This window comes from Salvia splendens, chromosome 10, assembly GCF_004379255.2.
Source record: "Salvia splendens isolate huo1 chromosome 10, SspV2, whole genome shotgun sequence".
NCBI lineage: Eukaryota > Viridiplantae > Streptophyta > Magnoliopsida > Lamiales > Lamiaceae > Salvia > Salvia splendens.
The window spans coordinates 5,436,091-5,575,883 of record NC_056041.1 but is presented as its reverse complement, the minus strand read 5'-3'; the positions used below and the strand labels follow the sequence as shown (position 1 = coordinate 5,575,883).

The window sequence follows — 139,793 nt, the reverse complement described above, 5'->3', positions numbered from 1 at the left end:
AACCTCAATACTGCATATCAAGACGCCAAAATAGGCAATACTTTTCTGTGTCTTATTTTGATTTAAAGTTTTGGAATACTGTTTTATTTTGAATATCCTAAATATATCACGAGATTATATAAAATACAGAAATTGTACTTCTATTTTTTAACTTCCTAATTCGGGCACGAAATCTTTATATTTTTGGAATAGCACTTGTTCTTCCTTTTTTTTTTAATTTACGTACTTAAAAGTATTTGAAGTAATCTGTCGTTCTATTATCAAAAAATTAAAATGGGAGTACCATTTACTTTAATTAATCCCACGAATCATATTTAACACTAGGAATTTTTATTGTTAAATCTACAATGTACAAGTTTAATTTCTAAGGATGATTGAATCCTTATTCTAAAAATAGAGGATGAATAAATGCTTATGTGTGATGATAACTTCTTTACAACACCGTTGGTATTTGGGCAATGAAAATTTAATGAAATTTTCCTTTATATACTCGTTTATCCCTATCTTGACATAATGCAATGGATGCAGATGACCGAAAAAAGGGGAAGTTGTTATGAAAGATTATTAAAGACAAAATTATTATTTTTTTACTAACACGAATAAAGTGAACACAACAAATATATAAATTGTCAACTAAAATAAACAAAAAATAGATAATACTAGACAGCCTTTAGGCCATGTTTGGTTGCCAGGATTCTGTCTGAGAAAGTAATCTGATTCCTTAAATTTTAAATTTCTGTGTTTGTTTCCGTTTTTAATCAAAATGAGAAAGTAATCAAAATCCTAAAACAAGGAAAGTTAGTATAACTTTTCAAGATTCTGAATCCTAACTTTTCTTAGGTATTCTTTTTCCCAGTTTTAGGATTCTTACATATTTAATGCAATATAGTACAGTTTATTATTATTATTATTATTATTATTATTATTATTATTATTATTATTATTATTATCATCATCATCATCATCATCATCATCATCATCATCATCATCATCATCATCATCATCATCGTCGTTATTATTTATTACAATGTTTTAAAAATAATTTAAAAGTATAAACCATACTTAATTTCAGGATAATAAATAACTATAATTCAAATTATCATAATTATAACTATATTATTAATATTTATATCATAATAATAATAATTTATTAAATAATTAAATATAATTATAATTATATAATAATATAATAATTATTAATTTATAAATTAGTAATTAACAATAAAATTGTAGTGAAATTTTAAATTATAAAATTTATTCAATTAAAAATTAAGTAAATATAATGATAATAATAATAATAATAATCTTATTTATTATTATATATTATGATGTATAATCCATATTTAAACTATCCATCGTAATAATAAATAAAATAATATAATTATTATCATTTGTAATTAATAATTTATTAAATAATATGTATTATTATTTTTTTATAAATAAAAAATGATAAGTATATTTTTAGTTTAGTGTTTAAATCAAATATATACTTTCAAATCTTGATATTTTCCAAACACGGGAAAGTAAAGTTATTAGAAATCATATTCCCGGGATTCATTTTCCAAGGAATCATTTTCCTTGCCAACTCTACTTTCCCGCCAATCAAACATGGCCTTAGTGTTTTAAAAATACTAGTACTAACATACTTATAGACGTGTGTTCACTATTATTGCAAGTACATTATTTCTTGCTAAAATTACAAAAGAAAATCAAATTAAAGTTGCGATGCGAACATTGAATTTTATTTATTTGAAATAAAAATAAAAAGTAGGATCACGAGGCTTAAAACAAAGAAAAATCATTAAATAAAACCAACAAAAATTAAAGTATGGGGACAATAGTCAATATGCTTTCATCATGAATATAATATTCGAGCATTAAATTATATTTTAATACATCCAACCTACAACGACTAATGTTTTTTTCTTGCAAGTAACCATAAGATTCAATGACCTTTATTTGGAGATATGGTAAGTGTTGTTTTCTCGTACATATTTATAATCGTAATCAAAATAAATAAATAAGGCAAACATACAAAACGAAAATAGATACTAAACCATAATTAAATAAACATGTGAATTCACTATATTTTTTTTTTTTATAAAAGGAGTATCGAGACCTTGACACCTTTATTATGAGAGCCATTTATCCCCGAAAAGATTAAAAACAAATAAAAATAAATCACAACAATTTTAGATTTCACCAAATTAACATAATATTGACCGTGTATTCATCGCCTTATTTTTTTTAATAGGAAAAAAATGATTAATTAGAGCAATAATAATTTGACTACATTGATATCTCACTTATTACGTATTACTATACTACTTTATTAGCATTCTCTAAAATTGTAAATGTATATTAATCATAAAGTGCAAACTGCATTTAGAGTAACAACTTCATTTCCTATACGTCGAAAAAAAATAATAAATGAATATAATTGCTATAAAATCAAAAAACCAGTATCTGAAACCATACTAGCCAGATCCCACCCAATGTTACTACAATTAATGTGTGTTTCAAATCGTAACATATATTGCATCTAATTATTTAAACACATTAACTAATTTTAATTTACGCTATATACACTAATAAAACACGATGAGAAATGTAATGACAAACAAAATAACGGTAACAAACGATTGGATTAACTTCCATAAATACAATTCCGATTTTTTTTTTATTTTTTCATTTTACAAAATTAAAGAATCCAAACTCATGAAAATAGAAAAAATCCAACCTCTATATTGTGTCACTAAGTAGTAATTATCCCCCAATAAATGTTACTACATTCTATTTTTGCTAAGTAGGATTCATATTAGGCTAATTTACTTCTATGTTCAAATTCTATTACTAAATCTACTCTAGAAATTAGATTCATATCCTCTCATAATACTCAACTAACTCATTAAAATTTTATTAAAATTAAGATTATCTGATTAAAAAATCATAAAATGTGGTCAAATTACGAAGAACAATCATAAAGTTCAAAAAAATCTCAATTATTTTACGATTGCGATAACATTTCTGGGATAAATCTGGTGCTAAACTGGCGCAAACATGTAAAATTTTGGTTATTTCAATGAACAATGTCATAAATATGTATTAATATGACAACGAAGATGCTAAATGATCGTTTTAATCCTAAAAATCTAAAAGTAAAAGGAATAAAATAAAATAATTTGATAAGATTTGATAGTATGACATTATTTATCATTCAAATTTGACTATACTATTTGACATTAATTCTAAAATATACTCCATATACTACAGGAATCTATTTCCCCCCGAGTTTGACAAATTTAAAATGGGTTAAAGGGGCAATTCCGTCATATCGCAGGTTCAGAATTGACTATATCGCGTAAACATGAATGGAACAAAGTTGGCAGCCGAAAATGCGTTGTTCCATCTCCCACCAAATTTCATTAATATTTGCATTTCCAAAAGTACCCCCGACTCAGAAACAATCCAAAAGCAGACTACGGAAAAAAAGCGCAGTATTGAGTCGTAACCTTCCTCCACCTCCTAGCATATGCTAACAAAACCTCAAACCAAAATATTAAAGTTCCCAAATTCAGTTGAATTCAATCACATCTTCACATCTTCAACCTTTCAATCGCATTTCCTCTCAAGTCAAAACTCTTTCTCCAACAAATTCACGTATAAAATAAATAGATTTTCAATTTTATTTTTATTTGAGCCTGAAATTGAAGAGTGATGCCGCGGCATCGGAATGGCGGAGACAGGGCTTGTAGAGAGAGACTTTCTCAGCAGCAGCAGCAGCTGGTGGTTCGACAGCAGCAGCAGCAGAAGCGGCAAATGCTGCAGAGCGGGGGAGCCAGGGTGGAGGCGGAGGAGAAGCCGCCCGATGGAGATGATTCGTCGCTGTTTCCTACATTGTTCGTGCCGCGCTCTGTTACCAACTTAGATCGTTTGATGGAATCTGTTGCTCCGTTCATTGAGGCGCGTTATTCGCCGGAGGTATATTACAAAGTTATGTTTATCTCGCTAATTTTGGAGTTGAAACCCTGAATCGCTATTTAAATAACAGGACTATGAATATGATGATGCATGCAAACCTAGATCTCTATGTGTATTAGTGTTCCGTTTGATTAAAGAAATCAAGATTTTGCGATAAGAAGGCTACTTGAAATGGTTCATGAAACTTTGAATTCGTAGGGAAGATTTGTTGCAAGCTTGTTTTAATGGTACCGGCAGAGTGTTTGCATGTGAAAAAGTGATTTAGAATTGAATGGAAATTTTATTTGGAGTCAAGATCCTGGCTTAAACTTAATCAAATGTAGCCTACATGCAAATAGAGTTGAGTGTTTGGATAATGTGGTTTCTGAAATCTTGATTTTAGGTGGTGCTTCTTGTGTCATTCCTGGCTGAGCTTCCAAAACCTTTTCAATGGCCTTGAAAGTGCTTGTCAATAATGATTTTTGATGTTGTACAGAGTTCTTTTGGTGTGTTTATGCCTGCGTAGTAGTTTCGAAAAGTTGTTAGGTTCGCGGTCTTTTGGAAAAATTAGTTTGTATTTAATGATTCTTGATTATGTATAGAGTTTTTTTGGTGTGTATGCTAGCGTATTAGTTTTGAAAAGTCGTTAGGTTCGCGGTCTTTTGGAAAAATCAGTTTGTTTTTAATGATTCTTGGTAATGATCAGAGTTTTTTTGGCTTGTACGGCAGCGTATTAGTTTCGAAAAGTCGTTATGTTCGCGGTCTTTTGGAAAAATTAGTTAGTTTTTTAAAAGGTCGACACCAGAGCCGTTTCGAACACGTGTTCTTTGGAGATTTGTTATTGACAGAAGCTGTTTTAATGATCTTTTAAACCAGCTTCTAGTTGCCAAATATCATGCTACTTTCAAATATTGTTACTTCTCAGCCTATTTTAAATACTTATGGAAGCATTACTTTTGGAAATTTAATTAATTCGTGGCTGCTCATTCATCGGAAAAAGTTTATACTTTTGGAAATTTAATTAACCCGTGGCTGCTCATTCATCGGAAAAAAGTTTTTGGCTGCATTCGTGGAAGTAATTTTTTAAGGAACGCGACAAAAAAATAATTAATTGCACAAGTCTCATTTTGTTGACAGGTGTATGCAAGGGGATTCGAGACCACAAAGGTGGATTCGCGTGCTTTTTTTTACTTGGAGGATCTATGGGAATCTTTTAGCGAATGGAGTGTGTATGGAAGAGGAGTACCTCTTCTGTTACGCGGAGGAGAACCTATCCAACAATACTATGTTCCGTCTCTCTCTGGCATACAGTTGCACATTCATCCGTCAAAGGCTTCTTCTACTTTGACTGCGTGAGTTCTAACTCAACCAAGCTAGATTCTCGTTATATTCATTAGTTATTGTTTATCTCACTAACCTCTTAACTTGCTGATATTGCTTATCCAAAATGGTAGTTTTGTTTCTTTTGTTGATGTTGTGAATTATGATCATCTGGTCCTAGAATCTGTTTGGTTTACCACTTGTTTGATCTTTATGTATACATCTTATTTTTTTTTATCCTCATTCCCATCTCTCAGTGTTATTGTTGAACATGAAAACCTAAATACAGCTTTTAATTTGGACTTGGGATTTTTATGCATGTACACACTCTAGAACTTGAAAGTCTTATGCATACATTTAGAACTTAAATACAAATGCCCCTGACTGCTTTCTATTTCCATAGTGCATTAGATACGATACGTCTTTTGTATACATTCTTTTGATAACCTGTGACAATGTCTTTTGCTTGTTTTCTTATTGATACATTAAAGTGTTTAATGAGGTGATGTTAATAATCTAGGATGACTCCTGTAGTTTTTTCTTCATTTGCATTCAAGTTAGTATGCCCTCATAATTTTGGCATCTTTGTACCTGAGTTTATGGCAAAAAAGGAAATAGAGACTTCGTATCCACAGTAAACCACAAACAGTTTCCTAATGTGTATTCGTGATTCCGTTGAGCTCTGTGAGAGATCTGTGCTGCATAGTTGTAGTAGGAAGTCTGGTAGATGTGGAGTTCCCTGCATTAATGATCTTTTTTCACTGTATGTTCCTTTTCTCTTTCTACGAGACATTTGGTTTTTACATATCATGAGGTGTATTCATCTATTTAGTTTTCATAATCATAAATGCTAAAAGTAGAAAGAAATTGCACTTCTTATGTGCTCTTATTTTAGTTAATTTCCAGTGGAACCACTTAGGAGACTGATGCTGACTTATGTAGGTTGATGATTACTGCTGGCTGCGGCAACTGGGAAGTAGATAAAGGTGATGAATATGTTTTTGATCTCCACACAAAACAACTAAGTAGAGTTGATAACGCTGATTCACCTGGCCAGCTATCAATTCAGTTTTTCGAAAGGGATTTACCTCATGACCGTAGACCCTTATCTAATAAGGTGAATCTAGTTTAAATCTAAATACTGAACTGTTGTCTTATTTTCCATCCCACCAAATGATTGTGGACTTGTGGCTGAAAATGTTGCCAACTCATGTGCAGATGTCATTACTTGCTTCCCCTTTTCCTGAGCTTAGTAAAATCAGGAGCTGTGATCTGCTTCCTACAAGTTGGATTTCTGTTGCTTGGTAAGTTCTCCACTCCCCAAAATTTATAAGTATTATTCTTGTGCAGCAACTGTGTTTCATGGCTAATGCATGATGCTCTTTGCAGGTATCCCATCTATAGAATTCCAGTTGGCTCAACGATGCAAGATTCACAGGCAGCCTTTTTGACATTCCATTCCTTATCGACACAGTCTAAAAGTATATATCTCTCTCTCTCTTATATCCATGCTTTCTCCAACTTTTTATTTGGGGGCATTGTGCTTTTGGGTGGGGGAGCTAGATCAGCCGAGAGTGATGAGTGTGCCATTATATTTTCAATGCACGGTTCCTACTCAAGCATTCGTGGCTAACTACTATTTGTTGATCCAGGTAGCTCCGCATCACCTAAGTTCCATCAAGCGAATACCAGAACTGTTTGTGGCTTTGTTGATCCAACTGCAAGAATCTCCTTACCAGTCTTTGCCCTCGCTTCATACAAACTCAAAGGGTCGATTTTCGGTCCACGTGGGACTGATGAATGGGAGCAAGAGAAGAGTCTTTCGCAAGCTGCGGAGAATTGGCTGAAATGTGTGCAGGTTGAGCTACCTGACTACATGTACTTCCGTAGAAGAAGTAGTGGAGTGATGTTCTAGCTGTTTGGAATGTTATGGAGTAGTTTTATATAATTACTTGAAAAAACGAAAGAATAATGAAATCTGAAAGAACAAAAAACATTGTTCTTTTATAGAATAGCATAATGATTTGGCATTTTGGCTAGATTCAGGAGAGATGATACAGTTGAAGGTAGTTAAGATTGAAAATGGTATATGTAAGTTTGTACTCTTAGATATACATGCTCTTATTTGACTAGTTTTCAATTTTGTTTACTATAAACGCATTTTATTGCTAGTTTTGGTTCATATTTGATAGCCTTTTTTAATTGGATGGTTATGTTTGTGATGGAAATACTATATTCATTGTTTTGATTGTCTTTTATTAGAAAAGTTTAAACTCCTACTTTATATGTTGTACATAGATCAACCTTCTCGTCCTATATATACAATCCTAATATACTTGATAAAATCACGTATAGGGATTTACTTAGAAAATACAACTAAATTTGGATTTTTTTGATGATGAAGAGTAACTAGCTTGTAAGACGACTTTTCTCTAACGAATACATTTGGGGTTTGAGTAATTGCGGTTAAGGTAATGACAAATCGTGAATGGTGATTTTGTAGGAAAAAAAAAGTAAACAAAAAAACCAAACAAGGATTTTATTTTATTATTTATTTATTGAGAAGATGAATATGAGAAGAACAAGATATAAGAACTATTGGTTCTGAAAATAGTGCTAATAAATTTCAAGCTTCCAAAGTTCCAATAGACAGAGGGAAAGGCCGAAAGGGGGATAATCCGCGAGTGTAATAAATAAATAATAGTACTAAATAATTTGGGCAAAATTAGAATTATTATAAATTTATAATGAAATTTGATATCATTGTATTTATTTAGTTAAAAGTATTACAAATTTAGCTATATTATATCTTCATTGTTCACTGAAAAATATCTAGTACAGTACAAAATTAGAATTATTATAAATTTATATTGAAAATTGTTATCATTGTACATATTTAGTTAAAAATATTACAAATCTAGCTATATTATATCTTCATAACACACTTAAAAGTTAGTAACAATTTTGGTACAGTTTAGGAATATTCTATGTTTGATCTTTCACCCTTTAAAAAACATACTCAAATTGCATCATTGTATGTACATATTAATGGTTCCGATGCCTAGAAATTCACCATGGAAACAGGGTTCAGGCTATGATTTAAGAATAATCTCTCAAACAACCAGTCTTACTATTACATGAAAAAGGAGATTCGAGATATTCCCAAATGAACAAAAAAAATCAAAACATGGCAAATATTTATTTGATTATTGGATAAATCAATAAGAAAGTGAGCAAGGTTACAAGGCAATGCTTTAACAATACCACCAAGTCATCCTCTGAAGCAGATGCAAAATCACAATTTCAATTTTACTCGTGAAAATGTATATTGATAAAAATAACCTACAAAGAAGAAAGCAGGCAGCTGACCATGGTCTTATCACAATACATTAGCTGCTTACATTATTACACCATACACTAACTAGCTCACGACGATCGGACCAACACAGTCAATATAAGGAGCTGCATCTAACTGACCACTGAAACTATTGTGTCTCCGATCACGTTCAATTGCACAGGCAAGATGTGGTTAAAATCACAAAGAGTCAGTGCACGAGTTCAACAATCGCCTCTCTGTCAATAATTAGGCATCACGAGTGAAGCTTTGAGCATACCAGGCTGTTTTACAAATCGTCCAGAATGGTGGATAGCAGCAATCCCTGTGCAAACTCTGACCTTCTGGCCATCTCGTTGTTCCTGTCTGTTGACAGAGAAGGTGGAAATCTGCAATGACAAGCACATAAGAGGATATGTTAAGAGTTCGGAAATCAGAACCACATCTGATGCATTAGGAGAATATGTTGATCGCACTTGGTACATCTTCACCGATGTTAGTTCAATAGTTTAGATCATATTAGCTGATGTAACATCCAAATACTGGGTCAATGGTACAAATAAGATATGTCCAATCCCACTGCTACCAACCAACACAGGCTTGCTCTATCCAACGTCAACTATGGATTATGGAAAGAACTTCACTACAATAAAAACAATATACTCCAGATAAATATGTGATTGAAGCAACAGAAAACCAAATAGATGATTTCTAATCCACTACATGTAAGTAGCACCTAGTGACATGCTTTTAAAAATTAAATAAAATTGTGTTGCAAGTCCCAAAGTGACAAGAATACTCATCATTATACTGGTTCTCCGGCAAGAATATGGTTCGATGAAGGTTCTAACAGGGAAACAAGAAACCAGCAGCAACAGAGATAGACCTTTATTTGAAGGCTTCTGGAGACCTCTTACCAATATCTAACTCTTATAAATACACTCTTTTTAATGTCCTAGAGCTAAAGGAACAAAGGTCAATCAAGAGCATTGTTTTACTTCACTGAGTGACTGAAGCACGTGGATGGAATGGTGCAAAAAATTGCCTATGACCTATAATGCCAAATATTTCTACTTCTATAAGAAGTTTTGCAACTTCGCATTAAGCAACAGAGAGCTAATTGATAGAACTCCCATATTAAAATACAAAGCTAAGTATATGCAGGATATATGCAACACCACCATCTAGGATCCCAAACCTACTTTCAAACTGCAAACCCTTTTCAAGTTCAATCCAATTACATCCATCTGCAACATACTATATATGGAGAACAGATGAATTCCCCAGCATCAAAAACATTATATCACAGAGGAATAACTAATCAATTAGCATAAGCTCTATGTTCTACTCTACATGTAAACAGATGGCTTACAAAAATCTAAGAACGCAGTAACATTTTATGTTAACAGCTTATGTAAAAATTTGTGTAATCATTTCCCCATTAAGTTGCTATAAGGTGATCCTCTTTCACTGCTGGACAAAGATCACATTCTCATTTAATTTGTATGGGGTTCGATAACATGAAATTTGAGATGAAAAACCATTGGCTTACCTCTCAGAAGAGTCATCATGGGAATTTTTTCCTGATAAGCTTGCTTCAGACGGAGAAGCAGCTTCAGTGATTTGGGGTCTGTAAGCTGGTTGAGGACTATTGACAAACGACAAAAGCATGGAATCAGCTGCTGCATTAGAGGAAGAACCAACAGAAGGAGACTCCTTAACAGCGCGTAAATGTTTCTCCTGCAATTCCTTCCGCAGTAGATATATTGATGAACGAGAGCGAGTGCTACGATGCTTCTTATTGCAGAGAGCGTATAAGTAAGTTAAGGTAACCTTTTATCATAACGAGTAAGTCTTCATAAATAACTCAACAATCAACAGAGGAAATTCAGATGCGATAAATAAACAAAGAGAAGAATGTAAACACATTTCAAAGGATATCTTCAAAATACTCTCATGATGAGTAATCACATGTGAAGCCATGTTTATCCGTACCTTCACAGCACAAACAGGGCAAATCTGGAAACAAATGAAACACTATATGAGATACATCAAAGATTCCTCTTAGCACTAAAAGGCACTCCAAGACAGCAAACCTTGCATGACCCAACTTCCACCTAATATTCAGCAAGCAAGAATCATACTTGCAACGAAAAAAAAGTTTTTCTTTACATCTATCCACTATTTACTAGAATCCCCCATTCTCCAAAGCAAGAAAGTACACACCTCCGCCATTGGCAGCTAAAAAACCACTCCAGTCTATCAGCTCTCTTTCATCTCATCACTATCAATTCGAAACAGTTTTTGACATCTTTGCCACTCAAATAGAAACTAGCCTTATCCTTGACCCTCAAAATGCAAACCCATCCCCAAAACACACATCACTATACTAACTAAGCTGTTTCTGCAACTAATAATGAACCAAATCACCCTTTTAAACACAACAAGGCAGCTATCTTGTTCTTAATCACTCCCTCTTGCTGCTGCTACTACTACAACAGTTATAATCACAACTAAAGTACTCCCACATGGCAATAAATTTTTGATTAGAAACCACCCAAAACCAGAAAAAGAGCAAAAAATATCGAATTTACCCCGGGTTTAACCTCCATGCGATGGTCGGCATCAATGTGGCAGCACAATCCCAAAACATCAAAATCCTCGGAGCAAAAAGGGCACGCCAGTTCCTCCGATTTCCCCCCAATTTCAACATCGTTGACCTCCTCGTCCTCATACTCCCCCTCGGTCTCCTCATCCTCTTCATTGTAATCATCTAAAACATTCAGAATAAAAAACAAAAACCAATCAGCGCGAATAATCATCATCGCGAACAAGCTGAACCGCGATCCACGAAGCTCACCGTTGCTATGTATGGAATAAGAGGACAGCGTAATCTCCATATCATCGTAAAATCGATCGGCCATGTCAAATTAAAAAATGAATCAAATTAAGCAGAAAAAAATAGGAAACTCCACTAGAATTACACAGGACGCGAGAAAATCGGAGATCGAAAAGGGGGAGAAATCAAACGCCAGTTTAGTAGGGTTTGGGGATGGTTTATTGGCTTTTATCCCTTTGTAAGTGCGATAAAATTAAGGGGAAAAATTGAATAGTTAGAAAGAGAGAAAGCGTTGAAAAGGGAAAATTTAGGAGTCGGCGATTTGGAAGAAACGCGGATCGGCCTTTCCAAATACTCGTCGACTCCCGCGTTATTTCATCAACGGCTGCGACTTTTTGTTTGGTGGAATGGCTACTCCTACTCACTCCTCACCTTTTTTATTTTCTTTTTTCTTTTTTCTCTATGGAGTTTATATTTAATTTTTGTAGTGTTTTAAAGAAGATGACCTGCCATTTTGATAATAACAATAAAAGATTCTAAAAAAACTATCGATATTGCAACAGTTTTGTTCTTGCTAATCTATTTTTGGACGGCATGCTGATTCGCGTTTATAAAGTCCAAATTTTCACTAGAAAACAAAGAAATATAAAAATGATTCTTTCATTATTACATTGTACTTTGTCAATCTAAAAAGTTAATAAACACATACAATGTTGTATTTACTATTTTTAATATACTAGTGTCATTGAAAGTTTAGGATATTTTTGGTAATGTAATATAGTTTAGGATTTAATCCCATGATTTTTTAACTTACCTTCTACAGTATATTTTTTAAAAAATAAAAAAAAAAATTGTGAACATTGTTAGAAAAATTGGAATTATTTGTGAAGAAGATAACAATGAATCTTGAGACAAATAGCCCAATCCTCACAGCTGCCGCCCTAACCCGACAAGGAAAATTTTAGTTTTTGTTTGGATCCCTTGTCAGTTTACACACTTGTGAAATACCAGTAATATTTGTCATTTATCCACGTAATATTTACTACTTATAATTCTTTGGTTATTGCGACACCAAGAAGAAAGAGTTTAAAGCTCAAAATTTCAAGGGAATGGTTCAAATAGATCAAACCTTATGTTACAAGACATGGTTTTAACATTTATGTATACAAAGACTCTCATGTAATACCTATATATGTGCAGCATAAATAGAGCAGAGTCAAGACAAGCTCAGCCTCCGAGCTTCAAACAATATGCAACTGTGAGACTTCATCTCATATGTCAGCGTCTCATCTTCTTCGAGCCGAACACCTTCATCGCTGAAAAACTCCGGGAAGGGAAGCGCCGTATCCACCAGAAGCACCCAAGTCGTCTCGTCATCTGCAGGGCGTGGCAGACCTACTTTCTCCGACTGACCAGCAGCGTTGAAGGAGACAAACAAGTCACCGTAGCTTGATCCTGCATCAGCTTTCATAGTCATGGCTAAAAATTTGCAGGCTGGATCATCCCATCTCGGTGGCAACTGCTGCTTTCCGTGCCATTCGATGCTGTCTTCCTCAAGAAAGCTCCTCCTCTGTAGAAGATCGCCTCGCCTCATCTTCAGCGAGCTCAGAAACGAAATGAACTGACTGATCTGAGCGCCAAAGCTTAACCCCAACGCGTTCCAGTCCAGAGGTTTCCGGTCAGCAGCAGAAGGGCTGCCTCCGGTGGATTGGCCACACTCGTCTCCCATGTTGAGCACGGGGACACCCAGGGAGATGAACAGTGTGAAGAGGAGATTGCGTATTTGCTTAAGCCGCGTCTCAAGCACAACCTTCTTGTTCGTGGCTCCTTCTTCCCCGCAGTTCCAGCTCAACTCCGATTCCAGTTCAGTACTTGAACTGAAGCTAACCAAGTCCAGTAGAGTGAGCCCTGCGTTTCTCGTGACATAATTGAAAGAGAATGCAGGTCCTCGTCCTGCCAAGAACAGATCCCCGCTACCACAGAGACGTGTAGCAAATTCGCTGATGAGGCCACGGCCCCTCAAGAAGTTCTTCACGTCGATGCTAAACTTTGAATTCATCTCTGCCCATCTCTGCCAGTGAGGGAACCCCACCTCCTTCGTCGCCATACCATGTGGAACCCATGAGTCTGCAACTATCTTGACTCCTGCAAGTACAGGGTCGAAAGCAATCGCTTCAACCAAGGGAGGGCGCGAGAGAAACTCGCCCTGCGAACCTCTAGTCAGAGAAAATGCATTTATAAAACAGAAGCCATCAACATGAAACTCAGTCACCCAATAACGTAGACTCTCTAAGACTAATTGCTGAAAAGTTGGGTGGTTGCAATTTAACGCGTTTGTAGAACTGTCAATCTCTTGAAGGGTTCCAACATCATCACCAGAATGTGTGAAGACAACTTCAAGCAAAACCTCAATTCCTCTGGAGTGCAGCTTCTTGACCATCTCCTTCATCGATTTAGCAACATTCAACGGGTCTCCAGAGGGTCCGTACAAGCTTGCCGGAGAAAAGAAATGACAGGGAAAATAAGGACCATTTTGCTCATCAAAGGGGAAAACTGGTTCTAACAAGATGGCATTGACACCAAGATCCTCAAAATGTTGCGATTTCTCAGAAATAGCAGAGAAACTTCCAGCAATGCCACCAGATAACTTACTGGACTTGTCTTTGGTAAAACGTGCAACATTCAGTCTATACACAATCATCTTCTCCATCGGTACATTGGGGCGGACTTCATCACTCCAATCAAATGCAGGCTCCTCACACAATTTCCCAAGCCATTTTCGAGGCTGATTCAAACCAAGCCCTTCAATAACCTTCGCATACGGATCCAACAACACATGATGCTCTTTGTTACCAACACCATTTCTGCAGCGATAACCATAACTCACAAAGGGCGCAGAACTATATAGCAAAGCATGCCAAATATTACCAGAGCGGTTGATATACGGATCAAGATCAATCTCCAAAGCAGGTTTCTCAGCTGTTGCGTTTGAATACAGACACAGAACAACACTTTCCACATTGCACGAGAAGAAAGCAAAGTTCACTGATCCATCGCTTAAAAAGGAAACCCCTAACGGAGAAGGATTTCCAGCACCAAAACCAACCGGCACAGTGAATTTTGTGTTCCTGTGGCTTCTGATCATCGAAACTTTTGAATCAGAACCAGAGTCGGACTTCAGTAGAAACGACAGATAGAACGGTGCTAAATCCGCCTCAAAATCCAACTCAACAGCACCTCCCACGAATCGAGTTTCACACTGGCCATCAACCCTCGATTGCTGGAAATCTAACGGCATCAAACATTGTGAATCAGCTGTGAACAGCCCCCAAATCATGACTAGCTCCTCCTCCCCCTCAAGAAGCTGCAGTGACTCCAATTCAACATGAACTCCATACTTGTTACTATACATCTTTTCCACTACTACCTTCAATCGACCACCAAACTCAGTCCTAAACCGATATGCTGCTAATTTTTCCGAGGCTTTTGCAACATAAACATCTGAAGTGGCCAATGCCTTGAGTTTTGAACGATCACAATGAATCCTTTCAATACGTTTCACGCATTCAATTTTAGGATTCGAAGCCAATTTATTGAAAATCTGATCTCTTTTACAACTGCATGTGAACAATTTAGATGATTCAGAAGCCTCGGAGCTTAAACCATGCGATCGCATCACATAACGAACTGGCAGCAGCATAGCCATATCCCAATACACACACAATTGGTAAATTTAAGCACTTAAAATGAACGAGCTAACCAAAATGTCTGCTCTTTCTCTCTAAATTAGCACTGCATTCTACTACTTCTGCACCCGCGGCGCTACGGCCGTTCAGCTTAAATTTGGTCCCATTTCAGCTCCACTTCGTCCATGGCGGCTGATGTATTCCGGGGAAAAACGATGAGAGATGGTGGTGGTTTGAGGATAAGATGAGATTAAGGTGGGATTTGAGAGGCTTCGTTTTCTACCGTTCTTTGACTGTACTGACAGGGGAATTAGGGCTTCGAAAATTCAATTTAGGGATTTTGGGTTAAAAGGTGGTGAATTAATATTTTCTTTTGTTTTCGTGAATTCTTAAAAGTATCATTTTAAGTCCGTGAACTTTGTCAAAGTATCATTTTAGTTACTTTTTACTATTTCTATATTTTTTTGGACGAAAATACCCTCAATACCTTAAAGTGTATATATTTTTAATAAATTTATCATATACTCATAATTTTTTTATAAATATCTTTACAATATATTTTTGACAAATTTTCTAAATATAATTTGACCTTAAATATTATCAATAAATTTTGTGACATGCAAGTAAAATTGCTTCTTCAATTTTTTATATTATTTTTTTTAAAAATTGAATAATGAACTTTTCTTTAATAATAAAAAATTGAATAAAGATCTTTTCTTGCATGTCACAAAATTAAATGATAATATTGAAGGTCAAATTATATTTAAAAAATTTGTCAAAAATATATTGTAAAGATTTTTATAAAAAGATCTTTATTCAATTTTTTATTATTAAAGAAAAGTTCTTTATTCAATTTTAAAAAAAATTAATATAAAAAATAGAAGAAGCAATTTTACTTGCATGTCACAAAATTAAGTGATAATATTTAAGGTCAAATTATATTTAGAAAATTTGTCAAAAATATATTGTAAAGATATTTATAAAAAATTATGAGTATATGATAAATTTATTAAAAATATATACACTTTAAGGTATTGAGGGTATTTTCGTCCAAAAAAACTTGGAAATAGTAAAAAGTACCTCAAATGATACTAACTCAAAGTTCACGGACCTAAAATGATATTTTCAAAGTTCACGGACCTAAAATGATACTTTGGCAAAGTTCGTGGACCAAAAATGATGTTCCCTCTTCTTAAAATAGTAGGAGTATCCGAGTATGTCTTAAAATAGATTATTATGTCTAAAAGTATTCATAATACTAGTACTACTACTAGAATTTGGGAGTGAAAAAAGGAATACAGCATAAGATGGAAAAGTTAATTTGGATATTTAGATTTTAATTTTTATTTGATTACATGAAATTGGAGTTATTATCACAATGGCGCCCGTCCCGGCGGACGTCCGGTGGAGCAAAAGTCCGCGGCGCGGATGGCGAGTGGAAGCGCCAGTGGGTCCGCCAAGGCCCAATCGGCAGCTCCAACCCAAAACGATCCCGAGCTCCCCTCACTCGCCCGCATCGCGCAACATGAAACCCTGTTACGTGCAATGGTTGAATGGCGGACATCGACCGATCGCCATTACAGGTCGTCGTTGAAGGATATCATCAACAGTATGAGGCGCGATTTGGGGTTGGGAGACATGGCGGAGAGTGGCGACGAGGGGACTACCGGCAGGGACGACGAGGGTACTGGCGGTGGGGAATCTGAGGAGTGAGACGGCGGTTTTTTTTAACTATGTAATTTTTTAAAAATAATTATATATGTTTTTTTAAATAAAGTGGTTGCAATTTCTCCGTATTTGCGTCGAAATTTTAATTCCATAAATTGTTTAATTTGGTGAATTTGTGAATTTTTATTATTGTGGGAAGTCCGTCGGGATGTCCTTTGGGATGTCCGCCACTGTGCAGTGGGATGTCCTTAATCCTTATGACGTGGCAAGAGGTGTTTTTGGGATATCCGCCGGGACATCCGCACTACTGTGAATGCTCTTATAGGACATGAAATTCACCTCACATTTCTATCCAATTCCACATGAACATTGCAAATTTCGAGATGTTTTTTCAGTTCAGATTTATACTACCAATTACTTTTTCAATGAAAATGTCAAAATTCTCATTCTCTTTGAGCATTAGCAATGACGGATGTCCTGCCGGACATCGGACCGGCGTGCCAGAAGTTCGCGCGGGACGTCCGCCATTAGGCACGGATCGACGGATGCGGACGTCCGCCGCTGATGTGAGGTATCCGCGGCCTTCCGATGACGTCCGTCGAGACATCCGCACTATTGCAGATGCTCCCATGTGAACGTATTTTCTCAATATTCACTCCACTCTATAAGAGTAAAGAAAATATAATGAAACTATACTTGTAAAAAGAAAATACTATGTGGAGTATATCAAAGGCTGAACCATGTGATTCAATTCGATTATGAAGATATCAAATAAGTAGTATGTAAAATGAGTACTTCATTTCACTATACTCGCCAAAACCTTACTCATGCAAAAACAAACCTTACTAAATCGAATCACATAAAGAATAAACAAAGAATTAGAAAAAGGCACGTAGTACATAATTCTACGCATATGTTGATGGAGTATGTTTTAATTTTAGTGAGATTATTATTTCAAACGGTATGAACTGTGAACACAAAAATGTAAGGATAAATGTTTTAAGTATTACCAAATTGAGTGGAAATGTGGCAATATTCAAACTTAATAACCTCCTCACAAACAATTTTATTCTTATATTCTTGCTCCTATTGTTTATACTTTATACCAAACACAACAAACTAAAAACAGTAAAGTATTCTTCAGATACATATAGTACTATTAATTATTATCTTCACTAACCACACAATGGCTTTGAATATGCCACGTAACAAAATACTGCAACATTAGTAGCTGACTAGCTGCTCTGGTATTATACATCCATATTAACATCACTCGGTTATAACTTATAAGTGTACTACTACTAAAGCTCTTATCATGGAGTAGATGTTGTTTTAGGCGGCAATCTTGATAAACCAATTATTTATTTACTATTACTTTGAGTATTAAAAATAATACTATTACGTGTGACTATTTTATAGTCTATACAAGACGTACCATCATTGCATCCTCAATATTACTACATACATATAGTACATCAAATAATGCTCCTACTATATAATCATTACAAACACAACCTGATAATCAATTATTACAGCAATCTATTAATGTACTGAGCTTAGTTTATGACACCCAATTATTTGAATACATAAACTTCGTATAAAATATACTTCATGTCACATGTTGATGGATCCGCGAATTTCTGATGTTAGTAAAAGCTGGTAGAGAATGAAGATTATGACACAAAGAAATTACGTGGTTCGATTTACTGAGGTAAATCTACGTCCACGGGAAGAAAAGGGGGCAGAGTTGTATTGCTTGATCTGTTTTCTACAGCTTACAAATACAAACTTGCTATTTGCTATATGGTCTTTTATCTCTAGAGAGCTTAACCTTCTTCTATCTGATCTAAGTTCTATTTATATCTTGAACTAAGATCGTGGCTTGCATCACCACCCTAAGTCGTGGATGTCGTGTAGGTCATGGCCTAAGATCGTGGATGTAGCGTAGGTCATGGCCTACGATCGTGGCCTGAGTTGACACCACGTGGTAGTGGGTGTGTTGGACATCCTGTATGGGTCCACTAACTCCTTGTTCGGTCGAATACTGAGACCGAACTGCTTTGGTTGCCGATCTGAGAGTAGAGCTTGATGCCGACCTGAGAGCAGAGCTTGATTGGATGGCTTTTACCGAGCTGTAGGCTGAGGCCGAACTCTTTGGTAATGCCGAACTCATACTCCTGCTTTGGTTGCCGATCTGAGAGCAGAGCTTGATAGGTTGGCTTTTACCGAGCTGTAGGCTGAGGCCGAACTCTTTGGTAATGCCGAACTCATACTCTTCCTTGGGCTTTGGGCTGATGGGCCGTCATTGCTGTTGGGCTTGTTTAGTACGCACCCCATCACTACCCCCCCCGAAAAGCGAAGTGAATCACTTCGGCGAAGCGAGTCACTTCGGCATTCTGAAAAAGGGGACGGGGGAGGCTGAAGTCAGGGGACGTGCCCTGCGCGTGACTGCATTAAATGCGGCATTAAATGCGACAGTAAAATCCGGCCGTCGAATCCTGAAAAGGTGGGATATGAAACGGTGCGATGATTTGAAATCTTTTCCAAATCTGATAAATACCGCCTTTCTTCATCATTTGAACACCTTTGCTATTGGCTTCTTCTGCACTCTCTATCTTTTGCGTGAAAAATTTCCTTCCGCTTTCAAAAATTTCCTCAGGATTTCTTCAAACTTTCAAAGAGTAAGAACCATGTCTGCTTCTTCTTCGACTGAGTCTGGTAGCGGTAGAAAAGGGGGTAAGGGGTCTTCTAGCCGGAAAGAATCCGGGGAGAAGACCGTAGAGTATTTTCACAGTATCTTGAGTAAGGATACTGTGATATCCCTTTACGAAAAATACTCTTTTCCTGGGGGGAAGGCGGTGGTTCCCGACGATGATCATAGGGCTAACGACCCGCCGGAGGGTTATGCCACCGTTTACGAAGCCTGCTTAGAATGCGGGCTTCGTTTCCCTCTTCCCCCACCTTTTGTAGAGCTTCTTGATTTTTTTCAACTCCCTTTAGGTCAGGTGACTCCGAACTCTTGGAGGCACTTGTCGGCTTTTGCTGCCGAACTCCGTAGGTTAGATAAGGATCTGTCTCTGCGGGCAATCCTTAATTTTTTCCAATTTAAAAGGAAGGGATCTTGGTTTTACTTGATCCCCTTACAGCCGTTTAGGGCATTCTGCAAAACCAAGTGGCCGAAATGGCAAAACCGCTTCTTTTTTTATGATAGGACCGCGGCTCCTAGTTTTCCCTGGAGAGGGCCGGAGTCCGTGATCCGTCACCCTCGGCTTGAACCGTTGGACGAGCTCGATGGCGAGCTCAACAAGATTCCCGTAGTTAGGAAACAATACACGGAGTCTGAGCTCGTCAAGGGCGACGTCGTGTTCGACATCTCGTCTTCGGACGAAGAGGCCGAGGGTGAGGATTTTTCTTTACCTTTATGTTCTACTGCTTTAACGAAGAAAACTAACCTTGCTTTCTTGCTTTTTGGCAGTGTACATGCTGAACAAGGCTACCCGAAAATCTTCGGAGTCCAAGGAGCCGGAGAGGCCGAAAACCACCAGCTCGGCGTCTGATGCCGAGAGGACTCCGAAAAGGCAAAAAACCTCTTCGGATCCGAAGAAGCCGGAGTCAACTTCGGCAAAGGGGAGGGGGAAGGCCCAGAAGCCCCCGAGAGCGCCAGAGAAAGACGTGGTCTTGGCGCCTCCTTCGGAACATATCTGTGAGCCGTTTTTATGGCCCACGGACTTCGCCGAGGTGAATTCTCTTCTTGATTTTCTGGCCTTGCTTTTTTTTCTGTATTTTTTGTGGTCCCTTTGTTGACTTTTTTCTTTATTCATTTTCAGAGGAACGATATGCTCTCCAAGCTCGTCGCCGTCGAACTCTCCAAAGCGTCCAATGACTATGCCGAGATGCAGAGGAAGTTGGCGGCTGCTTGTCATCGGGCCGAACAGGCTGAGGCTAAATTTGAGAAGGCCAGAGCTGCTAGGATTTCGGCCCAGGATGAAGCTCAGTTTGCCAAAAACCAGCTCGTCATCCAGCGAGAGCAGGCGAAGCGGAGCGATGCTGCTGCCGTGGTTGCCCAAGGGGAGGCTCTCCGTGTTTACACGGAGAAACTCTTTTTGAGCAGCCAGTTCTCGGCCTTTGTCGGTAGTCTGGTAAGGCTAATTGCCGATAAGGGCGAGCAGGGGGCCGACGTCGTGCTGCCTCTGTACAGCCGAGAGATAGCAGCTCGGCTTCAGAATCTGCCGCTCCTTGAGGAGCTCGCTTCATCTTCGGTCCTGCTTTCTGCAGACCGAGTCCGGAGTTGTCGAGCTGATCGGGACGAGAACCTGGAGGCTATCTTTGCCTCCGTGGGACCCGTTTCACCCGCTTCGACTTACCACGGAGAGGGTGAGGCCGAGCCGCTGGAGCGGGAGGCCGAAGTCGATCAGGCCGGGCATCCGGAGAAGGAAGCCGATCAGGAGGCGGAGGCGAGGCCGGCAGGAGGCGAGGCTGAGGCTGAGGTAGCCCAGGAGAAAGAAGCTGTACCAGACCGAGGAGCCGGAGACGAAGCTGGCGGAGTATGATTTCGTCTCCCTTCTCTTAGTCTAGTTTCTTCCTTGTAAAATGGCCTTGAAGCCCTAGTGTAAAAAATTTTCCTTGTGAATGAAAAATTCTCTACACTTGTCTTCGTATAGCTTTTCGTACTCGCCTTTATTCCTGTTGTATTTTACTATCTGCTCGGTACAGCTGCCGAACTAATATAGCTGCTTTGTACCCAAGGAGATGGAGATACTTCACTGGAAACGGCTGTACTCTTCGGCTTTGGACGAAGCTGAGAGAAGAGCTATAGCCGATCAGACGAAAAATGACGAGCTTCTGGCTCGTTTAGTGAAGCTGGATGCCGATATCAAGGACTTAGAGTCCGATAAGAAAGATCTGGAGGCCGAGCTGAATACGGCCATTGCTGAGAGGACTGCGTATGAGGATTACATCCGTGTGCGCGGGGGAATGACCATATCAGATGTTCAGAGTCGAGTTGACGAACTGTGGGAGGAATATCATGTACTCCGTATGAACAATGTGCTGGAGAGCCCGGCTTGCCAACAAGTTGTGACATCACTGCGGCGTTGGGCTTCTCGGTACAACATTGTTCTTTCTCGGCGCCCCTCCATAGAAAGATTCCTTCGGCATATCGCGCCAACAGATGCTCGCACTCCAGATCAAACCTCTGGTTCCCTTGTTCAAAATCCTACTCCCAGCCAACAACGAACTCCGGAACAGCCGGAAACGTCAAGACGAGAACGGGCTCAGGAGCAACCGGAATCGTCAAGACAGGGACGGACTGAAATTCGCCGAGGAGTTGTGACTATGAGCGAGCAAGATCAGCAGATGCTTATTGCAGAGACTCTTCATCGCCGAGGTGTTAGGACTTCTCGGGCTCGGGGAAGAGGCGTTGGGTCGAGGATAGCATCTCGTCGACCTGCTTATTCTTCATCTGCTCGGAACAACCGAACTCGGCTTCCAGAGGATTTTGCAGATAGGTGGCTTAACTTCAGCAACCCTGGACAGTAGAATAGTCCTTTGTAATAGCGTAATGCCATTTTGTAGGGTAGCTAAGTTGTATGCCGAACAAGATTTGAAAAATGAAATTTTGTTTTCGCTTCTAACACTGTATTTACAGCTTAGCGAAAAAATTTCATCGTACTCGTCCTCGGTCTTATGAAGTAAACTTCTTTGACCGGACTTGGTCCTTGGTCTGATGAAATAAACATCTTTGACCGGACTCGTCTTTGGTCTGATGAAATAAACATCTTTGACCGGACTCGTCTTTGGTCTGATGAAATAAACATCTTTGACCGGACTCGTCTTTGGTCTGATGAAATAAACATCTTTGACCGGACTCGTCTTTGATCTGATGAAATAAACATCTTTGACCGGACTCGTCTTTGGTCTGATGAAATAAACATCTTTGACCGGACTCGTCTTTGGTCTGATGAAATAAACATCTTTGACCGGACTCGTCTTTGGTCTGATGAAATAAACATCTTTGACCGGACTCGTCTTTGATCTGATGAAATAAACATCTTTGACCGGACTCGTCTTTGGTCTGATGAAATAAACATCTTTGACCGGACTTGGTTTGTGTTCTAATTTGGCGATTTGTCGCCGGGATCGAACTTTCCCTTGTCCTAATTCGGCGAGTTTTATCGCGTGGATCGGACTTTCCCAGTTAACCGAAGTGGTCTTATGCAGTAAACCTCTTTGACTAGACATGGTCGTCCCCGGTCTTATGAGGTAAACTTCTTTGACCGAACTTGGTCGTCCTAATTCGGCGAGGTTTATCGCGTGGATCGGACTTTCCCTTATTGCAGTTCGTTTCAGACGAAGTGCTTGTTAAGCTGAATTGCGGTCTTGTATCCTCTTTGGAAGCTTGGACGCACAATCGTTGGCTTATTGCAGTTCGTTTCAGACGGACTGCTTGTTAAGCTGAATTGTGGTCTTACATCCTCCTTAGAAGCTTGGACTCACAATAGTCTTTAATAATCGATCTAAAAAGGGGATCAGTCTTTAAAGAACGATATACCTTGGTACCATTTGTAAGAGACGACAAGCACATAGAGACAAAACACATAGGGAAAAAATGAAAAAGACGAAAGAAAAAGACTTTAAACCTTTTAAAAAACGACAAGTAAAAGGTACAAGTAAAAAACAAACAAATAAAAACACATACCCCTATGACCGAACTAGACACGAGACGGACTGACCGGACTTTTGTCTCTTACAAGTGGTACTTCTTGAGGTTGGAGACGTGCCATGTTCGGGGTACTTGTTCTCCTGACATGTGAGTCAATTTATAAGACCCTTTGCCGAGGACTTCGGACACCCGATATGGACCCTCCCATGTGGGTTCGAGTTTGCCCAGCTTTTCTGCTCGGCTTACTTCGTTGTTTCTCAAGACGAGATCTCCCACTTGAAATTGAAGCTTTTTCACCCTTTGGTTATAATACCGGGCTACTTGCTCCTTATACTTGGCTGCTTTTATGCACGCCAATTCTCTTCTTTCTTCGGCGAGATCTAGTTCTGCTCTCAGTCCGTCGTCATTCATTTCTGAGGAGAAATTTAGAGTTCGGGGACTGGGTACGCCGATCTCCACCGGAATTACGGCTTCAGTGCCGTACACCAGGCTATACGGAGTTTCACCGTTGGAGGTTTTGGGTGTAGTTCGGTAGGACCATAGGACTTGAGGGAGATTTTCTACCCATTGTCCTTTGGCTTGTTCTAACCGAGCTTTTAACCCTTTCACCAGAATCCGGTTCGTTACTTCCGTTTGTCCGTTTGCTTGGGGATGGGAGACCGAAGTGAACCGCTGTTGAATGTTCAGCTCTTGGCACCAATTCTTGAACGTCTTGTCGGTGAACTGAGTCCCATTATCCGAGATGAGGATGTGGGGTATGCCAAATCGGCACACTATGTTCTTCCAGACGAAATCCAATGCCTTTGAGCTCGTTATCGTAGCTAATGGTTCAGCCTCCACCCACTTCGTGAAGTAGTCCACGGCAACGATAAGGAATTTCATTTGCCGAGGAGCTTGAGGAAGTGGTCCCACTATGTCTATGCCCCATTGCATGAAAGGCCAAGGGCTTTGCATAGTGTATAGATCGGTCTGCGGCATCCTTGGGACATTTGCATGAATTTGGCACTTCGTACACTTCTTGACGAGCTGCACTGCCTCTTGTACCATGGTTGGCCAATAATATCCCCATCTCAGAACTTTTTTAGCTAAAGCTCTGGCTCCGATGTGGCTACCGCACGATCCTTCATGAACTTCTCTGAGGATGTAGTCCGTCTCTTCTGGTCCTACGCACCGCAATAACGGCTGGAGGTAAGACTTTCTAAAGAGGACTCCTTCATGAAGTTCGTACCGAAGTGCTCGGCACGTGATCTTCCGAGCTTCTCTCTTATCCTCGGGCAATTGTCCTTGATCCAGATACTGCGATATCGGCGTCATCCAGTTCGGCGAGCTGGATACAGAATGTACCTCGGCTTCATCAATGCTTCGATGCATTAATTCTTCCGCCTTTGAGCTCGGATCTGAGGCCAACTTACTTAAGGTATCTGCTCGGCTATTTTCCGCTCTGGGAATGCGGATTATCCGAAAATAGGAGAAACTTCGGCTGATGCTTTGCGCTTTGTCCAAATACTTCTTCATTCTCTCGTCACGGGCTTCACTTGTACCCAACATGTGATTTACTATGACTTGTGAATCACAATGGACTTTGAGAGATTTGACGAGTAGACTTTGCGCTAACTGGAGTCCGGCCAGGAGGGCTTCGTACTCGGCTTCATTATTAGTAGTGGGGAATAGGAAACGAAGTGAGTAGGTTACCTCGTGTCCGTCGGGAGCGACAAGTAAAATACCAGCTCCACTTCCCATCTTGTTTGAAGCTCCATCTACGAATCCGCTCCAGCAGTCCGGCGGCTCTACTTCGGATTCCAAGGGCTGTGCTAGTTCGGCATTGGCAGAATTCTTCTGTTCGGCAATAATAGGAATTGCTTGATCGAACTTCGCTTCTGCAAGAAAATCTGCCAAGGCTTGTCCCTTGATGGCTTTCCGAGGTAGATATTCAATTGTGTGCTCTCCCAACTCTATAGCCCACTTGGCGATTCTGCCTGATGCTCCTGGTTTGGTCAACACTTGCCGAAGTGGCAGATCAGTTAAGACGCATACCTTGTGAGCATAGAAGTATGGCCGCAGTCTCCTTGCTGCATTTACTAATGCCAGAGCAATCTTTTCCAGTGGTTGATACCTGGTTTCTGGACCTCTTAATGCTCGGCTTGTAAAGTAGATGGGAAGCTGCTTTAGGCCTTCTTCTCGAACAAGTACCGCGCTGATGGTTTGATCCGATGCCGCTAAGTATAAGAATATTACTTCGGCTTCGGTTGGAGCAGAGAGAATAGGAAGCTCGGCTAGATAACTTTTGAGCTCGTCAAAGGCCTTTTTCTGCTCGGCTCCCCACTCGAACTTTGGTGCCTTTTTCAACACCTTGAAGAACGGCAGTTGCTTTTCGGCTGCTTGGGAAAGGAATCGACTCAGTGCGGCTAGACATCCGGTTAGCCTTTGCACGTCATGTATGGACTTCGGCATTGCCATGTTCTGAACGACTTGAACTTTTGAGGGGTTTGCCTTGAGTCCGTCTTTTGAAACCCAACAACCCAGAAACTTTCCCGAATCTACCAAAAAGGTACACTTTTGGGGATTAAGTTTGAGGTTGGCTTTCTTGAGCACGTTGAGAGTGGACTTGAGGTTGTGCTCGTACTCCGAGGTGCTTTTGCTCTTGACGACTATATCGTCAACATATACTTCGACCTCCTTTCCAATCAGGTGCCGAAAAAGCTTGTCTACCATCCTTTGATAAGTGGCTCCGGCATTCTTTAAACCGAATGGCATCTTTTTATAAGCAAAAATGCCGAAATCAGTAATGAAGGCCGTTTTTGAAGCGTCAATCTCATCCATTAAAACCTGATGGTATCCTTTGTATAGATCAAGAAAACAAAAAATTTCAAAGCCTATCAGAGCTTCTACTTTTTTATCTATGTTCGGAAGGGGATAGCAATCTTTGGGACAGTGCTTATTTAGATCGGTGAAATCTATGCACATCCGCCATCCTCCTTCCTTTTTCTTGATCATGACAGGATTGGCCACCCACGAAGGATACTTCACTTCGAATAACACATCCGCCTTCAATAATTGACGGACTTCGTCATGGATGACTTGACTTCGTTCTGCCGCAAAGAGTCTTTGCTTCTGTTTTATCGGCCGGACCGAAGGATCAATATTTAAACGATGAGTGATTACCTCGGGGGGCACTCCGGTCATGTCCAACGGAGACCATGCAAAGACGTCTTTGTACTCCTTGAGGAGCTGGATGGTTTTTTCCCGAAGTAGAGGCGTTCCCGCGAAGCCGATCTTAACCGTTCTGGATGGATCGTCTTCGTACAGCTGAACTGTCATCGAATTCGGCTCCGGTATGACTTCGGTCATTGCCTCTGACTCCGGCTGCTGTGATTGCTATGCTTGGTGGTGCCGATCTGACTGCTCGGCACTTCTAAGCGCAATTTGCAGACACTCCTTTGCTCTCTTTTGGTCACCTCGGATGACCGCTATCCCTCCTTTAGTAGGGATCTTGATGGTGAGGTGATAAGTGGAGCAAATGGCCCGAACTGTGTTGAGCCAGTCTCTTCCCAGGATGACGTTGTACGGGGACCGAGCTTTCACCACGAAAAACTCAATCATCGTACTGGAGCTAGTAGGCGCTTTCCCCACCGTGATCGGAAGGCTGATAATACCTTCAGGGCGGGTGTCCTCCTGGGCGAAGCTCTTCAGGGGAAGCGGAGCCGGGCTGAGCCGAGCTGGGTCCACTTCTAGTTTGTCGAAGCACTCTTTAAAAAGAATGCTGACTGACGCTCCTGTATCCACAAACACCCTGTGGATCAGTTTGTTTGCCACTCCGGCTTGGATGACAATGGCGTCTTGGTGAGGAGAGATGGCCGGGACGGGATCAGCATCCGAGAACGTAATCACTTCGTCCTGCTTCAGCCTTTTATGCGTTGGCTCTTCTCGATTGGAGCCTCTGCGCTCTGACTTCAGGGACGACTTGGTCTTCCCGGCAGGGAGAGCGTCAATAGTCAGGATTACTCCATCATATTGCGGCTCGTCATCGTCTTCGGGATCCGGCTGCCTTTTCGGATCCTGAGGAGCGCAGTTCGCACCTCTCTGCTTCTTATTCTTCTTTGACTGCTTGTTTTGGTATTTTTTCAATGTCCCTGCCCTCACAAGAACATCGATACCTGCAGCCAAGTTTCTGCACTCCTCGGTATCGTGACCGTGGTCTTGATGGTAGGAGCAGTAGTTATCCTGGGGTCGGCGCGCGGCTGATTTCGTCATCCGCTTTGGCTTTTCGAACAGGTCAGAGTGCAGTTCGAAAATTTCCGCTCTCGGCTTGTTCAGCGGTACGAACTGAGCGGACGGCTTCTCGGGATTGAGACGGGGTCCCAATCTGTCTTGCACCGGAGTCCTTTGAATCCTTTCAAAAGGAGTTCGGCGAGGATGTCCCTGATCGCCAAAAGGAGTTCGGCGAGGATGTCCCTGATCGCTTTGATCGGGCTTCCTCCTGTCTCCTCGGGACGATGAGCTGTCTAACGACCGTTTGCGACGGTCTGCCTCATCGGCCCGGGAGTACTGGTCCGCAATGTCCCACATTTCCTGAGCTGTCTGCGGACCGCACTCAACGAGCTTCCTGTAGAGAGCTCCGGGCAGGATTCCATTTTGGAATGCCGAGATGACAAGCAGATCGTTGAGATCGTCTACTTGCAGGCATTCCTTGTGGAATCTTGTCATAAAGTCGCTGATTTTTTCGTCGCGACCTTGACGAATGGAAAGCAGCTGAGCCGAAGTGATTCGGGCTTCCGCTTTCTGAAAGAACCTCCTGTGGAAGGCATCCATTAGATCTCGGTAAGATCTGATGCTGCCCTGGGGGAGGCTATCGAACCACCTTCTCGCGTTCCCGATGAGCAGCTCGGGAAACAGCTTGCACATGTGGACCTCGTTGAGACCCTGGTTCGCCATGTTATACTGATAGCGCCCCAAGAAATCGTGAGGGTCCACGAGCCCGTCGTAAGTCATCGACGGAGTTCGGTAGTTCTGTGGTAGGGGAGTTCGGGTGATGTCGTCCGAGAACGGAGTCTTCAGTGCTCCGTACACGGCGAATCCGATATCTCGTCGGTATGGAGGAGATTGAGTTCTCCTGTGATTCCGGTACCGAGGAAGAACAGGAATATGTCGGGGTTGAGGATTCTTCTTCCTGGAAGACACGGCACTACTGCGGTAGTGACTTTCATGTCTGGATGAGGAAGGAGAATCCTCCGCTTTCGTCTTCGGCTCTTGGCTCTTTTGCAGGAAGGCTAAGAACTCATCCTGCTTCTCAGCCAAGAACAGCTTGACAGCCTCATTCAAATCAGGCTGCTGGGAAGACTCAGTGGGACGATTTTTGGAGCGGCCTGTTCCTTCGCCATGAGAACTGGTGGTGGATTTATCCCTAGGCTGTTTTCCAGACCTATGGGATGGATTGGCTTCCTCCTGGTTCTCACGAGCAGGAATACGGGTACTCTGCGATCTGGTATGCATTTTTTGGGTGGAAAAAATGGATCAAAAATTCGCTTTATCACAAATTTTGTTCTTCGGTTCCCACAGACGGCGCCAGTGATGGATCCGCGAATTTCTGATGTTAGTAAAAGCTGGTAGAGAATGAAGATTATGACACAAAGAAATTACGTGGTTCGATTTACTGAGGTAAATCTACGTCCACGGGAAGAAAAGGGGGCAGAGTTGTATTGCTTGATCTGTTTTCTACAGCTTACAAATACAAACTTGCTATTTGCTATATGGTCTTTTATCTCTAGAGAGCTTAACCTTCTTCTATCTGATCTAAGTTCTATTTATATCTTGAACTAAGATCGTGGCTTGCATCACCACCCTAAGTCGTGGATGTCGTGTAGGTCATGGCCTAAGATCGTGGATGTAGCGTAGGTCATGGCCTACGATCGTGGCCTGAGTTGACACCACGTGGTAGTGGGTGTGTTGGACATCCTGTATGGGTCCACTAACTCCTTGTTCGGTCGAATACTGAGACCGAACTGCTTTGGTTGCCGATCTGAGAGTAGAGCTTGATGCCGACCTGAGAGCAGAGCTTGATTGGATGGCTTTTACCGAGCTGTAGGCTGAGGCCGAACTCTTTGGTAATGCCGAACTCATACTCCTGCTTTGGTTGCCGATCTGAGAGCAGAGCTTGATAGGTTGGCTTTTACCGAGCTGTAGGCTGAGGCCGAACTCTTTGGTAATGCCGAACTCATACTCTTCCTTGGGCTTTGGGCTGATGGGCCGTCATTGCTGTTGGGCTTGTTTAGTACGCACCCCATCACATGTATAGTTTAAAATTAAATAAATCAGCGTTGCAAAAAATCAGATCTCATATTTTTATTTATTCGACCGTTGAAAATTTAAAGCTGCATCCCCCCAACTTTTCTACTTTTTCTTTGTTGACCTCAATGCCCAAAAAGCAATAAAATAAAAGAAAAGAAGCTCTGCCACGTCGGACGGACCCACTCACCCAATCTGACCGTTTCAGCCCTAGATTTCACTCTCATCAAACACTCGACCGTTACATCCAAATTTTCTCATTAAAGAAGATAACAATTCATGTTCAAAAAACAAGTAGGAGTACTACAAATTTCCACATCCAAAAAATTTCAAAAACCAAATACAAAATAGAGCTAGCTGCGATCAAATCTCTATTCCTCTCTTCTTCAATCGATTCACCAATCCGTTGAATTCTCTCAAAAAAATGATGAAACCAAACTCTCCCACGTCGTCTCCGGTGACGATCACGGTGACTTCCACCGACGGATCTCGCAGCGCCGGACTAACAAGTCCCAAGCTCCGCCGCCAATCGATCTCGAACAACAACAATGCCACCGCGAGCTCCCCGCTCTCCGATAACCGCCGCTACAGCTCCCGAGGCCGCCGCCTGGCCTTCTCGAAGGAATCCGCCGACGAATTCGTGGCCTACACGGTTCAAATTCCGTCAACTCCAGAAAATCGCCCCCACACCGACTCCAGGGACAGCAGCCCCCCTCTCTGCTCCGGCAAAAATCCTTACATCAAGGACGCGATCTTCACCGGCGGATTCAATTCCGTCACGAAAGCACATATCAGGAAAAGCTCCGAAGGAATTCCTTCGGCGACGAAGTCGAAATCGGTGTGCGGAATGGACGGCTGCGATGAGAAAGCAGCGGGAGGGAGCTTCAAGAGCTACTGCGACTGTGGATTCGTCATCTGCCGCGATTGCTACTTGGATTGCGGCGGCCATTGCCCCGGCTGCAAGGAGCTCTATAAAGGCGAATCTGATGAGGAGGCCGAAGTCGAGGAAGAGGAGGATCAGGCGAATCCGCTGCCGGAGTGGGGGAAAGGAGCTAGATTAGACAAAAACCTCTCTGTTGTGCAGTCTTTCAAGAACACTAACCACGATTTCGATCACACGCGTTGGCTCTTCGAAACCAAGGGCACTTATGGCTATGGAAATGCTCTATGGCCTACAAATGGCTATGAATTCGGAAGAGAAAATGGTGGAAGATATGAAACCCCTCCTGATTTCACCGATAAAAGGAACAGGCCTTTAACTAGAAAAGTTGCAATTTCTGCAGCAATTCTCAGTCCTTACAGGTACTATTTATATATTGATTTGATGATGTTGAAAAAAATGCAGATCGTTTGTTAATTATGATTTGAAATTTGAAAAATGCAGATTGTTGATTGCTATTCGTCTTGTCGTCCTTGCTTGCTTCCTGACATGGCGGATTATGCATCCCAACCGCCAAGCAATCTGGCTATGGCTAATGTCCGTTATCTGCGAAATCTGGTTTGCCTTCTCATGGCTGCTGGACCAGCTCCCGAAGCTTTGCCCTGTGAAAAGAGTCACCGATCTCGCCGTCTTAAAAGACCGGTTTGAGTCGTCGGAGCCTAATCTCCGAAACCCTAAGAAGTTCTCCGACCTACCGGGGATCGATGTGTTTGTTTCCACGGCCGATGCTGATAAAGAACCTCCTCTCGTGACGGCCAACACGATCCTATCCATCCTCGCGGTCGATTACCCTGTTGAGAAAGTGGCTTGCTACTTGTCTGACGACGGCGGCTCGCTGGTCACGTTTGAGGCCTTGGCGGAGGCGGCGAGCTTTGCTCGGATTTGGGTTCCGTTCTGCCGGAAGCATAAGATTGAGCCGAGGAATCCGGAGGCGTATTTTGGGCAGAAGAGGGACCCGTTGAAGAATAAGGTGAGGCTGGATTTTGTGAGGGATAGGAGGAGGGTGAAGAGGGAGTATGATGAGTTTAAGGTGAGGATCAATGCGTTGCCGGAGACGATTAGGCGGAGGTCGGATGCCTACAACGCACAGGCGGAGTTGAGGGCGAAGAAGAAGGAGGTCGAGCTCGGGGAGGGCGGTCTTCCTGAGGCTGTCAAGGTCCCGAAGGCTACTTGGATGGCCGATGGGAGCCATTGGCACGGGACATGGCCATCGAACGAGGACGGCCACTCGAGAAGCGATCATGAGGGCATCATACAGGTAACTACTACTCCTATACTAATTGCTAGTTCAAGTTCAACTTGTTTTTTGATACAATTATTTTTTTGTTGTTGTATCAGATAGTAGTACTAATTGGAGTTCACCTTGTTTTACAATAGTTCAACTTGATTTTTTGATTCTGATATTTTGATTTTGTTGTTGTTATAGATTATGCTGGTTCCTGCTAGTCCGGAGCAGCAATTTGGGCAAGAGGCCGACGATGAGAACCTCATCGACACGACGGACGTGGACATCCGGACACCAATGCTAGTCTATGTCTCCCGCGAGAAGCGGCCGGGATTCGACCACAACAAGAAAGCCGGCGCCATGAATGCACTAGTCCGCGCCAGCGCCATCATGTCAAACGGGGCCTTCATCCTCAACCTCGACTGCGACCACTATGTCTACAACTCGACTGCCATCCGGGAAGGCATGTGCTTCATGCTCGACCGTGGCGGCGACAAGATATGCTACGTCCAGTTCCCCCAACGGTTCGAAGGCATCGACCCCAACGACCGCTACGCCAACCACAACACGGTCTTCTTCGACGTCAGTATGCGCGCCCTTGACGGCCTCCAGGGCCCCATGTACGTCGGCACGGGCTGCATCTTCCGCCGCATCGCCTTATATGGCTTCAGCCCGCCCCGCGCCACCGAGCACCTCGGCTGGTTCGGACGCCGCAAACACCGTAAGCAACTCCTCCGCACCAAAAACAAAGAGCAGCTAGACAGTGAGGAAAATGAAATTCTCATCCCCATAAACAGCAACGGCGACAACGACAACGACGAAGCCACAAGAAGCTCCCTATCAAAACAATTCGGAAACTCAACCACTCTAATCGACTCGATCGGAGTGGCCGAGTTCGGCGGGCGACTCATCCACGAGCTCCGAGGCAAAGGCTGCCTCGGACGCCCATCAGGCTCTCTCGCAGTACAGCGAGAGCCGTTAGACGCGTCAGCACTGGCAGAGGCCGTCAGCGTGATCACGTGCTTCTACGAGGACAAAACAGAGTGGGGGAAGAGAGTCGGTTGGATCTACGGTTCGGTGACAGAAGACGTCGTGACAGGATACAGAATGCACAACAGAGGGTGGCGCTCAGTCTACTGCGTCACCAAACGCGACGCCTTCCGCGGTACCGCTCCGATCAACCTCACCGACCGGCTAATCCAGGTCCTCCGGTGGGCCACCGGCTCCGTCGAGATCTTCTTCTCACGAAACAACGCTATCTTCGCGTCTCCACGGATGAAATTCCTCCAGCGGATCGCTTACTTCAACGTCGGAATATATCCTTTCACATCAATTTTCCTCTTAGTGTACTGCCTGCTTCCGGCGCTCTCGCTCTTCTCCGGCGAATTCATCGTTGCAACGCTTGATGTGACGTTTTTAGCAATGCTATTGACGATCACGGTGACACTGTGTCTACTTGCTTTATTAGAAATCCGATGGTCAGGGATAACGCTGCACGACTGGTGGCGGAACGAGCAGTTCTGGCTGATCGGAGGGACGAGCGCGCATCCGGCGGCGGTGGTGCAGGGTCTGCTGAAGGTGATCGCGGGGATCGAGATCTCGTTCACCCTGACGTCGAAGTCGGGGGTGGCGGAGGACGGGGAGGAGGAGTTTGCGGAGCTGTATGAGTTCCGGTGGACGACGCTGATGGTGCCGCCGATGACGATTATTATGTTCAATGCGATCGCGGTGGCGGTGGCGGTGTCGAGGACGGTGTATAGTCCGTTCCCGCGGTGGAGCAGGCTGGTGGGGGGAGTGTTTTTCAGCTTTTGGGTGCTGTCGCATTTGTATCCGTTTGCGAAGGGGATGATGGGGAAGAAGGGGAAGATACCGACGATTGTGTATCTGTGGTCGGGGTTGGTTTGTATTGTGATTTCGTTGCTCACGGTTTATGTGTATCCGCCGGCGGGGAGTTTTCAGATGCCGTGATAGATGGATGAAGATAGTTAGTTGGTTTCTGTTATGTTGTGTGTGTGTTTGTGGAAATGGAAGTTATGCTTTAACTTCGTTTTAGTTTCTAGTTTTTGTGGAGATTGCTGTATCTGTTTGAATGATTTGTGAAGAAATGAAAGTGAAAATTATGGAAGATTTAGTCTAACATGTTCATGAGAAAGCTCGTTTTTTTCAGTAATCTTATGTGAAGGAAGATCTATCTGTTTGTTTGATGTTTATTTTTATTGGTTCTTTAGAATTGAGAAAGATTCCTGAAATGATCAAGTGTGAAAATGAGAATGGAGAAAATTCCAGAAATTAACATCTTTAAAATCTTGCATTTTTATGTATACTGAAAAATATAGCATTGACTCGAAATACAATCTGTAAAAACAGTACGAATTATGTGAACAAGAGGAGGATGTTAGGTTGGAAAACATAAAAAAAAAAAGATGGAAAGTTGGAAACCATAGTTATTTAGTGTTTGGCATTCAATACTTGTATAAATAAGGATATATAGTTGTGTTGTGTGAAAATTTCTGTTTTGGGCTAAAATAAAGCCCAATGTGTAAATAAGTGATGAAAAAGTAGGACACTACTAACACACGTCTTTAATAGAGAGAATGATTGGGTCAAAAGTGTGGACACAAAATATATATTTCGACATGTACTACTCCAGTCCTTCCTAATTGAAAAAAGTAATCTATTTTGTTATTCTATAAATAGATTCATATTTATTGATATTACCCACATTATTCTATCTATATCAATTTACTGTACTTATCATTTATATACACGCAATATACATGTATCAATCATTACTAACCTTAAGAGTTAAGTGATGAGACTTTATTCGTTTATAATACTCCTACTTCAATTATTTTTATTAATTCTCAGGTCAAACCCATTAAGTTCATTTTTTGAGACAGTAAGATGCCTAGTCAGAGTCATCGCTCTCATTCCCCAAAACTATTTCTCCCATATTTATTTTTATTAATTCTATACAAAACTAGGATTCATACTTGAGCCAACATTTTAATATTAGCATATTCACGAACTAAAATAAAGGAACAATATGAAATCATGTTAAAATGGCATAATTACTTAAAAAAATCATTATTCTTTATTTGATACTATACGATAGTATTAATTTAAATCATTAAATTTCAAAATCCTATAGCCCATATTCGATCTATTCCATAATTTTAAACTTTGATTGCGTACGATTACAATCCTATATCTGTACATATTAAAATAGTACTCCATGAAATAGCAATTCCAAAGAAATTGAAAGATCCATGTGGTAATGCGTTATTCGACGATCAGTCGGCATCAAAATAAATAATAGACTATTCACTAATTCTATAATTAAGAGCATCATCATCAGCAAATTAATATGCACAAATTATTGTTACGTGCATACAACAATCATTCAATTAAAACACTACCTTTGCCTACATCAAAATCAATCAAATCTTCAACAAAAAAACAATCAAAACACTCTTCACAGTTTAATCACAACAAAAATTAAGCTTGTATCCTCTAAAATATGGCAAAAAAAAGACAACAGATAAAAGCATTATTGTTCTTCAAAAATCTCAAATTGAGAAAACCACAATCGACAGAAACAAACCAACAAATTTATTAGTATTGTCAGAAACAAATATGTTGCGAGTTAGAAGAAGGGTTGGTTAGACCCTATGGTAGAAATGGGGTTAGATTGATCATGATATATCAAACAAAAAAAACACAACTTCCACTACAAATGAATCTCGTGCTACCTTCCATAAATTTCATCACATATTCACAGCTACTAAAGGCCATGAAGTGACACATTTTTTTTTTGCAAAAAACACACTGCACACAATCACGAAAAGATGATAAATATAGAATATGAGGTAATTATTTCCAGAACATGTAATCAGTTTGAGGTATCTAAGAAAGTGGGAGAGAGCAAAGAATCATTCCACACCAACAAATGAGCTCCAATCAACCCAATAGAATATGAATCACTAGACACCTACCCCAAAAACAAAACATTAACCCACGGATTTTTTTCACAAACTAATAGACAAATTGTATGATCATTGTCTACATAGACCCCCACCCACTACGCCAAACCTGTCACCATTTCTGCGCTAGTAACATCATCACACGAAAACGACAAACACCAATTCATGAAACGACATCAACTTGAAACTTCAAGAATCAAACCACCGATTGAAATTACTAAACTAGACATATGCAGACCGACAACATCAAATCCTCTGGATACAAGGGTAGTTTCGTAATTTCAACATCATTTTAATCAACACAAATGAACTCAAGAAAATGAAAACAGAAATGTGTATATATCTTCCTCATTCACTTTATTTTTCAAGAAACAGAGAATAATGAACAGGATATGGTACAAATCGATCATGACAAGTAATGTAACAAGTCAATCATCAATAAACAAGTAATTAAAGAAAGAAAAAAGGGGGCTATAATCAAACATAATAAAAAAATGTGAAACTGTAGAAAAAAAATCATGAAGTAATTGTAAAAAAGAGGAGCAGCAGTCACTGGAGGAATTACCGGCGGCCAAAAAAACAATTTTGTAAAAACTTTTCTTCCTTCTTCTCGCTGTCAATGTCCGTACAAATCGAATGGCGCCCAGAGCGAGTCGAGCGGGCACGGCTGCTTGGAGTCGAGCCGGAGCCACGGCTTGCCGCTGCCGCTCCAGTGGAGGAGGCTCACCGGACCGGCATGGAGGTCACGGCAGCTACCGCGCACATTATCGCCGCCGAGGCCGTGCTGATTCCACCGGTGCTCGATCGGCGCCACCTGCCCGGCGAAAACGAGCAGGAACGGCGGCAGCGAGCCGAGCTCGTAGATCCGGCTCGCGCTGGTCTTCTGGATCTCCATCCACCGCTCGATTCGGCGCGTGTAGCCGAGCCGCCGCCAACTGGCCAGATCTATCACCATCACGCCGGTGTTGAAGTAGCACGGATTTCTGCCGGAGAATACGCCGGAGAAGGCCGGCCGCGACCAGAAATGCTCCGTGAAGTATTTGGTGAAGTTCGCGTGGCAGTACTCCGGCGCGCCGATCGTTTTCTTCCCCAGCTCCGTGCTCCAGAGCTTGGAGATGTCGTCGACGACGACGAGATCGGAATCGAGGTAGATGACGCGATTGACGCAGGCTTCTAGAAGATCCGCGAGGTAGTTTCGCGCGTAGTTGAGCGGTTGCTCGAGCGCTTGCCTCACGGAGCTAGAGATCAGATTCCGCACTCTCTCTGGATCGAAATAGTACACTTTGAACTTCAATTCCGGGAAAGTAGATCGGACTACCGACTCGAGAGACGTTTCCGATACCAGGAAATGGAAGAAGACGCTCTCAGGGCACTTCGAATGCTGGAGAACCGAATGGACGGCGGCGATTGAGCCTCGGAGGTACTCCAAATCGAGCGTGATCGCCACGTGGACCAGCGATGGATCGCAGACGCTTGATTCCCCGAGTCTCGAGGCGCGGCAATCGCCGGCATTGCGGAAAACCGGCGCTCTGCGGAATGTGAATTTCTCGGCGGTGGAGGTCGGCAGGCGGAGGTAGGATTTGTAATCGAAATTGGAATCGGAATCGCCGCCGTGAGAGGAGCGAATCGCTTCCGCCGGGTGGAAGGACTGCAGAGACGGAGAGAGGACGATCATGACCATCGCGGCGGAGAAGAACCCCGAGAATCGCATTATCCACAGCATTTTCGATCTCCAGCGGAGGTACCCGTGGCTCTTCCGCCGCGATTTGAATCCGAAGGCGTCCGATTCGGAGGCGAGCGAGGAGACGAGGAACGCTAGGGTTCCTCTGAGGTCCGCCAGAGTTGGAGAGACACTTAATTTGGGGGAAAATCGAATAACATTCGAAATCCCAAGGGGAAATCAAATTTGTGCTTTGCTTTTTTGGTATGCCGTGAGAATAAAGCGAATTTACTCAGAGAGAGAGAGAGAAACCAATCAAAATCAATTTAACGAAAAATGGAAGTTGATAGGAGGCGATGAAAAGGTCTCTCTCGATGTAGCACCGACGTGCGTTGCAGTCACCGAGTCACGCACAACAACACAGGCGCTGTTCTCTCTCTCTGTCTCTCTCTCTCTCTCTTTCTCCTCTGGATGGGGAAGATGATAAAGGAAGGACTACAATACAAAGCACAATTTTTTACAACGGGAGAGAGAGGGTTTGGGAGGGTTTTTTTTTTTTGCTTTACAATTTTATTTTCGGCAACCTCCATTCGTTTTCGCATTCTCCAACCTAAAATATGTCAAATTTATTTTAGGACTAAATTCACTCACTCACGTAATGCATATCAAATTGGGATAATAACGATTGCATATAGTGTAACTTTGAATGAAAATATAAGATCACCCATGTGGACGACTACTCATCAGGCGGCACTACCCCCAATTGTCTTTAGATGCCCAATATCATGGTCTCGTGCGATCGAAGTTGCGAGAGGGTCATAGTGGACCTATCGGCCATATTGAGTTGGGCCAAAAGCTGCCACAACGAGTTGGTGGGGGTGGAGGTGGCGCATATGAAACGGGAGCGGGAACTGGAGAGTGGGCATCACGCACGACGCCAGGTCGTGCCACGTGACATAGGCGCGTGGCGAGACGGCCCGTCGCTTGTCTCGTCGACACAGGACGCGGGACGGGTCGCGGGACGGGACGGATGCTGCAACGCGGCGCGCAACGGACCCGTCTCTCCGGGACAGGTTTTTCGTGTAGAAAATTTCTCCAATCATATTATAAATCTAAACCAACTTTTACATTTTTCTAGGGGAAAAAAACTAATATGGATATGCATATATAGTTGCTGCAAAAACTTTTGTAAGACATATAGTTCTAAAAAATGGTGTTAAATTTGACCATAGTGTAAATAGTTAGATTAAAATCATTTTTTAGTGTGGTATATGCCCTCAGGCCATCTCGAAATATTTATACCAAATTCAAACTCATTTTTAAATTCACGATCCACCAAAAAATAGTGTTACTCCAACCATCTACACCATTTTTTAGTTTTTGTCTCACAAAATATTTGCAATAATACCATATTTGGTGTTGTTTCACAAAAAATACTAAAAATAGATTTGTGTTTGATGTATGATTGGAGAAGATTTCTACACCAAAACTTACTTATTTATAGAGTATGATTGGAGATGGTGCATCTCCAATCATTACATCAAAGTGAAAGTATTAATCAGTGTTGTGATATAGTGATATTTGTGTCAATTAATATATTCATATTTTTGAGTTTTTAAAGCTCAATCTTTAATTTTAATAATAAATGAATAACCAAACCGTTAGAATCTATTTAAATTATAAAATTGGGAAGTCAGTGTAAATCAAAAAAAGATTTCAATTACTGTATAACATATTAGAAGGGTCCAAAGTGGAATCGCATTATCGAGATCGGTTATTTGTTAATTACGCCTTAGCTAGAGTTTGAGCGTTTTGATGAATGGCATTTCAATTATGCGCCACTTTTGGAAATGTTTCTCGAATTACATCGACTTGCTAACTTTTAAGTTTGAACAGATTTTTATAGTTTGATTATTCATTACAATAAATTAAAGATTGAGGTTTGACAAACTTAAAAATATAAATAGTTTGATATGAATTCGTATCGAATATTTGTATAATTGTATAATATTTGTATAATTGTATTCACGAAGTATATCAGCATATCACAACATCAATCAACTCTTTATGAACTTAAATTAGTATTAGAGATTTTCTCTTAGTATTACTCCCAATTATCACAATTCACTTTAATGACTAAAAATAAACGGGAAAAAGAGATCAAATTGTTTTACTACTAACTAAGTATTTCATGCGGTTCATCATTGAATATCATATTTTATTGATAAAAAGGTTTCAAGCATTAAATATTTGGTCATATTTTGTTTAATAATACTCAACTAATGAAATAATTAAAAATAGCGACTTATATTTTAATGCTGTAATAATGGAGTGCTCATTTCAGTTGGAAGAAGAAGGCAGAGTTCGGTAAGCTCGGCTTACCGAGCTGGAACTAGCCTGGAACTAGCCGAGAAGAAGAAGGCAGAAGAAGGAAGCTCGGCTTTGAGCTGGAACTAGCCGAGAAGGAAGAGTTCGGTTGTGAGCCGAGAAGGAAGAGTTCGGTTGTGAGCCGAGGAAGGAGTTCGGTCTTGAGCCGAGGAAGGAGTTCGGTCTTGAACCGAGAAGGAAGAAGCAACCTAGCCGAACTAGCCGTTGGAGCAGCAGTTAGTTAGCTGAGATGTAGCGGTTATTCTTCTTGCTTTCTTGATTCTTCTTGTAGTTAGTTAGTAGCAGTTGCTACTTGATTGTAGAGCTTTAAATAGCTCACCGTGTATGTAGTTTAGAGTAGAGTTTAATCAATAAAGAGTTTTCCAGTTTCTCTCCAAGATTATCATCTTCAATACTCAAAGTGTGAGTGTGTGTGTTTCTGCATTGTGTGATCTCATACAACAGTGAGTGTGTGTGTGATCTTCTTGAGTGTGTGAAAGCCTTGTGTGCGTAAATCCCAACAAGTGGCTACAAGATGGACTCGGGGGTGCAGCTTCCATATGTGCCCCAATAGAAGCTGGTTTCATGATCTTCAAGAAGCATCGGGTACGGTTGTTCTTGGAAATAATCATATTTGTCAGATCAGAGGAATAGGGAAGGTAAAGCTAAGCCTACAAGATGGCTCTATAAAGATCCTAACTGGGGTGAGGTATATTCCAGAAGTGAAGAGGAATCTCATCTCATTGGGAATGCTGGAGCAGAAAGGGTTCACCATATTGATGAGTCAAGGAAAATTGTTTGTTAAATCTGGAGATGCAGTGATGATGGAGGCTGACAGAGAGCATATTCTCTATTATCTGAAGGCTAAGGCTGTTGATGGAGAAAGCAATGCAGTGTCAGATGATTCCATAATGCTATGGCACAAGAGATTGGGCCATCCCGCAGAAGGAAGCTTGAAAGAACTCATCAAGAAGGGCCTGATCTCTGGAGATTTCAACAAGATGGACCCCTGTGAGCAGTGTATACTTGGAAAGGCTAAGAAGGCACCCTATCCTACAGGTATTCACTCTTCTACAGCCCCTTTAGACTACATACATAGTGATCTTTGGGGGCCTTCACCGGTGTGTTCAATTGGTGGAGGAAAGTATTATCTAGCTATCATTGATGACTATACAAGGAAGTTGTGGGTATATATTCTTAAAGAAAAATCTGAAACACTCACAAAGTTCAAGATATGGTGTAAGGAGGTTGAGCTAGAGAAGGGTAGAAGTGTTAAATGCTTAAGGACAGACAATGGCCTAGAGTTCTTGTCTGCTGAGTTTGATCTGTTTTGTAAAGAGAAGGGTATGAAGAGGCACCGGACTGTTCCTGGTAATCCTCAGCAAAATGGTGTTGTGGAGAGGATGAATAGGACAATCCTAGAGAGGGTGAGGTGCCTACTTCTTGGTTCTGGTTTGAGCAGCAGATTCTGGGGTGAGGCTGTGTATACAGCAGCCTATCTCATCAATAAATGCCCATCTACTGCCCTGAAATCTGAAACTCCTGATTACATGTGGTATGGAGCTCATAGTGACTACTCAAAGTACAAGGTGTTTGGGTGTGTGGCCTATGCTCATGCTAGGCAAAGCAAGCTTGAAGCTAGGGCTCTGAAATGTATTATGTTGGGGTATCAGAGGGGTGTTAAGGGGTATAGGCTCTGGTGTATTGAGCCCGGTAAGCAGAAGGTCTTGGTGAGTAGGGATGTGGTGTTCTTGGAGGATCAGATGCCATACCTAAAAGATAAGCTGAACTCCAGTGAAGATGAGGGTGATTTCTTCAAGGTGGAGCCTGTGGGGGTTGGCCTAGGAGCAGGTGGAGTTACTGACTCAGGGAGTGAGTCTGATTCAGATAAAGAAGAGGCTCCAACTCAGGGCAACCAGGCTGGTGAGTCTATATCAGACTCTATCAGAGACTATCAGCTTGCAAGGGACAGAGTTAGAAGAGAAACAAGGCCACCAACAAAGTTCTCTGATGTTGTGTATTATGCTCTGTGTGCAGCTGAAAGTATTGATGGTGCAGATCCACTCACATATAAAGAAGCTATGCAGAGCAAATATAGAGAAAGATGGATTGAAGCCATGAATGAGGAAATAGAGTCTTTACTCAAGAACAAAACATGGATTTTGGTGGACAAATCCAAGCTGAATACAGATGGAAAGGAGAGGAAGCTGATCAGTTGCAAGTGGTTGTTTAAAAAGAAGGTAGAGACCACTGATAAAGACAGAATCAGGTTCAAGGCAAGGCTGGTGGCTAGAGGCTTTACACAGCAGGAGGGAATCGATTTCAATGAAGTGTTTGCACCTGTTGTGAAGCACACTTCGATTAGGATTCTATTGGCTGTGGTGAATCAGCTTGACTGGGAGCTGCAACAGCTTGATGTGAAGACAGCCTTCCTCAATGGAGATCTAGAGGAAACTATCTTCATGGAACAGCCAGAGGGCTATGTGAAGATTGGAGAAGAAGGCAAGGTGTGCCTGTTACAGAAAAGTCTTTATGGACTTAAGCAAAGTCCTAGACAGTGGAATAAGAAGTTTGATGCACAGATGAAGAAGATTGGCTTCTCCAAGTCAGAATATGATGATTGTATTTACATCAAGAAGGCAGGCATGACTCCCATTGCCTACCTATTACTCTATGTGGATGATATGCTACTTGCAGGGCCTTCTATGACAGAAATTCAGAAAGTTAAACAAGATCTGAAGTCAAGCTTTGAAATGAAGGATCTAGGAGAGTCAAGGAAGATCCTAGGCATACATATTCAGAGAGATAGAGGCTGCAAGAAGCTGTGGATGCTGCAAACTGACTATATTGAGAAAGTTTTGCAGAGATTCAAAATGGAAAATGCAAAGCTGCATCAACTCCTCTGTCCCAGAGTTTTAAGCTTTCAAAGGAGCAGGCCCCTAAAACTAAGCAAGAGGCTGATGAGATGAAGGCTATCCCTTATGCTAGTGTTGTTGGGAGTATCATGTACACTATGATTTGTACAAGACCAGATCTTGCTCATGCTATCTCAGTGACTAGCAGATACATGGCAGACCCGGGGAAGGAGCATTGGAATGCTCTTAAGTGGATATTGAGGTACATGAAGTCAACTAAGGACTGGGGGATTGTGTTCAATGGCTGGGAAGGTGAATCTGAGGAGGTTGTGCAGGGCTATTGTGATGCAGACTATGCTGCAAACCTGGACAACAGAAAGTCCCAAACAGGTTATCTTTTCACCATGTTTGGAACTGTAATCAGCTGGAAGTCAGGGTTGCAAAGTGTTGTTGCTCTCTCAACAACAGAATCAGAGTATATAGCTCTCACTGCAGCTGTACAGGAGAGCTTTTGGATTCAGGGAGTGATTTCTGACTTTGGTTTTGACCAAAAGACAATGGTGATTCATTGTGACAGCAGCTCAGCTATGTGCTTGGCTAAACATCCGGGTTTTCATGAAAGGAGCAAGCACATAGACATAAAGTTGCATTTCATTAGAGATGAGATCGAAAAGGGGAGAGTGAAGGTGATTAAGATTAACACCTTGCACAATCCGGCTGACATGCTAACAAAGTCTCTAGGTAGAGACAAGTTTGATCATTGCAAGAAATTGATCAATGTTTGTGCAAGAACTGAGATGAGCCCTCAGGTGGAGAATTGTAATAATGGAGTGCTCATTTCAGTTGGAAGAAGAAGGCAGAGTTCGGTAAGCTCGGCTTACCGAGCTGGAACTAGCCTGGAACTAGCCGAGAAGAAGAAGGCAGAAGAAGGAAGCTCGGCTTTGAGCTGGAACTAGCCGAGAAGGAAGAGTTCGGTTGTGAGCCGAGAAGGAAGAGTTCGGTTGTGAGCCGAGGAAGGAGTTCGGTCTTGAGCCGAGGAAGGAGTTCGGTCTTGAACCGAGAAGGAAGAAGCAACCTAGCCGAACTAGCCGTTGGAGCAGCAGTTAGTTAGCTGAGATGTAGCGGTTATTCTTCTTGCTTTCTTGATTCTTCTTGTAGTTAGTTAGTAGCAGTTGCTACTTGATTGTAGAGCTTTAAATAGCTCACCGTGTATGTAGTTTAGAGTAGAGTTTAATCAATAAAGAGTTTTCCAGTTTCTCTCCAAGATTATCATCTTCAATACTCAAAGTGTGAGTGTGTGTGTTTCTGCATTGTGTGATCTCATACAACAGTGAGTGTGTGTGTGATCTTCTTGAGTGTGTGAAAGCCTTGTGTGCGTAAATCCCAACAAATGCACACTCTACATTTCTAACACACTTGAAACAATTTTTCAAAAGTCACCTCAAAACCAAATACTAGGATATTTGTACATACATTATTATGTGAGGTATTAATAAAAGATTCACCTGCATTGCGTAATAATTTTGGTACCATAAGATAAATAAAAGCTATAAAATGTGACAATATAGAAAGGCCAGCTGTCGTTGTCTATTGACACAATGACAATTGCATCCCAACACCTCCTTTCTTTCTGTACACATGGGCTCTCTCACATACATCATTATTTTCATTTTTTATACTACTACTACTAATTCATTTCATTTAAATATATTGTTGGTATTCATTTGCTGGAATTAAATTCGTTATGAAATTGTCTCAAATTAATTAAGTCACGAAAAATTTGGCAAGATTTATAAATCAAGATTAATTCTCCTTTCCATTATATAAAATCGAAGACCCTCTTTAGTCCACAATATTTAGAAGTGTATAGGGCATTTACTTCACATTGCCGCTTTTTCAATATGGTGCAATATTTTTTTATATCAATATCTCGTAGATAATTATCTGTATTTTTAAATATATAAATAGAAGCAAATGTTATTTTTATTCATTGGTTCCTTTTAAGTTCATGGAGAAATTAAAAATTAAATCGAAGTTGTAACTTTAGTATAAAATTTATAAATTTCTTGGTTATGTTTGTGTTCATGAAAAAAAATATTATTCCTCGTTTGGATATAATACTTATTTTTCTACTTGAGAGATTAAATCGAATTAGAAGGTTTGTTACTTGGATAATGCGTTGCGTAAACGGCAATTACTTTTAGCAAATTGACTTATATCAAATTAGTACTATTATTTATAACCTAGCTAGGTTCAATGTCCTACATTTGAATATGCAACAGAATGAAAATTTAATTAGTTATACGAAGAAGCATTGACTTTAATTTTCGCATTTGTTATGAAAATTAATCTTCCAACATTGCTTTATTAGGAATTTGTTTCATTTCTACTATCTCCATATTAGAATATGATCCTGCATGCACGAATATTATTACGTTAAAAAGGAATATTCGACTTTCGTATTTCTCAAGCTAATATTGTTTATTTCTCTTTTAATCTTCTCACACAAATTGATAGTTACCAAAATTCTTCAAGATAATTTTTAATAATAAAGTTAAAGAGTGAGTACTTCTCTTAATCAAGGGAGCCAACTTGTGATTATATAATCGTACTCCAATTTTTCCTTGATGGGGTCTCTAGTTGAATCATCTCATTAAGCATGCCCTTCACTCAATTTTTGATTTAAAGGAATTGATTAAAATATATTTTTACAATGGAATATAAACATTTTTTTATAACATACAAAATTATATTATTATAATTTCATTTGTCTGTACAAATGTATAATAATAGGGAATTTGTTCGGCAAAAACTATGATATTTTGTATGGACTAGGCCCACTGAAAGCCCAAAACTTCACTGGACTTAAAACCGCAGATCACAAGGTTCAGAAATCCGTTCAATTACTTCTGAATCATTTTTTTAACCAACTCTTTTTTCTTTGCTTTCTGATCAAATATATAATCACAAACATGTATTCATTTCCTTTTTGTATCTTTTGTTCTTTATTCTTTTTAATCTCAGCCTCACGATTTTATCATCCGACCGTTAGATTGGTGCCACGTGTCATTTAATAATGCAGATTTTCAGTTAAATAATGCACACCGACTAATAATGCACCATTATAGTGTAATAATGCAGATTTTCAGTTGAATAATGCACACCGACTACTAATGCACCATTATAGTGTAATAATGGTGATCATTTGAACCGTTGATGAATGAGATCTAACAGCCCATATTAAGAAAAATAAATGATCTAAGGGATAAATAGGAGAATAACGCTCCCCCTATAACAATGTTATCAACTCCAAATGTTAAGTACTGATTTATTATCTTTTCCATTATACAAGTGTTAAAAAAAAGAAAAGGTCACTAAAACATGACACTATCTTTTTGTATCCAAACGCACCAAAATAGGTGAAACCTGATACACATATCAAATAAAGTTGTAGCATGAAACAAACTAGCAAAACCGAACCATTTTAGGCTCTATAAGTATATACTCTTATTTAATTAAGTGCAACATCTAATTGTACATATTATTAAGTGTAACACCTATATAGTATTTATTACTCCTTATTTCATCAAATGTAACATTTAATAATTTAGGAGCGATTCTCATCTTGCCTCGGCACTCCACCTTGTCCTTGTGTTGTCCGAGAAGTGGATCGAGAATCTGCAGCGCCTTCGATACGCTCCTGGTCCTCTATTTTACGAGCACCGGGAAAAAGGTCGACGATTTCAGAATCGGCGATTTTCCCAGACTCGAGCGGCGTGCCTCCGACGTAGGCAACTCTAAGAGATTCGTCCGGCGATACTTTCGCCTGAGCTGTGCCGTGTTTTATGTCGACCTTGCTCTGCGCCATCTTTCTCACTGTGTGTGTTTTTCAAAAATGTTTTTGGTGATGAAATTAATTGTTGTCATTGTGCGAATGTGGACTTAATATATAGTTGATGAAATTTAGGGGATATTGGTATTTTGTCACGTGTAACGGTCGATGTGTGACGTGGCAATGAGTTTCGTTGGTGGGGCGACACGTAAGATGAAATCGTGACACGTGGCGGAATATATATGATGATGAAATTTATGTGATATTGGAAAAAGTTTTGTGTAAATCCATTTTTTCATGGTTAATACTTTCGCTCTAAAGAAATCATGACTTAATCATTTAATGGATAACTAAAAACGAGTAGTATTAGTAGTATATTAATTGGGGCCAAAATATTTTACTGCTACATACTCCCTCCGTTCCATAGTAATTGAGGCTTTTCTTTTCTACACGGAAATTAAGAAAAATTGTTTTTGGTTAGTTAAGTAAAGGGAGAATAAAGAGGAAAATGAAAAAGGTAGAGAGATGAAGATAGAAAAAAGCAAGAGAGAGTAAAGTAGATATGAAAAAATGTATACAATTTTACTAAAAATGGAAATGACTATATCACTATGGAACGTACTAAAATGATAAAATGACTCTATTACAATGGAACGAACGAGGCACATCTTAAAGACCTATGGAGGCCCAATCAGTAATGCTAAGGCTACACTGGAGTATAATTTAATTGATGAAATGCTTAATTAGTTGTATGGATTTATTTTTATCATAACTACATTACATGCCTACACATATTTTATGATACGAAGCTAGAAGCGCAAAATATATATGTTGATTTAGTTATATTATTGTTGAGTTTCATTGAAATTTCAAAGTTCTAATTAGTAGGAGAATATACTATTTTTGATTGGTTTTGCTTTTACTTGTAAGTACACTGTACGATTTATACAAATTATTTTCTCTAATTTCTTACGTAGCTAAACAAGATTAAATGTCTTTTAGCTCGTGTGAAATTGAAATTATAATTTTCTTAATTTATCAAAAAAGTAATTATGTGAATTATTATTGTATAAATGGCACATCAATTGGTGAAATATTATAGTGTAACGTGAGTAAGAGTAAGACGCATTTTGACTTAATCTGATTATTTTTAAGGCTTCGTAGTTTTTTATTATACTAAATTATTTGGAGTTATTATCCCATGTGTCCTAAATACTGATGCTTTTGCATACAACGACTTTTAATGCCATAAAACAAGATATACGATTGAAGAATCGTCTCTTCATTACAAAGGCATCTTCCCATTTTAGTATACTTTTTAATCGTGTAATATTTACAAAAAAAAGGAATAGTAGAATAATACTTTAAGATGACCACAATTATACATAGTCAAACATATTGAAGAAAAAATATAAAATAAAATCTTATTGGTTTCAAAGGAATTGAACAATTATTAAAATTTTATTGGTTACAAAGGAATTGAACAACTATTATTTAAATATTAGTATTAATTAGCATAATGTGGTTGAGATTGATACATCAAACTACCCTAACATTATTAAAGACATCAATCCACAATATACTATCTTCGAAAATTAATCTGTTTTCATATATAAACAGTACCCCACAATATATTGCCCCTTAATGCACTAATTTGTTTACATTTTCCATGGCTCGTGGCATTTTTCACCAATAATATATTCTTTATTATTACTCATCTTTATCTTTGCAAATTGACATACTCCTATTATGATTAGAGAATGGTACCAATTAAAAATAGTGTTAATAAGAGTTGAACTGTTTTGACCGTAGGAATTAGACAAGTAGTTAGAAGTACTTGTCCTAACCTAATTACCTAAGTATTCGGTGGCATTAAGCACGATTTATTTGATGTGACACTTCCTACCTACACTAATTTTTAATCTTCTTGATACTTAATTATCGTCTTCTAAAGACTAAACGCATTAATATTTATAATTCCCTTTCCAACATCTATCAATCAACAAGTCGTTCACGCATTTTATTTTTGCTAAATGTTAAGTCATTGTCCATTTCATTGCTTCATACACTCATTCGAATTCACAAGCCAAATACACGAAAATATAATTGTTAACAATATAGAAAAGATAAGCATTAATTTGTAGTTTTGAATACATTTGGGATGAACTTATGAGAACAATTTAAACATTAAGAAATATTCACTCAGTTCTCGATATAATATCTCATTTTGACTTGGTGGAGATATTTAAAATGTGAAATAAAATATGTATTTATGAAATCAAAATAGTATGCAAGACCTTATTTTATTACAATTGGGATAAATTTATGAGAACATTTTAAACATTATGAAAATATTTACTTAGTATGCAATATAATATCTCATTTTGACTAGGCGTACATATTATGAAATATAAAAGAAAATATGTATTCATGCAATTAAAATAGTAAGTATGCAACATAAGTGATCATATAATAATGAGTCATAGTCATCTTTTCGATAAAACTAATCTCACAGCTTAATTTAGGTAGATTATGCACTCCTGTATAATAATGAGTTATAGCAATCGAACGACTTACACGTACTCCTTCCGTCCTATGTTACTACCACTTTTCATTTTAGATCATAAAGTTGTGACTGATTTTTTAATGTAATTAAATTAGTAATTTACATGTAATGAGAAATCACTTAATAAAGAAACATTTAATTAATTCTAATAGTATATAATTAAATATCTTAATAGGTACTATTAAATAAAAGTGATGCCTGAATTTGATGCTGTTGAATTTGCTAGACAAGCACACATGACACAACCAACTTTTGACAACATTAAAGAAGCTTTTCCCTATCCATTCACATATAAAAAATGTACTCCAAATAAAGGAAACAAGAAGGAACCAATATAGGAGTGGTTGATTTCCCGGCAGATTGTGAATAGCAATTATTGATATACATATTTTTGTGAAAACAAGATAACATATAAATTTGCTAAATTACTAGTATTATTTCCTATTGGTAAATATAAGTATTTCTTTCGAGAAAACACAAGATAACGTATATAAATTTACTAAACTGCGGAATCCTTGAAATATTTCATGTTGGAACATTTAATATGGTTCAAACTTTATAAATAATTTGGATTGACTAAAAAAATTAAACAATTGTTTTAATTTGATGTCTGAGTGACATATAGTAATGATTTGGATTGACTTGCATTATAGGAGAATCATTTCAATTTATTTTTTAAAGCTATAGTTATTATAATTTGATGTGTCACATTTCAATAGATCCGAAGCTGCTATTCATACATGTATACGTTTATTTTTCTGTTTCAATCAGTATGTTTTTGTTAATCACGCATAAAGTAGTAGTAGTAGTAATTTATATTATTTGAGATAATTATACATTTTCCTTTATTTATTTAGTTTTTTAATAAACACACATTTTCCTTCTTTTAAACGGAAATGTATAGTTTATCCCTACTTTTTTTTCTTTTTCGGCAATTTTATTTGGTTATTCATACCCTTTTTTAATCCAAAAGTTAAGATGCACTATTTGTCTTTTGCTGAAACAGAACAAACAGATAATACCACAATTAATCAAAAGCAGATTCCGTTGAGAGAGAGAGAGAGCATATGAAATGTGCTTGGGGTTTTAAAGTTAAATCGGAATAGAAAATAAATAAAACAGATTAAAACAAAATTGTTAGAAGATCGAGAAGACGAACTGAAATTGAGAATTTTATTGATCTGAAGTTAAGTCGGAAATCAAAATATACAATGCTCGAATCAGATTCCGTTGTCGTCGGAAAATAAATAATCAAATGAAACCAAAGTGTTAAAGAGAGTGAAGATGAACTTGAACTTGAGATTATCATTTCTGAACTTAAATCGGAATAAAATATAGACACCACAGCTCGCGAAAAAAATTCACAGTAGAAAGGACAAAAAAAATGAAAAAAGTTACTGTCGAGAGGTGATTTTAGAGCCAATCCAAGCTGCATCGCGAGGCACCAATTGGCCCTGCGCCATCACAATCGATTTGTAGATCTCGACAATCATCCTCTCGTCGTACTCCTTGATCGGCCGCGCACCGAATCCGGTCACGCCGTCGCCGGCAAATCCGCCGCCGAATCCGCTCCCGATCATCCTCGTGTTCGCGATCTTCATCATCATGCCGACGTACGCGTCCCGCAGCCCTATCAGCAGCTTCTTCGGCGAGAATCGGAGCTTCAGCTTCAGCCGCGGCGTCAGCCTGATGCGCCACGACCTCCGCCGCGTCGCCACGCCGGAATCGCCTAGCTCGACGACTCGCGTCTTCCGCTTGTGACCGGAGCCAGCGATGCGCTGGTAGCCCTTGCGGCGCCAGTAGCCTCTGATTCCTCGGTAGACGGTGGCGGAAACGCCTTCCATTGAGTAATTGGATGAAGATTTGGTGAAGGTCTTGCTTTAATGGAGGAAAATTGGGAATGGAAATGGAGTGTGGGAAACCATGTGTGTTACTAATATATAGAGAGAGAGAGAGATTTGTGAGAGTGAGATTCGTGAGTGATGAATAAAATAATGGGGAAAGGAAATGCAAAAGAGTGGCGAGTAATAAATGCTGCAAAATGGTTTCAGTTTGGTTGATGGCCGAAACTCAGTGGGGAAAAGGAAGCTACATCAAGATGTGATTCACATTAATGCCAAACTAACACAACGTATATATACGCTGTATATTTATGTTATGTATACTCACGAAATATACGATGTGTATATGATATGTATTAGGATTAATTAATTTAATTATATCCTGTATTACTTTTTGGAAATGTAACATTAATTTCAATATCCTGTCAAAATATACAAATTAATTCAATTTTTCGATTCATAGGCCTTTATAATACTTCATTTGATATATGTTCAACTTGGTATGATTAAAAGATGAACGACGAGTTATCTCATAGATTCGATTTCTCAATTCTTATCTTCATGTCATTTTAGTGTAGAGTTTAACTTCAACTCAAGAAATATATAAGAAAATATCTCATAATAGTACTCCCTTCGTTCCTTATTAATAGAGTCACTTCTTTTCGGCACACGGAGTTTAAGAATAGTGTGTTAAATGGATGGTGAAAAAAGTAAGAGAGAATAAAGTAAGAGAGATGAAGAGGGAATAAAGTAAAAAGAAGAATTGTTTTTTGTCAAAGTTAGAAATGATTCAATTAATTTAGAACTTCCTAAAATAAAAAAATGACTCTATTAACATGGAACAGATGGAATATGAGTTTATTACTAGTACTAAGAAAAATAAAATATAAGACATTTAAATAGCAACATGAACCGTTTAATTTTGAAAAGATAAGAATATTTAATAGATAGGTGGAAAAACAAAACCTAAGCAATTCACTAAATTGATTAATTATTCATGAAATTAAATCATAGTAGGAGATAGGAGTATGAATCATTTAAATTTTATTTTACATATTTTTAAAGAGAATACATAATGTAAAAAAGGCTATGTCGGTGTAGTTAATGGCAGTTAGGTTCAGTTTTTACCTATAGTGCCTATCGGTGATGTTGAATAATGAATAGAGTAAATACATCATTAAAAAGATAAGTACGCGATAATCTTTATGCCTAACTTATTTAATTCGTGGACAATGTTCTCAGTTATCTTTTGGTACTATGCAGTATGCATTATCAAACACGATTAAAAAAAATTAAATTTGACTAGTGACTAGTACTAACGTCAAATAAATCATCATGTCCAATATAATAAATATTGGGATTTTATAGTGGGACGGGCTTCTTTAGAAATAGTAGCATTATAAATGATTGAAATTTAGTTGAATCGATTGCATTTTAGTCATGTATTTTGTCAAAAAATATTTTGTTATGCATCTGAATACATAACAGATGTAATTGTGCCAATTTTGATGTCATCGAATTCTGATTCTTTAACGTAAATAAATGTGCTTCAAAACATAGTCCTATTTAACTTTAAATTTTTGTAGTTCGATGCTTATGTCAATATCAGATTCAGCCAAACGCACCCTTGCATTATAGTACTATTGTATTGTTCATTATCCAACTAATTTTCATGTGCCACTGAATATTTGAAGCCACGCATGTATTGTCGAAATCCACACTATACATCAAACTTTGTGCGCTTGTTTGGCGCGCGCTCACGCAAACACCTCGCTCAATACTTTATTTTATCATTTTTATTTATTTATCTTTATTTTGTGAAGTTAATTATTAAATGGTTTATTTGCGTTGACATCAAATTAAAGTATTTTATTTTTCGTGCTAGTAAAAACATGATTCCTGTGAAAAGAAAATCGTCAATTTTCGGTTGACGTAGTGCAACGATCGTCCATGATAAAGGCCGAATTTACTTACTCCCTTCGTCCCACAATAATTATCGGTCTTTTCTATTTCGGTTCGTCCCATAATAATTGTCACACTTCATTTTTACAAAAAATAGTAAGTAGATCTCACGTTTCATTAACTCACTTCACTTTATATTTTATCATAAAATCAATATAAAAAGGTGGGTTTCACATTCCACTAACCTTTTCAATCAATTTTTCTTTACATTTCTTAAAACTCATGCCCATAATAAGAGTGACAATTATTATGGGTGGAGGGATTATCATGTTATAACTTTCATGACCGTCATGGAGTCAGATGCCAAGAAAACCAGCTAAATCCGTAATTAAGTACTTCCTCCGTCCCTCAAGAATATGCACTCTTTCTTTTTTTGTCCGTCCCATAGGAATATGCACTTTCTAATTTTGAAAAGTATTTTCTCTCTAATGAGGTGAGACTTATTCTCTATTAACAATACTTTATTTACTTTTTTTCTCTCTACATCTCTCTTACTTCACTAATTTTATATTAAAACTTATGTCGGTCCCAAATTACATATTCTTTACGGACGGAGTGAGTATATTCTACATTTCTACCTCACTTAAAATAAAGTAATACTCCATCCGTCCCGAATTACTTGCACTTATTTCCTTTCTGGGCGTCCCAAGTTATTTGCACTCTTTCCATTTTTAGTAAAAATTATCACCTACAGCTGCAATTGTTGACTTTGCTATACACTAATTCCTTAATCTCCGTGCCAAAAAGGAAATGTGTGAGTAGTCCGGGACGGAGGGAGTATAAAAATATTGCAGTACTAATGCACAGATGGGCGTGTCGTGACAAAAGATGAATCTACGGAAAAGATATTAATCTTTATCTCACGCATTGCCAACTCATTAACAGAAAGCAAGCTAGCTTAGTTTTTCATTTTTTTTTTCTGTTTTCTTTCCGAACAGATGTTGTAACTTGTAATTCCGGAAAAGAGCCAAGACTCCTCAATACGTAGTGAGTTTTTAAATTTAAAATATAAAATTATGTTATATTCATTTCTAAATACTTACAAATTTTCGACTGTTTGCTTATAAAATTCTATCTCTGTCCCTAGTTATTATTTTAATATGGATAAAAGAGACGTATATCATACGACACGAAATCATACTTATTAGGAGTAAAATTTTCTGATTGAAATCCATTTTAAAAATATTACTCATACATGCGACATCTCCATTATGCATTCCTCTAGATTAGGAGTGTCATAAAGAGTGCACGAACCAATGACCCAAATTTTCGATATTATATATAATTCTCTTATTTTGAATATGTAATACGGTGGTAATAATCACATAGGTACGAAAAAGTGCCAATGTATTCACTTGTTTTTCTTATACCTATGTCAAAATATATATACTATACTCCACCTTTATAAATTTTCAACTACCTCTTAAATCAAATTATTAAAGTATTTATAAATATTTCAGCTATCTCCAAAATAAACTGACGTATGTATGCTTTTAAAGTGTTAAATGGTGGAGTAACTCTTTAATCAAGCATATATTAAACATAGTAATAATAAAACAACGAATACTCTTTGCAAATAATTTAATTGAGACATTTGAATAAATAATGACAATGATAATGATAATGAAAATAATAATAAATAAATAAAAACCTACGATATTCATCCCAAATCTTGGCTTACCAAAGTATCACTACTAATAAATTTCTGTACACAAATATTAAACAAATGCTTCTTGTAAGTAAATAGTGTACTCATTTGGACTTGGATCTATACTCGGCCCAAATTCTGTATCCATACAGAAATATAGCCCATAGCAAAACTTATGCAGTAGTATATTATCTTTAATTTTTTTTAAAACACTTAATTGCCCTTTCTTTATCTTACACTAAAAAAGAAAAAAAAACTAGTATCCCATCTGAATTACACTCCCTTCGTTACAAACAATAATTCCCAATTTCCCACCATTTTTATCTCATTTATCCATTTCCATGGACTATGATACTCTCACCTAACTAATTTTATCAAAATTCATATAATTTCCAAATAAGACTATATGAGGAGACATAGAGCCTAGAGAATTGCTTATCAAAATAATATGTAAAAATTTAGTGAACAAAATTTTAGGGCAACCATCAAATTGAATGCTTTCATAATAATGTCATGAACTTTTAATAGTAAAAAAAATACAATCTAATATAATTGAAAACTTATTATAGCTTCCTATTTACACACAATTTGAAATTAACCCGATAAATGCCGAAAAGTTTATTTATAAATTAAGAGATTTGATATGCATCTGACCATCTATGAGGCTCTCTTCTTTTCTTTATTTTCTCGATTCCTTATCACATCTTGCTTACTGATGTGTTTCTAACTACAATAATCTTGTTTGCCCACCCATTTTAATTTTTTCAATCTAAAATTCTTCGCTTCATGTCGATTCTAATTTTTCCACGATAAATCCAAATCTCACTAGTTGAATTTTTATCTCATACAAACTCAAATACTTTCTCATTCATTTTTCTCCGAACTGAAACTATACAACATTTGATCATTTATTGGAAAACATAATTTCAAATTGGAAAAATCAATTAAGAAAAATTAATTATAAGAGACACCCACAGATGCTCAGAATTAGTAGCTTAACATATCAAATCTCTATTAATAATAGAATTTCATAAAAAAACATAATACAAATACTAATAATGCAGCAACAACAAGTAACTTTATACTAGAACATAATCCCGTACTAAGAGTCAAACATAAACTTCAAATCCTAATAATTAAACAGAAAAACACTAAATCAAACTAAAATAACTTCATTTCTTAGCTTTCTTTGCAGGCGGGCTGGAGCCGATTCTCCCACCGATTTTCCTCTTCGCCGGCGTCGCCTTCTTCAACTTCTCATCGCCGCTCCTCGCCTTGGTCTTCTTCCTCAATGCCTCCGGCGTCTTCACCTGGCTCAGCCTCTTGGTCTTCTTCGCTTTCTCCCCATCTTTCTTCTCTTTGCTGCTCGCTTTCTCCGATTGCGGTTTCTCCGGAGCAGCTTTGGCGGGTTTCTTCGCCTTCTCCGCCGCGGATATCTTGTACGAGTTCTTCACTTTCACTAATTTATCGGATTTCACGAGCCTCTTCAACTGAATCGAGAGATTTTTTTTGAAATTTGGGGGAAGCTGCTTCGCGTAATGCTCCTCCATCAATTTCGCGATCGCCGGCTGGCTTGAGCCGCTGCGTTCCTTCATCTCGGTTATGGCTTCACTTATCATCTGAAATTTTACCAGAATCAGGGCTCAGTTGAAGAATACACGGTCAAAATTGTTCTAATAACAAATTGAAATCGCGTTTTGTGGTATAATACGAAATGATTGATAAAAATTGGAATGTAGTTAGCACCTGAAAGTAGGGCGGATGGAGAGACGAATGGGAAGAATCGTCATTCTTCTTAGTGGAATCCTTCTTCGCATTCACCATTTTTTCCCTTTTAGTGGAAGTTTCAATTTGCAGTTTTCGAGAATGAGAGCGGTAGAAATGAACGTGAGAAAACTGATAAAAATATAGCCATGTTTGAAATTTTCAAATTTCGAAACCATATTTAGGCGGAAAATTCATCAAAATTTGCTCGCATATTTTCCCGCCTTAAAAATTGATAGCTGACTGTGAGTGGTTTATTTGGCAGAGTTTTTAAAATGATTTTATAACATCAAAACTTCTCAAATTAATACTCCCTCTATCATAAAAAAAAATATACACTTTGGGGTTGACACGAGTTTTAATGTAAAATTGGTGAAATAAGAAAGAAGTAGAGAAAAAAAGTAAATAAAGTATTTTTAGTGAAGAACAAGTCTCACCTCATTAGAGTAAAAAGACTTTCCAAAATTAGAAAGTGCATATTCTTGCGGGACGGACTAAAAAAAGATTGCATATTCTTGAGGGACGGAGGGAGTATGATTTTATTCAAGAATGTTGTCATTCACTATGATAATTTTGGTCCTACTAAACACTTTCATTTATTGGTTATTCAACAAAATATATTACTACTATTTTAAATAATAGGCTACTACATAATTTTCTTATAGTTTTAATAAACTCAAATGATTTTCACTCTTTAGAATAAAATGAAATAAGTGTAATAATTTAAAAAAGATTTGAGGATTAAATAAAATTAATCATTTTTATTATTTATTTACTTGCACTTATAAATATTTAAAATGGGTCAAGGCCCATACTGGCTCGGCCCATTTTATTTAAAAAATAAGGTTTATTTTTCATTCGATGGTGGAGAAAGGCCAACCTATATAAATACAAAAGGAATTATTGTTACTGTTAATTTGGGCACATTACAGGATACGGAGTATATTTTTAGTTCCCAAATTATTGATGCACGTATATAAAAACAAAGAAATTATTATTAATTCTGTTACGACACTGCATGCATATGAGCATATTGCATTCCTCATCCATGTCGGCACTCGAGAATTTATTTCAGATTCATCATTTGTAATAATTTATTTTGGAAAAAAACAAATAAGTTCAAACTTTAAATGGAGTCGTACTCTTCTTTGGATCCATGCATTTCACGTGCAGCTCTTTCATTCATGGACTTTTTGATGGGTAAAAGCAAATTCATCTTACTTTAATTTGAGTAATAACTAATCTAAATTCGCAGTAGTTGCATCAAACTATTTATGAATTTATACGGATTTAGATTTGATAAAAGCTCATTGAGCTTATTTAATGAAGCTTACTTACTAAACAGTTAACATTAACCTTTATAATAAACAAGCTCGTTATAATCAATTTATAAATAAACAAACGGATCTCAATGATAAAGTCAGTGAGTTATTTATCTATTTTAAATTATTTAATTAAGTGTACTATAATGCATCACTCAACATAAGAAACAATATATGATTAATAAACAAGATATTAAAGGATAGTGCAAATTATGTAGTCGGTCTGCTTCGCGGCTGAAGCCCATATTTTTAGTAGTTGCTTCTGCTTTTTGGTTCATGTCCACTTTTTCTTGTATCTGCTTCATCATGATATTGTTCATTTCGGGGGTGTTCGGTTGACAAGATTAAATCTCATGATTAAATATGTATCATGTTTGGTTCATAAAATTGAATCCTTCAGCTTAATCCTAGATGGATAGTCTCATGATAATTAGTCATAGCCTCCCCCTCTAACTAAAATAATCCCACAACTTAATCCTAGATGGATAGTCTCATGATATTAGTCATGACAACCGAACGCCACCTTCGTATATAGCAATGAAGCACGAGTAGCTCAAGATCCTTCAAATATTAACCCCTCTTCCATATTTATGTTCAAACTACTAGTGATTTATATTTTGCTTGTGTTCAAATATTAAGGACTTAACGTGTTTATGCTCTCACATTATGCATTATACTCCTATAAGATTTGGTTGTGTTTAAGTTTTTATAAGTTTCCAAACGATTCATATATTATAAAAATAAAATAAAATAAAATTTGTATTTGTCCTTTTCTCTTTATATAAATATAATTTACTACTACCTGATGACATGAACTAATACTATAAAATAATAATGGGCAAAGTTAAATTTTTGTTCTAGAATGCAGAGCGTCTAAAAACAACGTGGGCTGACACAACCTAATATTCACACCTTATCTTAGTAAATAAAATGACAACACCAATGAAATTTAAATTCAAATGTTTGGCAAAAAATGAACTAGTAATAATTTACAATAAAATGAAATGATATTATAAAATTAAAATGGGTAAAGTCATTATTCTTATTTTAGAATGCAATAGTAAATAAAATTGACAACACCACTAAAATTTAATTCAAATGTTTAGCAAAAACAAAATGTCAAATGTTAAAGAAATGACAGAACAATCATGTCCACACTATATATACATTAAATTTAACTAAGATGATTTGGTTGTGTTCATATATTTATAAATTATAAGGCTATCCATCTCTATTTCAATACTGTCTTTTAACCACGTCATCCCTTAACTATTTATGGGTCCCACTATACTTTTTATTCCATCTCTTAACTAATAGACAACACATGCATCCCTTCATATCTTAACCATCTCATCCCTTAACTATTCATTTAATTTCATTTTTTATTTTTATTTTCAACAAATTCAATTAATATTTCATTGAAATATTAAATTAATACTAATAATTCATAAAATCATTAAAAACCACTAAAATTACAACATCTGAAAATACGAAAAATACATAATTGAAATTATAATATTTATAGAAGTGATTCTGGGCTTAAAAAATAGGAAAAAAAAATCAAAATATTGGAAAAACAACTAGAATTTTTGGGGATTTTTTTTTAATTTTCGATTTTTGTCAGAATTTTAAAAAAATATTTTTAACGGGTACAAACGACGCTCACTCGTGGGCGTCACGGCCGCAGGGGAGCTCGCCACGTGGCCAACGCGCGTGGCGAGACAGCTCGCCAACCATCTCTTGGCGGAGGCACACAGGACGAGACGGAGCACCCGCATCGCCGTCTCGATGCCGCCTCGTCTCGCCGAAACGATACCGAGCCCGCATCGAGAACGCGACGCGGATGCTCTAATCATCCAAACAATTAATCTATTTTCAACAAAATATTATAAATATAATTATAATTATCTTTTAGTTCGCTACGATACTTACTACTTACTAGAATGATAAACGAACTTGAAATAGGCAAAGGTTTTTGCCGAAAGCCTAAAAACAGTGTATGCTGACACAACCTAATATTCATACCTTATTTTAGTAAATAAAAATGACACCACCAATGAAATTTAAATTTAAATTTAAATTCAAATGTTTAGCAAAAAATGAACTAACAATTTACAAAAAATTGAACTCACATTATAAAATTAAAATGTGTTAAAAGTTTTTTTTTTTAGAATGCTAAGAGCAGCGCAGGCTGACACAACCAAATATTAACATCTCATCTTAGTAAATAAAATTGACAACACCACCGAAATTTAAATTTAAATTCAAATGTTATAGAAATGACAAAACAATCGTGTCCACACTACATAAAATTTAATTTTACATTTTCATCTAGCAAAGATATTGGTTGCGTAGACGATAAAAATACCATGGATGGGAGAGTCTCTCTAATCTCTATGCACATGCACCATTCTCTCTCTCCCTCTCTTCTCCTTTTCTATATAAAACAGTCAAACACCTTTCTCTCTCATCCCCAAACCATGGCCGCCGCTCTCTCACTCCTCGTCTTCTCTCTCATCTCCGCCTCCCTCCCTGCGCCCTCTCTCGCCGCCACCGCCATAACCGCCATCACCAGAGACCAGATCGCCTGCACAATGTGCTCATCCTGCGACAATCCCTGCCAACCGATCTTCTCTCCTCCGCCGCCGGAGCCTGTCCTCTCTCCTCCACCGCCGGAGCCGGTCCCCTCCCCTCCGCCACCATCTCCGCCGCCGCCATACGGTGTCAATTGTCCCCCTCCGCCTTCGCCGCCCTGCGGCGGAGGCTGCGGAGGCGTCTACTACTATCCGCCGCCTCCACCAGCGCAAACCTCTTACTATCCACCACCTTCCGGCGGCGGAGCGTACTATCCACCGCCAAACCCTAGCTCCACCGATTACCCCACTCCGACGCCGCCGAATCCAATTATGCCGTATTTCCCCTTCTATTACTACAATCCGCCGCCGTCCAACCCCCACATCGGCGATTACAATTCCGCTCAATTGAAAACTCACTCCAAATTTCTCCCTCTTCTCATTGCGATTTCACTCTTTTTACTCCTTTAATTTCAGAATAGCAACACCTTGATTCAAGTATACTATAAACAGCAGCTAGCTCCTTAATTCAATTCTCTCGGATTTACCATTTCCTTTTCCTCCTTTTGCAAATTGCGACGATTTTCAGGTCAATGCGGATGAAGGTCGGAGCTGCGGCGGAGGGAATTCATCTTCATATACTGAAGTTGCAGCAGATTAATTATCAGTGTAATTTTTCTATAGCGATTTCATCTACTGTTGATTATTATTGGTAGAATAAGGTGTCTGTAAATTGAAGTGTTACGCTATAGCTAAATTATTTGCCAAAAATACTACTCCAATAATTGTAAGATGTAGCTTTAAATTTGCAAAAAAGTAATGCTACTTTTTCATCGTCATCACCAATTCCAACTGTAAGAGCATCCACAATAGCGCCTAGCGCACCGCCTAGCTGAGCGCCGGCGCTAGGCGGTGCGCTAGGCGGTCTATTGCAGCCGCCCAGCGATTTTCGCGGAAAAAAACCGCCTAGCGCTCAGCGGCGATTCCGTGGCGCTAGGCGATCAGCTAGGCGCTATTGCAGCGTCCGAATCGCCTAGCGCACCGCCTAGCGCGAATTTTTAATTTTTTTTTGTTTCCGAAACACTATATATACGGGACTTGCCCGTCCTCACGATGATAATGAAGCCGGTCCAAGCCAAGGCGTGGCCGCCCCCAACGTACGGAGTGGGGTACCTCATGATGAAGACGGCCGCCTCCAAGCACATGCCGACATGCGCCAAACGGAGGCTCATATTCGACTCCAAAATGATTTAATTGAAGAGTTATGGGCGCGGAGGACTGCACGGCAGTAGTTTTTTTGTTAATTATGTAATTTTTTTAATTAATGTACTTTTTAAATTTTAATCATATTATTGAATTTTCTCGTATATGTATCGTAAATTAAATTGCGTATTTTGTATGATTGTTAATTATTTGTTTTATATAATTTTGAGTGATGTGGCTATTGATGTGGCTGGGCTATTTATGATGTGGCTAGGCTATGGCTGAGCTATTTATGATGTGGCAGGAGGATTTTTAGTGTTGATGATGTGGCAGGAGGAGTTTGTAGCTAGGTTATAGCTGGGCTATTGCTGGGTTATTCCTACTATGGATGACCTAATTACAAGGACTGTTTTCGTCGCGATAAAGATCTGTCATTTGTAGCCTTTTTTTTCAGGGTAATGCCATCTCTTCTCTCTCTATTTGGGTGGATGATTGGTTTGTATTATCGTTTGCATGTGCTAAAAGGCTAAAAGTAGTAAAGTGATTCCAACTTATTTTGCTTTCAAGTTAGACGACAACCTAATATATATGACTCATTTGTAGTATATCTTGCAAAGAAAAATATAGTTAGAGATTTAATACAATCATTAATGATTATAAATAACATACTCCACTATTTTATTTTCAAAATTAAGAGTTAACGAACTGAACAAACACAACAATGCTCAACATTGTTTCATCTTACTAACAAACTCCCCTCGAGCGATGTCGAGAATAAATTTATAGTAGTATGTCAAATTACAACTTCTACAATCACATACATATTCTCTAAAGAAAATAAATTTCATCTGCACCCCAGTGGTCTGATCGAACGTTTTAGCAACGCGAGAAGTAGCGGACAACACCCCTCTGAGCGGTCCGACCTATGCGGCCGTTGTGATGCCCTAAAAGTTTACTCCTGTGATTCATAATATATGCAATGGTAATCCATATATTTTACTATTTTTCAATAAAAATCATGTTAAATGATAGGTGGGAATTTCTTCTTTTTTTTGGAATGGAATGGGATGTGGGAACTGAAATAGTGAACTGGAGAAAATATTATCCAATGTGACACAAGTGTCAATATTATCAAATAAAGTATGTTCCAATTTTTATAAATTTTTAGTGAAGAAAAGGTAAATCATTGTAGTAAAATTACAAATAAGTAAAAAAAAATACTGGGAAAAAAGGTGCAGTAATTTGAGGGAGAGAAAAAAATAGCAAAAAGTGGATTATTTCATGGTACGAGGGAAGTATTTAATAAATTACTATTAATTATGAATACTTAGTGAGCTAAAACAAATATCTACTCCTATATCGAACTGATAAAACAAATACTCCATATAAAATGTTAGCTAGAGTCCAAAATGTATGAATAGCAAAACGGGCAAAAGATGGAGTCCAAATATTAGACCAAATACAATTATTAGTAATTTTTTAGTTAAATTCATGAAATAAAGGAGTATTAAAAAAATGAGAAACATCTTTGTAGTTTGCATTGAACGTAAGAAGTCAAAAATAGATGTATAAATTATTTAATACGCCTTCATTTATATATATTTCAGAAAACAAACTATTCAATCATATTGCACAACAGTAACATCCATTAGTTGACATTAAAACGGTATAAACATTTGATAGACAACCATTAAATCGCTGTCAATTGGACTTTAATTTAACCATTTCATATGTTTGAATTGTTCATCAATATATGTGTATTACAAAATTTTCTCCTTCTACGAGCTAATAGTAATAGGTCTATACTACTAATAGCGGGACATAAATATTAAGATAAGTCACATGTCACAATATATGTTTTCGTTTTAGACTATTGCATATCAATATTATATTTGGCAGGATACATTTAATTATCTATAGCTTGTAGTATTAGGTATAGATATGATATATTGGTACAATACCCAAATTTGTAAGAGGCTAATATATGGTATGAAAATTGCCATTTCCCACTTCCAAATAGGGCTGGCAAATCGTGCGGATTGGGTCGATATCGGGTCAACCTGATAATGACTCAACCTAATAAGGCATAACCTGAACCCGACCTATTAAGGAAACTGTAAATCCGAACACGACCCGCACCCGACACGAAACCGTTATCGATACGATATAATATGGGTTGACACGACACGATAACAACCCGAACCTGATATTACAAGATTAAAACCTAATATTACATGATTAAACCTTAATTTTTAACCTAATTTACACAATTAAAATTCATTTTATACTATTTAAACCTAATTTATAAGAAATTAAAAAATTAAAGTAATATATATATATTTTTAAATAATAATAAAAATAATAATATTATTCCTTAATGGGTTACCCGTAGCCGACCCGCATCCGACCCGAACCCAACCCGAAATTATCGAGTTCTTAATGGGTCAACCCTATAAGAACACGGATCCAATAAGACTTGACCCTAACCCAATAATTTCGTACGGATTCGTGTCAGATTATCGTGTCGTGTCGAAAATTGTCAGCCCTAATTCCAAATTTGTAAGAGGCTAGTATGAAATTACCATTTCCCCTTCCAAATATTATGAATATATAATGGGCTGTTGAATACTGTATGATCCATTTAAAGTCCAATGAAAATGGATCGAGCTGTAAAAATCGACCTAAAACGGCCTGGCCCGATAGTCATTGCGCTTGACAATTTTTCTTTATTTGTTTATAATTTATTCATAATTGAAATCAATGCAAAGTTTATAAGTTGTTTTTCATATCTACTTGTTTGATTGGAGGTGAAAGAGCACATACATTTTTATGTTGATTTTGATAGTAATTAAATACATAAAATTATTGGTTCCATTGCTAAGCTACTATTCCTTAGGTGCGCACAACATCTTTTAAATAATTCTTAAATAGGATAAAATCATAACATTTGTATCAAATAATTTTGAAGCATTTTATAGTAATTGCTACACCTCTCCTCGAATCTGTTGGTCTGGCATAAGATTTGTTTTTACTCATTGACAGCCTCAACTGAGTCAAGTTGAGCAATTGAATCAAATGTGTAGTATTAATAATGCAAATGGGATAGTTCATAATTGTTTTTAGAATAAATCATGTTTGCATACCAATTTTTTTATTGTATTTTGAAACATGCTTGCAACTAAATTCTCTCTTCACAAAATCAAACCTTATAAAAAGTGTGATTAATGTTCCAATTAACATAATTGGATGACGAAATGATGAGTCACCTTGTCAGATTCTTAGGTGAATGATAATTCCTCATGGAGAAAGTTTTTTTAGTGGTGCTAAATGGCCATATTATGGCCAGTCATAATTTGTCTTTTAGCTAAAAATTAAATAAGTTCCCTTAATAATTAACTCACCTTAAAAGTATCAAAACTCTTAAGACAACTCTACCCCCTACCTTAGTTTATAAAGTAAATACTTTATACTCATCCATCCAACAATGTTTTTATTATTTTTAGAAGATATTTACGTTTTATTAGAGTACTTTATATCGTTTTGCTTTTTATTCAGATGTTTATTTAAAATAATATTACTCGGCATATACTGTAATCTTAAGAAATATTTTTATCATTACTATTATTATTTTTATTTTTATAAATTAAGTATGACGAAAAAGCTATCATAAATTCATAATTTAGTTTTAACTTAATATTAAGTTTCAATACTATGTTGTCATAATATTTCACAATCTAATAATCGTATATCATAGTACACTATAATATATTATTATTAGATTATAATACACCTTAGTGTTTAATACATAAATTATTGATAGGGCTCATAAATTGTGATGCTAAATGTAGAGAGAATGCTAAATAATTATGGAGAGAGAATGCTAAATAATAATGATTAGAAATAGACAAATTAAAAGGTAAGTCAAAATAAATTGTGCATAAATTATTATGGAGAGAGAATGTTGTAAATTTAAATTTGAAGTAAAAAATTGAGAAAAGGGTAATTAAGTAAATTATCTTAGCACTAACTATTACTATTAATTTATTGCATTGATTTTAATAATTATTTACAAAAATGTCATTGTGTGGCTGGCCACATTATGGCCACATAGCATTACTTTTTTTTAGATTAATCATGTTTTGAATTGTCAAATTCACTTAGGTGGTCTTAAGGAAAACTAGAGAATAATTCTTATCCATTAAACCTTTTTTTTCTAATTTAATCTAGAAATATTTGCCACTTTGAATTTGGTTAGTGAGTTTAGGATTTGGGCGGTTCTCGGTTCTAACCGAGAACCGAAAGGTTAGAACCGAATAACCGATTAGTAGGTTTAATTTTGATTTTTTATAGATTCATTTTAATTTCACAAACCTTACACACCTTTCAAGTTTCAAAGAATACTTTGATAGAAACCAAACTCTTATGTGCTTATAATTTGTCAACATTTCAAACAAGAGAAAACACAAATCATCTCTCTAATTCAATAATCAATCTCATTACAGCTACTTTGTTTATTGAATTTGGAACTACAACAACGTATTAGATAAATATGGAGCATTAACATATACTTTAACTTGTAAATCCCATATTGATATAGGTACATTACCTTATCTTCCATAAAAAAATTACCAAGTGTTTACAATGAAGTCAATTCTAATAACACGTGAGCTCTCTCATCTAAATATTAGCACGCCAGCACCGCTGCTCTCTCCCACGCCAGCGACGGCGAGGCTGCTGCTTTCTCCTCGCTGCACTGCTCTCTCGGACAAGGCAACGAGAGGTTGCTGCTCTCTCTCATGCCAGTGACGACGGGGTTGTTGTCTAACTCTCCACGCCGCTACTCTCTCCTTCGGTTCCTTCGTTGGAACCGAAGAACCTGTCGGTTGTGACCGATCGGTTCCTCAAGGAACCGAACCGACTAAACGTTCGGCTACGGTTCTTGTATTTGAAAAAAGGAGTCGGTTAACCAACTAATTGGTTCGGTTATAACCGAACCGACCGTTTCCCCACCCCTATGTATGTATATACACATAAATGTACAATCTAATTTGACCTAAAAAAATATAGGGAGTATTATTATTTCAATTTCTAAATTCAGTCCTCAATGGCGCAAAATCGCCTCTACATTTTTCTTGTAGTTTCTCATTAAATGTGAGTTCTCATTAAATGCGAGTTCCCTTTAAATGCAAATTCATCATAAAAGAAACTAAATAAGATTTTTTAAATTACAACAACTTAGGATTTTTGTTTTTTTATCTATAAGAAAACAATTTTTTTTTTATCATATCAATATCCCATACGGTGATATATGGAATGCTCCAAAAAAAGAGAGGGATATTTATGAACGTAATAACCATTTTCCAATCAATATATCAGTATAAAGGGTAGGACAATCGTGTCAAAATTGAAAATGGGCTATTTGAAATCAATATCTACGATCAAAATAACTCCACTGATTTCATAATTTAGAATAGCAGTAAAATAAGAATAAATTGAGTTTGCTGTACAGATGTAAAATAATACTAATAAAAAAAAGTAAAAATGAAAAAGAATCCATCTTACATGCCGATTTTATATAATAGCCCCACACTTTCCCTACATTTCTTCGGTCTCTCTCTCTTCTGTCTACACCCATTCCACACTGATTTTGTAGAATCGTCTAACAGAAAAAAGCTTCGTGAGGAGAAGAGATGGCGGTTCAGCTCACCGACGAACAGATCTCCGAATTCAAGGAAGCCTTCTCTCTATTCGACAAGGATGGAGACGGTCAGTGCTCTGATTTGCATTTCGATCCCCTATTTCTTAATTTTATGTACAATCTATTGATGTGTTTTTTTGTTGTCGATCTGTTTCTGCGAAGTAGATCTATTTACTTGTTGAATGCTGTTAATTTTTCAGCGTATTTAGTTTTTTTCACCGATTTCTTTGTCAATGTTGCTGTGATCTGAGTCAATTTTGAGCGACAAATATAGATCGCAATTTTTTCTCTCTCCGTGGTTCATTGATGTTTACGGTCTATTATTTCTGTCATTGGTGGTGTTTCGTGGTTGTAATTTATGTTGGTTTGATATTTATGATAAGGAATTTGATTTTCCATGAACCTAGGGCTTTTTCTCTCGCGCTCTCTTCGTTGAGATTTTTATAGATTATTAGCGACGATTAGCTCAATAATTTCTGCATTGTTTGTCTTCATTTATATTTTTCCTCATTTTAATGATGACCTTAACCGCTGTTTTTTGCATTATAAATCAAATAAATCTAGTTGTGTTGTGTGGTGATATTCATGTCATTTATGGTACACAAATTTGGTAGCATTTGAGATTGGATCGTTTGTTGCGTTTGTGTTATGTGGAGTCTGGCATTTCTTCCTAAGACCAGTTTGGAGAGAGAAAACAAATCCCCCGTTACAATTTTTATCTTACAAATGCTTTGTGCTACACTAGTGTCATACTCTTATCAAGATATCCATTGTCTTTTCCTGTTGTTTAAAATGTTTAAAATTAAAATTAGAACGCTCTATTACTCTATGGTTATCAAATTTGCAGCATACATATATACTTGGATCATATTGCAGATTTATTCGGCTAAGTTTAGAAAAGTTAGTATCTTTGCCACACTTGCATGTACAGCTATTGCTGTAATGCAATTTGTGACTGCTACCTTCTTACACTTAATGTTTCTGGAAAAAATGATTTATAGGTTGCATCACCACGAAGGAGTTGGGGACTGTGATGCGTTCTTTGGGACAGAACCCGACGGAGGCTGAGCTCCAGGATATGATCAACGAGGTTGATGCTGATGGTAATGGGACGATTGACTTCCCAGAGTTCCTGAACCTGATGGCTCGCAAAATGAAGGACACTGATTCCGAGGAGGAACTCAAGGAAGCTTTCAGGGTTTTCGACAAGGACCAGAATGGATTCATATCCGCAGCTGAGCTCCGCCACGTGATGACAAATCTCGGGGAGAAGCTAACTGACGAGGAAGTTGATGAGATGATCCGTGAAGCCGACGTGGATGGCGATGGCCAGATCAACTACGAGGAGTTCGTGAAGGTCATGATGGCCAAGTGAGGAAGGAACCAACTCCCCATGTTGATTTTTTAAGTATTTAAGATTGATCAAAAAATGAAACAGAGAGCGGATTAAGTTTGATGAGATTTCTGTTTCTGCTAGATGTGCTTTTGACATTATTAGCTTTACCTGTTTGCATTGTTTCACAGTGCTGTTTTTCAATATATGCTTGTTTTTGGTGTCCCAGATTTTAGTCTTTGCTTCTATTTCCCTTCAGTATTTTGTGTCTACAACATTTGGAGAACATTGTGCTTTGATTTTTAATCATCCGTGAAGAATTTGTTGATATTCCATTTTGTTAAGTATTTTGGTTCTTTCTTTCTTTCTTTACTTGCATTGAATACTCCATGATTGAGACATTGCACGGGTGTTGGGTTTTATTTGTTGTCTTATTAATCTTGAAATTGTTTTGGTGTGATATACCTATTTCTGGGTTTTCACACAATCATCAATTTTTGGCGAATTAATTGACAAATAAAGTCACTGCGATTAGTTGATGTAGATATTCAATAATCACATATACTCCCTCTGTCCCAATAAATATGATACATTTGGTTTTCGGCACGAGTTTTTATATAGTGTTGTTTTGTGAGTTAATGGAGAGAAAGTAAAGTAAGAGAGATGAAAAATTAGAGAGAGTGTTGTTTTCATTTTAGGAAAGGTTTCATTTTTAATAGGACAAAAAAAAACGTTTAACTTCTAATGGGACAAAGGGAGTATTTAGAGCATCCCCTACGCTTGGGGCCGGGCCGCAATGAGCGAGTCTCGGCCCGGGCATTGCGTTAAACGTCGACGAGTTGCGGCCTGGGACAGTCTCGAGGTCGCAGTTGCGTCCCGGGGCTGCGCCCGCGGTCCGACCCTGCTCAGGGTTAACGACGCCCGTGCCGCAATGAGCGAGTCCCGACCCGGCGTTAGATGTCTTTGGGCCGGGCCGCAAGTCCCCTCAATTTTATTTTTTTTTTAATTTTGTTTGCCTATTATTTATACACTTCTTGTGCTCCATCCTACCACTCTTCCACACAAACTCAATTTCATTCCTCTTGTATTCCAATATTTCCCGCTTCTATGGATTGGTTTAACAACGACCAACGACAGATTGACGATTTCGTCAACGCCAACAACTGGCACGTGCCGCCGACGCCCGACCCAAATGCAACGCCTAGTCCGGGGTTGCCTACCAACATGGAAATAACATCGCACCATGAGATTGGTCAGCTGACGGAGTTGACATCGAGGGATACCTCAATAATGTCGGAGTTCGAGCTTGAGTTGCACCGTGAGATGATCGGATACCTTCGCGCACAAATGAAGAAGAAGTAGTTTTTAAAATTTTTTAGGATATGTAATTTTCTTTTTCTAGGATTTGTAATTTTCTTTTTTTCGTCTGAACAATGAATTTTCCCAGTTTTAATTGTTCAACGTATTCTATTTTACGAGTAAAATAGGTTGGAGCTGTGAATATTACAATTTAATAGTTGTGGCCCGAGTTGGGGCCTGCAGAGTTAGAGGAGTTGTAGTCTGAGACTCAAATTTAGGAGAATGATGACGTGAAGGGGACTTGAGACCTTAATTTGAGATAGGATTGGGGATGCTCTTAGGAGTACAATTGTTAACTATACTAAGTTTTTACTTCAGCATTAGTTTTGGAATAATCAGAATAGTTGAAAATTCATAGAATTCATGTCCAAACTGGAATTTCGTGAAAATTTGTGTACCACAACTATACCTACCTTCAAATTTTGTTCATTTATCAAGAATTTTTTTAAAAGGAGTTGTATAAGAAAATATTAGGATAATAAAATGAGACTATATAAATCTATATTGTAATAACAATAATTAAACATTATCTTCAAAACCTATTCCGTGCTCTATATACAGTTAATTGCAATAATTTCAACAATTGCAATAAAATACTAGGAATAGGAAGAAGACCATTGCAATAAGATTAGCAATTCTACAAACAAGATTATGTAGTCCCAATGCTCTCATGCAAATGCACATAATTCTAACACACAAGAAATTACAAGTTACAAAAGTTTACAAATTTAAGGCGACTATGCTAATTACTAAACCATTATTATACTGAAACAACACTAAAGAAACCGAAAACAGCTTAATTATCTACTCTCCAAAGTTGAAATCTCATCACTCTTTAATGAATATTAAATTAAGATGCCTAACACTCAACAATCCGTTGCAACTTTTTTGGTTAGTAACATCAGCTTAAATTATGATTCCCTTCTTCATTGAAATATCACAATCTTGTAACAAGTCCAGCTTTAGATTACAAAAAATCACAAAATAGATCTCACATGCTAATCAATCCAGCCTCACTCAAATTGGCATTTTCACAAAAAAATGGAGCTCGAAATTCTCGGGAAGGAACTCGCTCCGAAGGGAAGCCAGTTCAATCCGAAACTGTCCAGATGGTCCAAAACGGGCAGAAGGACAAGGGCGGTGCGGGCTCATCACGACGAATTAGCGACGGAGAATCTCCCACCAAAGAAGAGGAAGTTGGAGTCAACTAGTGAAAGAAATGGGAAAATTTTGAGTTACAAGATGTCCACAAAGCACCATAGATGCAACATATGCAAGAGGTCTTTTAGTAGCTACCAAGCATTGGGTGGCCACAAGGCCCACCATAACAAGGCGGCCGGCAGAGGAGACGATGGAGTTCCGGAAGAAGTGGTGGCCGTGTGTGGCGGAGCAGTGCACCGGTGCATGTTTTGCTACAAAGAGTTCTCAAAAGGGCAGGCTCTTGGTGGGCATAGGCGGCATTGCCAAGGCCCCATTGTTAATGAAAATGAAGCTAAGATGTTTAGTTTTGATCTCAATGAACTCCCCCCCCCCCTTAATGAAAGGTAAATTTATCAATCTGTCCTGATTAAATCTAAATTGTGATTAATAAACTCTAATTGGAGATTCATGAATCCCAATTACACTGGATGATGCATTGTACAAAGTTTATACTATAAAGATTGGTTTCGATGTATTGTCATATAAGTTGGACCATGTTATGTAAGTTACAGAGCTCACATTTGTGTGTGAGTGTGACTCAAAAATTATTATGTTTATGGTATTTTTTTCAGAAATTTATACATATACAAATTGTGATTTTGTATTTCTAAAGTTGTTCCTAAATTTCTATATGAATTACTCTTCAAGTTGAGAAATTTAGTTTGAACACTCAGCTTATAAGATTTTGGACGAGACTTGCCCTTTTCATTGTCACAGCCGATTATATATATGATCACACTAATCTTTTCAACTATAGTATCAATGAAGTTCTGATTTTAACTTGAATAGAGAATAATGACTTGACCCAAAATTTCACAGTTGCATTCTAGCGAAAATATGATAACAATCCCACTTCCAAGTCTCAATAAATACGTTTAACTCCACCATGGAAACTTTAATTAATACATACTAATAAAAAAAGCATAACAATTCATGGAGGAAAAGAAGCAAAATCATTTTTTATGGATAATTGAGTGACCAAAATCTATGTCAAAAGAGAGAAGAATGAGAATGTACTCTCCTAATATTCTTACTGATACACAATGTAGTAGTAATACTTTTACAGCAGCAGATCCCAAAATCAGACGCTTAATAACATCATAAATTTCTGTACTTTTTGTGTGGGACTGACTCAACATACTCGGTTCCCAACAGTTTGATACAGTGACTTCAGCTGTGTGTTCCATTTGTCTATTGCAGTGTACTTTTTCATTCCTTTGGACCTGCAACCATAACATATCGTCTCAATTTTGTATGGTTTGAAGTGTGTAGATAATGAAATCGATTAGTATTATTGAGGCTTAGTCAAATTTGAAGCTCAACCTGTCACCACGCTCCAACAGCCGATTCACTTGATCAATGTGCCCAGTAATCCGATTATCCAAAATGAGTGACACCAACAACTCTTCAACATCCTTCTCTGGGACATTAAGCTCCTGCGTGTTGTAAGCTTTGTTAATTGAAACAGTGTTTGGTAACAAAAAAAAAGGAAAATCCAACTTGTGTCTATGAGAATCAGCTTCACAAGAAATGTCTTGCTGCTCTCAGAAATATCATAACAAATGGACTTTACTGTCTGTACCTTTCCCTATTTTTTTTAAATTCTACCAATGATGTGGAAACAAACCAAGCAAAATGGTATAATAGAGAGAGCCAGGGGGGAGGAAAGGGTTCCTAGCTAAGCACATGAGACTTGTTTTTACCTTTGATATGAAGGGGATACGAATCCGTGTGTAAGGCTTGATGAGTTTGAGCAGCACTTGTGTTCTCACATTCTTTAAGAGATCTTCAATGTAATTGCGAATAAACAGATCATCCATAATTGTCCTCCTGTTACTCTGCAACATTTCCAACAAATTATTACGGGGTTACGTGCATAAGTTTATGAAGGGTCAAAAGTGTTCAGGGCAATAACATGTTTTGGCAAAAGCATACCTTTAAAATTTTTTCAAACTCCAAAATCTCATTCCTTTGATAAGCTGCGATTAGGTTTGTCATTGCTAGAATCTCAGGATCGTTTTTGTATCTACATAGCAAATGAGGCAAGTAGGCAACTAAGTTGAGTTTCAAAAATATAAGCTTGAATAACACTGAGATGCTAAAGTTCACCAAACAACTTACGGCTTTGCCTCTTGACCGTCAAATGGATTGACTTCTGATTCCATCAGCATATTTGCCAGAACCAAGTACCTAACATGTTGCGATTGAATTCAATGGGCATACTAAAATTTAATCAGAAGGATATTCATGTTTTGCAATTTCAAAAAATACATCAACAACATGACCCAAAATCAATTAAATTAAATCTATCATATATCCAGCTAGAAGATAACTTGAGCATGCCAACTATCAAGATATACCGTACCGACCAGCCTATATGCACATACTATGATACTATCATTATTTCGCAATGGTTTCCACTTGAATTGGCATAGAGTTGCTGAAATAGCTCACCAGCCATTCAAATAACAACTCGGGGTGACAGCTTCTTCTACAGAACGTTCTCCAATCTTTTATGCTTAAAAACATAACAGCACATATAACTGACTTCAAAATAGAAAACCTTACATGTCCATTAGATAGGCAATCATTAGAGACAAAATACATAGAAATGTAAGTATACATTTGAGAAGACAATACATCCACACACAACGCAAACAACCTAGAGTCCTAGACGCACATCCAACATAGCATTTAAACTGGAATCTGCATGTTAGATAAGAGGAAGAGGGCCGAGGCAAATAACAGTCAGTTTTAGCTTATTTTCATCCAGATAGGTATTCTCAGAGTAACATGAATACAATTAAGTCACAGGCATACTTTAGGCATTGGATGCGCCTTTGATTCCCAGCTTCATCATAGTTTTTGAAAGCTTCAAAGAAATCAGTGGCTGCATCTGGCCATTGTCTCTCTGCCATATGCATTTTCCCACCACATTCACGAATTATACCCATGATTCTTGGATGAGGGATTGCAGATTTGACAGATAGTGCTTTCTGGTATAATTCCTGGAATAATTCAAAGCAATAATTAAACAAGAAGGTCAAAATATTATAATCATCATTCATCAGCAAACTTTTTTAATCAGAAAGTAGAAATATGCTACTGCACCTTCAGTTTTTTGTTGTTTTTTGTTTCAGTGTACATTTGGATTTCAATCGCATACACTTCCAACAATTGTGTGCCTTTCTTTTGATCATCAGTACCATCTTCTTTTTGACAAGATTTATGAAGCTCCTTCAAAATCTGAAAAAGAATTCTGAAATTTGAATAAAAATATTCTGAACCAAGTGTATTAATTTGCAACCTTCAGAAATACCTTACTCATCCGCCCATATTCGCCAATATCAAACCATATTTTGCACAACTTTAGATTAGTCTTGAACCATAGCCTCTGTAGCAAATAAAAAATAACATGAGAATTTCCACAAACGAAAAAAAAACAAGTTAATTAAATAATTAAAACTTAATTTAGACCAAAACAACCCTTCACCTCATTCTTTGCCTCTTCAAGCGCCTTCAGGGTGGTTTGGTAAAACTCTTGCAGCAGATTGAAGTTCTGACCGGCAGATCCAGAGATAAAATCCATGATATTGTTTAAGCATTTTTCACTGTAATTTCGAGTGACTGCAGACTTGATGTAAGTTAACATGTCCCTGTAGGCATCCATCATTTCCTTGTACCTCCCAAGTTTATAGTAAAGCTTAACAGTTTGTTTCAAAGCTTTAAATCCCCTGAACATAAACAAGAAACCAACAGTCAAAGACTGCAAACCATTCAAGATGCATAGTGCCAACAAGTATCGCATCTACCCGACCAGGTGCATGTACCACCTATTATTTTGAATAACTTAACATAGCTTCAGGTAAGGAACTTCAAACTGTTCAAATTGAGAAAACTAGAGTGTCATTCTTTTAAGCTCCCGTCATCCAAAAAACAGCATGATCTGTACTCAAGTTTAAAGTACCTACTGCTGATAAAATTTCCCTCCCACAACAATGCTTGTTAGCAGAAAAACTTAAGGAACAAACAGACTCCCAGTTCATGCAAACAGACTCTGAAATTTTAGCAGGAAAATGAAGACACGGTGTTCTACTCGCACGTGACAAAACAAAAGAAATAAACCAGATGGCTTGTGAATAGAGCTGTCTCCTCCATAAAGACCGACATGAGCCCTCAAAACATGAACTGAGTTATGATTAGAAGATGATTTCCGTAATGGCCGTTTAAGTAATCAGAAAATTGGAAAAGAGAAAAAAAAATTAAAAACACACTCCACAAAGATCTTTCACTTTCACCGTTACATACATATCCATATTCTGAAACTTGAAAACCCTTATCAAAGTTGAATAAAGCAATGGATGAGACTTGAGGGAACATGCTGGTTTCCTTTATCAGCTTAAAAAACAGAGATCATAAAAAAACTAAATGCCACAAAGCTGCAAGAAAAATAAGTAACAAGTGATCGATTACCATTCAGCCCTTTCTGGTTCCATACGCACCACTTCTGCAAAACCTTCAAGCGCCCCTTCAGGGTCTGTTTCTACGAACCCTATACAAAAACAAAAAACAGTCATGCCAACATTTACAAATAGCAAAACTACTAGCAACAGTTTATAAAAATGAGTTTCGCTCAGAAATAGCGTAGCCAAGTCATTAACCCATTCATCTACCCCAAATTCCCAAATTCAAATAATGTATTGTACGCAAATATAGGGTATACAGAAATTGGCGAAACAAGTAATCAAAATGGTAAAAGAGGGTTAAATTCAGAAACCTAATTGTACCTTTAGAGTTGTAATACTGATTTTCGATATCAACATCCTGTTCCTCCGGCTCCTCGTCGGAGTACTCAAACCCGTAATCCTCCATATCAGCATCTGCACCATATTATTATACGATTAAAACAAATGGCCTGATTGAGTAAAGAAAGGATCAAAACCTAGACTTTTCGCATTACCTGAACCCATCGCGATTTAGTATCCTTTTCTACCGAAAATTTCGTGTAAACCCAGAGTGTGTAGGGGATTTTCCAGTGCGAGAGAGAGAGGGAGAGCTTTGATTGAATTGGGTTTTCCAGATAATACGAAGAGCACTAATTGGGCTTTAGATCTTCAATTAATTCACGTATTGGGCCATCCTACTTTTTCAATCAAATTCGATATGCCATAAGTGTAGAACTGTGGGCCTTGTAAGCCCATTGTTCTCGAAAAATAAATCTAGTTGAAATCAGGGGATGCATGACTCAATTTAGGATAATGATGGATTATTCACTAATTTTTTTTAAAGATAATTAATTATGGTTTTCGTTTATTCTATGATAACTCGAATTTAAAAAATATAATTAATTATAGTTTTTATTTATTCCATGATAACTCGAATATCTTATCTATTGATAGAGGAGATCGCTCAGTTTCTTCACTTCTCTTTTTGTCTTAAACATACCTTTTTTTAATAGCATTGTATATCAAAAGCTGAAAGATAAGCTATAAATTACACGTAATAGACAGCATCCACTAAAGCTCACATATAAATTAATAAATATACTAAGCTCACATATTTCTAATATGCTTTTTTCTTTACTTTTTTTTCTTGTCGTTTTAATAAAGGTTGGCCAATGGAAGACGTTTCTTGTTGTGATTCTAGAAAGTTCGATCGTGGTCTAGGCCAAATAGCATACAAACTTACGTAAAAATTAATTAATCCATATTTTAGTTGACGTTTGACAGTTAATATTTATTATGGTCACGCTAATCATACTCTCCAAGAGTAATGTTAATTTTTTGTATACATTTTTCAATGATTCAATTCACATAAATGCTACATATGCTACCTAAAAAAAGACTTTGTGTGAGCACTGATGAAGCGGCGAATTTTTGATGTTTGTAAATGCAGGAAATAAATGAAGATCAACACAGAGATTTTACGTGGTTCGATTTACTGAGGTAAATCTACGTCCACGGGGAGAAATGGGGGCAGGTTTGTATTGCTTGATCTGCGAATTACAGCTTACAACACTGGCCTGCTTTATGATATTCTCTCTAGAGAGCTTTTTAGAATTTTCAGAAGAAGTTATCTATCTGACCTAGGTTCTATTTATACAGTGAACCAAGATCGTGGCATGCAGCATTTATTAGGTAGTGGATGTCGTGGAGATCGTGGCGACCTTGCATGGGTCCACTATCCTGCATGAGTTAATGACTGCTTGACACCACTAAATAGATCGTCGGTGTAGTGGAGGTGGAAATCTTGCATGAGTCCACTATCTCCTAGTTCGGTCGAATACTGAGACCGAACTGCTAAATTATTGCCGAGCAGCTTTTGCCGATCTGAGAGTAGAGCTTGATGCCGACCTGAGAGCAGAGCTTGATGAGTTGGCTTTCACCGAGCTGTAGGCTGGGGCCGAACTCTTTGGTTGTGCCGAACTGAACTCTTTAGTCACGCCGGACTGATACTCTTTAGTCATGCCGAACTGATACTCTGTCTTGGGCTTTACTGCTGTTGGGCTTGTTTAGTACGTACTCCATCACTACCCCCCCCCGAAAAGCGAAGTGAATCACTTCGGCATTCTGGATAAAAGTATGGGGTAAGTGAACTCTTCTTTGACCGGACTTGGTTTGTGTCCTAATTTGGCGAGTTTTATCGCTTGGATCGGACTTTCCGTTGTCCTAATTTCGGGATCGGACTTTCCCTTGTCCTAATTTGGGGATCGGACTTTCCCTTGTCCTAATTTGGGGATCGGACTTTCCCTTGTCCTAATTTGGGGATCGGACTTTCCCTTGTCCTAATTTGGGGATCGGACTTTCCCTTGTCCTAATTTGGGGATCGGACTTTCCCTTGTCCTAATTCGGCGAGTTTTATCGCGTGGATCGGACTTTCCCTAGTCCTAATTCAGGCAAGTTTTATCGCGAGAATTGGACTTTTGTTGCAGTTCGTTTCAGACGAAGTGCTTGTTTAAGCTGAATTGTGGTCTTGTATCCTCTTTAGAAGCTTTGACGCACAATCGTGGGCTTGTACATGTTCTAAGAAGGGGATCAGCCTTCGAAGAACAAGATACCTCAGTAACATTTGTAAGAGACGACACGCACAGAGAGACGAAACAGACAGACAAAAACGCACAGAGACAAAAAAAAAAAAAAAGACCAAGTAAGCCAAATAAAGCACAGAGACAAAAAACGCACATAGCCTTAGGACCGAACTAAACACAAGACAGACTGACCGGACTGTCTCTTACAAATGGAACTTTTTGAGGTTGGAAATGTGCCATGTTCGGGGTACCTGTTCTCCTGACATGTGAGCCAATTTGTAAGACCCTTTGCCGAGGACTTCTGACACCCGATACGGACCTTCCCATGTGGGTTCGAGCTTGCCCAGCTTTTCTGCTCGGCTTACTTCGTTGTTTCTCAAGACGAGATCTCCCACTTGAAATTGCAGCTTCTTCACCCTTTGGTTGTAATACCGGGCTACTTGCTCCTTGTACTTGGCTGCTTTTATGCATGCCAATTCTCTTCTTTCTTCGGCAAGATCTAGCTCAGCTTTCAGTCCGTTGTCATTCATTTCTGCTGAGAAATTTAGAGTTCGAGGACTGGGCATGCCGATCTCCACCGGAATTACGGCTTCAGTGTCGTACACAAGACTGTACGGAGTTTCACCGTTGGAGGTTGTGGGTGTAGTTCGGTAGGACCATAGGACTTGAGGGAGATTTTCTACCCATTGTCCTTTGGCTTGTTCTAACCGAGCTTTTAACCCTTTCACCAGGATACGATTTGTTACCTCCGTTTGTCCGTTTGCTTGTGGATGAGAGACCGAAGTGAACCGCTGTTGAATATTCAGCTCTTGGCACCAATTCTTGAACGTCTTGTCGGTGAACTGAGTCCCGTTATCCGAGATGAGGATGTGGGGTATGCCAAATCGGCACACTATGTTCTTCCAGACGAAATCCAATGCCTTCGAGCTCGTTATCGTAGCTAATGGTTCAGCTTCCACCCACTTCGTAAAGTAGTCCACGGCAACGATTAGGAATTTCATTTGCCGAGGAGCTTGAGGAAGTGGTCCCACTATGTCTATGCCCCATTGCATGAAAGGCCAAGGACTTTGCATAGTGGATAGATCGGTCTGCGGCATCCTTGGGATATTTGCATGGATTTGGCACTTCGGGCATGTCTTGACGAGCTGCACTGCTTCTTGTACCAAGGTTGGCCAATAATATCCCCATCTTAGAACTTTTTTAGCTAAAGCTCTAGCTCCGATGTGGCTGCCGCACGATCCTTCATGAACTTCTCTGAGGATGTAGTCCGTCTCTTCTGGTCCTACGCACCGCAATAACGGCTGGAGGTAAGACTTTCTAAAGAGGACTCCTTCATGAAGTTCGTACCGAAGTGCTCGGCACGTGATCTTCCGAGCTTCTCTCTTATCCTCGGGCAATTGTCCTTGATCCAGATACTGCAAGATCGGCGTCATCCAGTTCGGCGAGCTGGATACTGAATGTACTTCGGCTTCATCAATGCTTCGATGCATTAATTCTTCTGCCTTTGAGCTCGGATCTGAGGCCAATTTACTTAAGGTATCTGCTCGGCTATTTTCCGCTCTGGGAACGCGGATTATCCGAAAATAGGAAAAACTTCGGCTGATGCTTTGCGCTTTGTCCAAATACTTCTTCATTCTCTCGTCACGAGCTTCACTTGTACCCAACATGTGATTTACTATGACTTGTGAATCACAATGGACTTTGAGAGATTTGACGAGCAGACTTTGCGCTAACTGGAGTCCGGCAAGGAGGGCTTCGTACTCGGCTTCATTATTAGTAGTGGGGAATAGGAACCGAAGTGAGTAGGTTACCTCGTGTCCGTCGGGAGCGACGAGTAAAATACCAGCTCCACTTCCCATCTTGTTTGAAGCTCCATCTACGAATCCGCTCCAGCAGTCTGGCGGTTCTACTTCGGATTTCAAGGGCTGTGCTAGTTCGGTATTGGCAGACTTTTTCTGTTCGGCAATGACAGGGATTGCTTGATCGAACTTGGCCTCTGTAAGAAAATCTGCCAAGGCTTGTCCCTTGATGGCTTTCCGAGGTAGGTACTCGATTGAGTGTTCTCCCAGCTCTATGGCCCATTTGGCGATTCTGCCTGATGCTTCTGGCTTGGTCAAAACTTGCCGAAGAGGCAGATCGGTTAAGACGCATACCTTGTGAGCATAGAAGTATGGCCGCAGTCTCCTTGCTGCATTTACTAACGCCAGAGCAATTTTTTCCAGAGGTTGATACCTTGTTTCTGGACCTCTTAATGCTCGGCTTGTAAAGTAGATGGGAAGCTGCTTTAGGCCTTCTTCTCGTACAAGCACCGCGCTGATGGTTTGATCTGATGCCGCTAAGTATAAGAATATTACTTCGGCTTCGGTTGGAGCAGAGAGAATAGGAAGCTCGGCTAGATAACTTTTGAGCTCGTCAAAGGCCTTTTTCTGCTCGGCTCCCCACTCGAACTTTGGTGCCTTTTTCAACACCTTGAAGAATGGCAGTTGCTTTTCGGCTGCTTGGGAAAGGAATCGATTCAGTGCGGCTAGACATCCGGTTAGCCTTTGCACGTCATGTATGGACTTCGGCATTGCCATGTGCTGAACGACTTGAACTTTTGAGGGATTTGCCTTGAGTCCGTCCTTTGAAACCCAACAACCCAGAAACTTTCCCGAATCTACCAAAAAGGTACATTTTTGGGGGTTGAGTTTGAGGTTGGCTTTTCGGAGCACGTTGAGAGTGGATTTGAGGTTGTCTTCGTACTCCGAAGTGCTTTTGCTTTTGACAACTATGTCGTCGACATACACTTCAACCTGTTTCCCGATTAGGTGCCGAAAAAGCTTGTCTACCATCCTTTGATAAGTGGCTCCGGCATTCTTTAAACCGAATGGCATCTTTTTATAAGCGAAAATGCCGAAATCGGTAATGAAAGCTGTTTTCGGAGCGTCACTCTCATCCATCAACACTTGGTGATATCCTTTGTATAAATCAAGAAAACAGAAAATTTCGAAGCCGATCAAAGCTTCTACTTTTTTATCTATATTCGGAAGGGGATAGCAATCTTTTGGACAGTGCTTGTTTAGATCGGTAAAATCTATGCACATCCGCCATCCTCCTCCTTTTTTCTTGATCATCACAGGATTGGCCACCCAAGAAGGATATTTCACCTCGAATAGTACATCCGCTTTTAGTAATTGGCGGACTTCGTCATGGATGACTTGGCTTCTTTCTGCCGCAAAGAGTCTTTGCTTCTGTTTTACTGGCCGGATTGAAGGATCAATATTTAACCGATGAGTGATTACCTCGGGGGGCACTCCGGTCATGTCCAACGGAGACCATGCAAAGACATCTTTGTACTCCTTGAGGAGTTGAATGGTCTTTTCCCGGAGTAGAGGCGTTCCTGCGAAGCCGACGTTGACCGTTCTGGATGGATCATCTTCGTATAACTGAACGGTCATTGAGTTCGGCTCTGAAGTGACTTCGGTCATCTCGCTTGCCTCCGACTCCGGTTGCTGTGATTGCTATGCTTGATGATGCCGAACTGATTGCTCGGCACTTTTAAGCGCAATCTGCAGACATTCTTTTGCTCTCTTTTGATCACCTCGGATGACCGCTATCCCACCTTTAGTGGGGATCTTGATGGTGAGGTGATAAGTAGAGCAAACGGCCCGAACTGTGTTGAGCCAGTCCCTCCCCAGGATGACGTTGTACGGAGACCGAGCTTTCACCACAAAGAACTCGATCATCGTATTGGAGCTTGTAGGCGCTTTTCCCACCGTGATCGGAAGGCTGATAATACCTTCAGGGCGGGTGTCCTCCTGGGCGAAACTTTTCAGAGGAAGTGGAGCCGGACTGAGCCGAGCTGGATCCACTTCCATTTTATCGAAACATTCTTTAAAAAGAATGCTGACTGACGCTCCTGTATCCACAAATACTCTGTGGACCAGTTTGTTTGCCACCCCGGCTTGAATGACAATAGCGTCTTGGTGAGGAGAGATGGCTGGGACGGGATCGGCATCTGAAAATGTAATCACTTCGTCTTTCTTCAGCCTTTTATGTGTTGGTTCCTCTTGATTGGAACCTCTGCGTTCTGCTTTTAGGGACGACTTAGTCTTCCCGGCTGGGAGAGCATCAATAGTCAGGATTACTCCATCGTATTGCGGCTCGTCGTCGTCTTCGGGATCCTCATGCCTTTTCGGATCCTGAGGATTGCAGTTCGCACTTCTCTGCCTTTTGTTCTTTTTCGGCTGCTTGCTTTGGTATTTTTTTAACGTTCCTGTTTTCACAAGAACATCAATACCTGCAGCCAAATCTCGGCACTCCTCGGTATCGTGACCGTGGGTTTGATGGAAGGAGCAATATTGATCCTGAAGTCGCCGTGCGGCTGATTTCGTTATCCGCTTTGGTTTTTCGAACATATCGGAATGTAGTTCGAAAATTTCCGCTCTTGACTTGTTTAATGGTACGAACTGAGCGGGCGGCTTCTCAGGATTGAGACGTGGCCCCAATCTGCCTTGTACCGGTGCCCTTTGAATTCTTTCAAAAGGAGTTCGGCGAGGAAGCACCTGGTCGCTTTGATCGGGCTTCCTTTTGTCTCCTTGGGATGAGCTGTCTAACGACCGTTTTCGACGGTCTGCCTCATCCGCACGAGAAAACTGGTCCGCAATGTCCCACATTTCTTGAGCTGTTTGCGGACCGCACTCCACGAGCTTTCTGTAGAGAGCTCCGGGCAGGATTCCATTTTGGAATGCCGAGATGACAAGTAGATCATTGAGATTATCTACTTGTAGGCATTCCTTATGGAATCTCGTCAGGAAGTCGCTGATCTTTTCGTCGCGACCTTGACGTATAGAAAGCAGCTGAGCCGAAGTGATTCGGGCTTCCGCTTTCTGAAAGAACCTCCTGTGGAAAGCATCCATGAGATCTCGGTAGGATCTGATGCAGCCTTGAGGAAGGCTGTCGAACCACCTTCTGGCGTTCCCGATGAGCAGCTCGGGGAACAGCTTGCACATGTGGACCTCATTGAGACCCTGGTTCGCCATATTATATTGATAGCGTCCCAGGAAGTCATGAGGATCCTCCAGCCCGTCATAAGTCATTGACGGTGTCCGGTAGTTCCGCGGCAAAGGAGTTCGGGTGATATCGTCCGAGAACGGAGTCTTTAATGCTCCGTACATGGCGAACCCGACATCTCTTCGGTACGGAGGAGATGGAGTTCTCCTGTGGTTCCGGTACCGAGGAGGAGCAGGAGCATGTTGAGGTTGAGGATTCTTTCTCCTGGAAGACACGTCACTACTGCGGTAGTGACTTTCATGTCTGGATGAGGAGGGAGAATCCGCCGTTGTCTTCTCCGGCTGTTGGCTCTTCTGCAGGAAGGTTAAGAACTCCTCCTGCTTCTCGGCCAAGAACAGCTTGACAGCTTCATTTAAATTGGGCTGCTGGGAAGACTCGGTGCGATGACTCCTGGAGTGGCTTGCTCCTTCTTCGTGAGAACCGGAGGTAGATGTCTCCCGAGGCCGTTTTTCAGACCTACGAGCTGGACTAGCTTCCTCACGGTTATCACGAACGGTATTATGAGTGTTATGTGATCTGGTATGCATTTTTTGGGGTGGAAAAGGGTCAAAAATTCGCTTTATCACAAATTTTGTTCTCTGTTTCCCACAGACGGCGCCAGTGATGAAGCGGCGAATTTTTGATGTTTGTAAATGCAGGAAATAAATGAAGATCAACACAGAGATTTTACGTGGTTCGATTTACTGAGGTAAATCTACGTCCACGGGGAGAAATGGGGGCAGGTTTGTATTGCTTGATCTGCGAATTACAGCTTACAACACTGGCCTGCTTTATGATATTCTCTCTAGAGAGCTTTTTAGAATTTTCAGAAGAAGTTATCTATCTGACCTAGGTTCTATTTATACAGTGAACCAAGATCGTGGCATGCAGCATTTATTAGGTAGTGGATGTCGTGGAGATCGTGGCGACCTTGCATGGGTCCACTATCCTGCATGAGTTAATGACTGCTTGACACCACTAAATAGATCGTCGGTGTAGTGGAGGTGGAAATCTTGCATGAGTCCACTATCTCCTAGTTCGGTCGAATACTGAGACCGAACTGCTAAATTATTGCCGAGCAGCTTTTGCCGATCTGAGAGTAGAGCTTGATGCCGACCTGAGAGCAGAGCTTGATGAGTTGGCTTTCACCGAGCTGTAGGCTGGGGCCGAACTCTTTGGTTGTGCCGAACTGAACTCTTTAGTCACGCCGGACTGATACTCTTTAGTCATGCCGAACTGATACTCTGTCTTGGGCTTTACTGCTGTTGGGCTTGTTTAGTACGTACTCCATCAAGCACCTAACTCTGGATCCATTGTTTGAATTCTTTTTTCTTGATGAAAATATGGTACTACACTACTACTAATACTAATCATATAAGTATGGGTTAAAGAACAGAGAATATTAGCATTGTTGTATATATATTGGGATATTCATAGATGAGTTGTTCTATATCAACAATATAAAATGAAAAGAGATAAATATAAATATAAATATAAATACTAAGTGAGTCCTTCCTTTTATTGCTACTTATTTTAGGGTTATAACATTATTAAAGTTTAATTGATCTCTTCTTCGTTCAACTAGGCATGCCATATGCATCCAAATTTGATTAACATAAGTATTGTTTGTGAAGGCATGATAGTGGAGAGTTGAATTGTTGAAAGCAATAAGAATTGCGATTTTCTTGGATCCAATAAAAAATGACTAGGAAAATAATGTGGTTTAACCAATATCAATGCATCGTATTCACAAACTAGAAAAAAAAACCCTAATAAAGACCTAGTAGAAAATAGTCAGGATATTTAATGGTTATTAGGTAAAAGGAATATTCAATTGGCTACCTATCAGAATTAAATACCAATATACTCGCCGTCAGTTTTACATACATGATATTTTATTATCACTATATATTGTGTCGCATTCACATTTAAATTGTACATATTTGGTGATTCATAAAATAACTAACAATATGTTGTATGTAATGTAAGGACATATATACATTGATGAATTTAGAAAATCAAGTTTGTAGATTCGGATGCAAATATAATGAATGGGATCGTCGATGTTACAAATATAATGAATGGGATCGTCGATGTTAAAAAAGAGGCAGTGCAACGGTCATCGTTCAGTTATTACATCGTGCATGGGGTGTGTTGCATTTTCAAAAGACAAATTTAATAAAGTTTAAATGGGCATTTTGGACTGTGGCGGATCCATAGAGGTGATTAAAATATCGTAAGTCCAAAATTTTGACCTGAACCAAACTGAAATTTAAAATTTGGTATGAATTTTTCTAATTCTGGGTTCTAAGTTTTTTAAAAATTTCAGATGGGAGTATTATTTTGCAGTACTACTTAGTAATTAAATCAGTGGAGAATGAAATGATGATTAGAATTTAGAAGGGAATGCAAAATATATCGATACTAAATCCTAGGGTGGTAGGCAGTATTTGTGGATATAACGATTTCATATGTATATATCAGTACTTCTATAATGAATTTAATATAGAAACGCATTTCCATTATTTTGTTAGTTGAACATGATATCATGAATAATTTCATATCAATCTACATTGATGAAAATTAAAGAAAGTGATTACTTTGCCAAAAACAAGTGCGAAAAGTGAGGTGTATTCAGAGAGATGTAGGTGAGAGAGTACATATATAGTAAGTATACTATGGCTTATCACTTATCAAAATCTCAATAACTAAAACAATCATATTTCATCATTAATATCGTTTTGCAATCAGAATAAATATCAATTAAATGCTTAAACTATAACTTGAGTCGCAAATATATATTCTAAACTATTGATACTATTAAATTTGTAAAAATATAAAACCAATATATTGTTAAAATTGTTTTCAAACGAAGTTACGCTTTTTACGTTTTTCTCAATTGTTAGTCTTTTTTATAGAGTAACGTTTATTTTCTATATTGTTATAATTTCTTACGAATAAACTCATTCTTTTATATGATATACTATAATACTAGTTCTTCGTGAATGATTTCACACATCGAGTATTTAATTGGATGAAATATATTCATTTTAGGATATCCTATGTACACGATACACCCTTTTCCATCACAAGTTCAAACGTGAATAGGGTGTGTTTGGGAACATGAAATTGGAGCTATGGAATTGGAATTGGAATTGGAATTGGAATTGGAGGCTCCAATTTTTATTCCATTGTTTGGTATCACAAAAATGTATAGAATTTGAATTGAATTATAATTCCAAGTTTTTCAATTCCATGATTTGAATTCCATATCAAAAGTAGAAAATTGGAATTTCAAATAGTTACAAAATTGGATGGCTTCACTATATACCCAGTACACACATTTCACACACACTACACATATTTCACACGTTTCACACACTACACACATTTCACACTCTACACACACTACAAATATTCACACATTTCACACACTACACACACTTCACACAGTTCACATACTTAACCCACCTACACACTACACACAACAAATATTTCACACTTTTCACTCATTTCATGCACTACACACATTACATAAATTTCACACACTGCACACAATTCACACACTACAAACACATTTTGCACAAGCATCCTTTTTTTGATTTTTTTCAGCTTTTCGAATTTTCATTTCGATTCAAACCGAACTGAATCGAAAAACTGAAATTTTTCAAAAGTTTAAACTGAATCAAACCGTAAAACTGAAAAATTGAACTAAATTTGAAATTTCAGTTTGTGTGAAGTGTGCGTGTAGTGTGTGTATTTTGTGTAAAATTTGTAAGTGTGTGCAATGTGTACATTTTGTGTGCAATATGTGTATTGTGTGAAATGTGTGTAGTGTGTGAAATGTGTGTAGAACACCCGATTGAGCTATCTCTATACTGCACAACTTGCTTACGTAGAACACCCGATAAAAGAGTGATTAATTTAACAGAATCAAAACATAAAAGTTTAAAATCAAACACATTATAATCTATACATAATAAGTAGTAGTATTATAAAAAATTGTAAACTTGTAAAACAATAAAGTGAAACAAAATGTCACTGTCGGAAGAAAATAAATGAAAAAAGGTCGAAAAATTGATGTTGGCGCCTACCAATTAAAAAAAGAGAAGATGCAGAAAATGGTGGTTGTTATCACTGCATACGTACCCCTCTCCTCCCATGCATTTCACGACCTTGGCCCGTCGAACTCCCGTCCCCACCTCCACAGTTGCTGTGAGATTCACGCGCATATTCGCATCAATTTTTTAACCCCTTCTTTTCAATTCAATCATTCAATCTAATCCAGCTCAATTACCACTAATTTTTACTTCGCGATATCTTAGAAACCAATTTTATAATCAGCTAACAGCCGCTTTAATTTCTTGGAAGCTTCTGAAAAAGAGAATAAACAAATACCATTATTGCCAACTGTAAATAGTAATCATTCTGGTGAAGAGGATGGCAAGCTTTTTAAATTCATGTTGATCTTTTTAGGAACCCCTTTCTTTTCATGTGTGATTGCTGCTTTTGGTTTCCTGCCCTTTTCTCAATTGGGGGCCAGTGTTTCTCTCTGTCTCTCTCCCTCCCTCTCTCACACACACACAAACACGCAAATCTTGAAAAAAGTTTTGAGCTTTATTTGACCCTTTGCATACTCCAAGAGCCGCACTGCTGCAGCTCCTGATCTGATCATATCATTGAGCTTCGATTAATATTCACAACTCACAATATTTGAGTCTATCCTTTTGGATTGTTGTGCCCTTGTTTCTCTGTCACACCCGCAGTTTCATTTCATAGGTATATATATACGTGTGTTGTAGAGAGATGTGCTTTATCTGTTTTCGAACATTTTCCCCTAAAAAGGCGCTGTCTTGAAACTAGGTTTCGGATTTCTTGGATTTGGGATTTGGGAATTTGGGTTGAAAAGGGAGTGATTCTTTTGAATTGGGATTTGGGAATTTGGGTTGAAAAGGGGGTGATTCTTTTGAAGTAGAATTGATTTGCGGCTGAGTTTTTTAGCTGCTCTGTCTGTGATTGTAAATCTTGAAATTTGCCAGCAGAGGTTTGGGATCTTTCAGTGGTCATTAATTTTTTTATTCCCTTTCATTTTGTTTAATGTTGTTTGGGTCCTTTTCTTAGGCATTAGTTAAATAAACTAAACCAAAGTCACCTTGAACTTTGAAATGCATGTCGTGGTTTAATTTTGTATAATACTAATACACGTGATTAATCTGTAACCATGATTAGTTTTTTGTGATTCGCTTTGACCCTTTCTTTGCTTCGATTTGAATTCTAATTTTTTTAATTTGGTCAGTTTTTTTTTTTTATTGATTTGTTGATTCCTCAAATGATACTCTCACTGCTTATTGTAGTTGATCAATGTTATCTGCCTATACAATTCTGAAGAATTGGTAAAAAAAACAATGAAGAAAGTAAGAAACAGAGACAAATAAGATAATTTGAAGAGAGAAAAAAAAGTTTAGTTGGCTTCCAAATGTTACATAGTTGAAAGTGTTTATATGATTGATACTTTGCTTTTGAAACGAATCTTCATTGAGGCACTCCGTTTTCATGATCTCTGAGTTTGAATGGATGCACTTTTCAGTTTTTGCAGTCGAAGTAGGTGCCACTGATTTGCAGAGATTTCTTTCTGGAAAAACGGATTTGAGTTTGAATCAAGTTTGCAGATGAATCAACCAAAAAAAGTGAAGCGTATGATCGGGAAGTATGAGCTTGGAAGGACAATCGGGGAGGGCACATTTGCAAAAGTGAAATTCGCAAAGAACACTGAGACGGGGCAGCCTGTGGCGATCAAGATTCTTGACAAAGATAAAGTTCTTAAGCACAAAATGGCTGAGCAGGTTGTTGATCTTTGCTTTAACCTTCATAACTTGCTAGTTTTCACTTTAGTCAGATTTGATTTTGAAGCCCGAGTTAATGTACTCATTGCTTTATTGATTTTGCAGATCCGGAGAGAGATTGCTACAATGAAGTTGATCAAACACCCTCACGTTGTTCAGCTATACGAGGTATCTTGCTTCCCTTCCCTCTCTGAATACATATTTGTGTAAATGATTTTGACCGACTGTTTTTGTGTAAATGAATAGCGCATTAGCAATAAATGCAAGAATATTTGCTTGTGGTCGTCTAATCATCTCTTTTTTCTTTAGGTAATGGCAAGCAAGACCAAGATATTCATCGTTTTGGAATTTGTTACCGGAGGAGAGCTCTTCGACAAAATAGTAAGACAAGAACTTTAACCCCTTCAATCCTCGACATTTTGATTGTTCTTCATTTAAGGATTCGTATTTGAAATCTGAAGTATGTCGTCTAGCAATACATTTCTATTATCTTATCAAAACTAAATTATGTTACTATAAAGGTAAATCATGGAAGGATGCGAGAAGATGAAGCTAGAAAGTATTTTCAACAACTTATTCACGTTGTCGATTATTGCCACAGTAGGGGGGTTTTCCATAGAGATCTAAAGGTACTTGAATTTCCTTCTAAATATTCCACGAATGTTCAGAACTTTACTATTATGCTTGATTCTGTATCCTTCTGTTGCAGCCGGAAAACTTGCTATTAGATGCTGGTGGAAACCTCAAAGTTTCCGATTTTGGGTTGAGTGCTCTGTCCCAGCAAGTCAGGGTAAACTTCATAATGTAAAAATTTGGTTAATAACTACTAGTAATACTTTTACTGCCCATTTTGTTCAAATGCAAAAGGAAATTCTGTTAGTTTTGATAAAAAGTGTAGAAACAGTTGCCATTTTTGTAATTTCCAACTAGTGGAAAAAGATTACTTATTGATATAATTTTGGCAGGATGACGGTTTGCTGCATACCGCCTGTGGAACACCAAATTATGTCGCTCCGGAGGTATACATTATGCCTCTCTTCGCCTCTCCATTTCCGTTGTAGTTTTTTGCTAATTTTGTTGAAACCTTCATAGGTACTTAATGATAGAGGATATGATGGAGCAAATGCAGACTTGTGGTCTTGTGGAGTCATACTTTTCGTATTGCTTGCGGGCTACTTGCCTTTCGATGATTCCAATATTATAAACCTGTATAAAAAGGTGAGCATTTTTGGTGATTTTTCGGACATTTTGCTCGTTTTTTAGTTCTGCTACAGTTTTGATCATTTGCTGTTTGACATGTCCAGATATCTTCTGCTGAGTTCACATGTCCTCCTTGGCTTTCCTTTGGTGCCATGAAGTTGATTACTCGAATCTTGGAGCCGAACCCTCTTAAAGTGAGAACATTAGTCGATCGCTATACAAAAACCTATTTGGTTTATGCTCTCACCATCATCTCTCTCAGAAATTTAAGTCATCAGCTTCTGCATTTTTTCAGCGAATTACAATCCCCGAAATATTGAAGGACGAGTGGTTTAAGAAAGATTACAAGCCCGCAGTGTTTGACGAGAAAGAAGATGCAAGTTTGGATGATGTAGAAGCTGTGTTCAAGGATTCAGAGGTACATATGCACAGTTAAATCTCCACATATTTCGGTTTGCTAATAGTTTTGATTCGTAGAAAGCATCTCACTAATTTATTTACAACAGGAATTTCTCGTGACGGAGAAGAAAGAGCAACAGCCGGCTGCAATGAATGCCTTTGAGTTGATTTCGATGTCGAAAGGTCTCAATCTCGGGAATCTATTTGATGATGAACAGGTTTGAACTTTGAATGCAAAAACTCTTTACTTATATTAGTTAGGATTGGAGAAATCTTAGTAATGAGATAAAATACTCAAATCATAATGTATTTTATCAATCATGAAAAGTAAACGTCACGTGAGGTGTTGTATGCAGTGATTCTCAGAATAAGCACGACAGTGACTAACCCGATTCTCATGTCTTCAACGACAGGGGTATAAGAAGGAAACTAGGTTCACGTCTAAATCCTCAGCAAATGATATCATCAAAAAGATCGAACAAGCTGCAAAACCTCTTGGTTTCGATGTTCAAAAGAAAAACTACAAGGTAATGGTTAATTCTTTAGTTACAAACTCAACGAGCAACCTTGTTTCGTGCTTCCTTTTTGGTAATCTTTTTCCAAACATTTCCAGATGAGGCTAGAAAATTCAAAAGTGGGAAGGAAAGGGTACCTCAATGTTGCAACTGAGGTATGTCGTTTGTATATTATACGTTAACCGGGTGTATGGAAAGTTTTCGTACATTGTTTGTTCGGTATGTGATCTGAATTAATGTGCTTTAATTTAGGTTTTTCAAGTCGCGCCTTCTTTGCACATGGTCGAGGTTAGGAAAGCAAAGGGAGATACTCTTGAATTCCATAAGGTACATTATTCGGCTGAAAGTGTGTTTATAGCATATACTCCTTTCGTTCCACGAAATTAGTAGCGGTATATTCCTTATTTAGATGTCGTCCACTTTCTTAATTTGAATTGCCTTATAAAAATTTCTTTTACTAAAATAACCTTATTTGATGTTTGTGAAGATAATGTATGAAGCATTTAACAAATAATTACATATGTCAAAGAACATTAAATGTATTTTCGTGTAAAAATGATGAATATGTGCAAGATCTCAACTCAGAAATCAGTGATGTTCTTCAAATGCAGTTCTATAAGAACCTCTCTACATGCCTTGAGGATGTAGTTTGGAAAACTGAAGAGGATATGCAACAAATGAAGTAAATCACGCAGCGATCTCAAAGAGTGAATTTTAGATTCAAGTGTATAAATTGATGGATTTGTCATTCTTTCGTTGATTTGGCTTCTCTCGCGGGATCTTTTTCTTCCGAGAGAGGAGCATTGGCTTCCGCAGTTTTGAGCTCATTTCTTGGTGTGAAGATTGGAGGATCATAGATAGTTTTCTTGTAAGGTGGTGTGCCTTTTTAATAGTTATGTGTATAAGGAATAACACATTATTCAATGTAGTGTGTTGCATTTCAAAGATTGAACACATAATTGGGAAAATCTTGTTTTGTTTTGGAACAATGATGAGAGACAAACAGTATTACCTATAGTATATGAAATTTTTGATGGATTGTGCCATACCATTACAAAATGTGCAAAATGATTATAAGCTATCTTTGTCGAGTAGGAGTGGTTTTGCCCCGATCGACCAAGCTCTCGTTAGCTCCTTTGGTGCTCGTGTCGTGCCGTGTCATGTCGTCTCCATTTCCTCAAGCAGAACAATATGACATCAGAAATTTAAAATCACCTGTGCAGAAGTCTAATATAATCAACATGTCACAGCAAACCACGCATTCTATTAAAGACCATAAAATTCTCCATGCATCGCTCGAGAAAAAAAAATCGAAATCAAAGAAAAACATCAGTTCAACGCGGGATACCACTTCGTCGCAAGACACGAACTATAGTCATTACACAATAGTCATAACCAGATATTTCTCTCAGTACTTCTGTAAGATCTCTATCAGACAGTTGAAATGAAAATAAATCAATCAATAAAATAAAAATGGGACAAATAGGAACAAGGAAACCAAGCTGCTAACACAACAAAGACAATGAGCTTCAAATATATTCACTGGAAAAATGGGAACTGGTAAAAGAGACTCTAAAAAAGCTCAGCATCTTCCTTCACCAGTTCTGTCATCTGGCCCAGCAAGCGCAATCTGTTTGAATAAAAGCATCGCGTGTTATGATCATTTTTCGAGATAAATTTCCGAACAAAATGCATCATGATGGAGAAAATGTGACTAAAATGGACATAAAATTTTGCTTTCTCCTTCAAGATTATGATGCTTACGTTGCAATCAAATGCGAATCTTCTTGCCAGCATGATGGCTGCGTTTCTTTCTCGTTCTGATTCAAATGCTAAGATGAAGGACAATCCGGTCTTCACTTGCCAATATACTGACTGAGCTGCAGCATTCCCACCACCTCTAATTCCACAAAGCTGAGGCATATAAAAATGGAATTGTAATTATATCTCAAGTAAAAGATAGCCTTGATGAGAGCATCTTCCACTTAATAATATTTGTGTTATCTCAGGTGAAAGATAGCCAGCAAAAAGCTCGAGAATCGTGATTGGGGCAACAATGCAGACTATATCCGTAATACCTTTATATTCAGACTAAATAGTTGCCATATGGTCAAAGTTCGGACTATAATTTAACACTAGTTTTTGCTAAAGTCGGACGACTACCTGCATTGAATTGGAATAGTACTCCTTAGCTATGGTTGTTTGCCCTTTGCTGAGTTTTATTCTCATCTTTCCTATATGAAGCACATGGATTGACTGTGAAGGATGATCTTCTCCATTCATCTGGATAAGGAGAGCCTGCAGAGAAAGGTCCTTTCTTATACGATTTGGGAAACACGTAATGAAATGAGAACCAACCCAAATACAGTTCGCGCGCATGCAATAGGTCGGAAAAAAATCTTACACAACAATGAATTCACAATCTTAATATATATAAATAGCCACCTAAACTATTTATTTACCCTCCTTTATGTGAATTTATGGAGACATGTTGCTTTGTGGAAATTTATAAATTTAACAGAGAAGGGCTATTTTTCATCTCTTTAATCATCATGGCTGCTTTTTTGTCTCTACAATATCAAAATGGCCATTATTTTCTTGGCATCCTCCGATCAGTAATCAATGAGACAAGTCAAAGTAATCCAGCGGATTATTTCAAAGAAACATGAACTTTCTATCAGGGAAAGTAATGCCATTAATATTAGGCGCATTGCCAACAAACACATGCATCATGAAAGCCAAATTTTTCAATCGACAAGATAAATAAACATACAGTGAATTCGGTGTCATGCCTCCGCACCAATGCCTCCACGTAGTTTCCCAATCCTGCAGCTGTTGTGAAAATAGATTTAGTTATTTAGTGTTAGAACTTAGAACACAAAATTAACTATGATTAGTGAACAAAAAAGAAAAGGAAAGGAAAATATTTTTACAGACCAGGATCAATAGGACCAGAAGTTGATAAAGTAATGGTCTGATCATCAGTCGAGATATCCGCCTGCAGTACTCTTCCAACGTCAAAAGGTTCCGGAGCATATACAGATTTGTTGGCCCCTGACATAGTGCATAAGCCAGTAAATAACAAACACATTAAAGCTTTTGAGAGAAATAATTTTATGAGAGTATGCTATTTCCTGCACGAATAAGTGAGAGACTCAAGGACCTCAATTTCAATAAGATATCTACAGCACAGACAGAGAGCCAAACTTACTATATGGAGTATATAATACTAGTAGTACACATTAAAAGGAGATGGGATTTTCTTCAAGGGGTAATGGCGTCTAAATACACAAACTTTCACCAGTCAAAAAATGCTGGTTTTACATATGAACTAAAAAATTTGCCTCCAGATACACAAACTTTCAATTGTTCCAAATATTTTTCAATGTGGCCAACTGAAATGGCAAATTAATGACATCATGACTAGTTGAGCATTGACATCTAACCACTTCATTTAGTGCACCAGCCTTTAAAGCAATTGACAACTGTTTGAATACTTGGATTAACTGAAAGTTATGTATTCAGAAGGCAAATTTTCAATTAATGTGCAGAACCGGAGTTCGATGAAAGTCCGTGTATCTAGGCGCTGTTACCCCATTATTTAACAATAGCCAGAAAGGTCATAACAATCTGCGAGCTTGTAAATACATCTGAATATTCTACGACTTGTATGATTATGACATTGTGAGTCAAATCATTAACTATTAACATACAGATACCTGATATAAGTTCTTTCTTGCCATCCTCAGAAGTAGTGCGAAACCACTGAATAGTGCATTCAGAAAGCTCTGGAGCACTATCAGAACAAGGATATATCCGCAGACATGAACCCAGTGCCTCAGTGCCATCTATATCGTACAAACGAAGCAAGTTTTCATTGCCCTTTTTGCTTGCAAGCTGCAAATATCAATATCAAAGTGCATCTTAGCTATTGGTTTTATTTCCAGGAGTAAAAAAGCAATATCCTCATTATTGTCAGCATGAGCATTTTACTTTGTATAACGACCTGGGCTACGAACAGAAGGCGCCTAACATGACAATTAACATTTTCATTTGCCAAAACGGTTACATCACATTACTAAAAAAAACCCACCACCCCCATTTAAATAGCCTTTCCACTTATTATTCTATATTTGATGTGGCATATTAATTGAGATCTGTCATTGCATTTTAGCTTAGTGACGGTAAGTATTGTTAGACGACTAAACTGGAGAAGAGAGAATTTGTGTATAGTAAATTAACGAGCACATAGTATTAAGCAAACCATGTGATAATGATTGCACCATTGTAAGGGAGGAATCATGGATGAAAAGTTGGAAACTGATGTAGAAGAAAAAAGAGAAACCTCTTTCTGGAGCTTCAGTGAATGCTTCGACTTTTCCACAAGTTGAGTCCTTAATGCACGCAATTCATGTTCCATGTCCATGACCTGGAAAACAAATTTGCGTATCACTAGAAATAGGTATACAATACACAATACAGAATAAATTTTTTTAAAAATTTAACTATTGTAGATGAAGGAATGGTGTAACCGAAGGTAGGTGAATTATATTTGTAGTAGCATCATAGTTTTCATATACTACTTTTATACGATCAGTTTGTGCATTCATTGAAAATAAAAAGCATCAAAATGAAATAGCATATTGCGTACAGATGTAATTACCTTACTAGGTTGATGCAGCATTTTGATCCGCCTAGCCTCTTGGACATCCTTCATCAGCTCACCCAAGTCCTGATTCCAAAAACAGAATGCCACGTTATATATCAAAATATAAACTACGCATTACTTTTCAATCTTTGTTTCAGGTTTGTTTGAAAAAACAAAGTATCACCACACATATTTTTTTAAGTAAATGACCTGCTTTCCTGCAGCTCTAGACATTCGTTCGTGTTCCTGAAGAGCTTCTTCCACTCTCTGCACTGCGGCTTTAGCATTCTCGATTTCTGCCTTTGCAAAAGCTCGTTCTTCATCGACAAGCTTTTTAGCCTCTTCAGAAGCCTGCAAGAGAAGGTATCTTTCAGTAGAAGATGAAGAGATAACAAGAAAAAATTTGTACAAGAAGAAGTCCTTAACCAATATCATAACATTTTTGCACAACAGCAACGAGTCTTACATTGTCAGTCGTTGATCCAGGTACTCCCCGAAAAATTAAGAAGAAATACTTACAGAGAAGAGAAGAAGCAATAAAAGACAACGGACACAGTCTGATAATAAAAAATGTAAATGCGAAGAGGGAGATTACGTCTGGTTACTAAACACATTTGGTAGTTTTACCTGCTTTAAAAAGGTAGCGAGCCTTTTGACTTCAGCCTTCTCTTGAATAAGCTCACCTTCCCTCTGAGTCAAATGAAAGGCTAGGGATTCGACCTGAAAACAACAAAAGAGAGCATATGGGGAAAAGTGAGATACAAAGTAAGCAGATAAGTAGCTTTCGCGGCCATTTTCAATAGCATAGCAAATGGAATCGAGTAGCTATAATTTATCCACATAAATGTTTCATTTTTTTCACATGATGCAAATATGCAGTTCTTAAAACACACATAGTCGATCTTGTTCAATAAAAAATAACTGTTAAAGGTAATTTGGTCGCGCACGAATAATAGCCCTCTTTTAGGCATAAATCAGAAAAAAAATCTTGACATGTGGATAAGAACACGGTTGAGAGATATGTATAGAAAAGGAGAACGAGATAACTAACAATGGATATAGCATCTGCGACATCATCGTTGTTCTTGCCACCAACTCGGGCTTTCAGAGCTTCGAGAGAATCCCTGAGTTTCTTCAGAATCACATGTTTCTCCAACGAAGCTGCCTCTTTAAGTCTCGCCTGCAACAATATTGCAATAAACGACATTCAAATGCTTGTCAAGAACAACACATGCAAACCCGAGCTCACCATATAGTGGTTCCACATCTTAAAAATCAATTCATTAATCAGCTAAGTTAATGACAGATGACCTGATCGGATAGCTTTGCAGCGGCTGCCAAACCCTTCTCGAATTTGCTAGCAAGATCACGTACTGAGAGGCGTTGCTGCTGCTCCAGAAACAATGCATTCTCTCGTGCAACCAAGTCCTTTGTAGACAGCGTGTTCAAATCTTCTTTGACCTCGACAATCTGATTGTTCGTTCCAATGGTGTATCTTGGAAAACGAGTAGAGGCAAAAACCACATCTGCTGACACCGGTGAGACGGCATCCTTTTGCACCGTGTAACTAAATCCTCGGGCAAACCTTGTCATTCTGAAATTTTTCCTAAAAATCGGCCATAGAGTAGCTTACATTAGCATTGTTAACAAAATCACCGTAGTGTTTTTACTTGATTCAGATCAACGTTTGGGTAAAACAAAAATTAATGACATATCTTTGCATCTTTGATTGTCATAGGAAACATACAAACTGAGAAAATGTTACTCCCTCCGTCCCCCATTTTTCTCCTCTTTTGCCATTTTCGTTTGTCCTCCATTTATGTCCACTTTCACATTTTACCATAAATGGTAAGTAGGCCCCACATTCCACTAACTCATTCTACTCACATTTTATTATACAACTAATATATAAAAATGAGACTCACATTCCACTAACTTTTTCAACTCATTTTTCATTATTTTTCTTAAAACCCGTGCCCAACACAAAGTGGACTAAAAATGGGGACGTAGGGAGTACTATAATTTGTGACCCTAACCTTCTCGTTTTGCTCAGATGCTTGCTTTATTCAACCAAAATACCAAATTTATCAGAAGAAATGCGAAAAAAAATCTATGGTGAAAATGCAGACTATCAAACTAAAGAGGAATTAACCACTACCACAACATTAACTAATTCTTGTTGCATAGCAGCACCTTTTCTACCTAAGCACCCACCACACAGAGAACCCTTAACCAAGCAAAAAGTCCTAATTAGGCAGTAAATGTAACACTTCTGTCCGAATTAAAAATGCAAAAAAAAAATCAAGAACAAAAAGGGAAAATATAGTAGTAGAATCGTTAGCATACACCAAAAGATTGGATTTTTAGTCTTTCCACTATAGCATTGAACACATTTTTGACAAATAATGTTACATAAAACGCAATTATAATGACCAAAACCACCAATTCACATAACCCTAATCCAAGCAAATTCCCAATTATCTGACAGCAAACGTAATACTCATGTCCGGATGGAAAATGCAAAAAAAAAAAAACATTTAAGGAAAGGTAAAAAAGTATCATCGTCTTACCACAAAAGAATGGATTTTTACCATTGCAAATTTGCAAATCACCAAAAATAAACGATTTGATTTTCAGTCTTTTCACTAGTATCCCATTGAATACATTTTTTAACTAATAATATTACAGAAGCGCAAATGTAGTAATTAAAACCACCAAATGGCCTGAGAGGCTATAACCAACATCCCAAGAAAATCAGCATAAACATCAAATATATGTCAAGCAAGAAAATCTTTTGGATGAATCAATTAATTAGGACAAAAAATAAAAAAACTAACCCACACTAATTTTCCCAGATCATGCAATGTGAAGTGGAGGTAGACGTGGTTCTTGGAAATTAAAACTGAAGTGATAAACAGGAGCACTAGAAGTCTAGAAACAGTGCTTGAATGTAAAGGGATTGAGGATACATGTGATTGCTGAGAGAGAAGATAAAGTTAAATGAACTCTGTTTGCTTTTAGAAAGCCAATGAAAGGTAAGGGCAAAGGGGTATGTTTCCTTCTTCCCTATAATTGCACATCAACTATTTTACACTGCAATTCATGCTGTGTTGTCTCCATTTTTCTATTTTAACGAAAATTAAATTGAATATCCACATTATTACAGTCACAATACACGTGTAATAACAAGATTTTCGTCAAGAAAATTATGAATAAATGAAAATGCCTAAAAAAGCCATAAACTCGGTATGTAAGTTTAAAGTAGTCTCTTTAAACTTGAGATTGTCATATATTGAATTGATAAAGGTCATGATTAAAATGTATAGATCTACTTTCTAATTAAAAGTTTTTTAGGTTGAACTAAGTAGAAGTATTTGATTGTACTAATAAAAGAAATTATAGGGGATAGTATCATTATCATAGTAGTAATAAAAAAAAGAAAATAATAACCAAAAAGGAGAGAGCAGTTGAGAAGTGAACTGTGTATTGGGCTAACCAATCATTATGTAGTGTTGTTTTAGCTTAGACTTCAAATTTTCATCTTTTTTTCCCTTTCTTTATTGAAATCACCTAGGTTTCACTTAATATTGATTCATGTCACAAAAAACATGTTATTCTTTAGAGCTGTTTGTATCCTACTGAGTAATCGGGTATAATCCGATCCTTTTCTGTCAGTTTTGATGACAATAATTATATATTTTTGGAAATTAGGTATGCCTGATATTTATATTTTTAAAAATTATGATATTCTTGTATCCTAATATACGATTAAAATAATCAAAGTAGAGTTTCATATGTGATTCGTTAAAAATAAATTGGGTCAAGTAGCGGATTTTTTTTTTTTGGATAGTACTTAACCAAGCCCGATTATACAATCTGTTAAGAGAAAACGAAAAGAGAGTAATTTTAGAGTACTATCAATTTCGATATTTTTTTTTCAATCACTATCAGTCATTTATGCAGCTTGTTTTGATTTGTAATTATTTTTGTTTTACACCTATAATGAAAATCCAATAGCATAGGATACCTTTTCAATATTTTTGTTTTGAATCCGGCTCAAGGCATTTGGCTTAACTTATATGGGGGTTGAATAAAAGGGGCTCATTAATTCAAGAATCGAATGATATTTTGAAGAATAATCGTTTGCAATGATTGATGTATAATCGATAAGTGTTGTCAAATATAAAGTTTTTGTTAAAAAAATTGCATATTGTTAGGCATAGAATAGAACCTCTTTTACCTTACTAGTCTACAATCAACATTTATTGATGTATTTATGGATTCAAAATTATGATGGGTAATGCTTTTATGGATTCTTTGAATATTCACTCTCATGCTAGACTTTGTAGCTAGAAATAATCAATGCTATTTATGAGGTTGTTTTTAGGTTATGCCACGAAAAATGAAAAAAATTAGCTTCAAGTTTGGGTCTTTATGATTCTTATTTTCTGAAATATTTAGGTAGAGACAGAAAAGTGGGATTCATGTTTGGGCCTATAAAAGCCCATGTTTTCATTAAAAAAATTCATTAGGTGTTTGGGCTTGCTAACTCAAATTCTCCTCATATCTAAAACAGTATGCTTAGTTGTTTAAATTTATAATAGGTGGTTTTACTCTATCCCAAAACCTTAATTATGATGAATGCTTGGGCAGATATGAGTCAATGATATTAGATTAGATGAGTCAAGTGAGCAATATAAATCTCGAAGGCGTTGAGTTCACGGAGAAGAAGATGGAGAAATAGATCGACTATCGTGCATTCTAGCTGCAAATTTGAAATGAAATTCGTAGGGTCGGACACAACAAAGAAAGTTGTCTCTAGTATCTGAATTCAGAGGTGATACAAAGGTCATTGCTAGACGATGAATGATGAAAAAAACCTGAAAGTGAATTTCAATCCAAACGGTTGGGCCAGAGTTGTCGTACAATGAGGTCGATGACTGTTGTAAATGCTTTAATTAATTGAGTTTTCCGGACCCAGTTAGATATGCCAATCTGTACCAACTTGCTAAGCTAGTCGAATTGCGCAATATCACATGAGATTCACAATGTGTCACTTATTTGTACAATCACTTAAAAAGAAATGCAATCAACTACAATTATTCTCTTGAATTATTGGCATAGCATTTGTGTTACCTAACTTTGATTTAATTTAATACCGCCAAGCTCACCGATCTCATGGATCATCGGAATCTACTATTAGTCACGAGAATCACATTAGTTGTCTAATAAATTCATTATAAGTTTAGTTTTATGGATTTGTAGGTTCTACTAAATCTTCTTATATTAGGATAATGATAATCAATAACTTCTTTTTAGGAACTAAAGAATAGTAAATTGCATTATTTGGTTGGTGAACAAGATTTGGGATAACAAACGCTGGTCCACGCGGATTACAATGGATAAGAAAAGAGAAGTTACTTGAAAACTGATTATCTTTTAAATCTCTATTAATAATTAAAACGATATTAATTGTTTTGAATATTGAACTTTCCACCTCATTTATTCTACTGCCATATCATCAAATTTAGTGATACATTGAGGTGAAGTTAGAATTCGTAGGAAGATTCATAAAAGTTTATGTTTTTAGACAAAGAGTTTATAAATTATCATAAAATACTAATTATTGGTGGCCTTGCAACCAATTAACGTTTTCTTAATTGATAGATATCATAGGTAGAATGGTTTGTACTTTGTAGTATCAAATGATATAAATTGGAAGTGCACTTAATACATAAATGAAAAGAGTTGCGGAGTGATTATAAAATATTGTAAATAATTGAAATTTAAATATGATATTCAAGTGAATATTAGTACTCCAGTAAACATAAACCCCAAATTTATTGTTTCAAAAAACATACTATACCAACTAGATGAATGAAATACAAAAGTAAGCATGTGCAAGTGATCATGACATATAATAAAATAGAAATATTACATTATGGACCAACGGAAATAGTTGTACACAAATGAAGTAGTACAATTTTTTCATGTCAAATATCCATCTGTCCAATTTTTTCTTGCCACCATTTTAATACTATTATTGTGTGAGTGAAGATTGAGTGTCATCTTAATTATGGAGTAATAATAATTATTCTGATCGTATTACCATAAACGAAAAATAGCAAATTTCTAATGAATAATTTGAAAAGAAAATCGTGTCCATTTTTTGTGGACAGTACTTTATTAAATCAAAAACCCATTTCCAGTTTATATATACATTGAATCTCGTCAATTCCGAATTCTTAAATACGGGTATTTGATTCGAATCCAATTCAATATCAAGTTACCCGACCTCGAATGCTACAATTTGGGTGTTTCTTAGATTCCGTGCCTGCTTAAGGCAAAGATCATTTCGTAGAGAAAGGATCTTTATACGTGTCTGAAGATAATCCTGTTTTATTACTAGAAAAAGATTTTCTTGCCTCTTTGTTCATAGCCCCACAGTTTTAGTTAGGTGGGCTTCTGCTAATCCCACTCTAATTGGCCAATTAAAAGCCAACTCACTTCAAGAATTTTCCCACTGTAAATTGACTCTACAATACACACGTATACTTGCGTGTATGTGTGTGTGGGGTGTTTTTTCTTCTCTCTGTCTCTCTCTCTATATATTCCTCAAGTTGAGCAAGATAGTGAAATGCTACACTGTCTCCTCTTCTTCATCACTTCCTTCTCCTTATTCCTCTTCTCATTATTCCTCACTTCAATAATGTCGCCCAAATCCAAGCCTTCCGCCGCCGCAGCGCCGGCGATGTCGGTGCTGGAGTTGCCGGACCTGGTGCTGGAATGCATCCTCGAGAAGCTTCCCCCGGAGGGGCTGTGCAGGATGGCAAGCGTGTGCACCTCCCTGAGAGACGGCTGCGTGAGCGATCATCTCTGGCGGAAGCATATGGAGGGGAAATGGGGTGGGATTTTTGGGGCTGCTGCGGCGAATGAATGGGAGTGTTTTATAGCTTCAAGAAAAGACCTTTCTTTCTTGAATGAGTGGAAGTTGCAGAAGGGGGTGGTGGGGTATTTGTGGGGGTTGATTAGATCTGGCTTGAGCGGCGGTGGTGGGAGGAGGAGGACCTCCTTCACGGCCGTTGATTCGGTTATGTCCAAGTATCTTGCTCTTGAGTCTGGAAAGTTCTGGTTTCCTGCTCAAGTTTATAACCGTGAGGTTTGTGTTGATTTCTTGGATTTCTATCATAGAGAAGTGTTGATTGATCTTGGTGTTGATGTGTGTGTGCAGAATGGTCATGTGGGATTTATGTTGTCTTGCTATGATGCTATGTTGAGCTATGATAGGAAAACTGACACCTTCAATGCCAGGTTAATCTTACATATAATTGATTGAAGCTGAGGATTTTGTGATGATGCATAGTGTTGAAAGTTTGTAGTTTTGATTTGTTGGTGTTGGTGTGTAGATATCCTGCTCATGGAGCAAGAGCAAGTGCTATTGAGAGTGGTGTGACATGGGATAGGTTGAGGGCTCCCCTTATCCACACTTCACCGCACGATCTTCACATTTCGGATTGCTTGCACGACCTCCACCCTGAGGATCACATCGAGATCCAATGGAGACGAAACAAAGAGTTCCCATATGGTATTGTTCATACTCTTTTACGCAGTTGTATGAGTTAGTTCTTTCATTTGCATCATATGGTATTGATTTCTCTCTCTTGGCACACACGAGTTGGTGTTGATAGCTTTTTTCCATATGGTGTGTGTGTGAGTTAGAGTTGTCATTTGCATCACATGGTATGTGTGTGGTAGGTGTGAGTGGTATATCTACCAAGAAGCTTCATAAAAGGAGTTTGAAGACCAAGCCTATAACTTACCCTTTCCTTTTCAACTCACACCATAATTGACTTCTTCAAACTTTTGGATATATTCAACCTTGTTTTCTTAAAGTGGAAGGTGGCATGTCTTTTCATTCTTGCTTGGTGGGAAGTTCTTGTCAACTCTTAACGCATCTCGTTTGTCGTTTGTTTAAAAATTCCTATCGAATTACCTAGAAATTATCTCGAATAGATGATACAACAAGTTGAATGGAAAATGTGTTGCAAATGTGTGCAGGTTGGTGGTATGGTGTTATAGGCCACTTTGAAACTTGCGATGGGAACACCAGCTACTGCCGGTGTCATGATAGTGGTGAGTTTGCTGCCATATCTTCTTCGTTGGTAAAACTGTCAAACAAACTCACAATTAATCAAAATAAACACCCCCTGATAGTAAAACACTGGAGATGAAGTAAACTTATCGAAAAGTAGGAATACTAGGCAAGGGATACTGAGAGGTCATGTGTGTCTAAATATCATTTGTGAGACCTCATTCTCATCACTCATAAAGCCATATTATATCTCTTTAAAGAAGGAGGTCATTACATATCATTTGGCTCCCATTTTTCATGCACTGTGGGGCTCCCCTTGTGCCTATAGTTGGACCATTAAAATAGCTCGTGACTAAGCCTGTCGTAATCTCGACCAACAAACTCATGAGTGCTGTCTCAATGTGATGCTTATGGCCAACCAATATGAAGGGGACTTCTTTACTTTTCTTTATGTTTATTTTGTTTTTTGTTTCTGTCTTTATAGTTCTAATATTTATTTGTTGTAGTCGTGCTTTTCACTTATCTGCAACGCGTTGAGTCTGAGTCGCTGATGACTGGTGTAGTCTAAGATTATATAACTAAACTTAGAGTTTCATCATGAACCTTAAAATGACAACAAGATTGAATTTTTGCTTTGTTTAACTGCCAGTAAATGCATAAACTGTCTGCAGATTTTGAATTTGTCACATTTATAAGCTATGTTTAAGTAACTTGTGGAGATTTGGTAACGGTGCAGACACGGTGGTGCTGGAGTTCAGGCAGTACACACTGGGATCCCATTGGAGGCAAAAATTCATCAACCGGAGAGAGCACAGAGAGGAAGGAAACGAGACGGATGGGTTTTACGGAGGGATTCGGAAACTGAGAGGGGAAGAAGAGATCTCTATGTGGAAGAAGCTGTGGCCTGCTCAAGTTTTACAGTAATAAAATGTTGAAGAAAAGTAGTTACTACATTATTTGTTGTAGGTAAATTATTTTGAGGTTGTATCATTATTATATGATGCCTCCATTATTTCTTAGATGTAAGGTAAACCCCAAGTGGGAATATACAAATGTATAAAGTACTATCATGTATCCACTTTTGATCATATAATTGCAAGTATACCACTTTTGGATTCAGTATCTCCACATTTTGTATCTTACTGGTGACTGACTTACATCATACTTATGGACTAATAACACTGAAATTAAGTGCTAAGAATGATTGTATATCCTCTCATTCTCTTTGGTAAGTTCCTCACAACTTGTGGAATACTCTCCTCTCTTTGCTTTTCTTCTACTTTTGTGCAGCACTTTTGTTCCATTATCTCTATAGACAGCATATAAATAACAAACAGATTAATAAATCATAACTTATTTGCTTATAGCAAAATCTGCTTCATTAAATCACTTAGCTCTTCCATCCATATTGGATTAGAGATGTCAATCCAGTCTAAACCCAGACATGTCTACTCAAATAAATCGGGTGAAAAGATTAGGGAAGAAAATTTCTAATCAAATTCATTCAAAACGACTTTCAAGAGAACAAAAACTATCAAAATCATCATGAACAGATATCAATCTCCATCCGAGTCGTGGGTTCGCCTTTGTCATGGACAAGTAATTTCATAAATAACTCCACCAAGATTTCTTATCTCAGCACGAGTTCCAGCAACTTCAGTTATACGCAGTCCATGTCGAGAGGCTTCTCCTATAACCATATCGTCCATTCTGCACAATATACAGTAAATCAAGCATGTGTACAAGCTCAAAACCACGACTCGTGATAATGTTGTTGAGAATATCCTAAATCCAGAGGAATACTTACACTTTGGCTCGTGACACGTAGCCCAGTATAAACCGACACTTCTTCTTGAGGCCGACATTGAGGAGCCTTTTCACAGTATGAAAGAGCAGAGGAACACTGGCTTGCTGAAAGCTTGCAAAACTGTTAAGGCAATAGCAATAAAGAAGTTGAGGACTAGGTAAATGAACGATAAGATATCACTTTTTAGACTTCGTACGGGATAAAAGACTACATTTTTAGAATATGCATCAAAGTATAGAAAGGAGTATCAGAAGGATTGAAACTTTACGCGCTTTTACCTTGATTTTCTCATAAAACAAAACCAGCCAACACTTTAAGTGAGAAAAAGAGATAATAAAGTAGGAAAAAAAACCATATATAAACATGAAAATGTAACAAGTATTAATAGATAAATATATAGAATAGGATATAGATATCAGCTCCAACAACAAGATCAAATCCTTCTGGATGCCTCTGCAATATGTCATCGAGTTGCTCAGAATTTCCCCATTCTAGCTTTGCAGATTTCAATACTGAAATAAAAACTGTCAATTAATAGATATCAATCGACTCTCAAGCATAGAGACAGGATCCTGAAGCAAGTTCACTTACTGGCAGAACAAGCTGAATTCTTCGAAGAGTCGGCTAACTCAATATTCCTTGTTAGGATCTGAATATTTCGACATAAGTGAGCATGTCAGCAAGAGATCTAAACTTCAAAGACATTCAAGCGATGAGAATATTGCATAACCTTGCCTTAAGAACCTCATCATTATGGTCAGTCATAACTACTTCCCTACAAAATCTGCTACAGAGTATCCCCGTAATGCCTGCACTACCGAGTTTAGTGAAAAAAGTTCATTCTCGAGCGACAGCATAATAATGTCGGCCCAGAGTTCATGTATGTAGCAGTTCATTCATTTTCTAGAAGATCAATATTATAAACATCCGTTAATGTAAGGCTTAATTGCCTGTAAATACGCAAACCATGGCCGGATCATTTTTTTAATATTTATAAATAATCTTGGTTGATAGATGGAAAAAATTTGTAAATATTAGTACTCCACAATTCAGCATGAGAAAGCTCTCAACGTTAGCTTTATAATGGTACGAGTTAAAAAATCCAAAGTACAGCTAACTGGCAAACTTTCTGTGGCTAAATCCAACAATATGGGTACCATTAGAAAAGTATCATCGAGCATATAAAGTTCATGTATTTTTTGACCAAGATTATCATTTTGGTTAAAAGACGGAGTTTGTTATAGTTTGTGAAGTTAATAATGGCATCCCCCTATGAAAAGTATTTCATCACAATCTCCTCTTTTGGAGAAGAGTTATCACCAATTTCCTTTTTCTTTCTACGTTGAAAGGTAGTCACATAGCTACACTCAAAGCTACACTGGAAGTTCCAATATAATCGAGCACGTGACATGTAATGAATATGGAGATAACGACAGATTCTTCTTCCTATTCTTTGCCATCAGCAGCAGAAACAGAATGTTATGGCCGATCCTTGAAATTTAAGCAACAGATACTCACCAACACCAGAGCCAAGCTCAATAACAGAACATCCTCGCAGAATGTCAGAATTCTTTGAGAGATAATCATTCAAGAGCTCCGCTCCAGGCCATACCATCTGCCCTGTCAAATCAAAATCAGCTGCCACACAGATCGGTCAGACCTTTGTGCATTATATCCTCCAATGATGTATAAAGCCACAAGATATCAATGCTGTAACATATCTTTTCGTAATACTATGTCACATTTCTATTTTCACCTCACTTATGAATTATGTAAAATATACATTGATGCTACATTTGTGACCCTTCTCAGTTAAGGCTGTAATTTATCTATCCTGAAAAGCTTAAAGCTTGCACAAAAAAACATTGATATGATCAACTATATACATTGAATCTGTAATTTATGACCCTTCACTTTCCAGTTTCCACCGCCTCTTCTTGTTCAATTGTTTACAAAACACAAAGCAGATGAAGACTAGAGAAATCAGACATATATCTCAGTCACAATCACATAACTTCTGAAGCCAGGCAACTGAATCAAGCATTTTAAGCAACAGAAGCAGAGGACACCACTAACAAGTTCATAACATTTTATTATGTTAAACTTTTAAAATAATTGGCCATTTTGAGCAACAAACAGAACATCACGAAACAACACCAACAAGTTCACAACGTTTTATTATTTAGAATTTTAAAAAATGAGCATTTTTTTGCATCAAACAACACGGGAAGCCACTAACAATTACATAATGTATTATTATGCTAGAAACAGAATTTTCAAAAAAATCGAGCCTTTCGAGCAACAAACAGCACGGGACGCCACTAACAAGGTAATAACATTGTACTATCTGTTAGAATTGTCAAAACAACTGAGCATTTGAGCAACAAACTGCACGGGAATCATACAATTACAATGAGCTGCCACTAGAAATGCAGCAACAGCCTCCACCACCATAAGCACCATGGCCATTCCCAGAAACCATTCAACTTGTAAAAATTCTTAGCTCACTCTTAAAATGCTCCAACCCCCCCAATCTTACCACAATTGTAATACATTGGAGTGCATATTAAGGTTTATTAAAGTATATGCTACCTATTTCACAAGCTACAAGATCACAGATTATTCCCTTTTACCACTTAAGCAGGCTTTTCACGTAAGCATCAGTTCAAGAATCTGATTATTTTTGTCAGAAGTGAATAGGGAAACTCACTTGAGGCGGACTGAAGGCAGTAGAGTTCCAAAATTTGTGACCCAAATGTAAACCTTGCGATTTGGTAGCTGCAAGCATAAAAAAATTAAATCTTTAGGGAAAAAAACGTTTAGAAACAAGGATGTGAATGTAGCGCATTTAAAAAGGAGGAATACTTGTCGTTGATGAAGAAAGATTCATCCAAGCAAACGATATCGTTCTCCTCTCCACTGTCCATCTCTCTCTCTCAACACTTCTCGATTTTCTAGTTTTGAATTTACAGGCACCAAGACTGCAGTTGACAGGTTTAAGAGATCACAAAATATTAGGGCTAAAAATATCATTAGAAATTTATAATCGAATTTATTCAACGATTTTTTTCAATTTTATCTTAAAATTTAGTAGAATTTATTAATTTATCTTAATTTACCAATTGTATTATTTACTATTAATATTTTCACCTTATGAATTTTCCCTCCAATCTAGACAGTTCGAAATCAATTATTTTCGGATAACTACTTCAAAACATAAAAATCAAAATGAAGTATTAATTTTTTATACCAATTATCTTTTAAACAAAAATAAAATAAAGAAATCACTAAAGTTTCAAAAAATTAAACTTCAAAAATTGAAATATCACCTAGACTAAAGAACATGAATTAATAATAATAATAATAATAATAATAATAATAATCAAAATAATACAAATAATAATTAACCAAATTACCAAAATACATGAAGATTTTTGAATAAATTCCATTGACCGAAGTTGAATATTCTTCATTCCTTCCACGGAAGAAACTACAAACATGATGTACAAGCCTAGTACATATTTTATATTCATTATGTACATTCTTTCCTTCAAGTACCAAAGTTGTAGTACAACCAATTGTTTGGATTTGGGATTCCTATATAATGAAACAAATCAGAGTGTGATTGGTATAAATATTTTAGCACAATGGATTCAAGATGGTGAAAAAGTCCTATAGGGGTGTCATGAGAGTACATACATTGCACTTTTAGCTCAATCGAGGGCCGGCGATTCATGTGTTCTCAGGTCGCCCCTATGAGATTTTCTTTTACCTATCAAATTAGAGTTTTTTAAAAATTTATTCTTATGGTATAGATACATAAATTTGAATATCTTTTTCATTTTAATCTCTTTGAGGTGTTATTTTTCACACCAAAATGAAGTACTACAAATCAAGTGAATTTCCTATAAACTTGAATTCCTCATCTTTGAATTTTTTTTTCTAAATACAGTATGATTTATCTTTCGTATGATTTGCAGAATTGTGCGTGTGAAACTGTGAATGTAAGGATGACGAGTCTTCACAAATTTTATATTCTATAGTTAGTCTTATTCATGAAATTTGACAATTTGTAAATTGAGTGGTTTACTATCATTGCAGTACTACTACTACTACTACTTTTCTTGACTATTTTAGCTAATGGGTACGTCACATTTTGCTAGTAGTAGACGAGTTCTAGACTTCTAGTTATCAAAGTGGGGTCACCAACCTCAGAGAAATATGTATAAAACTTGGCACACAACGCTACTTAGGAGTATTTATAACTACAATATTAAATGTTGTATAACTTGGTTTTTTTAATAACTATTCTTATAAATTCCAGCGAAATTTAGAAATGAGGTAAAACAATTTGTCAAATTTTGGAGTGATTTGAAAAAATATCCTACCATTATAAAAATGCAATAAATTTATGAACTTTCACAAAATATTGACACTAAAGTTCTGAATGAGCTTAGACCTTCTTCTCTTTTTTTCATTTTTTAGAGTTCGTTTGCGGATCATTTTAAAGTTGGAATCATAAATCACAACTATCTTAGAATAAAATAATAATTGAGGATAAAATGTATTATGCATTTGTATAATGTATATATATATATATGTATGCGTAAGTCAAAAATCATGGCGCTCTATTTGAAAAATGGGAGGAAGAAACTCGGTTACAATATTTGCTCAATCACTATCGAGTATTGACTATATTATAACCAACAAAATTTGGAATTCAAGACCAAAATAAACAACAAAACCAACTAACACTCCTCCTCCTCTTCTTCTTCTTCTTTTTCTCCATTCCTTTCGCTCGTTGCTGCAAAATAATAGGAGTCAATTGAGCTGCAAAAAAAAGACTTAAACAAGTGTGACATAAATTTTAATAATAGTTGTTGGGATATTGTGCATGATGAAAGAGTAACATCGTTGGAGTAATAATTAAATTGATGGGATTGAATATATATGTTGTGAAGATTATGAGTAGGTACAAAAATGAAAGAGATAGTGTTAGTACTACCACGGGCATGAGAGGGGTCTTATTGAAGCTATGGCGGGTGGTTAAGTGTTTATGCTTCCTTCTCTCGCGAGCTTTCATGAACAGGTCGGAGAAGTTGGTTTCACTCTTTCCATCGTCCCATGCTCCGAATTGAGGCACTGATCCCACCCGAGTTTTCTGCCAAATATTTACATATTTTAACTATGTATAAATATATAGGTTAATTTCTTGAATATTCATTATTGATTATCATAAGTGATAGAAATCCGTGGGTTTCATCATAAAACCAATTGGTGATAGGAGGAGGGGCCCATGAGACTTATATACTAGTTTCAGTTTTATCTTGACACCGATGTGGGACAGTTATATGTTATATTTTTAGTTTCAATTGCCAACACCCTCCCTCAAACCCTTCAAGGTGAACCTTGGAGGGGTTGGACTTTTTTCTAATCGATTGGACAATCGGTCCAATTTTTTTCGATCGGTTGGGACCACTTGGCCCAAATTTTCAGCCCAGTTATACTGCTGGGTCAATCATTTTTTTCGGTTTCAGCCCAGATATACTGCTGGGTCAGTTAAATATGACCCACAGTCGGCGACCCGCTCTGATACTATGATAGAAATCCGTGGGTTCCATCCTAAGACCAATTGGTTTTAGGATGGAACCCATGAATTTCTATCAATAAGCTATTTCATGTATTAATAGCTGGATAAAAATGTAAAGCCTACCACCCTGATGTCCATGGAAAGAGATCAAACCGCCTAACTCTTTATGTTTTGTGAATCATCATACAAAAAATATGTATATGATGTATATATATGATCATGAGATTCACAAACAAACAAAATAAGTATGTGGATTCACTTCAACCACTCAGTTTCCTCGCCAAATATGTAACGAAAGGAGAATTACCAGCTTTCACCACTAAAATTTAATGGTCAACTCTCTCCCTCTCTCTAACAAAAATTAATTAAACCACATAGTCGTATACTATAAATTGTAAACCATTAGGTTTAATTGCATGGGCTGAATTAATTTGGGACGTATACTCTAAAATAAAGATAACATATTTTTATATTAAGCGCTTAAAAAATACTCCAACGACCAAGTAAATTTTTATTAGTGCCTCATCATTCTTCCATTCCCCCCCCCCCCCCCCTAAAATAGGCACAAAATAAAAAATTTTATACAGTACTATAAAGTAATATTTACTTTTGAAACACACTTGTTTTTGACAAATAAGTCCATTATTTTTGGTAACACAACTTGTACTTTTTTGGTTTTAATATTTAGTTTAGAATAATTCAGTTAAAGTTCGCTTTTCTATAAAACTTAAGTTTCTTATATCTGTCTAAATTAAAAAATGCTCCACATATACTCACTCCTATTCCTATAGCTAATTTAATAAATGTGGTAGAGCTTTATACGACAATGAATCTATGTTCTTTGTGGTTCACCTTCTTGTATCTTGCTATTTTGTTTATTTGTGTTGTTGATTGTGTAGAATTCACGCTTATCTCTTTGGGTTTGAGCTTTTTCCATTCTATAAAAAATGATTACAAATGTGTGTTCTTCTGTTCCACAGAGTTAAAACGATGGATTTATTCATAATTTGTAATTTTCATTTTCTTTAGCTCATCATCAACTTTTAGAAAGAAATTCGTAGACTTTATTTCAAATGGGCTAAATTTATAAATAGAGAATGAGCAGAAAAATACTATTCATATATTAAATGCTAATGAATATTAGTCGTAATGCTACACACCGAGTTCACTCAGTCACTGAAAGGAACAGAAGAAGAAAACTCGTCCCTTTTCTTTTTCCCCTTTTAGATACATCCGTACACATGTTAAAAATGCTACAAATCTAAATATAGTTGTACATAAAAGCCTATCTATTCCTTCTATCAAGGTGATAATATATTTGTATATCATAAATTATTCTTCGGGGACCTCAGTAAAAACACCACTTCTTCTTTTCTTGCTATTTACTGCCATATCTGGATTACCTTTCTTCATCATCGCTACAAATTCATCATAGTTGATCCGACCATCCTGCACATTTTTAAAACATCCAATTTGAATTTGTTTATTATATACAGTACTATATAAAGTTGAAAGATTGTCTAGAATTAATGAACTATGAAGCACAATGATAGTAATTCTTACATTATCAGCATCAACTTCGGAGACGATTTCCTTAATGTCCTTGTCATTACCCATGCCGAATTCTTTGAGAGCATGCTCTAGTTCTTCGATCGTAATGTACCTGATGATGCCAACAAAAGCAAACACGTAAAATACACGAACGGTGTATGTACTTTGATTTTGCACGTGAACTCTCGAAGTTGTGAATAAATACACAAACTTAATGTCATTTTTGGTCAGAATGGAGCGAAACTTCGTGCATTTAGGTTCAAAAACAGGATTGATCAAATGAGAATTACCCGCTGTTGTCTTTGTCAAAGTATTGAAATGCTGTGTAAAGATGCTCTTCTTTATCCATTCTGTTCATATGCATTGTTGCAGTGATGAATTCTTCATAGCTAATGGTGCCATTGCCATCAGCATCGGCAGCCTCCATCAGCTGTTGGACTTCATACTCTGTTATCTTTGATCCCGTTTCGGACAGCCCTTGCTTCAGCTCTTCCAACGTTATTGTTCCACTGTTGTCTGTGTCCATTCCCTTGAACATTTCTTTCAGACCCATGATTTCCTCCTCCGACAAGCAACCCGCGATAACCTTCGTTTTTTCATCCATGTTTTAGTAGCACTCATTTTGTTATAAAGAACGTGTCAAAACATAAAATCATACTTACCCGCAATGCTGCTTTCTTGAACTTATTCATAGCTCTGAATTGTTTGAGTCTGTTGAAGACCGCGTTGTCAAGTGGCGTATCCGGTGCGTCTCCGTCCTCCTTAATCCAAGGATGATCTGTGTATATAGAATCGGATAAAATATCATGTTATGCATTTATAATATTTCGTAAATTGTGAGAGGTAGTAGACCATACTCAGCACTTGGGCTGCTGAGAGCCTCTGCTTGGGGTCTGAAGCTAGCATCTTCTTCACTAGCTCCTTCGCCCCGTCTGAAATGGACGGCCATGGGTCCGATGTGAAATCTACGCGTCCTCGTAGAATCGCGTTGAATATGCCCGTCTCCGAGTCTGCCCAAAAAGGAGGGACACCAGAGAGAAGAATGTAGAGCATGACACCAATACTCCAAACATCAGCTTCAGGTCCATAGTTTCTTTTCAACACCTCTGGTGCTATGTAATATGCACTTCCCACAATATCTTTGAATTCCTCTCCTGCCAAAAGCAATAACATTTCATCTCAATATTAATACGTTCAGATATATAGACAACAATTCCATACCAAATATTGATGGTTATATTTTTACCTTGTTTAAAGAAGACGGAGAGGCCGAAATCTGTGGCCTTGAGAGGCGAATCCTCTTCCTTATTCAAGAGCAAGAAGTTCTCGGGCTTGAGATCCCTATGAATGACTCCCATGGTATGGCAGGTGTGTACGATCTGCACAATGGTCCTCATGAGAGACGCGGCCGCCCTCTCAGTGTAGTAGCCTCGGGCAATGATGCGGTCGAAGAGCTCCCCGCCGGCGCAGAGCTCCATGACGAGATAGACGTTGTGCTTGTCTTCGTAGGCCCCCTTCAAGTCGACGATGTTGGCCTGCCCCATGAGATGGTGCATGATCTGCACCTCCCTCCGAACATCCTCCATGTCCTCCTCGTTGGCCAGCTTCCGCTTCGCGATGGTCTTGCACGCAAACTGCTCCCCCGTGTGCTTGTCGATGCAGAGGTGGGTCACACCGAACTGCCCCTGACCCAGCTCTTTCCCCACCGTGTAGTAGTCGCTGATGTCGACCATGGGCCGTCCCAGGACCGGACCAACCGGGGCCGCCGCTTTGGGGGAGGCAGGGGTGGTGGTGGCGGTTTGGGGAGGGGTCATGGGGGAGGATTCATCGGCGGGGGCAGGGGCAGGGGCGGGGGCGGTGTCGTCGGTGGCGGGCTGGGCATCTTCTGCGGCTTGGGAGAAGCAGTTGCCCATTGGAATTGGGGAGCCCTGGGGAAGAGGGCGGGCGGGGGGAGTTTTTTTTGGTGGTGAGATCACAAGGGGAGGAGAGAGAAGTATGCATGGAGAAGAGTAATGAGGAGAGAGGGGAGGGAGATGGATGTCGCTCCATTGCAGAGATTTTAGGAAGGGAAGATAGGGAGCAAAATGAAATTCAACTTTTTTTCTAAATATACTATACCATATTATGGTGAATTCAAACTGTGATCAGTTTGTTGATTGTGAAGATCTAATGTCAATATATTGTGATGCATGAATTTAGGATCCTAAACATGGGGTCAAAATTCTACAACATTTATTTTGTAGTACTTCATAAGCCAACTCTTCATGTTTAATCGTTCCACTTTTCCTTCGCAACCTTGATGCTAAGTCAGAATGTTATCTTTATATATGATCATATTTTCCTAGATAATATAGGGATATCAGCCAAAATCAAAGATAAATAAATTCTTACAGAAAAATATGATTATTTAAAATATGGAAATAATATAGTAATTGAAAGATCGGGCAAAGTCGTTCCTATGTTATAAAATAACAGCAAAATTATCTTATTTTTAGTTAGATCTAATTAATTGTCATTACTATAATATCCAAAAAGAATTTAGTTAACTTATCTTTAAATTCATGTACAATGATTGACAGCGTATATTAGTTGATAGGACACATCAAAAAGGAAGTAGAGATAATGCTAAATTATCAATAAAATAATTTCACTGAGCATTGATCAATCAAAGGGAATTAAGATTAATGGCATTGCTTTATGATAAAATACGATCATTTTTCAGTAATGTAACTGGATCCAAAAGCTTTTAAAGAACGCATGGCAACGGGAAAGTCAGCAAGTTGAAGAAGTCATACAGCAGATGCAACTTGATGGCACCCTGATCTTTCTACTTCAACTGTTTACGATGGCCTCGTCCATCGTCGTCCTTCTCCGATTCTGCCAGTGTTGAACAGAGAGACAAACAAAACACAACATAAGAAAGAGAGAATTATAGTAGTATTAGTTGGTTAAACTTTCAAAATTGTTTGCCGAATAGAATCCTTGCAGATTGCACCGCATAATGAACAACACAAAACCACAAAAGGTTACAGAAAAATGATACAACTGAGATATTATCATATTGAAACTTCTGTAATCAGCTAGGTCCAAACTTATTTTGTTCATCAGTCAAACACCAGATTTTCCATTTAACGACCAAAATGAGGAAGTTACGAGTTCAGTATAAGCTATGCCACATTCTGTTACAAAAGTTTAGACACTCTCTAAATCAAATTAAAGCGATTTTTTTGCAATGGTAAAATAACATTCGTCATGGTTAAAAACAGCATCTTAAGTGGTTAATCTACCATCCTTAACCGGAAGATCGGATACAAAAAAAAGTCATGCAATGAGGACTAAAATCTGAAGAGGCGCAGAACGTACTTGGATGCCAATAATCTTAGGGACCCCTTTTATGATGAATAGCTGCAGCTGTGCCATCAAATACAGATTTCCCCAATGATTCAAATGGACCCTCAAACTCCAAAGTGGCAGTACTGTTGAGCAACTCTGCAGAACCATTGAAGCTTTATCTCAATTCTGTAACCAACCCAGTTAGTTGGTCAGCTGATCACTTTCGCATGTTCAAGTGCGTGACTATATATAATATAACAGCAATACATTCTAATCCTCCTCAAAATCCGTTACTGAATGGCCTTCATCACTGTAAAGATCATCTGGAGGATCATAAACAATCATGTCAGGGAATAACTCCACAAAGTCATCCTTCACCTTCTCCCTCAAATCAGGGTACGCGATAAGCCCTTTTAATATGACACGATAAGGCAATGATAGTGGGCGATCAGGTGAACTTCTCATCTCATCGTATATCCACATAGCTTCATCTGGCAATCCATTGTCCAGAAAGGCTCTGATAAGATCCCCGAATGTATGCTGATCAAAATGGACTTCCTCTCCCTTTAAATCATTCCAAACCATCCTAGCCTCATCAACCTTTTTGTTTCTGGCAAGCATCATCAGCATATCACGATAGAAAAACATATCCGGTCGATACCATATTTCCTTCCGCACCACATCATACAGCTGTCATAGATAAACCAAAGTGAAACATTCATGTTACTCTAGGGAATCACTCTATTTCAAAAATGCACCAGATAAACTACACACAGCAAACAATCAATGTATCCAAATCACTAAATCAGTCATCGAATCACAGACTACACCTCTCTATAGATCATGTCAAATGATAATGCAAAGCAATCATAAAACTTCATCAGCAGCTGATTCAATTAGTTAAACTCAAAACGACAAACAAAGAGGGGAAAAAGTATATAAAACCTTCAACGAGAGAGAAACGAGGTTTTGGCGCTGAAACTCGGCAAGCACGGCAACCAGGTCGGATTTGAGGAGGCGTGAGACATGAGTCTTCGTGAAGCGCTCGAAGCGCATGGGGTGGCAATGGAGGCGCTTGAGCTCCTTCGCCACCATCAAACCCTCCTTCCCCATCTCCTTCCTCCGCCGCCATATCGACAAGATAGGGCTGGAGGCCGCGCCGCTCGCAGCGCGCCTTAAATCGACAGTGTGCGAATGCAATTGGCGCCGTAGCAAATTCCGCCCTTGACGCCACATTCTCTGCTTCTGTTTTCGTCGAATTTGGAGAGTGAATGAAATTGGGGATTTGTTGTTAGAGGATTTAAAAATGTTGATATTTATACTCAAAATCAAATCATCGGTAAAAAATCGGGTTAATTCTTTTTTGTTCATGACAGATTTAATGTGGTAATCAGTTATAAAAAGGTATGGTATGCACAGATAAGTGCTATAGAGATTGTATTTGGTGGATGAGAGGAGTCATTTAGACAGTTTCCAAACTACATGCTTGAACTGCACTCAAGGAATCCAGGCACAATTGTTGTGTGGAGGCACAATGAGTTGTTGAGCCAGAGACGTAATAAAGTCTTCTATTACGTTTTCTGGGCACTTGGGTCTGCTATACATGCTTTCCAAGAGTGCCAACCAGTTTTAACAATAGACGAGACTCACCTTCGAGGAAGATTTAAAGGTAAGTTGCTTGTTGCTTGTGGTGTTGATGCTAACAAAAAATGCCTGCCGATTGCATATGCTATTGTTGATGAAGAAACTGGCGACAATTGGGAGTGGTTTTTGGATCATGTAAGAATTCATGTGGTGAAATACCAAGGGGGGTGTGCATCATATCGGATAGGCATAAAGGAATCATTAAGGCTATGCGTTCTGATGAATGGAAAAAGCCGTTGATATGTCACCACAAATTTTGTTTGATCCATTTGAGGAAAAATATCTTGAAGAAATGTAAGGGCACTAATGTGAAAGGCATGGTATGGGCATTGGGTGTCACAACTCAAGTACGTAAATACATGCTAAGGAGACGTGCACTACGGGAGGAAAGTCTTGTTGCGATACAAGAGCTCAATAAAGCCAAAAAAGAAAATTGGTCTCTTTGTTACGATGATGAACTGAGATGGGGGTGACCTCAACTAACATGTCAGAGAGCTACAACAAAGTGTTGAAAGGTGTAAGAGAGTTGTCGATTAGAGCTTTAGTTGATCTGACATTTTGGAGAACAGTGCAATGGTGGACATATAGAAAAATAGAAATACAACAAACCGGAGGTCGGTTAACCCCGTGGGCGAGGGACAAACTTGTTTAGAATTATGCAAAGGGGCAAAAACATTATTGTTCAGTACTTGACCGAGAACTTGGTCATTACCAAATTCTAAGTCGTCCACGAATAGAAAATGGACAGGCAAAGGGCAACAATAAACAAGAGGTCGAGTTTAGGGATTCAAAGTGCACTTGTGGGAAATGTCAAATGTGGAGAGTTCCTTGTTCACATGCTTGCGTCGTTGCTAGAGATAGAGATAATGCTATGTTTGAACTCGTTGATAAATACAACCACAAAGCTACATGGGAAGCACAGTACTCTGGTGGCCCATTTCATGCACCAAAACACGAAGATTATTGGGCTAAACTTGGATGGAAATTGCGTATCACCCCTGAGCACGAGGCAGAACAAGGAGGATTCCTAATCAAATGGATGTCCGCGAGAAAGATGAACCGAGAGCTCCCCGCAAGTGCAGGAATTGCGGCGTAGAGGGGCATGACCGAAGAAATTGCTCAGTCGGTCGTGTTATGTAGGAGTTGTTGACATTTGCAGAAGGATCCTCCCACTTCTTGCAGCGCATGTATTTTTTCTTCTCAATTTTGATTTTCCTTAATTTAATTTACCTTTATTTGTTGGATCGTGTTATGGGAAATCATACTTTTTCTGTTGTAACAGGACTTGTTGGTGAAGACAGTGTTTTTACTGCAGTTGGATAAAAACAAGTTGTTGCCTTTATCTTGCTGAAATTTTTTTATGTAATGGTTTTCTCTTTTTGAGATGGATTGGTTGAGTAACTGAGCTTTGAGCCTTCAATACTATAGTAATTGACTCATTATTATCTTTAAGGAGTAGTTTATTGTCATATTTTGTTGAAATCATTGAATATGGTTGCACCAAAAGGGACATTCTTATAAAAAAATTTAGCCTAAATATTTGACAATATAATATGAATAGTAGTACTATATTTTTCTCGTAGCTTTGTTATTTGATTTTGATTTTGAGTATTTAAATCACTTTTTTTTATTTAGTTATCGTGGTTGTTAATGGGAAATCATACTCCTTTATTTTGTAATAGGAAATCATAATATAGAAGGGTTGTGGGGTATTTCTTTTTTTTTTTTTATGTCAAATCACTTAAAGTTATCAAATTTTGTTAGTTCTAGAGTTGATGGTATTTGATGTTATAAAAAAGATTTATTTTTAAAAGAGAATAAGTGATCATTGTTAAACTAGACAAATAAGAAAATAGTATATTTATTAGAATTTGTAGTACAATCAGTGTTGTCAAAAACGCGCCTGCGGCGCGCTCGGGGCGCGGGTAAACATGATCGAGCCCGGCTTCGCCCCAACATGGGTGAGCCGAGCGAGATACGTGGGGCGCCGTCGGGGCGCGCTCTGGGCGGTCGGGGCGACTGGAGCGAGAGACGGATCGGGGGCTTACCTGTTGCCGTCCGCCCTGGTTCGCCGGTTGGCTGCAATTTTTTTGCTTTTACAGAGAAAAAAGAAGAGGGATGGGATGGGATGGGATGGGATGGGATGGGATGGGAGGGGAGGGGGGAGAGAGAGAGATAGATAGTGACTACATTGGGAAATGAAATTACTTTGTACTCCATCAATTATTGTTTATTTCTATTGTTATTATTTGTATAAGTAACATATTTTTATTAATTCCTTATATTTATAATTTAATTTTAGGTTTATATAAAGCTAATTTAGTAATCTTTAGAACATTACAATCTCTATTTATGGAGCTTTTCATTTTACCTAATTTTATTTTATGAATTAAATGAAGAGAAATAAAATAATAATTATATGTTTATTTGATAATTTGTTTTATGAATTAAATGAAGAGATTTAAAATAACAATTATGTTTATTTAAATGAAGAGAAATAAAATAATAATTTATTATTTTTTCCAATCTTTCATCTTTTTCCAAAATGACTCTATTATAAAATCCATTAATTAAATATTATAATAAGTAAATTGATTATAATTCCTCCAATAATTCTTTTCTACCCAATGTCAAAATTGAACTTTAAAAATATTTTTTACCTGTTATGTAAATATACTATTTATATTATAGTGAATTATCTTTAATCATTATTATTACTAATATATAAATAATAAATAATTTTACGCCCCGATTCGTGGGTCCCTCGCCCCGGCGCCCCATCGCCCCGCGACCCGGGGTCCAGCCTCATCGCCCCGGACCGACCCGCGACCCTAACAACACTGAGTACAATTATGTTTATGTATATAGTAAGCATGAATCTAAGTACATTTTATTTAATTAATTATATGTGTGCTAGTATATTTATATCCACGTGATCATTGTTAAACTAGACAAATAAGTAAATAGTTATGTTTAGGAAATGGAAGTTTAGGAAGAATGATTACACGTAACTTGAAAAATTTTTGTTGACAGTTGTTGATTATTTTTAAATTTTTTTTTGCAAGAATTCATCTTAAAATATGTTACCATAAACCTGTTAATCAAGTATCAAAACATCAATATATAATGAAAAACAAGTTCACAAAAGATCGATAACAATACATCCTTCCAAAATGAGCTACTTATACGACAATGAAGTGTATTTTGACAGTTCAATCCCCTTATTCTTCCTGGTTGAAAATCTCTTTATCATTTTGTCAATGTACTTCCCAACCCCGGTGCATGATGAACCCTCCGCAACTGGTCGAGGTTGGACATGGGTGTTCTGAACAACCTTTTCTGCCTCATTTTCCTCTTTTCTTTCATAATTTTCTTTTTCTCCTTCATCATCATCATCATCTTCAACTCATACAGGAGCCACAAACTGATAATATTGGAAGAATGAATCGACTGATGTCCGGGCTCCACTCCATTGCGGCTCATCTTGGCTTTGTGAATAGGGGCGACGATTCCAATCAGGCCTAGGTTGGCTTGGGGAATAGAGGGGACGGCCCCACTGTGATTGAGACTCATGCGTCGGATAGAAAGACCACTGAGGTGGGTCATGCTCTGGATTCATAGGCTCTGATACCACATAATCGGGATGCGGCTGCGACATCCTAAACTGTTTTGTGAAACTGTGTCCACCAGTCTGAACACCACTCACTCCACAACGTGGTGGAATTACTTGTGGTTCATAAGGCATGACCACATCTTGGTGTTGGGAAGTTGGGTACTCCATGACATCGGCGTGGTTCGTAGACTGAAGGACATGCCTAGCAATTTCGCGAATCTGTCGCATTCTTGGGTCCATTTCTTGTTCAGTAGTCAAATGTCAAACCTGTTGAAAACCCTCAACCTAGATAAAAAAATCATATAAATATCAATACGAGACAATCTATAACACATGAAAGCATATAGTTTAATATAACAAACTTACAAGTAATCTCATCGAAGAAGCCGACTCGTTCATCCCGACAGTTGACCGTACCCCAAGTTGAGTCACTGCAATCCTGTTATACCACGCCATATACCCCGGACTCAATGGAATGTTCATGGACATCGTTGCGGCGTCTACTGTTGCCTGGAACCTTTCATACCTCATGCCCCACTCCCCAATGTAGAACTGATGCGTGTTTTCCCAATTATTGCCCTTCTTACCACGCCGATCATTTTTATCCAAATGATCGACGTTTTTGAGCATCCTATCTACGAATTGAGGAATATCATGGTACCGATTTAATTGTCTGCGCACCCGTCCAACCTCATGCGCCTCGACATAGGCCCAAAACACCAAATAAGTGTCGCACATGGAGCATCCGTTCACATCATTGCAGTAGTCAGGCAGTATGCAATTTGCATATGGCGTCCACAGAAACTACAAACCAACAATGCAAACATAAAATTAACTTCATAATAAATTCATAAATTAAGTCAACTTAAAAATAAAATTCACCTGGCCAGGTCTAATCAATAATATTTAATCACGGTAATGCTCCACCGAAAATCTAGGAGTATTTCCTATTTGTGTAGTTCCTTTCCACCTATAAATAAAATTGATGTAAAAAAGAACCCAAGATACATAAACAAATAAATGTTTAAATATATCACCTAAAAAGAACCTAAGATACATAAACAAATAAATGTTTAAATATATCACCTAAAAAGAACCCAAGATACATAAACAAATAAATGTTTAAATATATCACCTGGCTCCACATGGCGTATACGGCTCGTGCATGAGCGCTACTACAAACGACGACCTCAATGTGGGCATTCTTTCCCACGCCCATAGCTGCAGAAGCATCATAGGCCCGCCCAACTCTTTCCTCTTATCAATGGAAGCCTCGCACAGATAATGATACAAGTACGACAAAGCCGCACTTCGCCAACTAATATTGTGCACCTCGTCCGGATCCTCAAATGCATTCAGCCACATAAAATGAACCTTACACCCCGTCGTGTCAGCTAGAATGAGTCATCCTAATATGATTAGGGCATGGATATGTGCCGTTTGGATGTAGACATTAGTAGGTAGGCCATCACCCAAATGTATCCTCGTTTGATTGATCAGAGTGGTCATCAACATACCGCCTTGCTTTGTCTCTGATTGTGTATCGGATATCCATCCCAACAATCTCGGCACTTGCTGGGCCAATCGGTATATCCGACATGATGATCACGGCCTGTGAAAACACGGTCGTTCGCTCTCAAGCCCCACAACGCTTACACATCTTCTAAGGTGACTGTCGCCTCTCCAACTGGTAGATGAAAAGTGTGCGTCTCCGGCCTCCAACGCTCAACCAAAGTTGTGATAAGCTCGTTGTTGACCTTCATCGACTTCCCACATTCCATCACGCCTCAAAAACCAAACATGTTAAGCCAATGTCTCACATCGGCATGAATATCCACATCTCATATCTTACTTTCCGTATGACGAACTTTGAAAATATGTGATGTGCCATCTGTCAGTAGTTTATTTGATATGTGTTTTTTTCTGAAGATATAGAACTGACGGATCTTCAGTTCCATATAACAATTGCCCTGTAGAACTTGAAGTTGCCATCTAATCCTACAAGATATTCACAAAACAATAATTAGTAACCAAGAGTAACATGCTGCGGCCAATATAAATAGTTAGTAACCAAGCACTCAACCCTAACCCCACAGAGAGAGAGAGCATAGAAGAACGACTGCCTAATTCATTACTCATTCCTCGTAGATAAATTACTAACAATTAAAGCCTTATTCGTGTTCATTACACAGTTTCACCAATCAATGAGAAAATTCAAAAAATAAAATCAGAACTTTGTGCGCCCAGATCAGAACTTTGTACAACTCTGCAGAGGTTGTTCTTCTCTTCCACATAAATTCATTAGAACTCTCAATAATTGGATCAATTGCTTGCACATCATCAATAAAAACCAATTACAATTCACAAAACAACAAATCATCGGACTAATTGAACAATTTCTTCATAAACCCTAATTTACAAAATCACCAAAAACCTACACAAAATATGCAATAAACAACGAATAAGGGAGGAATGTTGAAAGATTGAACAAAACTTACCGAAAGATAAGGGGAAATCGCCGGAAATCGCCCAAGAAATTACATGCCCCTTTTATCTCTTTCTCTCACGCTGAATGAGCTTCTGCCTCTGTTTCTCGTCGTTATGTTTAAACAAGCGACGCATTAGGGTCATGCGTTTTACCTTAAGACGCATGTGTGTCATGCGTCGTTTAATAAAATAAAAAAATTTGAAAAACGCATTAGGGTCATGCGTTTACCCTAAAACGCAGCACGATCATGCGTTTCATTTAACGACAACGCATGACCTTCATGCGTCGCTCCTAAAGCCGGAATTTAAAAAAAAGACAAGAAGACTTATGAAATGTAAATAATGCCCTACAACTAAAAAAGAATTAACCAGTAAAAAATCCAGATTTCATATTTTCAGGTTTTTCGTTTCTTGGGTAATCCCAGATTTCACATTTTCACGTTTTTTTTGGGTAATCCATCGGGTAAAAATCATGGCCTCAAATCAGAACGCAACCAATATCATAATTCTTTCAAGTATCAATTTCCTCAAATATAAGAAATCTAAGCTTCAAATTAATCTCAAATCAATCATACGAGTAATTTATTTTGTTTATTTAATGTTTTAATATCATTCTATGTCATAAGTATTTTTTTAAAATTTGAACTTATTCTGCTGAACTAAATTCCTAAACAACTAAATTACTTACCAATTCTATAATTTTTTATTAAAAAGTTATTTACTTTGGTTTGAAGTACAACAATAGTTCTTAGACGCATAATCATATTTTTATTGGTCATTAACAATGTATTGCATATTTGCATGCTACTATGGTGGAGCACTTGTTAGAGCATCCATAATGGGACGCCTTATAGTCCGCCCTATAGGGTGCCTTATGCTCCGCCACATCATTATTCTATCCTCTTACCCTTCCACCTGCAGTGGGACGCCTTAAAGCCCACCCTATAGTTTTCAATACTGTTTTGTTAATTAATTTTATGTTTTCAAATACGTCATGCAAAATAATAAAAAAAGCACCACGATTTAAAGACAAATCCTACATTACTTAATAAAAAAAAAGTTACAAGAGTTAGAAATAAAAAACAAGTTCACTGCAGATAAAAAAGGGCATACTCTACATCATTCCCAACTTGCGGCGCAGATCATCGATCATCCATTTGAGGTATTCGGCTTCGCCCGGGTCCTCGCACTGCCTGCGGGCGTGGTGCGTGTCCAACAACGTCCTTCGGTTGGCGGCCGCCACCAACTCCGCGTAGGCATGTCCCGCAGCCGAAGTCGGGGCCGGGGTCGAGGCGGGGGCCTGTGAGGATGTCGCCTTCGCCTTGCCCTTGTTCTTGGCAGCCTTTCTCCGGAAGCGGCAACTTCTGGGCTCTTTGCCTATTCTGCTTCTTCTTGGTGGCGGAGCCCGATGCGGCGGCGGCAGTGGCGGCGGGGGCGCGGGTGGGAGACGCCTCCATGTCTGACAGCCCGTACGAATCCATGCTAAAATCGAGATCGTACTGGGTGTTGGAGTCGAAGGGCCGATAGTCATCTACCCGGCCACCGTGCACCACCACCGAACATCGGACTATTCAGACTTGGGAAATCACCGGGATTCATTTTGTAATAAGTGAAATAGAGAGAATGAGATGAAAGAGTAAATGGAAGAGTGAATGTATATAAATTTTGAAGAATTAAAAAAAAATGTAAAACGCGTTGCATTGTCCGCGTCACCCGCAGTGGGGCGGACGATACCGCGGACGATGCGTGCTCCAACACCTATCGTCCGTGGACGAAGCATAGGGTGCGGGCGATGCATCGGGCGGACTATCGTCCGCTCCAGTGTGGATGCTCTTAATCAACGTTGCATCTCTGATTTTGTCTACTCTATCAGACAAGTACACAAGGCATTCATCTTCTCTTAGCTGCTATATTTTCCATGGGATGGCTCTCAGGTGTTGGGACGTGGTAAACTTGAGATTCTTTTTCATTTTGTTGTAGTATTTAGGTTGATGGATTACGTGCCCTCACTCGTTTGTATTAGTTGGAGTGGGAAATGATTTTAATTATGCCTTTGGACCCACGACTTCAGCTCATTGTACTTGAATGAAACTTAAATTGTTGGTGAGGATTGAGCCTTTTGAGACATCGACGAAAATGGACGCCAACAACTTAACTCCTCACCTTATTTTCACTTCATTTAGTCGGAGGCTTTGAATGTTGAATGTCAAAAACTTGGTAGTCTTCAACATTGACCCTCCAAAAACTGATACGGGCTCTCGTTAGACCTCACCAACTCTTTTGACGAACACAATTGTCAACATATTATTATACAGTAGGATTCATTTGAGATTAAAGATTACAAAATGAAGTTGAGAGTATAATTTATTTATAAGTATAATTTTGGAATTAAAATACAAAATCGTACTCTATCCTATCCCACCACATCCCTCAGTCCACCATATTCTATGATTTTTTCTATCGCACTAAGCAACATTATATTATAACGAAAAAAATGGTTTCACTTCAAATGAAAAATGTGGAATAATAACACTATGTTTTCGTTGGCAGGGAGCTTATGGACACACTTTTCCCTAAAACATTGTTCAGATTCCAATTAAGAATGTGAATTTATGGATTAGATGCTCTTTGATCCTTTTAACATAGCACACTACACTCTGCATATAAAAATCCTTATTATTTTCGACTCCAATTACTCTTAGTCCATATATCCTATACTGAGTGAGAAGAGATAGTGTCACATTACAGTAGTAAAATGGAATAAATTCACTGCAAGGAAAAGAAGAAAGAAAAAGGTGAGCTGGATAGAGATGGTGTTGAAATACAAGAAATTGACAAGGCATAAGAAAGCAAAAATATATTAATGCTATAAATTTATATGATGAGCTGGTCATTTTTCCCATGGACCACTGATTTAATTACCCCCACTTGGCTGATTAATTTTTATTAATTATGGACGTATACCAAATAAGTTATCACTTGGTACAAATCTTATTACACAATTAACAAGTGGAGCCTCACCCTTTTAAAGATCTGTATATTCCCTTTGACTGTGGTGTTTTTGGCATTACTTTGCCCTCAAATCTAAAAATTCCCTCGTGTTTGTTTTATTTTTATTTTTATTTTTATTTTTATTTTAGTGGAGTAATAACATTTGACGACACATAGATGATATATATCATATATTCACCTCCACGACTCATTGAAATTAAATAGATTTATATTGTTTCAATTAGAAAATAGAATAGCTAGAGTTTTAAAAAGAAAACAAAAAATATTAGAATAAGCAATATTTAAAATATTAAATTTAATAAAACGCAAACCTTTATCAGTAGCGGTGGTGATAGATTTGACCAAACAAGAGCTAATAATTGGTACTCCTATTATAAACACAATAAAAATAGTATTTGAAATATAAAAAATGATATAGATCCTATTTTTTTTCTACACCTTGAACCCTAAACCTTACAGAGTAACTTTTATCTCTATAGAATAAATAAATATAGAAAATAGGCGGCGACAATACGTTGTCATTTTCAACAATGATCACAAGAATATGTTGTCATAGATGTATACTCCTTAGTCCTTTTAGTGCAAAATTGTGCAAGATTTTGCTCATATACAAAATCCCAAAAATATATAAAAATTTCAAAATTTTAATGTATATAAACAGCAATTTAATCTATACCTATCAACATACTATAATATACGTAATACAATCATATACTACTCCGTATATAGTGGAATATATATACACTTGAGTCAATCCTTTCAAACTTAATTTACATTCAGAAGGTCAGTGGTAAAATTTCAGGAATCAGTGATAATAGAGTCAAAAAGTGGTGGAAAAGCAACAACATATAAAGATTATTATAATATTTAATAAGTAAAAAAAAAGGATACAAATATATTTATAATATAAGTGTAGCATTCATAACTTCTCACGAATATCATTAACCACCCACCTAATCCCCACCCCTGCCCGCTTCACATAAACATAAACCAAAAACAAAAGAGAAAGATGTGAGAGAGAGAGAGAGAGAGCGCTCTGGTTGGTTGCTGGTACTGCCCCTGCTACATCTATCCATATTTTCCCCTTTCCAAAACTTTGAAAAGAAAATCTAATAAATAAAGAAAAAGAAAAAAAAAAGGAGTAAAGCTCGGTTCTGTTCGTTCATCAATCTCCACTGCACAGATCTTCATCGACTGCTTCGATCCGCGGCTGAGTTCCACCTGAGATGCTAACTCATCTCTGAGAAAGGGGCGGAACATGTCGGCCACTCTTGCCGCATTTGAGCGCCCTCGTATCGGGAACTCCAATACTGTAACATCTTACCTTCTATCCTCAATTCAATTGCCATTGTTTTTGTTTTCCTTCGAATTTTTATTTACGAGGGTTTAAAATGGGGTGATATTTTTGTGGTCAATTGAGTCAAGTATTTGTTGATAAATTTGGACTAGGTTTGGTTGGAGATTGCCGTCACCTAATTTTAGTATGGATTGGGGATTTTTGTCATTTGCTGTATTTTTGCGCATTGTTGGTTATTTCTGTTTCTGATTGGTTTTCCGCTGTGATTTGTAGATATTCAAGAGTGGGCATTTGCTTATATCCTCAAAAGGTTAGTTTTTTTATACTCCCTCCGTCCCGTGCTACTCGCACGTTTGCTTTTCGGCTCGTCACAAAGTCCTTACACTATTTATAATTTAAGTTAAAATTAATGCATTTAATTAATATGTTAGTTTAAGTTAAGAGCTCTTTTATTAAGTGATGTCTCGTTACACCTAAAATTCTTTTTTAATTACACAAAAAAATCAATCCCAAATTTACGGCCTAAAATGAAAAGTGCGAGTAGCATGGGACGGAGGGAGTATTTTTTTTGCTCTTGAGAAGTGTTCGACTTACAAACTTGAATGTATGGATGGATATTGAATTACCTCGGGCCAGCATTGCGGGAAATGCCCATGTGTTTGAGTTGCATTATGTTTGATTATTGATTGTTCAGTCGCACGAGACTCCGGATTTGTGTAAAATACGCATTTGATTAAGTGGATCTAATCTTTATTGTTTCAACTATTTGTGTTGGATGTACTGCCAAGGTAAAAGTATTTGGCGTGCTGCTCCATTTAGTGAATTTTTTTGGCTACCTACTATCTTTCCTCTTTACTTTCTCAAATGTATAAATGTACCTCTGTTATTCTTTCTATAGTCGGTGTCATGTATCCCTTAATGCTTAGACTTCTTGCAGGGTTAGGATGGAAATCTTGGAAGAAGCGTTGGTTTATCCTTACTCGCACTTCTTTGGTCTTCTTCAAGAATGACCCAGTTAGTCCCTGTTTCATCTCCATTTCCTCATTCATTGTTGATTTATCTAGCTGCATATATTCCATGTTACTGAAAAACATAGTTTTTGGAGTAGTTTCATGGAACTTTATGTTACTGAAAAGCTTAGACTTCAAGTTCATGTTATCATGGCCTTTAATGTACATAACTCACTTTCTCTAGAGTGCACTTCCGCAGCGCGGTGGTGAAGTCAATTTGACTTTGGGTGGCATTGATTTAAATAATTAAGGAAGGTATAGATAAATGGTCTCTCTTTCTCTTTGTCTACCACTCTACCTCTGTGTGTCTCCCTCAGTTTTTTGATGTCTTCTTGCATGCAGTGTCGTTGTTAGAGAAGACAAGAAGCTGTTAACTGTTCTATTTCCTGATGGGCGTGATGGACGTGCATTCACACTTAAGGTGCACAAGCGATCAGTCAATCACTTCCAACTCTTTGTTGCCTTTCAGAGAGTGATTCTAAATGATTGTTATCCCATATCTCTCTGTCTAACTGACAGCTGTTTGCTATATTCTATTTTCTTAACTTCAGGCTGAAACATCTGAGGACTTGTATGAGTGGAAAACTGCCCTTGAACATGCTCTTGCACAAGCGCCAAATGCTGCTCTTGTGATGGGACAAAATGGGATCTTCAGAAGTGATACTAATGATACTATTGAGGGTTCTTTCAATCAATGTTTGTACCTATTATCTTCCTGCTGCTCTTTAGGTACTCATATTAAATGCTGTGCTGGAGGGATCTTGACGGATTACCTTTTGATATAGGGAGAGACAAACGACCAGTGAAGTCTTTAGTTGTTGGACGCCCAATTTTGCTTGCATTAGAAGATATAGATGGAGGTCCGTCCTTCCTGGAGAAAGCGCTCCGGTTTCTTGAGAAATACGGTATGCTTTTGTTTTGATTTCCTGCAGCGCTCCTCTTTGCAATAGTTTCTCTCAGAACTATGCAGCTGTTTTATTGGCAAAACTGAATTTCATGTTGCATTAGCTTCCCAGAAACTTGAAGTTTCGTAGTCTTCCGCCTTTTAAATTTTTGGCCCTACATGACTAAAGATTTGTGCTATAATTGCTCTGCAGCTTGTGACTGCTTTCCCTCTATAGCCATTTTGTCTACCATGACAAAAAATTGATATCATTAACAATTAACATACCTGATCTCATTTCTTAAAGAAAATTAGAATGCTACACGAGTCCATGATGTTCATCTTCCCAAAGAAACACAATAATGATACGATGCTCTTATGTATGCTGTATCCAGTATATGCTCTGACTGAACAACATGTAACAGGAATTAAAGTAGAAGGAATTCTGCGGCAGTCTGCAGATGTTGAGGAAGTGGACCGAAGAGTTCAAGAATATGAACAAGGTGATTGTTGCGCATTTATTGGAGTGAATGAACCTCAGCATGCTATTCTTTATCTGTTACTATGACTATGACTTATATTTTGTCACTGCTGGTCATAACACTAGCATAGGTTAAACAGTTGCAACTATGTTTTCTGTTTTCGTATGTAAAGATTTGATAATTTTTTTGTTATAAATATGTGGCGTTCTAGAAATGTTGGTCAGTCAGAATATTAAGAAATTGTGTCAGAGGTATGTAAAGAGATAGTAGAGACATATATGGAAAAAAAGTATAAAAGTCTATTTTACGGGCAGATAGTCTACTATATATGTAAGGAGTCGAAAACTATGGTTACAGCTAGGTTAAATATAAACCTAAAACAACAACAGATATACAAGGAAACCTGGATACAATTGTATCCTAATTCCAAATTCTACAACACGGTACAGAAGCCTTTTTCCTTCAATCTCCTTTTTGGTTACCATCGACCTTGTCGAGTTGACTTTCTTAATTTCATTTCTACCTCCTTAAATATGTGAATACTGAGCATATCTTATAATCTAGTTTGTATAAAAATTGAACAACATTGTGGATAGACACCACACACACCTTTAGTTTTCATTTGGCTGTGATACTTCACCCAATGATTGATTGTGAGAAATAAGATGATGACCAGGCTGGATGGGGATTCAATATTCTCCAGAGATCTACTTAATAGATTAAGGATATGAGGGACATCATATTCTGATTAAAAGCTTATGTGCAATTGTGGCTCCAGAATTCCAGATACATGGGTGTAACCACTGTTTCCTATACACATTCCTTCCCCTCTCATAACAAATTGTTATCTCATCTTTAAATGCACTATTCAGCATGACCAATCTGTAAATTATTTGATTATAGGGAAGACTGAATTTGATCCAGAGGAAGATGCTCATGTTATTGGCGATTGTGTTAAGGTTTGACTGCAATCTGAGCGATTGGTTTGATTGTTCTAGTTTATTTAAGTGATACTTATGTGAGCTACCCCTCTTTCAGCATGTTCTTCGGGAGCTACCTTCATCACCGGTTCCTGCTTCCTGCTGCACAGCGTTGTTGGAAGCCTACAGTAATGTTCTGCACTGCACTCTAGGTGTTTTTCCCAAGTTTCCAATCTGTTCGTTTTCCTATAATTTTTAAGGTTTACTGAAAGTCTACATAATTTGGTTCTTTGTGGCTGTCTTGAGAAGAAATCGACCGGATAGAAACTCGTGTTAATGCAATGCGCTCTGCCATACTGGAAGCATTTCCTGAACCCAACAGACGCCTCTTACAGAGGTATTGCTTCTTGTAATTGATGCATCACTCGATGAGCATGTATTGTTGTTTATTTTCCATAGAATTACCTTGATTTTTGTTCATAAGATTCAAAAGTCCAAGAAGTAGTCAGACATGGAGGAGATGTCTTATTTTAAATTCTCGGATATGAACAAATACCATAGTCCATAGTTGATCTCTTTGAGACTTTGAAGTCTTTATGTTATGGTTTGATTTCAAAACTATCTGAATGTGACTATATAAATGTAAATGCTACATTAAAAGTAGGTCTAAAAATGAAATAATGATGCACATCTAATCGGCATATGCATTGAGTGGTCAAATAAGAAGCTGAGACTGGAGTAAGGTGGTTAATTGGGAGGGAAATGAGTAAACAGTTTAAACGATACTCCCTCCATCTGCGAATAGGAGTCCCGTTTTTCCATTTTAGTCCGTCCGTGAATAGGAGTCCCGGTTCACTTTTACCATAAATGGTAATAGGGTCCCACCTTCCACTAACTTATTCCACTCACATTTTATTTAAAACTAATATATACAAGTGGGGCCCCTATCCCACTAACTTTTTTCCACCCACTTTTCATAACATTTCTTAAAACCCGTGCCGCCAAGGAATGAGAGTCCTAATGGCGGACGGAGGGAGTACTACTTATCCCACTGAGCAGTTGGACTTTCTAGCAAGTTCTGATGTGATAGCAAATTCTCAAAGTCTCCTGTGAAAATTTGGGTAAATGTAATTCCGTGTTGAGGAAAAAAGAAACTGGAATCTCAATAAACTTGACTCAGCTGTTATATGTGTAAGCTGCTGCTAAATTTTAATTGAGGGGATGTTGTAATGCCTAAAACAAAATCTGATTCTTAGCAAGTAACCCATCTCTTCCCTCTCGGCTCCCACATTGTCCAATTCTTCCGCAAAATTTATTGAGGGGGGGCATAATTTATTTTGGTAAAGGTGCAAAGGGAAATGATGTTGATTGTTTTTTATTATTAGTAGTAAGTACAACAGATATGCCAATTGGGAAATGATGTTGAGTTGTTGATAAATATTTCTTGACAAAATCAGTAGTTAAGCACACTGTTAGCATACTAATAAATTTCTAAATAGAAATGGGCTTCATTATGTACTTATTTTTTTTTTCTCATCTTCATCATAATTCATAACACTTGCCACTCTTTATTTATTTATTTTTTTCTCATTTGTCCTCTATTCATTTTTTAGAGTTCTCAAGATGATGCATACAGTTTCTTCTCATGCTTCTGAGAATCGGATGACACCTTCGGCAGTTGCTGCTTGTATGGCTCCATTGCTGTTGCGCCCTCTTTTAGCTGGTGAATGTGAACTAGAGGATGACTACGATACTAATGGAGATAGTTCTGCTCAGCTCCTTGCCGCAGCCAATGCTGCTAATAATGCCCAAGCTATTGTCACAACACTTCTGGAGGAGTATGACAATATTTTTGATGTAAGTAACATTGTTAGCTTATATCCTAAAATAGATGATTTGCAGTTGTCATCTTCTATGTTAATTTCTAAATTCCGTTCCTATGATTTTACTTTTCCATTAAACCATGAAAATATTGTTATTGTTCTTTGCTAATCACATTGGTTTACGAACAGGATGATAGTCTTCACAGATGCTCAATGTCTGTTGATTCTAAAACCGATAACAGTGGAAGTGAAGATACAAGTGATGATGACAATCCGGATATAAAAGTAAATGGTTATCATGATGCAGAAAATGAAGTTGACCCTGAAACAGATGTTGATTCTGATCGAAGACACAGTGGGAAGTTAAGTGAGAGCAGTGGCTCAGCTGCTAGTGATCTTTATGACTATAAGGTTCAATCTGTCCCCTACTTGTGTGATTGATTATGCATGTGATTTTAATGACTTAAAGTCTAGTGATTTATTTAGAGTAGACCTATCCCATTCCAAGAATTGAGTGAAGTGTTTATTTTAAAACTAAAATACTTAAAGTGTCTATTTGAGAATTGAAGGTAAAGTTAATGCTGTATGCGAACCTTTTCCCTGAAACGTTAGGTTCAATTCAGTATCATGGATTATGTATTTCCGTGCTCTAAGTGATTGGTTAGTGGAAAGTTTATTGAAGTTTTCTTAATCTTTTTATTAAAGGCCATCAGTCATCTCTAACAAAATTAGACTAGTTGATATATGGATATTATCCCTTTTCTTGTATCATAAACACATTTGATATTTTGCCATTAATATTTATTAAAGGTCTACTGACTACTTAAGTTGCTGCTGCTGTTTTTGCTGATACCAGGCTGTCGCAAATGATGATTCAGATGATGAGATGCCCATACACAATAATATTATGGGATCAAAACTAGATGTGACTTTGGACACTAGATCCAGTCGAGACTCTAAGACTTCATTAAATGACCAACTAGACCAATTGAAGGCACATGGGAATACGACAGATGTCTCTACTGAAAAACCTGCCAATGAGTCTCAGCGGTCTGTTGGAGAAATTTTGTCATCTATGAATCAAGAGCTGCAACAATCTTTTCCTGGACCTGAACTATTAGGTGAGAAGGCGTTACCCAAAATTACCAATACCAGCACTGGTAGTGCAAAGAAGTCAACATTTTGGGGAAAGAAAAATGTAAGTATTTTCTTTTACTTTTTCCCTTCCACTGGTTGCTGAGGGAAACCATGATTTGCTTATACGAACTCGGAGAATCAAGCTAAGTGCTTGGGATCTGGAGGTTAAGATTCTTAAAAGTGAATTTGAACATAGTATAAATTTCATAAAACTAGTATTCAACAACTGAAAGTGAACAATTAGAATGATACTAATAGTAATAGCATATGTTGACTTATCCAATTCCCATCTCTGAATTTTGGCGAAATGATGCCAGTCCTATCTGAGGTTTGTTAATCATAAGTTATGATACTAATAGTAATAGCATATGTTGACTTATCAAATTCCCATCTCTGAATTTTGGCCAAATGATGCCAGTCCTATCTGATGTTTGTTAATCATAAGTTATATGAAATGTTGGTTGGTTCTCCGTGCTTGCTAGCTGCTAGTATGCCGATATGCTTGTTGATGTTAACACACACCTCACACATTACAAGATAACTTATTACATTATCTGGCATGTCTCTCACCTTTTTACTGCAATTGAATCAATAAATGAATAATTTAGAATCTTGCAGGGTGCCTCCTGTTCATGAATTAGGATGAGGCTAACTTTAGCTAATAAATGGCAGTACCTTAATTCTCCATTTCGGAGCATTTGAAGTTTTGGATATGAACTTCAGATACTATGTGCTGATCTTATTATTGGCAGTACATAATCCTTATTGCCAGAAAGTAATTCAAATTGTTTGTTGGTGATGAACCACCTTCTGGGATTATTTAACCCACCCTAGTGGGAAGGGGTAGGAATGTTTTTCACGTGATTTTTATTATTGGATAAATTGAACATTACACATTCTATATATCTTGTCTTAACAAATGACAAATTTTATATTTATGTTCTTGCAGGCAAGAAAAACACCTTCATCAGAATCCATAGATTCATCTGGAGAGGAAGAGTACGATCATTTTCAATCACATATAACTCCGATTTGTGTAATCTGCAAAAATGAGCCCATACCTATCTAAAATTAATTTGATTATAAAGGGTCACATATAGTATATAACTGAGTCTCAGCTTGGCTCAACTTGGACCAACTGAATCAGTTTGTTTTCTATGTTTGACCTAAAATATCAATGACGTAAGTGCCATTCTTAACACTCATTTTCCTAATGTAGCTATTATTTCTAAGGTCTCCATGTCTTGAGAGTTCCTTTTTCTACTAAGTTTGTAGCATTTTTCTCATTAATACCTCTTCAGACTTTTCTGTATAATCCCCAAAAGACTTCTCAAATAGTGACTATTCATCAAATGGTTTTTTTGTGCACTTTGTTGTCCTTTTTCCTTTCTGATTGACTGAAGCTCAATGGTGCATTTCCAGGCTTTCCATCCAGAGATTGGAGATTGCAAAGAATGATCTACGCCACAGAATTGCAAAGGAAGTAAGTACAGGGAGTTTTCAAGTGGCTATGGTATGGTGATTGAGTAATTAGATTTGACTTTTTAGTATCTATATTAGGCGAGAGGAAATGCAATTTTGCAAGCTAGCTTGGAAAGAAGGAAGCAAGCTTTGCATGAGCGGCGCTTGGCTCTTGAGCAAGATGTGAGGCTTTAATCTTTAATATTACACAAATCATCAACATCATCATAATCATGTTCATCATTGCTTGTCTGGAAATTCAGTTTAGATATTAAAAGCCTAATTTCTTAGCAAATTAAGAATCCTCTCTTATGCAATTTTTCTGGTCTAGATCGGCATACTGAGTTTGCAGTTTTTTCTTGGTAGGTAGCAAGACTGCAAGAACAGTTGCAAGCTGAGAGAGACTTACGTGCTGCTCTGGAAGTTGGCTTGAGCATGTCTTCTGGGCAATTTTCTGGCTCTCGTGGCATGGATTCTAAGGTTTGCATATTTTTTTAAATTTTGTATTACTAATCAGAAATTACTATTGATGCTGACATGTTACATTTATGCACAGACTAGAGCCGAGCTTGAGGAGATAGCTCTTGCTGAAGCAGATGTAGCCAGATTGAAGCAGAAAGTTGCTGAACTTCACCACCAGTTAAATCAGCAACGTCAGCACCACTATGGATCTATTTCTGATGCATGTGATAGATATCAACACACAGCAAGCCAAACACCTCAGCAGTGAGTCATGCCATCCAACCTTTACTTCCTCCCATGCCCGTAGGATCGTTCTCTTTGGTCTAGGATTGCATCTTATCATATTAGACCAAACTCTGCTATTAAAAAAAACTATTGTCTACTTGAAATTGACCCGAAATCCAAATTGTAAAATGGTTAGACCGTTGAGGCAAAAATCAAACTTTTATGTGGTTCTAGTGTAAAGTTTCTGACTTAGCTGAATTCCACTTGCAGGAATTTTTTCAAGCAGGATTTTGATACTACACTTGCTGTTTGTAACCATGAAAGAAGACAAAGGACAGAGGTGGTTGCCTTTCTTTTGTTTATATTATTATTTTGTGACTTAGTTGGTAAATTATTTTATTTCATTTTCAAGACTCTTTTATCTGAAAGGTTTGTTTCTTGCCTTAAATTTCTGTGTTTTTCACGCGCATCTCAATTTTAGATTATTTGGTTTAATTTTTACCTATTTAAGGTTTACATTTAGGTTCTGCCATTTTTGGGCTTGTTTAAACCTTTTCATGACTTGTATGTAGGTCTCAGGCTCTTTAATAAAATGGAATTTGACGGAGAAAATAAAAAGAAACACATTTGAAACAGTTGATGCTTTTGATTTAACGAATTGAATTGTTCATCTTTTGTTGCTTGCTCTGACCTGTAAATGTTTCAGGAGTCGATGGGAGCGGATGGAAGAAATATTAAAGGACAACTGTTGGCACATGGCAGCAACGGTAGGTTACCTTCTCGGAAACAGTTTATTGAACCATCAAGCTTGAGTGATTCTAAAAGTACAGAGGCCTCCACAAGTCTATCCGTGGATGATTTTCCTGCTGTGGATTCGGGGGCTGTACCTTCTACTTCTCGGGTGGCTGAGGTTAGGCTCAATACACATTTATGCATACACAGATGCAAATGGTTGGAAAGAGATCTCAAACAATTTGCTTATTTGTATGACGTGACTTTATGATTGCATGAACCCTTGATCCCTTGTGAGCTGAACTTATGATGCCGTCCTGATACATACATCACTCCTTTAGTTGGCTATAAAGGGCCGTCTGTTTTGATATTATACACCCTAATCACACGTATCAAACGAGTCTATGCGTTCTTGATACTAAAAATGCCTTATTTGGCTATAGGTGATGGATTATCATCGACAACCACTAGCAGCGTCATCAGCTTTGGTAGAGCTGACAACCCGTCTCGACTTCTTCAAGGAAAGGAGGTCTCAGTTGATGGAGCAACTCCACAACCTTGATCTGAACTACGGTTCCACACCTCAAGATTTTGCATACAAACCGTCGTCTCCTCCGTGGCACTAGAGATGGGCGCTTCAGTTGTGTTTGAAAGGAGAAACCATGATTTCCTGTTGTATATTCTCTGTTGACTAGTATATAGATGTGTTTCATATTGCCATTCTCTTGGAACAACGATGATGTTCTTGTATTTTTCCTTCAATTTTTTTTCTTCTCTTTTTTGACATAAATATTTTAAAAGTATGTAATTAGTGGAGATATTAGCGCATGATGCCCTACTCGGATGCTCATAAGCTGCTTGAGAATTTCAAAACCACGTTTGATTTATTACGACTTGTAGAATTTGCTGAGAGTTGCTACTAAAGTAATCGACTCTTATTATCACTATTCATTTGATTGCTTACTACTTCACCAATCTTCTTATGCGCAACTCCTAATTTATTTCTTGTTGAATAAACAAATAATTTTAAAGATCGTGTGACTGTAAACTCGAACATGAGACCTCTGGCTTCGGACATTAATCACACCACCTCTCTTGTTCACATTGAAAATGCATGAGGAAACGCAGTCATTTAGCTGAATAGATTGACATGGTGTCGGATGTAGCTTGAATTTAATAAAATGAATTTAGTTTGTTTTAATTTGAATTTTCATGTTCTTAGCAAATGAAAGAAATAAATGCTCCATTCGTTCCTTGTTAATGGAGTCATTTTTTTCATTTCGGAAAGGTCTAAGATGATTGAGTCATTTCTATTTTTGGCAAAAAGTAATACTCTCTCCGTTCAAGTTTAAGGTAGTTGAGTTAGATTTTTTTTTGTTGTACGAAGGTGGTTGAATTATTTTATTATCACTCATACTTTATTCTCTATATATCTCTCATACTACTTTTTGTCACTCCCTCATACTTTATTCTCTCAATTCTAACTTGTAAATTGTACTAATACATTAAATTCTTAAATCTCTGGAAAAGAAAATGATTGGCCTAATAATATAGTACTACTATATGTTTTTCAACAGTAAAAATAAGGTTCAAATTTGAAAAAAAGTAAAACTCCCGGAGAATTCATTTAAAGGGTTTGGTTTATAGGAGGTAGAAAACGAAAGAAACAAGTTTGTAAAACAAAGGAGACGTTAGAAAGCCCCCCCCCCCCCCCTCCCCCGCCCTTGATTGGGATTGAGGCCCCCTTTCCCCTCCCTCCATTGGTGCAATGTGAGTATATACGATGATGGTGGTGGATTGAGTATTGAGGTTATTGATTTCACAGAGGGTGGATGAGGATGAGGATGAGGCCCCCGGCCCCAATCGTTTGCTGTTTGACTGCACCTTCTGCCCGCCGAAATGGGGCCCACTACAAAACTCACGTTACCCGACTCAATGTGGCCATTCATAACGTGTCATTACCGGGATAAATTATACTAGTATGTCTTTCAATTTTGTTTATTGCTTTACTCGATTTTATCCTATATATAATATGCCCATGGATCAACAGTGCCAAATGACATCAAAGTCATTCACAATCTATTTAATTAACTTTTCTTATTTGATGTTTTTCATTTAATTAAACTATTGCAACAAACATAGCGAAAATATGCTTTTAGTACGTTCTTGATATGTTCGGTTGCATAGCGTAGCCACACATTAACCCTAAAAAAAATTATAACATTATCTACTCAAGTTATTGGTGTTTCGACACTTTAAACTAGTGTTTTGAAATGTTCCACGATATGGTACAAAATGTAACATTATCAGCGAAACAAATTAATAACATTATCAACTAAACAAATCAATAACAAAAATATTCCACAATATCGAGTACCAAATTTAACATATGCTTCAACGAATCATACTTGACGTACATACGCTCACAGAACACATTTGAGACAAAAATACTCCTACTAGTACTAGTATAATTAATAGAGTGAAAATA

The 139,793-nt window shown here is 37.9% G+C and overlaps 18 protein-coding genes and 1 long non-coding RNA gene across 25 annotated transcripts; 8 read left to right on the top strand and 11 right to left on the bottom strand.

Annotated features, from left to right (window-relative positions):
• Positions 1-3,566: 3,566 nt before the first annotated feature.
• Positions 3,567-7,420, top strand: LOC121751408. The gene is made up of 6 exons (XM_042146144.1): positions 3,567-3,981; positions 5,098-5,312; positions 6,223-6,397; positions 6,499-6,584; positions 6,670-6,761; positions 6,933-7,420. The coding sequence occupies exons 1-6, from the start codon at positions 3,718-3,720 to the stop codon at positions 7,193-7,195; spliced, it is 1,095 nt and encodes a 364-aa protein (XP_042002078.1). The 5' UTR covers positions 3,567-3,717; the 3' UTR covers positions 7,196-7,420.
• A 1,048-nt stretch (positions 7,421-8,468) lies between these two features.
• LOC121753027 (protein DEHYDRATION-INDUCED 19-like) lies at positions 8,469-11,873 on the bottom strand. 3 transcript variants are annotated; one of them, XR_006040332.1, is made up of 6 exons: positions 11,475-11,873; positions 11,209-11,387; positions 10,556-10,633; positions 10,167-10,426; positions 9,091-9,257; positions 8,469-9,003 (listed from the first exon to the last, which is right to left on the bottom strand). XR_006040332.1 is itself a non-coding variant. In XM_042148162.1 (5 exons), exons 1-5 carry the CDS (start codon positions 11,536-11,538, stop codon positions 9,230-9,232), a joined length of 609 nt encoding a protein of 202 aa, XP_042004096.1. In that variant the 5' UTR covers positions 11,539-11,873; the 3' UTR covers positions 8,469-9,229. The 3 variants fall into 3 exon arrangements, 2 of the variants coding, with proteins under 2 accessions (XP_042004096.1, XP_042004095.1); XM_042148162.1 differs by having other exon boundaries at positions 8,469-9,257; XM_042148161.1 differs by lacking the exon at positions 9,091-9,257 and having other exon boundaries at positions 11,475-11,871.
• A 665-nt stretch (positions 11,874-12,538) lies between these two features.
• LOC121750590 (isoamylase 2, chloroplastic-like) lies at positions 12,539-15,449 on the bottom strand. Its single transcript, XM_042145148.1, has one exon. It carries the CDS (start codon positions 15,157-15,159, stop codon positions 12,670-12,672), a length of 2,490 nt encoding a protein of 829 aa, XP_042001082.1. The 5' UTR covers positions 15,160-15,449; the 3' UTR covers positions 12,539-12,669.
• A 14,581-nt stretch (positions 15,450-30,030) lies between these two features.
• LOC121751103 (cellulose synthase-like protein D5) lies at positions 30,031-34,040 on the top strand. The gene is made up of 3 exons (XM_042145818.1): positions 30,031-31,052; positions 31,135-31,948; positions 32,117-34,040. The coding sequence occupies exons 1-3, from the start codon at positions 30,175-30,177 to the stop codon at positions 33,881-33,883; spliced, it is 3,459 nt and encodes a 1,152-aa protein (XP_042001752.1). The 5' UTR covers positions 30,031-30,174; the 3' UTR covers positions 33,884-34,040.
• Positions 34,041-36,218: 2,178 nt separating this feature from the next.
• Positions 36,219-38,162, bottom strand: LOC121751105 (probable galacturonosyltransferase-like 7). Its single transcript, XM_042145819.1, has one exon. The coding sequence runs from the start codon at positions 37,619-37,621 to the stop codon at positions 36,515-36,517; it is 1,107 nt and encodes a 368-aa protein (XP_042001753.1). The 5' UTR covers positions 37,622-38,162; the 3' UTR covers positions 36,219-36,514.
• Positions 38,163-50,572: 12,410 nt separating this feature from the next.
• On the bottom strand, positions 50,573-51,022 carry LOC121751852. The gene has a single exon (XM_042146650.1). The coding sequence runs from the start codon at positions 51,020-51,022 to the stop codon at positions 50,573-50,575; it is 450 nt and encodes a 149-aa protein (XP_042002584.1).
• Positions 51,023-55,607: 4,585 nt separating this feature from the next.
• On the bottom strand, positions 55,608-56,551 carry LOC121751086 (histone H1-like). The gene is made up of 2 exons (XM_042145799.1): positions 56,376-56,551; positions 55,608-56,248 (listed from the first exon to the last, which is right to left on the bottom strand). The coding sequence occupies exons 1-2, from the start codon at positions 56,451-56,453 to the stop codon at positions 55,802-55,804; spliced, it is 525 nt and encodes a 174-aa protein (XP_042001733.1). The 5' UTR covers positions 56,454-56,551; the 3' UTR covers positions 55,608-55,801.
• A 3,644-nt stretch (positions 56,552-60,195) lies between these two features.
• LOC121751851 (extensin-like) lies at positions 60,196-60,759 on the top strand. The gene has a single exon (XM_042146649.1). The coding sequence runs from the start codon at positions 60,196-60,198 to the stop codon at positions 60,757-60,759; it is 564 nt and encodes a 187-aa protein (XP_042002583.1).
• Positions 60,760-67,085: 6,326 nt separating this feature from the next.
• Positions 67,086-68,852, top strand: LOC121751637 (calmodulin-like). Its single transcript, XM_042146438.1, has 2 exons — positions 67,086-67,257; positions 68,191-68,852. Exons 1-2 carry the CDS (start codon positions 67,182-67,184, stop codon positions 68,562-68,564), a joined length of 450 nt encoding a protein of 149 aa, XP_042002372.1. The 5' UTR covers positions 67,086-67,181; the 3' UTR covers positions 68,565-68,852.
• A 2,070-nt stretch (positions 68,853-70,922) lies between these two features.
• Positions 70,923-71,429, top strand: LOC121751847 (zinc finger protein AZF3-like). The gene has a single exon (XM_042146643.1). The coding sequence runs from the start codon at positions 70,923-70,925 to the stop codon at positions 71,427-71,429; it is 507 nt and encodes a 168-aa protein (XP_042002577.1).
• Positions 71,430-72,011: 582 nt separating this feature from the next.
• LOC121752519 (COP9 signalosome complex subunit 2-like) lies at positions 72,012-76,178 on the bottom strand. Its single transcript, XM_042147639.1, has 12 exons — positions 76,042-76,178; positions 75,869-75,961; positions 75,555-75,633; positions 74,575-74,815; positions 74,401-74,475; positions 74,193-74,327; positions 73,902-74,089; positions 73,203-73,271; positions 73,017-73,107; positions 72,785-72,919; positions 72,405-72,517; positions 72,012-72,304 (listed from the first exon to the last, which is right to left on the bottom strand). Exons 1-12 carry the CDS (start codon positions 76,049-76,051, stop codon positions 72,214-72,216), a joined length of 1,320 nt encoding a protein of 439 aa, XP_042003573.1. The 5' UTR covers positions 76,052-76,178; the 3' UTR covers positions 72,012-72,213.
• An 11,383-nt stretch (positions 76,179-87,561) lies between these two features.
• On the top strand, positions 87,562-92,085 carry LOC121751055 (CBL-interacting serine/threonine-protein kinase 3-like). Its single transcript, XM_042145771.1, has 15 exons — positions 87,562-87,918; positions 88,727-88,982; positions 89,088-89,150; positions 89,292-89,363; positions 89,504-89,611; positions 89,692-89,772; positions 89,948-90,001; positions 90,075-90,200; positions 90,287-90,376; positions 90,478-90,600; positions 90,689-90,799; positions 90,995-91,108; positions 91,195-91,251; positions 91,349-91,423; positions 91,708-92,085. The coding sequence occupies exons 2-15, from the start codon at positions 88,809-88,811 to the stop codon at positions 91,780-91,782; spliced, it is 1,323 nt and encodes a 440-aa protein (XP_042001705.1). The 5' UTR covers positions 87,562-87,918; positions 88,727-88,808; the 3' UTR covers positions 91,783-92,085.
• A 340-nt stretch (positions 92,086-92,425) lies between these two features.
• On the bottom strand, positions 92,426-98,823 carry LOC121751054 (stomatal closure-related actin-binding protein 1-like). Of its 2 annotated transcripts, none has more exons than XM_042145769.1 (13): positions 98,582-98,823; positions 97,056-97,350; positions 96,796-96,924; positions 96,372-96,464; positions 95,955-96,095; positions 95,760-95,828; positions 95,442-95,525; positions 94,816-94,993; positions 94,034-94,150; positions 93,870-93,928; positions 93,260-93,394; positions 92,861-93,010; positions 92,426-92,726 (listed from the first exon to the last, which is right to left on the bottom strand). In XM_042145769.1, the coding sequence occupies exons 2-13, from the start codon at positions 97,335-97,337 to the stop codon at positions 92,679-92,681; spliced, it is 1,485 nt and encodes a 494-aa protein (XP_042001703.1). In that variant the 5' UTR covers positions 97,338-97,350; positions 98,582-98,823; the 3' UTR covers positions 92,426-92,678. The 2 variants fall into 2 exon arrangements, with proteins under 2 accessions (XP_042001703.1, XP_042001704.1); XM_042145770.1 differs by having other exon boundaries at positions 98,586-98,823.
• A 3,474-nt stretch (positions 98,824-102,297) lies between these two features.
• On the top strand, positions 102,298-104,958 carry LOC121753346 (F-box protein At2g32560-like). Of its 2 annotated transcripts, XM_042148620.1 has the most exons (5): positions 102,303-102,903; positions 102,976-103,055; positions 103,151-103,329; positions 103,803-103,877; positions 104,573-104,958. In XM_042148620.1, the coding sequence occupies exons 1-5, from the start codon at positions 102,382-102,384 to the stop codon at positions 104,758-104,760; spliced, it is 1,044 nt and encodes a 347-aa protein (XP_042004554.1). In that variant the 5' UTR covers positions 102,303-102,381; the 3' UTR covers positions 104,761-104,958. The 2 variants fall into 2 exon arrangements, with proteins under 2 accessions (XP_042004552.1, XP_042004554.1); XM_042148618.1 differs by having other exon boundaries at positions 102,298-103,055.
• A 216-nt stretch (positions 104,959-105,174) lies between these two features.
• LOC121751082 (protein-lysine N-methyltransferase EFM3-like) lies at positions 105,175-109,078 on the bottom strand. 2 transcript variants are annotated; one of them, XM_042145795.1, is made up of 9 exons: positions 109,060-109,078; positions 108,509-108,624; positions 108,354-108,421; positions 107,162-107,281; positions 106,379-106,452; positions 106,235-106,292; positions 106,054-106,155; positions 105,644-105,755; positions 105,175-105,546 (listed from the first exon to the last, which is right to left on the bottom strand). In XM_042145795.1, exons 2-9 carry the CDS (start codon positions 108,568-108,570, stop codon positions 105,426-105,428), a joined length of 717 nt encoding a protein of 238 aa, XP_042001729.1. In that variant the 5' UTR covers positions 108,571-108,624; positions 109,060-109,078; the 3' UTR covers positions 105,175-105,425. The 2 variants fall into 2 exon arrangements, with proteins under 2 accessions (XP_042001729.1, XP_042001730.1); XM_042145796.1 differs by lacking the exon at positions 109,060-109,078 and having other exon boundaries at positions 108,509-108,648.
• A 1,172-nt stretch (positions 109,079-110,250) lies between these two features.
• On the bottom strand, positions 110,251-111,407 carry LOC121752893. Its single transcript, XR_006040321.1, has 3 exons — positions 111,357-111,407; positions 110,649-110,804; positions 110,251-110,447 (listed from the first exon to the last, which is right to left on the bottom strand). It is a non-coding gene; the product is annotated as an uncharacterized LOC121752893 (long non-coding RNA).
• A 990-nt stretch (positions 111,408-112,397) lies between these two features.
• LOC121752892 (calcium-dependent protein kinase 2-like) lies at positions 112,398-116,384 on the bottom strand. Its single transcript, XM_042147984.1, has 8 exons — positions 116,148-116,384; positions 115,580-115,661; positions 114,031-114,712; positions 113,642-113,938; positions 113,447-113,562; positions 113,075-113,370; positions 112,797-112,896; positions 112,398-112,682 (listed from the first exon to the last, which is right to left on the bottom strand). Exons 3-8 carry the CDS (start codon positions 114,695-114,697, stop codon positions 112,566-112,568), a joined length of 1,593 nt encoding a protein of 530 aa, XP_042003918.1. The 5' UTR covers positions 114,698-114,712; positions 115,580-115,661; positions 116,148-116,384; the 3' UTR covers positions 112,398-112,565.
• Positions 116,385-116,387: 3 nt separating this feature from the next.
• LOC121751846 (pentatricopeptide repeat-containing protein At1g62350) lies at positions 116,388-117,230 on the bottom strand. The gene is made up of 2 exons (XM_042146642.1): positions 117,063-117,230; positions 116,388-116,807 (listed from the first exon to the last, which is right to left on the bottom strand). Exons 1-2 carry the CDS (start codon positions 117,228-117,230, stop codon positions 116,388-116,390), a joined length of 588 nt encoding a protein of 195 aa, XP_042002576.1.
• Positions 117,231-127,834: 10,604 nt separating this feature from the next.
• LOC121751960 (rho GTPase-activating protein 7-like) lies at positions 127,835-138,192 on the top strand. Of its 2 annotated transcripts, none has more exons than XM_042146796.1 (22): positions 127,835-128,185; positions 128,444-128,480; positions 129,108-129,184; positions 129,380-129,435; positions 129,523-129,601; positions 129,732-129,876; positions 129,966-130,085; positions 130,489-130,566; positions 131,449-131,504; positions 131,584-131,677; positions 131,775-131,862; positions 133,079-133,322; positions 133,478-133,699; positions 134,145-134,486; positions 135,375-135,424; positions 135,848-135,908; positions 135,986-136,069; positions 136,253-136,366; positions 136,443-136,612; positions 136,844-136,913; positions 137,280-137,483; positions 137,749-138,192. In XM_042146796.1, the coding sequence occupies exons 6-22, from the start codon at positions 129,813-129,815 to the stop codon at positions 137,929-137,931; spliced, it is 2,244 nt and encodes a 747-aa protein (XP_042002730.1). In that variant the 5' UTR covers positions 127,835-128,185; positions 128,444-128,480; positions 129,108-129,184; positions 129,380-129,435; positions 129,523-129,601; positions 129,732-129,812; the 3' UTR covers positions 137,932-138,192. The 2 variants fall into 2 exon arrangements, with proteins under 2 accessions (XP_042002730.1, XP_042002729.1); XM_042146795.1 differs by having other exon boundaries at positions 129,365-129,435.
• The last annotated feature ends 1,601 nt before the right edge of the window (positions 138,193-139,793 follow it).

Bases quoted from the DNA above. Each gene is read 5' to 3' on its own strand.
- LOC121751054 (XM_042145769.1), bottom strand. From the start codon at position 97,337: ATGACAAGGTTTGCCCGAGGATTTAGTTACACGGTGCAAAAGGATGCC. The intron at 93,929-94,033 runs GTCTGTAAAAAT...TTTTCACAACAG, and splicing joins TTCTGGTCCTATTGATCCTG to CTGCAGGATTGGGAAACTAC. The intron at 93,395-93,869 runs GTATGTTTATTT...CTTTCTCTGCAG, and splicing joins GGCATGACACCGAATTCACT to GCTCTCCTTATCCAGATGAA.
- LOC121751637 (XM_042146438.1), top strand. From the start codon at position 67,182: ATGGCGGTTCAGCTCACCGACGAACAGATCTCCGAATTCAAGGAAGCC. The intron at 67,258-68,190 runs GTCAGTGCTCTG...AATGATTTATAG, and splicing joins ATTCGACAAGGATGGAGACG to GTTGCATCACCACGAAGGAG.
- LOC121751082 (XM_042145795.1), bottom strand. From the start codon at position 108,570: ATGGACAGTGGAGAGGAGAACGATATCGTTTGCTTGGATGAATCTTTC. The intron at 108,422-108,508 runs GTATTCCTCCTT...TTATGCTTGCAG, and splicing joins TCTTTCTTCATCAACGACAA to CTACCAAATCGCAAGGTTTA. The intron at 105,756-106,053 runs ATATCCTATTCT...ACAGTTTTGCAA, and splicing joins TGTTGTTGGAGCTGATATCT to GCTTTCAGCAAGCCAGTGTT.
- LOC121751086 (XM_042145799.1), bottom strand. From the start codon at position 56,453: ATGGTGAATGCGAAGAAGGATTCCACTAAGAAGAATGACGATTCTTCC. The intron at 56,249-56,375 runs GTGCTAACTACA...GTAAAATTTCAG, and splicing joins TCCATCCGCCCTACTTTCAG to ATGATAAGTGAAGCCATAAC.
- LOC121751852 (XM_042146650.1), bottom strand. From the start codon at position 51,022: ATGGAAGGCGTTTCCGCCACCGTCTACCGAGGAATCAGAGGCTACTGG.
- LOC121751055 (XM_042145771.1), top strand. From the start codon at position 88,809: ATGAATCAACCAAAAAAAGTGAAGCGTATGATCGGGAAGTATGAGCTT. The intron at 89,151-89,291 runs GTATCTTGCTTC...TTTTTTCTTTAG, and splicing joins ACGTTGTTCAGCTATACGAG to GTAATGGCAAGCAAGACCAA. The intron at 90,800-90,994 runs GTTTGAACTTTG...CTTCAACGACAG, and splicing joins ATCTATTTGATGATGAACAG to GGGTATAAGAAGGAAACTAG.
- LOC121751960 (XM_042146796.1), top strand. From the start codon at position 129,813: ATGGGACAAAATGGGATCTTCAGAAGTGATACTAATGATACTATTGAG. The intron at 135,425-135,847 runs GTACGATCATTT...GTGCATTTCCAG, and splicing joins GATTCATCTGGAGAGGAAGA to GCTTTCCATCCAGAGATTGG. The intron at 136,367-136,442 runs GTTTGCATATTT...ATTTATGCACAG, and splicing joins CTCGTGGCATGGATTCTAAG to ACTAGAGCCGAGCTTGAGGA.
- LOC121751408 (XM_042146144.1), top strand. From the start codon at position 3,718: ATGCCGCGGCATCGGAATGGCGGAGACAGGGCTTGTAGAGAGAGACTT. The intron at 5,313-6,222 runs GTGAGTTCTAAC...TGACTTATGTAG, and splicing joins GCTTCTTCTACTTTGACTGC to GTTGATGATTACTGCTGGCT. The intron at 6,762-6,932 runs GTATATATCTCT...TTGTTGATCCAG, and splicing joins CTTATCGACACAGTCTAAAA to GTAGCTCCGCATCACCTAAG.
- LOC121751103 (XM_042145818.1), top strand. From the start codon at position 30,175: ATGATGAAACCAAACTCTCCCACGTCGTCTCCGGTGACGATCACGGTG. The intron at 31,053-31,134 runs GTACTATTTATA...TGAAAAATGCAG, and splicing joins GCAATTCTCAGTCCTTACAG to ATTGTTGATTGCTATTCGTC. The intron at 31,949-32,116 runs GTAACTACTACT...TTGTTGTTATAG, and splicing joins ATCATGAGGGCATCATACAG to ATTATGCTGGTTCCTGCTAG.
- LOC121751846 (XM_042146642.1), bottom strand. From the start codon at position 117,230: ATGGGGAAGGAGGGTTTGATGGTGGCGAAGGAGCTCAAGCGCCTCCAT. The intron at 116,808-117,062 runs GTTTTATATACT...TATCTATGACAG, and splicing joins TCGTTTCTCTCTCGTTGAAG to CTGTATGATGTGGTGCGGAA.
- LOC121753027 (XM_042148161.1), bottom strand. From the start codon at position 11,538: ATGGCCGATCGATTTTACGATGATATGGAGATTACGCTGTCCTCTTAT. The intron at 11,388-11,474 runs GTGAGCTTCGTG...TGAATGTTTTAG, and splicing joins TTATTCCATACATAGCAACG to ATGATTACAATGAAGAGGAT. The intron at 9,004-10,166 runs GTAAGCCAATGG...TTGTCATTGCAG, and splicing joins CATGATGACTCTTCTGAGAG to ATTTCCACCTTCTCTGTCAA.
- LOC121751847 (XM_042146643.1), top strand. From the start codon at position 70,923: ATGGAGCTCGAAATTCTCGGGAAGGAACTCGCTCCGAAGGGAAGCCAG.
- LOC121751851 (XM_042146649.1), top strand. From the start codon at position 60,196: ATGGCCGCCGCTCTCTCACTCCTCGTCTTCTCTCTCATCTCCGCCTCC.
- LOC121752519 (XM_042147639.1), bottom strand. The intron at 72,920-73,016 runs GTATGCTTTTGC...GAAATGTTGCAG, and splicing joins AGTTTGAAAAAATTTTAAAG to AGTAACAGGAGGACAATTAT. The intron at 72,305-72,404 runs GTTGAGCTTCAA...TTATGGTTGCAG, and splicing joins CTGTTGGAGCGTGGTGACAG to GTCCAAAGGAATGAAAAAGT.
- LOC121752892 (XM_042147984.1), bottom strand. From the start codon at position 114,697: ATGGGCAACTGCTTCTCCCAAGCCGCAGAAGATGCCCAGCCCGCCACC. The intron at 113,939-114,030 runs GTAAAAATATAA...TGCTTTTGGCAG, and splicing joins CTCCGTCTTCTTTAAACAAG to GAGAGGAATTCAAAGATATT. The intron at 113,371-113,446 runs GTAAGTATGATT...GAAAAAACGAAG, and splicing joins TCAAGAAAGCAGCATTGCGG to GTTATCGCGGGTTGCTTGTC.
- LOC121750590 (XM_042145148.1), bottom strand. From the start codon at position 15,159: ATGGCTATGCTGCTGCCAGTTCGTTATGTGATGCGATCGCATGGTTTA.
- LOC121753346 (XM_042148618.1), top strand. From the start codon at position 102,382: ATGCTACACTGTCTCCTCTTCTTCATCACTTCCTTCTCCTTATTCCTC. The intron at 103,330-103,802 runs GTATTGTTCATA...AAATGTGTGCAG, and splicing joins AAACAAAGAGTTCCCATATG to GTTGGTGGTATGGTGTTATA. The intron at 103,878-104,572 runs GTGAGTTTGCTG...GTAACGGTGCAG, and splicing joins CTGCCGGTGTCATGATAGTG to ACACGGTGGTGCTGGAGTTC.
- LOC121751105 (XM_042145819.1), bottom strand. From the start codon at position 37,621: ATGCTGTGGATAATGCGATTCTCGGGGTTCTTCTCCGCCGCGATGGTC.